The 123,837-nt window shown below is 40.8% G+C and overlaps 8 protein-coding genes across 10 annotated transcripts; 5 read left to right on the top strand and 3 right to left on the bottom strand.

The window, feature by feature from the left end:
- The first annotated feature begins 7,148 nt into the window (after positions 1-7,148).
- LOC308364138 (cellular tumor antigen p53-like) lies at positions 7,149-12,738 on the top strand. 2 transcript variants are annotated; one of them, XM_080837153.1, is made up of 11 exons: positions 7,149-7,266; positions 7,659-7,766; positions 7,900-7,936; positions 8,058-8,246; positions 10,156-10,339; positions 10,470-10,582; positions 10,890-10,999; positions 11,241-11,389; positions 11,621-11,691; positions 12,184-12,287; positions 12,384-12,738. In XM_080837153.1, exons 2-11 carry the CDS (start codon positions 7,717-7,719, stop codon positions 12,481-12,483), a joined length of 1,107 nt encoding a protein of 368 aa, XP_080693279.1. In that variant the 5' UTR covers positions 7,149-7,266; positions 7,659-7,716; the 3' UTR covers positions 12,484-12,738. The 2 variants fall into 2 exon arrangements, with proteins under 2 accessions (XP_080693279.1, XP_080693280.1); XM_080837154.1 differs by lacking the exon at positions 7,149-7,266 and having other exon boundaries at positions 7,581-7,766.
- Positions 12,739-20,499: 7,761 nt separating this feature from the next.
- On the top strand, positions 20,500-57,826 carry LOC308376041 (cellular tumor antigen p53-like; the record flags this gene model as incomplete). The annotated part of the gene is made up of 7 exons (XM_080852288.1): positions 20,500-20,604; positions 53,789-53,975; positions 54,106-54,218; positions 54,539-54,648; positions 55,211-55,359; positions 55,515-55,585; positions 57,719-57,826. Exons 2-7 carry the CDS (start codon positions 53,846-53,848, stop codon positions 57,824-57,826), a joined length of 681 nt encoding a protein of 226 aa, XP_080708414.1. The 5' UTR covers positions 20,500-20,604; positions 53,789-53,845.
- A 1,378-nt stretch (positions 57,827-59,204) lies between these two features.
- Positions 59,205-62,262, bottom strand: LOC308362698 (uncharacterized protein; the record flags this gene model as incomplete). Its single annotated transcript, XM_080835426.1, has 10 exons — positions 59,205-59,725; positions 59,947-59,973; positions 60,071-60,097; positions 60,208-60,253; positions 60,444-60,572; positions 60,708-60,806; positions 61,017-61,130; positions 61,595-61,675; positions 61,773-61,900; positions 62,175-62,262. 10 exons carry the CDS (start codon positions 62,260-62,262, stop codon positions 59,205-59,207), a joined length of 1,260 nt encoding a protein of 419 aa, XP_080691552.1.
- A 2,772-nt stretch (positions 62,263-65,034) lies between these two features.
- Positions 65,035-68,596, bottom strand: LOC308361808 (macrophage-capping protein-like; the record flags this gene model as incomplete). Its single annotated transcript, XM_080834263.1, has 8 exons — positions 65,035-65,100; positions 65,219-65,307; positions 65,389-65,521; positions 65,695-65,781; positions 66,085-66,234; positions 66,607-66,768; positions 67,235-67,389; positions 68,404-68,596. 8 exons carry the CDS (start codon positions 68,594-68,596, stop codon positions 65,035-65,037), a joined length of 1,035 nt encoding a protein of 344 aa, XP_080690389.1.
- A 4,342-nt stretch (positions 68,597-72,938) lies between these two features.
- slc25a35 (solute carrier family 25 member 35) lies at positions 72,939-75,704 on the top strand (the record flags this gene model as incomplete). The annotated part of the gene is made up of 5 exons (XM_080856795.1): positions 72,939-73,310; positions 73,603-73,668; positions 73,790-73,942; positions 74,250-74,384; positions 74,496-75,704. The coding sequence occupies 5 exons, from the start codon at positions 72,939-72,941 to the stop codon at positions 74,664-74,666; spliced, it is 897 nt and encodes a 298-aa protein (XP_080712921.1). The 3' UTR covers positions 74,667-75,704.
- Positions 75,705-76,345: 641 nt separating this feature from the next.
- On the bottom strand, positions 76,346-80,134 carry rangrf (RAN guanine nucleotide release factor). 2 transcript variants are annotated; one of them, XM_080848734.1, is made up of 6 exons: positions 80,121-80,134; positions 79,426-79,635; positions 79,121-79,237; positions 78,593-78,755; positions 77,420-77,514; positions 76,346-76,990 (listed from the first exon to the last, which is right to left on the bottom strand). In XM_080848734.1, the coding sequence occupies exons 2-6, from the start codon at positions 79,488-79,490 to the stop codon at positions 76,867-76,869; spliced, it is 564 nt and encodes a 187-aa protein (XP_080704860.1). In that variant the 5' UTR covers positions 79,491-79,635; positions 80,121-80,134; the 3' UTR covers positions 76,346-76,866. The 2 variants fall into 2 exon arrangements, with proteins under 2 accessions (XP_080704860.1, XP_080704861.1); XM_080848735.1 differs by having other exon boundaries at positions 76,346-76,981.
- Positions 80,135-88,240: 8,106 nt separating this feature from the next.
- Positions 88,241-97,590, top strand: grk1b (G protein-coupled receptor kinase 1 b; the record flags this gene model as incomplete). Its single annotated transcript, XM_080860390.1, has 7 exons — positions 88,241-88,939; positions 90,114-90,241; positions 91,605-91,762; positions 95,065-95,148; positions 95,366-95,490; positions 95,667-95,868; positions 97,307-97,590. The coding sequence occupies 7 exons, from the start codon at positions 88,241-88,243 to the stop codon at positions 97,588-97,590; spliced, it is 1,680 nt and encodes a 559-aa protein (XP_080716516.1).
- Positions 97,591-102,211: 4,621 nt separating this feature from the next.
- On the top strand, positions 102,212-109,182 carry arhgef15a (Rho guanine nucleotide exchange factor (GEF) 15; the record flags this gene model as incomplete). Its single annotated transcript, XM_080853767.1, has 15 exons — positions 102,212-102,605; positions 103,171-103,872; positions 104,429-104,477; positions 104,618-104,690; positions 104,885-105,121; positions 105,468-105,628; positions 105,851-106,003; positions 106,133-106,262; positions 106,385-106,459; positions 106,715-106,807; positions 107,549-107,703; positions 107,930-108,094; positions 108,243-108,328; positions 108,569-108,673; positions 109,022-109,182. 15 exons carry the CDS (start codon positions 102,212-102,214, stop codon positions 109,180-109,182), a joined length of 2,739 nt encoding a protein of 912 aa, XP_080709893.1.
- Between the last annotated feature and the right edge of the window lie 14,655 nt (positions 109,183-123,837).

The raw sequence follows: 123,837 nt of genomic DNA, 5'->3' as shown, positions 1-123,837 counted from the left end.
CACATGAGAATGACATTTATTTTCTGCAAATGTATCTTAAAAAAAATAAATCATACATTGAACTGCCATTCAGCTTTATAACTTGTTTGGGAAATATGATTGGGTTCCTAAGGATACTTTATAAGCGTTCATAACCTGGTGCTCAACAGAGTAAGGTGCTTTCAACTGATGTTTATGAATACTGTATGACGAGGCACACATGAACATTAAAGCATACAATACCTGTACTGCAAATCACTTTGGATATGGAAAGTAGCTCCTACGTTATCAAAAGCTAGAACAGAAAGAAATATGTCTATCTTGCCGTGACCTTGAGCAACTAAACATACTGGTAAGATGACCATAAGGACAAACAGGAAGAGGTATTGTTTTTTGTTAGGAATGCAAGCTTCGTCATCTCTGTCATTTTTTACATTGATGGCCATAAGAAATTACAATGACTCGCCACACAGTAGGTGTGTTTTCTTCTCCAACCTAGTACCATAGTTAAACTAATTAAAAAGTAGTTTTCAAATAGTTTTGGTAAAGCTACACACAACATGTGAATTTAACGCGCTCCTTCCCACACATTTTGAATTTGTGAATGAGCATTACAGCGTTATGCCTTAAATCCCTCCAGAGCCTTTAAATAAATAACACATAGACAGTCCAGTTGGGAAATGTCCCCTCTAAGCATATACGTGAAGCAGTAAAGCCTTATGTTGATGAATTTAGATACCGAAAGATGAACTGGATTAGTAAAATCATGTCATTGTTGGTCTCTTTTGGTGTGGGTGTATTGTGGTTAAAAGGTTGACTCACTTCCCCCCTCCCCCTCACACATCCTCGTTCAAGTAACTGTTAATTCTCTACAATCCGCCATTTTGTCTACTGAATGATAAACAGAACTGTCCAGAAACCTGTGTCATGTGGGCACCAGGCATGACTTCTCAGTTTTGTCAATCCTGTTAGTCGAAGTCTCAGGACACACCTCAGACTAACATTTACTACTTCATGCTCATTATCTCTGTCTCACAAGAAAGAAATGTAAAACATGTTTAACTCACACTCTCTTTAGAAGATGCTGTTGACAGAGACATCTCTCACTAGAGAGGGGGGCGTGTTCAGTTAGTCAAACTGGTTCAGTTATGTGGATAGGAACATGTGACAATTTTGGAGGGACTTTGTCTACAACCTGACATGATATTTATGCCGCAAATTACAACAGCTTTCTTTCTCTATAAATATAAGCAGATATCCAACCATGTAAAGCGTACAGGAGTAGGAGATGAGGAATCGTAATAGATAGGGAGGAGATTTGAATTTGAAATACCAGCTGTCCGTTGCAGCAGCAGCAGCCGGCGGAAGTTGACACTGCACTTTCAGAAAAGGAGGGGTTAAGGAGAGAGGCTCTGAGGGAGAAAAAAAAAGTATTTTTTTTATTACATCATTAAACACCCTTTGTGGAATACATAGATGACAGAAGTAACAGTACATAAATGATGGAAACTATACTATTGATGGATTTGGTGTGATTTGCATCCAGGGAGTTTTAAAGTGAAACCAGTAACAGAACGAATGAATGAATGAATGATCTGGCCTCTAGGGGACAGATGACTGCGATGCTCAGACCAGGTTGGTTATTCTGCTTTTTTCCTTCGGTTGGGATAAATGATTTGTTTAACTTTACAGGAATTAAGCCACAAGTTTACCATCGAGATCCGTTTGTTTTTTACTAAATGTCTTGCCACCTCTGCTCCAGTTTTTTGTATCATCATTGCTGTGTTTTGTTTTAAACTATCCTATTGTTTTCACTATCCTAAATGTAGAATAAGAAACTAGTCATAGAAAAAGATGTCTGTTTGGGTTCCGTTTGACCATTTCAAGACCATGACGTTTTCAGACCACCTTTATGACGTTTTTTATTCTGATTTGATGGGACATAGAGCCCAAATGCCTGCTACCTCCCCCTACCCCCCTTTCCGTCTGAAATGATAAAAAGTTGCAAACAAGACCTAATGTCATTTCAATGTAGACAGGGCTCATGGATGCGTTTCCCTCGACCTCCGCTTTTCCTTATTCCGAAATAAGTTATGCATCTATGGCTTCATATGTCTGCAATGACAGGTGGGTGCTCAACTGCTCATTTTGAAAATGTATAATTTTACCAACACTGCATAGCTCGACCAACTGAAGTGAATATTAAGCAATATAAGCATTCATGATACATTTGTTTTAAATCTGTGTCAGTCTCGACATCCATTTTGAGACTTCTCCAGTTAGTATATGTACAGTAACAGAGGGCTGGTGCCACATGCTAACCATGGAGCATGTGCTTTTAGCTCAGAGAGGTCCAAAATCATGCATGTCCATTTCGAATATTTAAAATTCCAAAACAATGAGGTTTAGGTAAACTTTATGAATATCTAATGACAGTTAAAAGTTCTTTCTAAATTCGAGTAGGGCAATGTGTCAGCAGTGTAAATGCTCTTTATATGTACAGGCTTTGGACAGCCATTTTGGTTAGTTTTCAAGGAGTGATATTTCATAAGAGTGATAACACTTTTTTCTAAATATATTCTTCTCATTATTTTCTTTGGCATGATACTCCCTTAGAACTAATTATTATGGTCAATAATATAGGCCCATACCAACTTTATACAGTCTCCAAATCTCAAAATGTCGTTGTATGTGAATACAATGACAAATAAGGCTTTTCTATTTCTATTGCTAAATGCTCCCTTGCAGCCATCTTAAGTAGCCTACATATCTAATATAAATAGTCGCATCAAATGTTCTGCTTTTTTACTTTCTGCTTTGACTTTTTTTAATGTATATTGTATGAAATGTGTGACAAACAATCTGCATTAAATACAATATTCCGGGTTGCTACATAGAATGTAATGTTGGTCTACATATACCTTTCAAAGTACTTGTTGATCTCAACTCTCATTTGTGTGTGTGTGTGTGTGTGTGTGTGTGTGTGTGTGTGTGTGTGTGTGTGTGTGTGTAGACAGGTCTGATTTGTGAACTGACCTGATCACAGGTGATAAAAGCTTGTTCTTATTTAATAAGTGTTACTTTGTAAAACAATGTAAGACAAAGACACTTTGTACAGAGAAGCCTGCATATTCCTATTTAATTTCCCTGTATTTTCACTCTCCCATACACAGTAAGAACGAACATTGAGCCTAAAAAGAGGTGCATCTTCACAGGAGGTTCTTCTCACACTGCTAAATAAAGCAGAATTCTTAGTAAATCACCCCTGTGCTGCAACAGCCATTTACAAGAATAGGAGAATCATTCGATTTATTTATACATTCAGAAAATGATTCATCACACTATATTTTCAATCTTTTTTTTGTTGTTGTTGTTGTTTTATAAATAAAAGTTACAAGATGCTAATAAGGTTATCTTTATTAGTGTTTCAGTTTGTACTTGTGTAGCTTAATTCTAGTTAACGTGGTGGAGCATCAATGAATTGAGAGTTGAGCTCCGTGGAGCCTTTTTCAGTCGATGTCATCAAGGTCCCCTAGTCATCTCGATTTGAATTTCATTCAAAATTATTCTAACCGCAGTTTCACTTTGTGTTATGTGTAGATGTGTAATCAATGTAGCTTTTGTTTTGAATGACTAAAATTAGGTTATTGAACGAGCCAAACAATCAAAATCCGAGACGGTCCCATTAAGATGGATTTGGGCTTTTAGTAAATGTAATATAACTATACAAAAAATAAACTGTGTTAATCGACTATCTATGCCTAAAACATGTAACGAGGCAACCCAATGCAGGATGGTCAAACCGGGTTCGCAGTTCACCTTACTCTTACTGAAGATAATGAGTGGCAACATCTCTGCACAAGTATCACGCGCAACAAGCCACACCGAAATATTTAGGTTAGGCTACATAGGATGATGCATTCTAGCAGACGAGAGAATAGCCAGGCCAAGGCTGCATAATAATTAGCCTATCGACGGGTTGTGACGGCATACCGTTGCCAACGTTATCCAAGACGGTGATGGTCAAAACAATGCCTGGGTCATTAGCCTGATTAATTCATAAATACACAAGTTCTACTTACATACACTGCTGGCTTCCTGTCTGTGGAATATTCAGGTGTATTCATATACAACCGATCCTCGTCTTTTCCTCGGTTTTCTCTTCACCTACACATTCTCCATTGGTTTGCTGGATGAGCCTCTGGTGCTTGCATAAACGGCGAATATACGCTGAACTGCTGTTGATATTCTCACGTGGCTTTTCTGGCAACCACTGAGCCTATGTGATGGTTGGGCCTATCTATTTTTTTTTAATTATTATTATTAAGTTGGGCCTACTCTTGTTGATGACGTTATGGTAATACGCATTCACAATAATATCCCATAATCCCACTGACCCACTCCAAATGTGCCTGATTCAAATTGCTAATGAATGACTTAATAATATTTACTAATAACTTTAATCTAACAAATGCCTAGTTGGTCAGTTGACAGATCTAAAACACTAATTTACATTGGTTGCAAGACAAGCTAAGAAGACCTTGTAATTTGACATCTATGTTCATCCTTAGTATGACCTGCCTGTTAGCCTATGTCCATGCCTGAGGTCCGGACCTCGTTATTATTTATCAGAACGAAAAATACAATTTGAGGCTGAATACAACTGTATAAAAACAACAGCGGTTGAGAACTTCTCCGAGACGAATATCCATTACACTACAGTTTAGATTTGTTATAGTGTCCGCGGTGTGTGAGTTGTGAGAGAGGGCGCGTGCACAGCCCCTCAGCACTTCTACTAATAGTTATTGGAAATGTTGATGCCCGTTGGCAGCAGAAGGTGGCTTGTGTTTGGTGATGGTAGCATCCCAAATGGCAAAAGGTCAGTGGACCACTGTCGGCTCATTGGGGGCAGAGCAGGCGTTAGCCTACTCATCCGTTTTCGAACGATGCACTGGTGAGTTACAGACAACGACCACTTCGTTTTTGCAACTTGCTTTAATCTTGCTTTAATTTATTTAATTTATTATTTTTACTTTTCTTTATTAATTTATACTCCTTCATTAATTTTCAACAACCCCTTAAAAGTTTATGTTAACAGTGCGTAACATTAGTCAAACAATGATCATTGTGCCATTATCTGTAAGAAACGTTCAAGCAGTTACCTGGTTCTGCGTCTGAAGTAGGCTAGTGTATGAAACATGTGTAGCCTACATATGCGTAGGCCTATACACATACGCTACTCTGGCCATGATTGAGGCTAGGCTATTTATTTTGTAGTAGGCTACTTAGAAAAGCCATTGATTAAAACGTTTAATGTAGGCGAAGTAGGCCTACACATTTAAAAGCAACATTTGGAAATTAATATAAGTATAGGCCTATGACACCTGCAGAGCTAAAGGTTACTCTCAAGTTTTCTTTTCTTCTATGGAAACAAATTACCTTGACTTAGTCATATTTCACACCCAGGCGTTTGTATTTTGATGCTCTAGTGTACGATTCATTTTTCCTTCAGAAATGCATATTAATATAGCTACCTATACCTTACTCCCCCCTTCTCCCGGACCTATTGTTTTAAACCCTGGTTACGGCCGTATCCTATGCCATCGTCAAATTATGTCAATTCCATGGAAGAAGAATAGGCTAGAATAGAAAAGCCTTTATTGGCATTGTTTTCGCAAAACGACATGTGGAGCGCTGCTCCAGTTAATGCGACGAGGGACAACATAGGCCTACATATAACACAACAATAGAACAACACACTAAAAACAGTACAATTAGCTAAACAGTATATTAAGAGTTGTTGTAGCCTACGTCGCTTTGGACAAAAGCATCTGCTAAATGACTAAATGTAAATGTAAAGTGCGGTGGTATAGATATAGTCCATGATGAACAAGAAATAGGCTAGATAGTAACAGTACTTACCTGAGCTGCTTGACAATCAATACATTACATACATACATACATACTGCAATACATACATACATTTTTTTTAATACACATGTAGGTGACTGAGATGACATAAGTGACTTGCCGTCAATAAATTGATCGGTGTATCAATATTGCACGATGGAATTCTCTCTTGTGTGCCGCAGTGCAACGGAGTAGCCTAGGCCACGCCGAGATGCAGTAGGTCATTACACTTTCGATAGGCTAGTGGTGCGGTAGAAGGCCACCATTAGATTACACTTTGGGCTGCTTTCTCCTGAGTAGCCTATACTCTCGGGAAGTGTAATCGGTAATCGGTGACTTTTTGACTATCTCTGAGGTGTTGGCAGACTATGAGAGGTAATTTGATGAGTGGGCTCCTAGGAACTTAAGGTGTTGACCTTCATACGCACACTAAACCAATGACAATGTCGTCACGACCCTTAAAGGCACCCAGTGCAAATAGGCTTAAGACTCGAAAAATAAACATTCAATTTCTAGTGGGTTTTTTTACACGTAGTAAGTTTCAATAACTCCATACCATTACACATATCGGCATTCAAGGAGCAAAGATGAGACGTCGTTGTGTGGTGAGAACTGATAGAAAATCGTAAACAACAACAATCGCCGGTGGGGAGAGGCCATTTTTCCATTGACTGGAATCCTGCTTTATTTATTGGTGGCACCAATAAATAAAGATTTGGGTGGAAAATGGCGGCGATTGTTGTTGTTTACGATTTTCTATCAGTTCTCACCACACAACTACGTCTCATCTTTGCTCCTTGAATGTCGATATGTAATGGTATGGAGTTAGGGCCTATTGAAACTTAAAAAAATACTAGAAATTGAATGTTTATTTTTAAGCCTCGAAAGTTGCACTGGGTGCCTTTAACATTAGGTGCAGTGGAGTGATGCACAATTCAAGGCTGGCAATTCTCACGCTTTTTCGTCCATAAAAAAAATCAATTGGCCCTAATGCATCTCACCAGCAAAAATACTCCTGTTTCGACAGTTTTTGTCCCATATTCTCACGCAAAATAAGCCTTGAAAGTTGGCAACTTCAAAAATGTCAAAACGGTAGGCTTTGTGCGTGCCCGTCATCGAAATAGTATGAGCTTGAATGACACGAGAAAGCGGCTATTAGTATACAAGCCACCTGAATTTCGCACATCCACGACGACACACAGGATAGAACGTGCACTCGTTCGGTCACTTGATTGGCTCGTGGTCATGTGACTGAAGTACCTCCTTTTCGGGAATCCCCTAAGGAAGCGTGCGCTCTAAACTAAATTGTTTTGGAGTCGACATTTTTACACTGGGAAGGAACTGCGGTATGTGGGCGGCTTCTTGAGAACATAAAAGGTAATAGTTTTTTCTTCAAAACGCTGTATGAAAAGTTTGCTGTCCTGCGTTTATTGCGACTTCGTAAATTATGTGTAGCTCATAACGTAATTTCTTAGGTCAAGCACCCAGACAGGTCGCAGGCGATGTTTGCTAATTTAGCTTGTTAGCTGGTGGTGGTAATGGTAGTAGAGTTTAAGACTTTTGTAGTAACGTTGTGCACTAATTCATTTGATTCCGTTTCGTGTATCAGTAACCTGCTGCGACGATGACCTGGAGATTGCCAGAAAACTCGCCAGTCCATGTGCAGCAAAACTTAAACATGTACAATTGTAGCTAGGGCTATGAAAAAAGTAGCAATAAGGATCTTCTTTAACCCAGTACCTTGCAACTCTCCCTCTCCCTTCTCTAAGTTCCTTAGATTGGCCCTCTGTCCTAGCTATTGGAAATATACCAGGGCAAAGGGCCACAATGAACGATCAGGGGGACACTCAGGATTTCGAGGACCTGTGGAACTCAATGTGAGGCACCGTCTGCTTGGCATCTTAGTTGCGTTGTTGCATGTGTTAATGGTTGCAGTCATCATGCTGTCATATTTAATTTGACGTAATGTAGGCCAGTACATTTGCCTTACTAACTTCAACAATTTTGCAGCGTTCCACCTGTTCCAGATGTGCCTTGGGAAACATCTGTAAGTAGACATGACAGTGAACCTCATGACATCACAACTTAATACTCAACCACATTCATGTATTTCTGCCATAATTGACCTTCATGCAGAAATGAATACTTACTCTTGGTGTTTTTTTTAGTACTTAACGGAATCACAGTTTGATGAGCAGGTGTTTGAGCAGCTGCAGGATTCCGCACCATTCTTCCCTACCCTGGGTGGTGGCTCTCCACCATGTTCCGCAGTGCCCATCACGACCGACTACCCCGGAGCGCATGGCTTCCAGCTTAGCTTCCCTCAGTCCAGCTATGCCAAGTCTGTGACCTGCACTGTGAGTTTAACTGATATTCAGTTCATTTTCAATGATTTTAAAACATATGTCTTACCTTGTTTTGAGGTTTGAAGGCCTCTTCCTTGCGTCCTTTTAAGAACCTAGTCTAAGAAAAGTAGAGAATAGTTGCATGTCTAAAAACTATTGTGTATGACATGCTAACATTGCTATTTGACTAGAGTTACCCTAATTTGAATGGCCTGAAATGGTGTGGTTTAAACATAGTCCTCATATATTAATATGCGGTTGAATACGAAATGTGAAAGAAATTAAGAAGTAGCACATTTTGAATTCTAGATTTTCTGCGACACATTACACATTGATTCTGTGGGATAATTCACTATCTATGATGATGTGTGTATATATATATATATTCAGTATACACACACACAGTGTCTGTAAATAGTAACACCAATAGTGCAGAATAAGCATTGTAATGTAAAAAGAGTTTATTTCTTACCTGGGAAAATATTTAATGCCTAAGGTCCATGACTCCTGGTCCTTTGTCTGCTTCTGGTTTAGCAGTGGGGGTCTTGGAACTCACACACAAAAGAAACTTTTAGATGAGGGTCATCGCTGAACAGTAATAAATATTCTATTTATTTTTTTGCCAATTCAGGCATGTTGTTGAATAGGTAGTCCAATGGAAATACATGGTTGCACCGGCAGCTTGAGAAAAGCGCCACCCTCCTCCCCGCCCTCTTGTATACGTATATTTTTGGTGAATTTTTATCTACTGCTCATTTTAATTGAGCTTATGCTTTTGAACCTTCATATCTCCACTTATAAAAGAATCCCTGCATAGTATTCTGATTTTCCTAGTGTGTGTGTGTTTGAGTGCTGAATGTTGGGATTCCACGTTAACACAGGAAATCGTATGTTAATTAGTACAAATGTGTACACTCACACACTGTGGTGTTAGCATTTGTGTGGGGTAGACTTTAAGTCTCTCTCATTTGCAATTCAAACAAGGTGATATTGGCAGTAGAAAGACATTTCCAAGCATTTATGAAAGTCAACTGATCAATATGAGATATTAATATAGAAGTTTCAAGTGCTCATTTAAAATTCAAATTCAGACTATATTGAATTTTGCCAGGTTTTAATCATTTTCCAGCACTCTTCTTGTTCTCTATCAGCAGTCAGTGTCGAGGCATGCCTTGACATGCCTGCTGAACGTGGGGTGGGGGAGGGGCGTGTCTCTAACAGCATATTAACAGGAGTTTTTCTATCGACTACCACCAATGTTAAGGGACCTCAAATTTAACCTGTTGATGTTACAGTGGACATTGTGTATTTTAGAATCAGTTTTATTGAGAGGAAAACAGTTTGATTCAAAGTGGTAAGAGTTTGTATTTATTTTGTATCTGGAATACATGTGTGGAAGTGTTGTATATTTACTATGTCAGTGGTAGGTTTTTTTCCTTTGGTTTTGTTTCGATTATATGACATTGTTATTTCTGTCTTGTTCATATCCATTGTTTTTTCATTACGTGTTTACCTTTTGATGTTTTGGTTTCATGTGTATTTAGACAATGATGTCTGTGAATGAAATATTGTGGATGATGGTGGTGACGGTTTAACACATCAGGGGGGTAATCCAAGTACGTGGTTTAGTGAAAAACCACGGTAAGTTAAGTCCGAGTAGGTAGTAAACCTCTTAATGGTAGAGCCCTATGGGCTCATTCCCCTTGCAAAACAAAGCCATAGGGTTTAGGTTTACCACTTTTAGTTAACTTAAATGTACTTGGAATACCCCTCAGTTAGGGTCGACTGCTAAGAACCTAAACTGATAGGTGGTCTAAGACAACATGATGGGGACAACCTGAAAGAAACTAAACCCTATATATGCTTTTATACATAAAAACGTAATATATAAATGCATGTAACCTATGGCCCTTTTCCACAGTACTCCACAGACCTAAAAAAGCTGTACTGTCAGCTGGCTAAGACCTGCCCCGTCTACATGGTGGTGGGCCAGCCGCCCCCGGCAGGCTCGGTGCTGAGAGCCACTGCGGTCTACAAGAAGTCTGAGCACGTGGCCGAGGTGGTCAGGCGATGCCCTCATCACGAGAGGACCCCAGGAAACGATGGTACACATTATTACCACCTACCCCCAGCACACACATTTCTCCACGCTTGTATTTTCTGTCTTACGTGTGATGCGATTCCTGGACTCTTGAGTAAAGTTCTGTCTGCCCTGTCCTGTCTTGTGAATTTCAGGCCCAGCCCCTCCCAGCCACCTGATCCGGGTGGAGGGGAATCCGCGTGCTGACTACCAGCAGAACCTGAACACCGGAAGGCAGAGTGTAGTGGTCCCTTATGAGCAACCTCAGGTGAATTCCTGGCTCTTCTCTTTACGACCTTGCCAAGAGTTTTATAGACCTTACGAATTTGTTATATTCTTATATAATTTGTTAATATTTAAAAAACTGGTGTGGTGTTGATTATGCCATGTGTGAAATGCGCTGTTCTCTCATTTTAGTTTAAAACATCCTTCCAAAAGATGTAGTAAAGTTCTTTTCACCTTTCAGGACACAGTGGAATCTCCACTCCATACCAACCTTAAACTTAAGCAGATGTTATCCAGTGTTTTTTGTGTAATAGTGATGTTTTGTTTGCTTATCTTTTCTTTGCTTACAGCTGGGCTGTGGACACACCACCACACTCTACAATTACATGTGTAACAGCAGTTGTATGGGAGGGATGAACCGCAGAGCAATTCTGATGATTGTCACACTGGAAACACAAGAGTGAGTACTTTGTGCATGTGTGTGCTGTGTGGTGGGGTGGGGGATTGTATATGCAGGTGAATGTATAGGGTCCAGAGTGAGAAAAAATAACCCTTCTTCTCTTTAACCCACCCTTGGTCCTCTCCCACAACTTTCTTATATAATCACCATTTCTCCCCAGCCTGCTTTCCCCTGTCCATACCACATGGGTCACACTGGGGTCACTCATCACTGTTCTTTTTTTGCTGCTTGTGATCTGCAGGGGAGTTGTCCTCGGCCGTCGCTCTTTTGAAGTCAGAGTCTGCGCTTGTCCTGGACGGGACCGCAAAACAGAGGAAACCAACTTCAGGAAAATCCCAGAGGCCAAGTCGTCACTCAAGGCTACGGCTACCGCTGCCCCCACCAAACGCAGTAAGCATTGGGCCTATGCCGGAGGAAGGATTTAAAGATGGTGTTTTTTACTGATGAATTCAGATTATCAGATTTTCGACAAAAAAAATCATCTGGATTGTAGTTATTAAAAGTGTGAAGCTGCATGATTTCTTATAGTGTTACCTGAGCGGACGTTTCACTGACAAAAGACAGATAAATGGGATGCTCGGAGAACAAGGCGGGTAGCTCACACCCTGTGTTTGTACTCAGGTCTGAAGGAGGCGCCTCAGGCAGCTGCACAACCTGAAGGCAGCAAGAAGGAGGAGATATTCAAACTGGAGGTACACACACACACACACACACACTCAGAAACTGATGTCAAATGTGTTATTTTGGGGCAAGATGGTGTATAACATGAGGGGTGAAATACATTTTCCAAAGGTTGTTTGGTGAATTAGTACCAATATGAGCATTTGAACACTAGCACTGATGTGAAAACCAGTTAGTCATACATTTTGAATGTCGTTTTATCAGATTTTGTTCTTTAGACATTTTAAATTACCTACAGAAAAGTTACCTTGTTGAAATTGCTGCATATCAATTGCACTGACATCATCAAGTAGTTGCAGTAGGAAATGACTGACATTACCAGAGACTGGTGAAGCATGTGTGATATTAGGTCGGCCATTTTGCACAGAGATCCGACCACTTTAAACTCCTGAAATCATTGAGACACACTTCATGTCCTTTTAGGTACTAGATGTGTTAAATCTCAGTGAGTTCCAGTTCTTGAAAGAACGTTTGGTTTTGAAATGACTGTGCCATTCTTACAGGTTCGGGGAAGGGAACGCTATGAAATGTTGAAGAAGATAAACGACAGCTTGGAGCTCAATGATTTGGTGCCCTCTAGCGACATTGAGAAGTACCGTCAGAAACAGTAAGCATGCCTCTGAGCCGTGTCTTTCTTTATTACCAGGATGTTTTCTAAATCTATTGTTATCTGTTAACCGCTCTCTTGTCACTGTCCTAGCAGCTCTAAAGCCGGGAACAAACGTGAGCGTGATGGCTACACCATGGAACCAAAAAGAGGAAAGAGACGTCTTGTGAAAGAAGAAAAAAGCGACTCTGATTAATAACAGGAGTTATGTGTTTATCAAAATGACTGCTTGAAAACCGTGTCCACGAGATACACAGTGTTTTTAGTGGCATCGTTCCCTTACTGTATTCAACCATTGTGTCATTCAGGCATTTTTTTCAGAGTTGCATACATTTTCTTGTCGTTACAGATGTATTGAGGTTGTTTTATGAAACAAGAAATTGGTTGTTCCTGATAGCATTTTTTTGGTATTTTTGTCTGGTATTTTATATTACAAATGTTTTGAATACTCCTTTGTGTGGCGTCTGTTCTGTACCAAAACCATGTACTTGAACACTGGTTAGCATACAGCATTTCAGTGCGAGACCCTTCTCATGTGGCTTTAGTGAAAGTGAAAAGTGAAAGTGAAAGTCCTCTCTATGGCAGAGGTGGTGTAGACACACACACTCTGAAATTAACCTCTGCATTTAACCCATCCAGGGAAGTGACACACACACACACACACAGTGAAGTGAAGTAACACTAACCCGGAGCAGTGGGCTGCCATTGGCGGCGCCCGGGGAGCAGTGATAGGGGTTAGGTGCCTTGCTCAAGGGCACTTCAGCCGTGGATGTGGGCATGGGAGAGCAGTGGTCTACCACTTCCCCCGCCCACATTTTTCACTGAGACTACTGCAATTCAAGTTCAAGTATTTATTTGTCAGATACACAGAGTCAGACTGGGCATTCTTAGGACGAGACACTGCACAACAACCTACCATAGCATAACATTAAAAAAACATAAATTACACATATAATAAACAATCTACAAAATATACAAAATAAATATACAATACCATCTGCTAAACATATAATACACATAAAGTAACCTAAACTAACCTTATATACCTATACTAACCTAAAGACAAATCGGATGTGCCTGGTATCAGGTAGCGCAATATTACTGTAGTGCCAACAGTAGAAAAACTGTAACATGTAAGGTGTAAGGTGGCAAGACTGTATCACTGTCCATTTAAAAGCCTGATGGCCCTTGGAAAGAAACTGCTCTCCAATCTACGGGTGCGAGATCAAATACTTCGGTAACGCCTACCAGAAGGCAAAGGGGAAAAGTCTATAGGATGGATGGTAGCAGTTTTTAAGGATCCTGTCAGCTTTTCTGATGCATCGTGTATGGAAGGGCGATGTCCTGCAGGGCTGGAAGCTCCCTGCCTATGATAAACTCCGTAGACCTGACCACACTGCGTAGGGCCTTACGGTCCTTGGCTGTGCAGCTCCCGTACCACACTGTGGTGCAACCAGTCAGGATGCTCTCTATAGTACACCTGTAAAAGTTAGTGAGGATGACTGATTCCATACCAAACTTCTTCAGTCTCCTGAGGAAGAAAAGGCGTTTCCGGGCCGATTTCACCACCTGGTTCGTGTGAACAGACCAGGTGAGATCACTGCAGATGTTCACCCCAAGGAACCTGAAGCAACTGACCTTTTCGACTACAGATCTATTGACGTATAGGGGCGCATGCTCTTCCTCCTGCCTTCTCCTATAGTCCACAATCATCCCTTGGGTAAGATGACAGTGAATAAGAGCGCCCAGTAGCCCTCTTCAGGGCCTCCAGTAGATGTTGTTGGCCAGCTTTATTTCCCAATAGTGGCGGCCTATGGTCATACCCTCCCAGCCCAGGACGCCAACCGTCGAAGCGCTGCACGCTGTAGGACACTTCTGTCTACTAATGCGCCTCCTGCACCTTCTTGCGGTCGTAGGACCATGTCCAGCTTTACGTTGACTGTATAGGAAAACCAGTCATATACCTGTGGTTAGAATACCAAAGGATCTATGTTTTTTTATACTGTTATTCATGATGTGTCAGGAGGCTTACATAGGCATTATACATTAATACAAATTAGTATTGTTAATAAATGAAAAGCTATTTAAAAAGCTTACACACAACAATAAATATTCTGCACTAGTGGGAAAACAGTACCTGATGCACTACAGATCCAGCTCCAGACTAAGGGAAATAAGAATAACAGTTTACATTATAATCAAAATCATAAAAACAATAATGTTCAAAATCATATAAAACAATACCACATTTTTATTAAATAATAATTCAAACATTTTATCAGCAATTACCTGAATTTGGGATGTACCTGGGTGTGTTTGTTTTGTGGCAAGCCAAATCTGAGACATGAGACATCTGGCAAAAATGTATCACAGTGATGTGTACTTTTGGCAGTTTGTCAGGGGAAATTAGTTATGTTTCTTACCTTGTTTTGTGGCAAGCCACATCTGAGACCCCTGGAACAGAGGTGCAGAACAAACTCACTTTATAGAATGCAACAGAGTGTGTGCAGTTTGTTGCTGTATATTTATTTATATAAATAAAGATCTAGCTAAGCTCAGGCGAGCAATGAAGAGTATTTTCCTGAATTTGGGATGTACTTAGGTGTGTCTGTTTAGTGGCAATCCACATCTGAGACATGAGACATCTGGCAAAAATGTGATGTGTACTTTTGAAAGTTTGTCAGGGGAAACTAATGCTAATGAGCCTGACCTGTCTTCCAAGTGAGCTGTTTGGTGGCAAGCCACATCTGAGACACCTGGAATGCAAGCTTTGTCATCTACTGTATGTAATTTTTTATTTTTGACATTGATGGCCATAAGAAATTACAATGACTCGCCACACAGTAGGTGTGTTTTCTTCTCCAGCCTAGTACCATAGTTTAACTGATTAAAAAGGAGTGTTCAAATAGTTTAGGCAAAGCTACAAACAACATGTGTATTTGGTATGCTGTTTGTGGTGTTATTTAGTACTCCAGTTCCCAGCATGCTCAGTAGAGTTAGGCATGCGCTTTCAGATGTATAACACTATGTATGTGTAGATAGCAGTGACAGTGATTAAACAGCAGTACGGTGTTGAATAAAAAAACAACTAGTTTGGAACACGTCTCGTCTGTAGACTAACAGACATAACACTGTTGAGCTCTAATATCAACAACCCTTTGCCAGAATCAAAGCCTGCACCCTTAACACGCTCCTTCGCACACATTCTGAATTTGTGAATGAGCATTATAGCATTTTGACTTAAATCTCCAGAGCCTAGTCTATCACATAGATGTCTATTTGGGAAATGTCCCCTCTTGGCCAATTCGTAAAGCAGTCAAGCCTTATGTTGATTTAGATACCGAGAGATGAACCACCTTAGTAAAATCATGTCATATTTTGGTCTCTTATTGGTGTGGGTGTGTATTGTGGTTAGAGAGTTGACTCACTTCCCCCCTCCCCCTCACACATCCTTGTTCTAGAAACCATTCATTCTCTATAATCCGCCATTTTGTCAACTGCGTGATAAACAGAACTGTCCAGAAACCTGTGTCATGTGGGCACCCGGCATGCCTTCTCAGTTCTGTCAATCCTGTTAGTTGAAGTATCAGGACACACCTCAGACTAGCATTTACTACTTAATGTTTATTATCTCTGTCTCACAAGAAAGAAAGAAAGAAAGAAAGAAAGAAAGGTACATCTAATAACTGACACATAAAGCTTGTTTAACTCACACTCTCTTGAGCTCTCTTGATACTGTTGGCAGAGACATCTCTCACTAGAGAGGGGGGCGTGTTCAGTTACTGAAACTGGTTCAGTGATGTGGAGAGGAACATGTGACAATTTCGGAGGGACTTCATCCACAACCTCTCACGATATTAATGCAGCAAATTACAAAAGCTTTCTTTCTCTATAAATACAAGTAGAAGAGTAGATGATGAGGAATCGTAATAGATAGGGAGGAGATTTGAATTTGAAATACCAGCTGTCCGTTGCAGCAGCAGCCGGCGGAAGTTGACACTGCACTTTCAGAAAAGGAGGGGTGAGGGAGAGAGGCTCTAAGGGAGAAAAAAAAGTATTTTTTTATTACATCATTGAACACCCTTTTGTGGAATACATAGATGACAGAAGTAACAGTACATAAATGATGGAAACTATACGATTGATGGATTTTAGTGTGATTTTCATCCAGGGAGTTTGAAAGTGAAACCAGTAACAGAACGAATGAATGAATGATCTGGCCTCCAGGGGACAGATGACTGCGATGTCTGAGCTCAGACCAGGTTGGTTATTCTGCTTTTTTCCTTCAGTTCGGATAAATTATTTGTTTTACTTTACAGGAATTAAGCCACGAGCTTCGTCTACAATCAAGTTCTGTTTTTTTACTAAATGTCTTGCCACCTCTGCTCCAGTTTTTTTTAATCATCATTGCTATGTTTTGTTTTAAACTATCCTATCATTTTCACTATCCTTAATGAAGAATAAGAAACTAGTCCTAGAAAAAGATGTCTGTTTGGGATCCGTTTGAACATTTCAAGACCATGACGTTTTCAGACCACCTTTATGACGTTTTTTATTCTGATTTGATGGGACATAGAGCTCAAATGCCTGATGCCTCCCCCAACCGCCCTTTCCGTCTGAAAACATAAAAGTTGCAAACAAGACCTGAGGTCATGTCAATGTAGACAGGGCTCAGAAATCAATATGGATATGTTTCCCTCAACCTGCTCTTTTCCTTATTCCCAAAAAAGTTATGCATCTATGGCTTCATGTGTCTGCAATGACAGGTGGGTGCTCAACTGCTCTTTTTGGAAATGTATTCTTTTTCCAACACTGCAGAGCTCGACTACCTTAAGTGAATATTAAGCAATATAAGCATTCATGATACATTTGTTTAAAATCTGTGTCAGTCTCGACATCCATTTTAAGACTACTCGAGTTGATATGGACAGTTACAGAGGGCTGGTGCCACATGCTAACATGGAACATGTGCTTTTAGCTCAGAGAGGTCCAAGATCATGCATGTCAATTTCGAATATTTCAATTCCAAAACATTGAGGTTTAGGTAAACTTTTATGAATATCTTATGACGATTAAGAGTTCTTTCATAATTCGTTTAGAGTTCTGCAATGTATCAACAGTGTAATAGCTCATTATTTGTACTTTTAGACAGCCATTTTAGGTCTGAGGAAAAACCTTTTGTTGCGATATTTTATTCTTTCACTTAATAATAATAATTATATCATTCCATAAGAGTGATAACACTTCTAAATAAAGTCGTAGTCGAACTAATGATTATGGTCAATAATATAGGCCCATACCAACATTGTAGAGTCATGGGTGCCTAAATGGAAACAGACATGAAAATAGCTCAACTCCAAATTTCGTTGTATGTGAATACAATGACAAATAAGTCTTTTCTATTTCTATTTCTAGTTTCTATCAGAGCTAAATGCTCCCTTGCATCCATCTTAAGTAGCATACATATCTAATATAAATAGGCACATCTCAAATGTTCTGCTTTTTTACTTCTCTGCTTTCCTTTTTTTATGTTGTATGAAATGTGGGACAAACAATCTGCATCAAATACAATATTCTAGGTTGCTACATAGAATGTAATGGGTTGGTCTATATACACTTTTCAAAGAGTACCTGTTGATCTCAACTCTCGTGTGTGTGTGTGTGTTTGTGTGTGTTTGTAGCCAATTTCAGGTGTGATTTGTAAACTGACCTGATCACTGATGATAAAAGCATGTCGTTATTTAATACGCATTACTTTGTAGAACATTGTATGACAAAGACACGTTGTACAGAGAAGCCTGCATTTCCTTATCTCCTTTCCCTGTATTTTCACTCTCCCATATACAGTTAGAACGACCATTGAGCCTAAAAAGCCGTGCATTGATTGCTACATAAAGCGGAATACTTACTAAATCACCCCTGTGCTCGCAACAATCATTTACTAGAATAGAAGATCAATTGGATAAACAAATAATTCGATTTAATTATACATTCAGAAAACGATTAAACATACTATAGTAATCTGGTTTTCTTTGGTTGGCCTAAAAGTTACACAAGATGCCAATGCGGTTATTTTGATTAGTGTACTTGGTGGAGAATCAATGAATTGAGAGTTGAGTTCTCAATTAATTGAGAGTTGAGCTTCGTGGAGCCTTTTTTAGTCAATGTCTTCAAGGTCCCCTAGTCATCTCGATTTTAAATTCAGCCGAAATTGTTCTAACCACAGTTTCACTTTGTGTGATGTGTTATGTGTAATCAATGTTGCTTTTGTTTTCAATGACTGAAAAAAAATTCTTGATACGAGCCAAGCAATCCAAATCCGAGTAGGTCCCATTAAGATTGATTTGGGCTTTTAGTTAATTTAATATAATTATAAATTACAATGTATCATAGACGCGCAACAAGCCACACCAAAATATTTAGGTTACATGATGCATTCTAGCAGTCGAGAGAATAGCAAGGCCAAGGCTACATAATAAATAGCCTATATCGATGGGTGATAAAGAGTATCATTCCCAAAGTTATCTAAGATGGTGATAGGCCTACATGACATAAACTGGTACCAAAACGATGCCTGGGTTATAAGCCTGATTCATTAATGAATACACAAGTTATACTTACATAGGCTACCCTGCTGGCTTCCTGTCTGGGAAATAATCAGGTGTATTCATATACGACTGATCCTCGTCTTTTCCTCGTTTTTCTCTTCACCTACACACTTTCCATTGGTTTGCTGAATGATCCGCTTGTGCTTGCATAAACGGTTACGCCTAACTGCTGATATTCTCAGGTGGCTTTTCTCTTCTGTCAACCACTTCTGTGATGGTAGTTGGACCTATCTATTTTTTCATTAAGTTGGGCCTATATAGCATAAAGCCTATGTTTGTTGATGACGTTATAGTAGTATTGACCCACCCAACATGTGCCTGATTTAAATTGCTCATGGATTACTTACTAATACCTAATTTAAACCTAAAATACTGTGTGAAAGGTAAATAATGGTCCGATAAAATAGCCTATAAAAAGCGACGTACAAAGGAATATAGCTACTGGGAAAGCGAAAAGCGATCTAACATTGATGTTATAGCCCTCAGGGAATATCTTTAATTTAACCTATACCTATCGTTAAAACATCTAGGTTGACAGATTGACAGATAGCCTTCACGAATTCACATTGGATGCAAGAAGCTATGAAGACCTTGTTACTTATATCAAAATGGCCATCCTTAGTAGCCTAGACTCTGCCCTGCCTGTTATGCTCGTGCCCATAATGAGGTCACTGAGGTTTGGACCTCAGTTTTTTTCAGATTAGATCTAAAAAATGTAGTTTAGAGTTTAGATTTGTTTGAGTGTCCGCTGTGTGTAAGAGCTGTGAGAGAGGGCGCGTGCACAGCCTAACGTTGTAGTAAAGTTCTGCTCTAATTCACTTGATTCCGTTTCGTGTATCAGTAACCTGCGGCGACGATGTCCTGCCTCCCTGGAGCAAAACTTTTAAACTTGTGCACTTGTAGTTATAGGGCTATGAAAAACGAAATATCTTCTTAAACCCAACACAATACCTTGCAACCCCCAACCCCCATTTCTTAGTTCCTTAGATTGGCCCTCTGTCGTACCTAGTGGAAATATACCAGGGCAAAGGGCTACAATGAACGATCAGGGGGACACTCAGGATTTCGAGGACCTGTGGAACTCAATGTGAGCCACTGGCTGCTTGGCATCTTAGTTGCGTTGTTGCATTTAGTGTTATAAGCCCATGAATGTGCTGGTTGCTTTGAATTATTCTAATGGTCATAGAATAATCAAATATATGGGAGCAAATGCATCTTTCATGTGCCAATGGCTCGATTATTTCCTGTTCGGTGTTTGGAGAGAATGTTGTGAATCAGAATGGTTGCAGTCATCATGCTGTCAGGGTTAATGTGACGTAATGTAGGCCAGTACATTTGCCTTACTAACTTCAACAATTTTGCAGCGTTCCACCAGTTCCAGGTGTGCCTTGGGAAACACCTGTAAGTAGACATTTACAGAAATCCTGAACCTCTCATTATACCTAATCGCCACATTCATGCATTTCTGCCATTAATGAGCTTCATGCAGAAATTAATACTTACTCTTGGTGTTTTTTTAGTACTTGCCAGAATCGCAGTTTGATGAGCAGGTGTTTGAGCAGCTGCAGGTTTCCGCACCATTCTTCCCTACCCTGGGTGGTGGCTCTCCACCATCCTCCGCAGTGCCCATCACCACCGACTACCCCGGAGCGCATGGCTTCCAGCTTAGCTTCCCTCAGTCCAGCTATGCCAAGTCTGTGACCTGCACTGTGAGTTTAAATGATTTTCAGTTCATTTGCAATGATTTTCAAACACATGCTAACATTGCTATTTGACTAGAGTTACCCACATTTGAATGGTCTGAAATAGTGTGGTTTAAACACATCTTTTAATATGTGGTTGAATATGAAATGTGAAAAAATAATTAAGAAATAGCACAATTTTAATTTGAGTTTAGCTTCTACACATTACAAATTCATTCTGTGGGGACATTCCCTATCTATCATACATTATATGATGATGTGTATATATATTCAGTGTGTATATATATAAATATATGTAAATAGTTACACTAATAGTACAGAATAAGCTTTGTGATGTGAATATATATACACACACAGGCACGTGCACAGACTGACAAGTGGTGCTCAAGCACCTGCCCTTTTGCCCATAGGCGTCAATTACAGGGGGGGACGTGTCCCCACCACTATTCATAATTTAATTTTTGTCCCCACCACTTTTAAAAATGTGCAAACCAATTGCGGCCAAAAAAATCCCCACATACTCAACCGAAATCGTCTAATATACATCTTGCGTATGATCCAATCCCATCAATTCGCAAATAACCATTTTAACAATAGTCAGTCTTGACTACAGCAAATAATGAATTTAGCCTCATTTGCCTTTTGCTGAATGAATCGAGTCTCGTTTTTATTAAGTAATATTGCCATCGAAAAATCGCAAGGAGGTCTGGGTTATTTTGTTGTCAAAGATTCTATAGCCCACCCATAATTGTTGCGATTGTTTCCCACCCTGTGTTGTGTTGCATTGCGTGTTGAGTAAGCGATAAAGGCTGATTTAGGCTTGTTTTAGACGCAGAGCCGTAAGCACGTAATTTACACAAGGGACTTGTTTTAGACAAGTTTTGATTTACGGTTCCTTAAGGTTCCCTAAGGATTGTGCGTGTTGCAAAGCAAATTGACGCCAGAACTGTAGATTTATTTTGAGTGAAGTAAGCGTATTTATTGCAGCAGGACAAAGGAAAAAAAACTTACCGGAGCATGAAAGTGTAGTGGGCGAAAGGCTTGATGTTATGATTACATGTGTTACACAAAAAACAAAGGTTGGCAATTCAGTATCAGTGGCGAAAAAGACAGATCACATGACGCAAAAGTTTGTTTATTGACACATCTTTTAATGACTGCGACAGGCTTTAAAACGATGTGTTTATGAGTTACATTATTCAAAGATGAGAGGTAAACGGCGAGAGAATCTCATCATGTTGTCAATGCTTGTAACTACAATGGTGCTGGCCACAAGTTAACGCCACATTAATGTAAACTTTTGTATATGAGCTTGCGGGTGCAATTGATTGATTCACGTCAATATGAACTCAATGAAAGATATCACCATGACTCACAAGTGGTGGAAAAATGAATATGAAAGTATTTGTTCGTGAATTAGCACATTCTCTCCAAACAATCGCGGGTGAGAATGGGATATTCTCTCCATAAATTCACGGTCATTTGAGCGTCCTTATAAGTGTTTAAAGAGGGTTTGTAAAGGAGTTCATGTCTTCGGACCTCTTCTGTTATGTTTGTTCATAATCCATAAGAAAAGGCTTGTGAGACGGTCTGCAGGGTATTCATGATTAAAAAAAATTCTGGGTCTAAAAAAGACTGCTATAAAACCGGAAACGTGAGACTCTGTGAAAGGCTGTGGTTAGCCGGCCAATCACAGTCTTTGCGAGCTGCGCAGGGCCGGAGTGTTTTAAGGCGGCTGCTTGGTTCAGCGTTGGGGTTAAGTGTTGCGCAAAATGTACTCAGTGCAGTTCATGCTCCCAAAGGTTGCGCGTGTTGTCATGAGCCTGCCATTTGCTTGGCAGATAGAAAGCTGTTTCCCTAACAGAGAGTCTGAAGTTCTTTTCAAACCTTTGCTTGGGTAGCACTGTTAAACTGAGCAGACATGCAGACTACATTTTAGTAATCTTATCACATAACATTCGTTTTCAAAAAACAATCACATAGTATTGCATGTTTTACTGTGGTAGAAAATACGTTAGCTTAATGCTAACGTATATGGGGAATCCTATAGAGACCGCGCTAGGTATTAGCATCAATTAATTCACGTTAATGTTTTTGTATGAGCCTGACATTTGCTCTGCAGATAGATAACAGGTTCCCTAACAGAAAGTCTGAAGCTTGAAGTTCTTTTCAAACCTTTACTTGGGAAGCACTGTAAAACTGAGTAGGCATGCAGAATATTTGAGTCACCTCATCTCGTAACATTCGTTGATAGAATGCAGGCTGCGAGGCTCGCGTAAGACCTTACGTAAAAAATGACGCAAGTCTAGAAAAAGGGGCCGACGCACGCAAGACCTGAAAAGTCGCGCAAGGGGCTTGCGCGGCCTCTTGCGCGGCCTCTTGCGCTTGTGCTTACGCTTACGTCCCGAGCATAAATCAGCCTTAAGTCGCATAGTAAGACATTTTGGGCGACGCACTTAAGCACGTAAGGGGGGGTATTTTCGTGCGCAAGGGGGGGTTGTGTATCTTACGTGCTTACGTGTTACGTCTAAAACAGAGCATATATCACCCTTTAAGGCCCTTGCATGCTTCTAAAGGGAGCATGAATTGCTAGGTGCTTACGTGTTTCGTTGGAGGTGTTGCCAAGCAATTCACACCCAGAACAATAGGCTTGCGTAAAATGGCGCAAGTCTAGAAAAAGGGGCCGACGCACGCAAGACCTGAAAAGTCGCGCAAGGGGCACGCAAGGGGCTTGCGCGGCCTCTTGCGCTTGCGCTTACGCTTACGTAACCGAGCATAAATCAGGCTTCAAGGCCCTTGCATGCTTCTAAAGGGAGCATGAATTGCTAGGTGCTTACGCGTTGCGTTAGAGGTGTTGCCAAGCAATTCACACCCAGAACAATAGGCTTGCGTAAAATGGCGCAAGTCTAGAAAAAGGGGCCGACGCACGCAAGACGTGAAAAGTCGCGCAAGGGGCACGCAAGGTGCTTGCGCGGCCTCTTGCGCTTGCGCTTACGCTTACGCTTACGTAACCGAGCATAAATCAGCCTTTAGTCGCATAGTCAGAAATTTTGGGCGACGCACTTAAAAACCTCTTAAACTCTGTTGGCCCGTCGGCAGGCCGAGATTCTATTTAAATCTTCATGCTATTACTGTCAAGCTGGCGTAATATCAATGTTCACTAAAGTAAACAAACTATATGTCAAACGAACGACAAGACCACTGGCTTTACGATCGTGCATGTCAAAATGATGTATAATGAACCTAAATCGACTAAACGTGGACACAAGTAGCAGATTAAAAAAAAACTAAAAAAAAACATTTCGTCAGTTTTCAAAAGTTTATAGCGTAATGTATCTTCATGTGCAGTCTAATAAGTTCGGTGGAAATAAACGGTAGAACCACTTACCCTAAAGTACAAACTGTAAAACAACACCATAATTATCCACATTAATCCATTTTTTTATTCATAATTTCCATGATAAACCCACCCAACTAAAAAGAGTACAGGTAGATTTACGATTAAATGGAAACTACTTCCGGTTCAGGCAAGTCTTGTGTTGTACACGATTAAAAGCTGTATATCTACGGTTGAAAGGCCATCATCTAAGCTCTTCAATGACCCCTTGTTTATCAGGATAACCCAATCAGCCAGCAATATACGCGAACCTGTAACTAATATCATAGGTTGACTGACCTGTCAGTCTGACACAACGCGTGCACCCAAGACTAGTTTTCAGTTGTTATCATATGAACTCAAATAAATGCCCCCTCAGATATCAAAACACATTTGGGAGGAATTGATGAAAGAGAGAGTCATTTTTATTCTTAAACATTGATTGGAGAAAATAGTGAAATTGAGCTCCAGCAGAAGGGGCACTTTTCAGGGGGCAAAAGCAAGTTTGTTTTTAGAAGTGGTGGGGACAATAACCATAAGCTTGTTTTTAGAAGTGGTGGGGACAATAACCATAAGCTTGAGTGTGGTTTGAAAAGTGCTGGGTACCCTTATGTAAGCTATTCATCCATTCAACGTTGCATTACAATATGCTCTATAGTGCATTGACCGGTACCTCGTTTCATTTTGTACACCCTTAACAGTCTGACAATTTTTGTCTGGTAAAAATTGTTGATGTCAAGAGAAGTGTTAAGTTACCAACACTGTTCTTTGTCCTATGTGTATTAGTATTACATATCCCGAGCCAATACCCTGGTGTTTTCAACGCCGTTTTGCAAAACAAGCCAAAACACAATCTGTGGTTTTCAACTTTTATTGTTCGAATGGGATTTTCAACACCTGACAATACACTATAGAGCATATTGTAATGCAACGTTGAATGGATGAATAGCTTACATAAAGGCACCCAGCACTTTTCAAACCACACTCAAGCTTATGGTTATTGTCCCCACCACTTCTAAAAACAAACTGACGCCCTTGCTTTTGCCCCCTGAAAAGTGCCCCTTCTGCTGGAGCTCAATTTCACTATTTTCTCCAATCAATGTTTAAGAATAAAAATGACTCTTTCTTTCATCAATTCCTCCCAAATGTGTTTTGATATCTGAGGGGGCATTTATTTGAGTTCTTGTGAAAATGTAGCCCCGACATGCTCGGCGGCGCTCAAAATCCCCCGCCGCGCCCCTCCCTCCACCTCCTCCACTTAGTGCTCATGCAGGTCAAAGCGCCAGGCCAAACGCTGCAGCCTACTTCTTTTCTGACCCGCAGCATCAGACAAACAGGTAATGACGGTGTTTGTTTGTCTGGGAATTCCCCGCCCCCTTAACTGCATTTCATTTGCTCAGTTAGTCTGGCGACCTACTCAATGGCGGTCCACTTCAGTCACGTAATTGGACACTCCTTTAACCAATCAGACCAACGATACTATACAACGATACAACGTTTGGTAATAAAGCAAACACATATTTTTTCTGGATGAATTGTTCCAGGGAAAGTTTCTGTTCTGTTTTCAAAGAAAACTTGCCTTTGAAATCATCCAAGACAGCCGCGAGAGCAGTATCGAAGTCTTGCTGTGCTTCGATTTTGTTACATAGTCGTGGTTAGTTTAAATCCGCCAATGGTGCGCCAGGTAGCCAATAGCCAGTTTGTGATTGGCTCCAAGGATCCTTACAATGCTGAACTAAACTGGTATAGATGCCTTGCCAGACTGACTTTGAAGGCAAAATCAAATTGGCCGGAAAAAGAGGGGCGGGACTTCCTAGACAAGGAGTTTGTGCAATCCTCCAACGTTGTTTGGTGATAAATTAACCACAACATTAGCGCCGGTGAAAACATTAAGTGACAACTGGTCCGAGGTTTCTCAGGGTAGCAGCTCTCTTTTATCTTGGAACAGGCCATCAACTAGTAAATCAAATGAGAGAGAATCAGTAACCCTACCTGGTCCAGAGGAGCCCGTGATAATTGGAGTTGTTTGTTAAAAAAATACAAATAACTATATAAAGTTAAAAATCCTACTGTTTTTTATTTTATTTATTATTTTTTATTTCATAAATAATTTTGGTGATGGGTGCCCTTTTTTTAGTTTGAGCACCAGCCCTCCAAAATGTCTGTGCACGTGCCTGAACACAGTGTATGTTAATACACTGTAAAATGTTACCAGAGTTTTACAATATTTAACTGATTCTAGTGCAGTGCCCGTAGGGGGTAACATCTATGACGACGACTGTTCTATGACTATGACATCATTCACAAAAAAGTGTCCCGATGTATCTGTTGTTATTCGTTTACTTTGTTTTCTCATTATTGCAATATTATAAACCTCAGTCTGCATTTACCCTGGCTGGGAGAGGCTGTCATTCGGAAGATACTGTGTGTGATCGCCTTTGCTCTGTGTTCATTAAACCTGTCAGAGTGTGTGAATAAAAGGCTGGGTGCCAATCAAAATCACAACGCAAGAGTGGAGTACTACACCGCTACAACGGTGACATGGGTTTGCACCGTAGGCTACGGCAAACGGTAAAATACAAATATCTCGCGAACTATGAATTCAAAAATCTTCTAAATCAAGGATGCACAGGTTCATGACATGCGTAAGCTACATTACTTTGAAACTTAATATAAAGAGGCTTAAAAATAAACGAATAGATCAAATCAATCACTGTCTTAAGATTACCTGAGCAAAAGTCTGTATCTGTTCACCAAGAAGAATTTGAATGCGGACCTCACCTCCTCTATCCAACGGTATTCTGAACTTTGAGTGAAGGCAGGATAGTTACTACGCATATATTGTTTGATTGTGACGTCACTACCCATAGTGCCGACGGGACGGGAAACGATAACCCATTGTTTCCTATGGGAAACGGTAAAATACAAATATCTCGCGAACTATAAATTCAAAAATCTTCAAAATCAAGGATGCACAGGTTCATGACATGCGTAAGCTACTTGCGAAATATCATAACTAACGTATCTACCGTCAGGGAGATACGCCCTAGACAGACTGACACTGACACACACACACCCACACACAGAGATTCCTGGATTTATAGATAGATATTTCACAATAAATCATATTATTACTTTACAGGCTTTGACTGTAATAATCACAGTGTCATGTTGTAATGTAGACTTTACTGTGAAATCAATGTAGACACAGTAAGTTACTGTGAAAAAAACGATACCGGGATTTCACAGAATTGTGTAGGGTTATTTCACAGTAAAATACTGTATTCAAATCATCCTTTGTGATAACTCAATACATCTATCTATAAATCCAGGAATCTCTGTGTGTGGGTTTGTGGCAGTGTCAGTCTGTCTAGGGCGTATCTCCCTGACGGTAGATACGTTAGTTATGAGATTTCTCATGTAGCTTACGCATGTCATGAACCTGTGCATCCTTGATTTTGAAGATTTTTGAATTTATAGTTTTCGAGATATTTGTATTTTACCGTTTCCCGTAGGGACTAATGGGGTTATCGTTTCCCGTAGCACCGAAATGACGTCACAAATGACGTCACAAACAGTTTTAGCGGTATTAAAACTATCCTGCCTTCACTCAAAGTTCAGAATAGCGTTGGATACGTTATGAGGTCCGCATTCAAATTCTTCTTGGTGAACAGATACAGACTTTTGCTCAGGTAATCTTAAGACAGTGATTGATTTTATCTATTCGTTTATATAAGCTTCTTTATATTAAGTTTCAAAGTAATGTCTAGAGTTGTACAGTCATCTAACAGACAGGGAATAGTAATCCATCAAAATATTCATATTGTTTATTAGTATAGCGTATTTTTACAGTACATTTCTGCACTTACTTGACTTACAACTTGGCAAACTCATTTCATAAGCATGGTTGAAATGTAACTGTGATTACAGCACTTATTCATGGCATATGCAAAACGCATGAATTTTAGCGACGTGCCGGTTAGCCTAGACCAGTGACCATGTGTTCATGGCATGCATCTATTGACGCAATGAGAGAGGTTTTCCGATGTATTAGTGTCCCGATGTATCTGTTATAATTCGTCCGACTTTGTTTTCTCATTATTGCAATACTATAAACCTCAGTCTGCATTTACCCTGGCTGGGAGAGGCTGTCATTCCGAAGATACTGTGAGTGATCGCCTTTGCTCTGTGTTCATTAAACCTGTCAGAGTGTATGAATAAACGGCTGGGTGCCAATCAAATCACAACGCAAGAGTGGAGTACTACAACACTACAAATGGTAGATAATATTGATAAGCCTCGGAGGCTTTCAGATTGTTCATTGCTTTCCCATCTGTTGCTATGGAGTCCACGAAATACGCGCAAATAAACATGAAAAGGAAACATGCATCACAATAATACTTCAGTGTAACCTGTACCTATGTGGAGTGCAAATATGTCTTGCTATTACACTACCCAACAGCTACACCTACGTCTGCTAACATTACAGAATTCCTACGGGCACTGCACTAGTCTATCTATAAATCCAGGAATCTCTATGCGTCAGGGTGTCAGTCTGTCTAGGGCGTATCTCCCTGACGGTAGTTAGGTTAGTTATGAGATTTCGCATGTAGCTTACGCATGTCATGAACCTGTGCATCCTTGATTTTGAAGATTTTTTAATCTATAGTTCGCGAGATATTTGTATTTTACCGTTTCCCATAGGAAACAATGGGTTATCGTTTCCCGTCCCGTCGGCACTATGGGTAGTGACGTCACAATCAAACGCGTAGCGTTATTAAACTATCCTGCCTTCACTCAAAGTTCAGAATAGCGTTGGATATGATACAGATATGATACAGGAGGATATGGTTATGATACAGGAGGTTCGCATTCAAATTCTTCTTGGTGAACAGATACAGACTTTTGCTCAGGTAATCTTAAGACAGTGATTAATTTTATCTATTTGTTTATTTTTAAGCTTCTTTATATTAAGTTTCAAAGTAATGTCAGTTGTACAGTCATCTAACAGACAGGGAATAGTAATCCATCAAAAATATTCATATTGTTTATTAGTATACCGTTTGCCGTGCATTGAAATGCATTGGGTTTAGCGACGCGATTTCTAAACCCAATGCATTTCAACGGGAGCCAATACATTGTGACATAGACCAGCGATTTTGGCGTTAAATGTCCTATAGTGTGTAGGCTATTCATGAGGAACACACACTTCGATGAACACACACTTCGACGTCTGGAGTAGGCCTGCTCATCTGTAAGTAAATTTAACCTGTTCACGTTAATTGCTGTGAAATTAGCTAGCCTATTGACGTGCATCGAACGTGCACTGTGCACTGAATTCGGGTGGGGGATAGTAACGCCATCTCCAGTCAGCGCAAATCTCGCTGTAAATTATGTTGGCCCACGTTGTCATGTTATCCTCCCAGTCCTGCACTGAATTCGGGTGGGGGATAGTAACGCCATCTCCAGTCAGAGTATTTAAACTGTGTTCCCATTGTAAGGACATTTATTAGCTTACGATCTGTCTGAGAGTGGGCTGTCAAAGCTAGCATCATCGAAGTCATACAGTACAGTAGGCTACATACATTCAATAAAATTAACCTACATTTGAGTCCAACTGCATGACCATTCTTACCCTACACTTACCCTTACAATAAAGAAGTGATCCTATTTCATGACACTTTATGACATTTAGGGCCTGATTTACTAACAGGATTGCGCCCATTTTCTGGCGTAAAATAGCGGTCGTAACGAAAAACGGTATTTACTAAGCTGGCGCAGCGCATATTAACGCTTTGAGGGTGTGTACCTGCAAACAGGTGGGATGGTTCGGAAACGTGGGTGGTAACGTAGGCGTGTAGCGCTATTTAATGGGAGGAGTGCGCCTAAAGGCGGCTGCATGCTACAGCGTTGGGGGTTAACGGTTGCGCAAAATTTACTCGGTGCAGTTCATGCTCCCAAAGGTTGCGCGTGTTGTCATGAGCCTGCCATTTGCCTGGCAGATACAAAGCTGTTTCCCTAACAGAAAGTCTGAAGCTTGAAGTTCTTTCCAAACCTTTGCTTGGGTAGCACTGTTAAACTGAGCAGACATGCATACTACATTTGAGTAATCTCATCACGTAACATTCGTTTTCTAAAAACAATCACATAGTATTGCATATTTAACTGTGGTAGAAAATACGTTAGCTTAATGCTAACGTATATGGAAAATCCTATAGACACCGCGCTAGGTATTAGCATCAAGTAATTCACGTTAATGTTTTTGTATGAGCCTGACATTTGCTCTGCAGATAGATAACAGGTTCCCTAACAGAAAGTCTGAAGCTTGAAGTTCTTTTCAAACCTTTACTTGGGAAGCACTGTAAAACTGAGTAGACATGCAGAATATTTTAGTAACCTCATCTCGTATCATTCGTTGATAGAATGCAGGCTGCGAGGCTCGCGTAAGGGCTTACGTAAAAAATGACGCAAGTCTAGAAAAAGGGGCCGACGCACGCAAGACGTAAGAAGTCGCGCAAGGGTCGCGCAAGGGGCTTGCGCGGCCTCTTGCGCTTGCGCTTACGCTTACGTAAGGAAGCATGAATCAGCCTTAATGATGAACTGCGTGGTATTTACTAAACTGCCCGGCGAGCGCACATCTCTGATTTGCAGGCTAATTCTCCGCCTCATAAAAGCACGTCTTAACCAACCGCATTTCCACTGAGTCTGAAAACGTTGATATGGCAGCAGCAAGGCAAAGACATAGACAGAGACAGCGAACAGAAATATTTGTTTCAACTCGTATAATTCATATATTCATATGAAATTAAACTTTCCGAACGTAATTGGAGAAATTGATCGCACCCACATGCAAACAGTCCCACCTTCAATCCGCGAACACGTTTACCGAAACAGAAAGCACACATATTCAATGAATGTCCAGGTCATATGTGATGCCAACATGACCATTACTTACGTGGAAGTGGTCTGTCCATGACAGTTTTATCTTTCGGAATAGTGCCATTTATCCATGATTGAGCAACGGTGATTTTGGAGAGGCCTGTCTACTTGGTAAATGTATTTGTTTCAGTGGGGATATATTGTAGTGAACCCATGTCCCTTGTAGAACGTATTAATCTCGCCATGTACACATATATATTGTTATAATAGACAGTTTATGCATTAATGCCACCAATAGCATATTATTTATAATCGTGTTCTTTTAAACATCTCGCTGTAGATGATGGCGGGCAAAACAACAATATAACCCATTGAATCAGGTTCAGTGATTGAGCGAACGTGAACCAATATATCTATGTCGCTATCTATTCGCTATCTATTCGCTGAACCTTAGTTTTTTCTTCCTCGAATCTCCATGGTGGCAGTAACTTGCTGGCAAGTTCTCCAGTCTTTTAACGGTGCGCTAAATAATGATTGTCCAGCGCGTATCTGGCTTGATAAATATCACGGAAAATGCGGGGAATCACCGTGCGTTAATGTGCGCCTGGCAAAGATGCGTTCGCAAATCAATCTTAGTAAATCAGGCTCTTTAAAGGGAGGAGTAAGCACATTTTGCCCAGCGCAGATCTGGCTTGATAAATACCAAGTAAAATGCGCAAAAACACCGTGCGTTAATTTGCGAACGCAGATTAAGAAGCGCTCGCATATTAGTAAATCAGGCCCTTAGTTTATAGTTTAGACAGCAACGTTGACATCTATATTCAACTGCATCCACTACATAATCTCAAACTTTATTTGTTGGTATATCTCCAAAAAGGCTAACATTAAAACATTTCTTAATGAAAAGGAAACATGCATCACAATAACACTTCAGTGTAACCTGTAGCCTACCTATGTGGAGTGCAAATATGTCTTGCTATTACACTACCCAACAGCTACACCACGTCTGCTAACACTACAGAATGCATAATTCCTACGGGCACTGCACTAGTCTATCTATAAATCCAGGAATCTCTGTGTGTCTGTCAGTCTGTCAGTCTGTCAGTCTAGGGCATATCTCCCTGACGGTAGTTCTGTTAGTTATGAGATTTCGCATGTAGTTTACGCATGTCATGAACCTGTGCATCCTTGATTTTGAAGATTTTTGAATTTATAGTTTTCGAGATATTTGTATTTTACCGTTTCCCGTAGGCACTAATGGGCTATAGTTTCCCGTAGCACCGAAATGACGTCACAAATTACGTCACAAACAATATTAGCGGTATTAAAACTATCCTGCCTTCACTCAAAGTTCAGAATAGCGTTGGATAATAAGGAGGTCCGTATTCAAATTCTTCTTGGTGAACAGATACAGACTTTTGCTCAGGTAATCTTAAGACAGTGATTGATTTTATCTATTCTTCTTTTCTTTCTTTCTTCTATAAGCTTCTTTATATTAAGTTTCAAAGTAATTTCTAGAGTTGTACAGTCATCTAACAGACAGGGAATAGTAATCCACGCGTAATCCAAACGCAAAAAATAACATAGAAATATCTCGCGAACTATGAATTCAGAGAGAGAGTTGTATAGAGTAAAATTCATGCGTGTTGTATATGCCATGAATAAGTGCTGTAATCACAGTTACATTTCAACCATGCTTATGAAATGAGTTTGCCAAATTGTAAGTCAAATAAGTGCAGAAATGTACTGTTATTTAAATACGCTATACTAATAAACAATATGAATATTTTGATAAGCCTCGGAGACTTTCAGATTGTCCATTGCTTTCCCGTCTGTTGCTATGGAGTCCACGAAATACGCGCAAATCTCGCTGTAAATTATGTTGGGCCCACGTCGTCATGTTATCCTCCCAGTCCTGCACTGAATTCGGGTGGGGGATAGTAACGCCATCTCAAGTCAGAGTATTTAAACTGTGTTCCCATTGTAAGGACATAATTAGATTACGATCTGTCTGAGAGTGGGCTGTCAAAGCTAGCATCATCGAAGTCACACAGTACAGTACAGTACATACATTCAATAAAATTAACCTACATTTGAGTCCAACTGCATGTCCATTTATGGTCTCTGTATACCTTTGAATCACACACATAATGTCAACTTTATTTGTATTTCGGTACGTGTGTAAAAGCATTTCTTTGTGGATATCAGACGTGGATCATACATACAGTACAGTACATACATTCATTAAAATGAACCTACATTTGAGTCCAACTGCATGACCATTCTTACCCTACACTTACCCTTACAATAAAGAAGTGATCCTATTTCAACCATAACTTCATTTAAAATTATTTCTTTCTTTATGACATTTAGTTTATAGTTTAGACAGCAACTTTGACATCTATATTCAACTGCATCCATACATAATCTCAAACTTTATTTGTTGGTGTATCTCCAAAAAGGCTATACAACATTAAAACATTTCTTAATGAAAAGGAAACATGCATCACAATCAGAGATGGGCAAAAATACATCAAAATGTATTTTGATACAAAATACAAAATACCTCTCAAATAAATGTATCAAAATAAAATACAAAATACTGTTGCCAGAAAATGTAACAAAATACAATACATGTATTTTGTATTTTTAAAATACAGGAAATACTTTTTCTGAATTTTCAGTTTTCTCACAATTTGGTATAGCCGAACATTCAGGTTTGGGCTATTCAGTACCGTAACGTAGTAACCACGGGGCCAGGTGCAGGCTATTAAGACGGGCCCATGCCAGTGGTTCCGTATCCTTTTTTTCATGTTTGTAACCGCCGCCACAGGGCTCTCATTGCAATCTCTATGGCTTCCGGGAGGGCTATCCCCACCGTGCTTTCGTCATACGTAATTGCCAGGTAAAGACTTGGACGCGATCTGGCACACCGCGCCTGGGCGAGACTCTCCACTTTGTGAATGAGGCACGCCTCACCTAGGAAGCGATCTGGCACTCCGCGCCGATGAGACTCTTTTAAAGATCTTAGCCTACTATAAATGTTGTTTAGACTCTTACTAAAGATCTTACTCATTCTCACAGAGACAAAACAATACACGTAGCCTACTATAAATGTTGTTGAGATTTTTATTAAGTTGAAAGTCGGTAACAAAACAGAGACAAATAGCTACACGTCAAGCAATGTCATTTATTTCCTAAAATACGTTTTACGAATCCAACTTACAATACCACTGCACACTCACAGCCTTACAGATAACGTATAGAAGTTGTACTAGCATTTGTATTCAAAGTTTACACTTTAATCTAACAAAGTACTCACCGTTTAACAATACAACTTCCACAAGTTACAGATTATCTTTGACAACATCGGCGCCCACATGTGATTGACAACACTGGCGCACACATGTGACATCACACAGATAAATGACTGTGTAGCTATTTGTTTTGTCTCTGTGAGAATGAGTAAGATCTTTAGTAAGAGTCTCAACAATGTTTATAGTAGGCCAAGATCTTTAATAAGAGTCTCATGTGCGCCCGGGCCCCTGCCTCTATGCAATGCGGCGCGGAGCGCAGATCGCGTCCTAGGTGAGGCGCGCCTCATTCAAAAAGTAGAGCGTCTCGCCCAGGCGCGGAGTGCCAGATCGGGTCCCGGACCTTAGCTCTAATTGCGTATAAGGACATCACACGGCTTTCATCAAGTCACATTGTGTCAAGATGGCTAACGTTCAGTGCAACAACTCGATTCGCTCTTTGAAAGAACCTCCTTTAAGTCGGTGTACTAATGAAGATAAATTGACAAGGATCAAGACAGCTTTCTAAGTTTTCGACCACTACCCTGTTTTGTGAAAAAAAATTGATTTAAAGCCCCATTATGCAACAATTATACTTCAGAATTAGGGTTAGGATAAGCAGTTTAACCTTAAAATAACAGCTTACAAAAAATTGGAGCGCTACAATGACTTTTAATATGGAGAATAGCCTCCGTGCCATTACCATACCAGGGTCCATAGGCATATAACTGCGTTCTGTAGTTTTGCCTGCCGCAGCCCGCCGGCCTGACTTGTTTACTTTCTGCCGATCTAGTAAGTAGCTTATTTGACGTCTTGCTTTGTCTTGTGTTGCACTTGCTTGATGTTTGACTGTGTAAGGACAGTCGTTGAGTTGACTAGTTTGTCATAATGTCAAAGTCAGCACATTTCAAGAGATTTTGTTAGTTTTAGCTGCTAGCATACCTTTAGCGAATAGCTATTGATCCGTTGTGCTGCTTTAACATGAGCGTCAATGAGAGAGATCTGGGGTGATTTCCTTTTCGCCCCAAAAAGGGGCGGGCCATAAGAAGCAACACTTTTGGCAAATTGACTGATTCGACAATGACATTCAGAGGCAGATCAGATGGTCTCGTGGTAGAATCCGACAGAAAAAAAATCTCCTTCTGCTTAAACACTGGAGAAAGTAATTTGAGTATTTTAAATACAAAATTACTCCACTCTAAAGTATTTTGTAACAAATTACATTCGATTTTTTATCGGCCCTATCAAATACAAATTACAAAATACTCAAAAGCAAATTAACTAGTATTTCAAATACAAGTAATTGAAATACTGCCCATCTCTGATCACAATAATACTTCAGTGTAACCTGTACCTATGTGGAGTGCAAATATGTCTTGCTATTACACTACCAAACAGCTACACCGACGTCTGCTAACACTACAGAATGCATAATTCCTACGGGCACTGCACTAGTTACTGTAAATTTGAATTGCACTTGCACTACGCTGCATTGTGGGCTCAAGAAGAGACAGTTGGATCCACGGTCGGTGACTACAGACACAGGCAGCACATGATAGAAGAGCGCGAAGGTGGATACAGCACATTATAGAAGATAAAGGTAAGATTGACAGAGAGCTTGTCACAACTCTATAACAATGACGTTATAATAACGTTCGTTGTCTGGGTTAGTAAATGAACGATCTTTTGGATCAAGGTCAGGTCACTTATGAACCACTTTTTAAGAAATTCCAAAAGCTGTTTTCTCCGTGAAGCTTTGCCTCACAGAGAAGAAACTTATCTTTGTAAAATTCTAATTGTGAGTTTCCATTTAACGTGAATGGTCTCCACATGCCAATTTTAGTCATAGTGTGTTAGTTATTTGACGGAGAATATGCGAATTAGCGTGAAAGTTTAAGTAAGCTACCGTTAGCCTCCAGCTACAGCAACCAGCTAAGTCATTTTAAACCCCTTTTCCCCGCGAAGATTTTCCTCACAGACAAGTAATGTATAGTTGTTTTGGATGTGTAGTTGTTTTGGAAAGCTCAAATGAAGTGTTCTCATTTAATGTTGTCCACATGTCCAGGTATAGAGTGTGTAATTCGACTGAGAATACACAAATAAGCATGAAAGTTATAGTAAGCTAACGTTAGCCTCCAGCTAAGTCATTTTAAAGCCCTTTTCCCCGCCAAGATTTTCCTCACAGACAAGTAATGTAAAGTTGTTTTGGAAAGCTCAAATGATGTGTTCTCAATTAATATTCTCCACGTGTCCAGGTATAGAGTGTGTTATTCGACTGAGAATACACAAATGAGCGTGTATTTAAAGTAAGCTAACGTTAGCCTCCAGATGCAGCAACTAGGTCATGTCATTTCAAAGGAGCTAATTTTAGCCTCCTGATTTGCGTTGCTTATATCAATCTTGCTTGACTTTCAATACTAATTTATTTGGTGCATGTGCATGTGCCTTGGATAAACAATGCCATATTAAATCTGTAAAACTGAAAGTTGTCTTTGCTTATTGTTTACAGGTGCTTCTTGGGCATCAACCCAGAGCAAGGCTCGAAGAAGAGGCGTGGAGGGATGAATGCAAATGTCAGCAAACTCAAGAGAAAGCTTGTCGACTTCGAGTGGTCATTGTAAATTTGTAATTGTTTTTGCATTTTTTGTTGTATATGTTCCGAAGTTTTGTTTATATTTTATATGGTGAAGAGTCTACGTTCTGGAGTGTTGTGTGTAATTTGACGTGTTTTAAACTTTTTTCATTGTGTATTAGGATATTGATTAATGAATTTGACGTGTCTTTAACCTTTGCTATTTGTATTTGGGTTTTGAGTTCTAGGGTTAGGGTATTGAGTAATGAATTTGACATGTTTCAAACCTTCAGTAATTGTTATGTAATTGGGTTTTGTTTTTGGCGTGTTTTTAAACCTTTTTTATTGTAATCTATTTAGGTATTGAATAATAAATATGACGTGTTTTAAACCTTCATGAATTTGTATGTATTTGGGTATTGAGTAATGAATTTAAAAAGTTAAAATAAGTATTGTCTTTGTTCTTGCTTTGACTTTTAATTTAGCAAATCCAAAGCACATTTGTGTGGAGAATCACAGTTAACAAGTCAAATGTGCAGTACTTAAATTGTAAATGTACAGTATAATGTAATAGTTGCATTACTTTTACAGTAAAAATACTGTAAATGATATAGGCCTACAGCAAGACGATGTAATTCCACAGCTACATACTGCAAAATCACAGTAATCCAATGGCATGACAACTGTGAAATTACAATATACCGCTGTAGTTGCATTGCATTTTACTGTGAAATTTTTACAGTTCATCACTGTAAAACATGTGCAGTACATTACTGTGAAATATTTACAGTAAACTAGAAAATGCATTTCCTGAAGGAAATACCAGTGCATGAAATGCAAAAGTTAGGAAAGGAAGAAGAAAAGAAAGAAGAGTGAAAGAAGGAAAGAAGAGTGGAAGAAGGAAATAAGAAAGGATAGAAGAGTGAAGAAAGGAGAGAAGAGAGGATGAAGGAAAGAAGAAAAGAAAGAAGAGTGAAGAAAGGAAAGAAGAGTGAAAGAAGGAAATAATAGTTGAAGAAGGAAAGAAGAAAAGGAAAGAAGAGTGAAAGAAGGAAAGAAGAAAGGAGAGTGAAGGAAAGAAAAGTGAAAGAAGAGTGGAAGAAGGAAAGATGAGTAGAAGAAGGAAAGAAGAGTGAAAAAAGAGAAAAAGAGAGTGAAAATATTGAAAAAAGGAGATAAAAATGGAGTGAAGAAGAGAGATTGAGTGTGAGAGAAAGTAGACTGAGAGAGAAAGATGGAGAGAAAAAAAATTGAGAATGGATGGTGTCTTAATGTTCCTAGTTAAGCCTAATTTATACTTCTGCATCCCTCTCCGTCCTCGAAAAAAAAAATGGGCGGGCGGGGGCAGGCGGTTGATTCAGAAAAAATGTAACGTACTGGTCGGGCTTACATACTACTCCGACGGCTATGCGTCTTAAAGCCTATTCAACCTATTCAACGCCGGACCGCTGGGTGGGGTAACGACTGTTTGTCGAGCCCGTAGCTACCACATAACCTCTTTATTGGAAGTCATTGATTGTTTTTCCTCCCAACTGTCACTGACATGTCACGGATGCTGCTTCAGGACCTGTCGGGCAGGTGCAGTCAAATGGGCCTTGGAGACATGTAGCTCAGTCAACACTATCATGTCTAATGCTATATATTCACTTGAGTAGGCAAATGTATCTCCATCGTGGTGGTCATTTTTTTGTGAAAAACATTGCGATTTATAACAAAACGATATGCTTATCTTACATACGATACAGAAACTATTATAAAACGATCCAATAAAATGAATACGTTCTTATTTTCTTTGGTATTTTTGTCACATTCATACTGCAATGATCGCTGGGTAACCTTTGAATAACTACAACGCTATGACAATGCACTCATTGGCCACGAGACGGTTGCCCTTGTCAAAAAGTGGTAACGTGAATGTGTCACTATGAAACAAAGCATGCACACTTCGAACAAAATTACCCCCCAAACTCTGAGGACAGGGCCAGAAAAATAAACCCACGGTATTCATCATACATCATACATCATGCAGTGTTATAGTTATATCAGACACACAGCAAGAACATGCATACCTCAACATACAGTTGTGGGACTGCGATTTCAACCATGAATATGTTGAAAAACACATACATTAGCACACTTACTAATGATCCTCTGCCAGGCTCTCACACACGAAAAGTTGATTCCAATCTCGAATTTAAGACAGAGTGGACTGACAAGTAGGCTATGCATTTGTGCTGCTTGTGGGCAGGACAAAACCGATGTGTTTAATCTGCAATGAGACGGTTGCCCTTGACAAAAGTGTTAGCGTGAAACGTCACTATAAAACAAAGCATGCACACTTTGAACAGAAATACCCGTAGAACTATGAAGTAAGGGGCAGAAAATTAAACCCACTGCAGTCTTCATACCAATCCACATGCAGTGTTATAGTTATATCAGAAACACAACAAGAGAATGCTGATTCTGATACCTCAACATACAGTTGTGAGACTGCCTTCTCAACCATGAATATGATGAAAAACACATACAGGAGCACACTCACTTATTATCCTCTGCCTGGACACCTTTAATGCCCAATTTTCAAGAAGACGATCTTAGAGAAATCGTTGTGTGTGTGGTAGTCGTTTATTGTATAAATTCCTCCTCCCGGGAATCCTCACATCAGCGAATGATGGCAACTAACAGACAATGGTTGATGGTGGAGCTGGACTAGTTTGAGTTATAAGCAGAGGACGTGCTTGTAGCGATTTGAGCGACAACTACAACAACAACAGAACAGGAGACAGGTGGTACGTACGTTTACTAGATTTTCCGCTAAATCAAGCGTTAGCGTATTCACAATAACTCTCAAAAGTGTGCTGCTAATGTAGCTAGCCATGCTGCTAATAAGTACAACGTTGTCGTGCCGATTATGCTCTCACACGCCACCCTCATTGAGGCAAAAGTAATGTTTGACTCAAATGTCTTTCACTGCCGTTTTATGTAAAGTCAGTCATTCTAAATAGGTTCTACACATACATGAAATACATTTCCTATTTAATAGATGCAAAGTAATTATGCTGCCAGCATTACTCCGTAGCAAATTACGTTAGATGTCAGTTGAAGCTGGTTGGAGAAGGCACTTTCAACACCGAGCCACCAGCCAAGAGACCAAGGGCCTGATTTACTAATATGCGAGCGCTTCTTAATCTGCGTTCGCAAATTAACGCACGGTGTTTTTGCGCATTTTACTTGGTATTTATCAAGCCAGATCTGCGCTGGGCAAACTGTGCTTACTCCGCCCTTTAAAGAGCCTGATTTACTAAGATTGATTTGCGAACGCATCTTTGCCAGGCGCACATTAACGCACGGTGATTCCCCGCATTTTCCGTGATATTTATCAAGCCAGATACGCGCTGGGCAATCATTATTTAGCGCACCGTTAAAAGACTGGAGAACTTGCCAGCAAGTTACTGCCACCATGGAGATTCGAGGAAGAAAAAACTAAGGTTCAGCGAATAGATAGCGAATAGATAGCGAGATAGATATATTGGTTCAAGTTCGCTCAATCACTGAACCTGATTCAATGGGTTATATTGTTGTTTTGCCCGCCATCATCTACAGCGAGATGTTTAAAAGAACACGATTATAAATAATATGCTATTGGTGGCATTAATGCATAAACTGTCTATTATAACAATATATATGTGTACATGGCGAGATTAATACGTTCTACAAGGGACATGGGTTCACTACAATATATCCCCACTGAAACAAATACATTTACCAAGTAGACAGGCCTCTCCAAAATCACCGTTGCTCAATCATGGATAAATGGCACTATTCCGAAAGATAAAACTGTCATGGACAGACCACTTCCACGTAAGTAATGGTCATGTTGGCATCACATATGACCTGGACATTCATTGAATATGTGTGCTTTCTGTTTCGGTAAACGTGTTCGCGGATTGAAGGTGGGACTGTTTGCATGTGGGTGCGATCAATTTCTCCAATTACGTTCGGAAAGTTTAATTTCATATATATGAATATATGAATTATACGAGTTGAAACAAATATTTCTGTTCGCTGTCTCTGTCTATGTCTTTGCCTTGCTGCTGCCATATCAACGTTTTCAGACTCAGTGGAAATGCGCTTGGTTAAGACGTGCTTTTATGAGGCGGAGAATTAGCCTGCAAATCAGAGATGTGCGCTCGCCGGGCAGTTTAGTAAATACCACGCAGTTCATCATTAGGCGCACTCCTCCCATTAAATAGCGCTACACGCCTACGTTACCACCCACGTTTCCGAACCATCCCACCTGTTTGCAGGTACACACCCTCAAAGCGTTAATATGCGCTGCGCCAGCTTAGTAAATACCGTTTTTCGTTACGACCGCTATTTTACGCCAGAAAATGGGCGCAATCCTGTTAGTAAATCAGGCCCCAACAGTGGTCGGGAGAAATGTACTTTTCGAGGGTTTATATAAAATACGGTAGCCTAATGCTGCATGCTGTGCAGCTTTGTAGTTTACCAAAGTCGTACTAAAACATTTTGACAGAAAACAGGAAATGTGAGGTCCTGACATGTGTGATTCCGGAAATGATGTTGTTTGGAAATGATGTCGTAAACTGGCCAATCACAGCCAAGGGGGTCTCTGACTCTCTCCGTCTCTTTAAGAAAAGTTAGAAAAAAGCGTTTGTCTCCGACCAGCTCTCCGACGGGTCGGGTGGGCGGCAACACCTGGGTGAAGGTGTTACCAAGGCGTGCCAAGGCGTGCCAAAGTGTCCCTCTACGACCAAATCGGAGAGAATCATAGAAGTGTAAAAATGCCTTTACAGTTAAATTGAGAGGGACAGAGAGAGAAGAGGTTGCTTTGATTTGGCGCAGCTGTCAGTAAAGCACAGGTGCAAGCCAGTTTAAAGACCCTATTATGATGTCATAATGGCCCAATGTAAGTCAATGGGAGAAATGTATATTCGTTTTTCTTTAATATCTTAAAAAGTATAAAGTTTAGAAAAGTGAAAAATACATAGCATAAGTGTCGTTTACAAGACCTACGCGACAAAGTTTAAATGAAGTTTCTACGTTAAGCGGTTAGGGCTGAATTAATCGCAGAAAAAGGTAACAAGAACTAGAAAATGCATTTCCTGAAGGAAATACCAGTGCATGAAATGCAAAAGTTAAGAAAGAACGAATAAAAGAAAAGTGAAAGAAGGAAGGAAGAAAGGAAAGAACAGTAAAAGAAGGAAAGAAGAGTGAAGAAAGAAAGAAGAGTGGAAGAAGGGAAGAAGAAAGGAAAGAAGAGTGAAGAAAGGAAATTAGAGTGGAAGAAGGAAAGAAGAGTGGAAGAAGTAAAGAAGAAAAGAAAAAGGTAAGAAGAGTGGAAGAAGGGAAGAAGAAAGGAAAGAAGAGTGGGAGAAGGAAAGAAGAAAGTAAAGAAGAGTAGAAAGAAGGAAAGAAGAGAGGAAGAAACAAAGTAAGGACAGAAGAGTGAACAAGAGTGGCTCTGGATAAAGACAGTAAAGAGAGAGTGAAAATATTGACAGAAGGAGAAAAAAAGAGTGAAGCAGAGACATGGAGTGTGAGATAAAGTAGAGTGAGAGTGATAGAGAGAAAAAAAGTAGAGTATGGAAGGTGTAGTTATACAGTTGAATGGAGAGGTACAGAGAGAAGAGGACCCTTGGAGGCTTGCCGCAAGTATCAGTGAAGCACAGGTGCAAGCCAGTTTAATTACCCTATTATGATGTCATAATGGCCCAATGTAAGTCAATGGGAAAATTTAGATTCGTTTTTCTTTAATAACTTAAAAAGTATAAAGTTTAGAAAAGTGAAAAATACATAGCATAAGTGTCCTTTACAAGACCTACGCGACAAAGTTTGAATGAAGTTTCTACGTTAAGCGGTTTCGGGCTGAACTAGAAAATGCATTTCCTGAAGGAAATACCAGTGCATGAAATGCAAAAGTTAAGAAAGAACGAATAAAAGAAAAGTGAAAGAAGGAAGGAAGAAAGGAAAGAACAGTAAAAGAAGGAAAGAAGAGTTGAAGAAGGAAAGAAGAAAGGAAAGAAGAGTGAAGAAAGAAAGAAGAGTGGAAGAAGGGAAGAAGAAAGGAAAGAAGAGTGAAGAAAGGAAATTAGAGTGGAAGAAGGAAAGAAGAGTGGAAGAAGTAAAGGAGAAAAGAAAAAGGTAAGAAGAGTGGAAGAAGGGAAGAAGAAAGGAAAGAAGAGTGGAAGAAGGAAAGAAGAAAGTAAAGAAGAGTAGAAAGAAGGAAAGAAGAAAGGAAAGAAAAGAGGAAGAAACAAAGTAAGGAAAGAAGAGTGAACAAGAGTGGCTCTGGATAAAGACAGTAAAGAGAGAGTGAAAATATTGAAAGAAGGAGAAAAAAAGAGTGAAGCAGAGACATGGAGTGTGAGAGAAAGTAGAGTGAGAGTGATAGAGAGAAAAAAAAGGAGAGTATGGAAGGTATCTATTAATATTCCTAGTTATACAGTTGAATGGAGAGGTACAGAGAGAAGAGGACCCTTGGAAGCTTGCTTGGACTGCTTGCCGCAGGTGTCAGTGAAGCACAGGTGCAAGCCAGTTTAATTACCCTATTATGATGTCATAATGGCCCAATGTAAGTCAATGGGAAAATTTAGATTCGTTTTTCTTTAATAACTTAAAAAGTATAAAGTTTAGAAAAGTGAAAAATACATAGCATAAGTGTCCTTTACAAGACCTACGCGACAAAGTTTGAATGAAGTTTCTACGTTAAGCGGTTCGGGCTGAATTACTCGCAGAAAAAGGTAACAAGAAGAAGAAGAAGAAGAAGCCTAGGAATAACAATACAGGGCATTTCATGCACTGTAATTAATCGCAGAAAAAGGTAACAAGAATAAGAAGAAGCCTAGGAATAACAATACAGGGCATTTCATGCACTGTAATAATAAGAAGAAGAAGCCTAGGAATAACAATACAGGGCATTTCATGCACTGTAATTACTGTAAAATTACCGTGAAATGAATGCAATTAGTAGCCAGTAGTTTACTGTAAAATTACGGTGAAATATTTTACAGTGTAGTTACACCTAAAGTGCAGAATAAGCCTTCTAGTATATGTTTATTTGTGGTGAACTTTTACTGCTTTTTGGTGAACTTGCTACTGCTCATTACAGTGCATGAAATGCCCTGTATTGTTATTCCTAGGCTTCTTCTTCTTCTTCTTCTTCTTATTACAGTGCATGAAATGCCCTGTATTGTTATTCCTAGGCTTCTTCTTCTTATTCTTGTTACCTTTTTCTGCGATTAATTCAGCCCGAACCGCTTAACGTAGAAACTTCATTCAAACTTTGTCTCGTAGGTCTTGTAAAGGTCACTTATGCTATGTATTTTTCACTTTTCTAAACTTTATACTTTTTAAGATATTAAATAAAAACGAATCTAAATTTTCCCATTGACTTACATTGGGCCATTATGACATCATAATAGGGTCTTTAAACTGGCTTGCACCTGTGCTTCACTGACAGCTGCACCAAATCAAAGGAACCTCTTCTCTGTCCCTCTCAATTTAACTGTAACTAGGAACATTAAGACACCTTCCATTCTCTACTTTTTTTTCTCTCCATCTCTCCATCTTTCTCTCTATCCCTCTCAGTCTACTTTCTCTCACACTCAATCTCTCTTCTTCACTCCATTTTTATCTCCTTTTTTCAATATTTTCACTCTCTTTTTCTCTTTCACTCTTGTTCACTCTTCTTTCCTTCTTCCACTCTTCTCTCCTTCTTTCACTTTTCTTTCCTTTCTTCACTCTCCTTTCTTCTTTCCTTCTTTCACTCTTCTTTCCTTTCTTCTTTCCTTTTTCAACTATGATTTCCTTCTTTCACTGTTCTTTCTTTTCTTCTTCCACTCTTCTTTCCTTTCCTCACTCTTCTTTCTTTTCTTCTTTCCTTCTTTCACTCCTCTTTCCTTCTTCCTCTCTTCTCTCCTTTCTTCACTCTTCTTTCCTTCTTCCACTCTTCTTTCCTTTCTTCTTTCCTTCTTTCACTCTTCTTTCTTTTCTTCTTCCTTTCCTAACTTTTGCATTTCATGCACTGGTATTTCCTTCAGGAAATGCATTTTCTAGTTACAGTGCATGAAATGCCCTGTATTGTTATTCCTAGGCTTCTTCTTCTTATTACAGTGCATGAAATGCCCTGTATTGTTATTCCTAGGCTTCTTCTTCTTCTTATTCTTGTTACCTTTTTCTGCGATTAATTCAGCCCGAACCGCTTAACGTAGAAACTTCATTCAAACTTTGTCGCGTAGGTCTTGTAAAGGACACTTATGCTATGTATTTTTCACTTTTCTAAACTTTATACTTTTTAAGATATTAAATAAAAACGAATCGAAATTTTCCCATTGACTTACATTGGGCCATTATGACATCATAATAGGGTCTTTAAACTGGCTTGCACCTGTGCTTCACTGACAGCTGCACCAAATCAAAGGAACCTCTTCTCTGTCCCTCTCAATTTAACTGTAACTAGGAACATTAAGACACCTTCCATTCTCTACTTTTTTTCTCTCCATCTCTCCATCTTTCTCTCTATCCCTCCCAGTCTACTTTCTCTCACACTCAATCTCTCTTCTTCACTCCATTTTTATCTCCTTTTTTCAATATTTTCACTCTCTTTTTCTCTTTCACTCTTCTTTCCTTCTTCCACTCATCTTTCCTTCTTCCACTCTTCTTTCCTTCTTTCACTTTTCTTTCCTTTCTTCACTCTCCTTTCTTCTTTCCTTCTTTCACTCTTCTTTCCTTTTCTTCTTTCCTTCAACTATTATTTCCTTCTTTCACTCTTCTTTCCTTTCTTCACTCTTCTTTCTTTTCTTCTTCCACTCTTCTTTCCTTTCTTCACTCTTCTTTCTTTTCTTCTTTCCTTCTTTCACTCTTCTTTCCTTCATCCTCTCTTCTCTCCTTTCTTCACTCTTCTATCCTTTCTTCTTTCCTTCTTTCACTCTTCTTTCTTTTCTTCTTTCTTTTCTTCTTCCTTTCCTAACTTTTGCATTTCATGCACTGGTATTTCCTTCAGGAAATGCATTTTCTAGTTATTCTTGTTACCTTTTTCTGCGAGTAATTCAGCCCGAACCGCTTAACGTAGAAACTTCATTCAAACTTTGTCGCGTAGGTCTTGTAAAGGACACTTATGCTATGTATTTTTCACTTTTCTAAACTTTATACTTTTTAAGATATTAAATAAAAACGAATCAAAATGTTCCCATTGACTTACATTGGGCCATTATGACATCATAATAGGGTAACTAGAAAATGCATTTCCTGAAGGAAATACCAGTGCATGAAATGCAAAGGTTAAGAAAGGAAGAAGAAAAGAAAGAAGAGTGAAAGAAGGAAAGAAGAAAGGAAAGAAGAGTGGAAGAAGGAAAGACAAAAGGAAAGAAGAGTGAAGAAAGGAGAGAAGAGCGGAAGAAGGAAAGAAGAGTGAAAAAAGGAAAGAAGAAAAGAAAGAAGAGTGAAGAAAGGAAAGAAGAGTGGAAGAAGGAAAGAAGAAAAGAAAGAAGAGTGAAATAATGAAAGAAGAAAGGAAAGAAGAGTGGAAGAAGGAAATAAGAAAAGAAAGAAGAGTGAAAGAAGGAAAGAACAAAGGAAAGAAGAGTGAAAGAAGGAAAGAAGAGTGGAAGAAGGAAAGAAGAGTGAACAAGAGTGGCTCTGGATGAAGAGATAAAGAGAGAGTGAAAATATTGAAAAAAGGAGATAAAAATGGAGTGAAGAAGAGAGATTGAGTGTGAGAGAAAGTTGACTGAGAGAGAAAGATGGAGAGATGGAGAGAAAAAAAAGTAGAGAATGGATGGTGTCTTAATGTTCCTAGTTACAGTTAAATTGAGAGGGACAGAGAGAGTAGAGGTTCCTTTGATTTGGTGCAGCTGTCAGTGAAGCACAGGTGCAAGCCAGTTTAAAGACCCTATTATGATGTCATAATGGCCCAATGTAAGTCAATGGGAGAAATTTATATTTGTTTTTCTTTAATATCTTAAAAAGTATAAAGTTTAGAAAAGTGAAAAATACATAGCATAAGTGTCGTTTACAAGACCTAGGCGTCAAAGTTTGAATGAAGTTTCTACGTTAAGCGGTTCGGGCTGAATTAATCGCAGAAAAAGGTAACAAGAATAAGAAGAAGAAGAAGAAGAAGAAGAAAGGAAGCCTAGGAATAACAATACAGGGCATTTCATGCACTGTAATTAAACTGGCTTGCACCTGTGCTTCACTGACACCTGCGGCAAGCAGTCCAAGCAAGCTTCCAAGGGTCCTCTTCTCTCTGTACCTCTCCATTCAACTGTATAACTAGGAATATTAATAGACACCTTCCATACTCTACTTTTTTTTCTCTCTATCACTCTCACTCTACTTTCTCTCACACTCCATCTCTCTGCTTCACTCTTTTTTTCTCCTTCTTTCAATATTTTCACTCTCTCTTTACTGTCTTTATCCAGAGCCACTCTTGTTCACTCTTCTTTCCTTACTTTGTTTCTTCCTCTTTTCTTTCCTTTCTTCTTCCCTTCTTTCTACTCTTCTTTACTTTCTTCTTTCCTTCTTCCACTCTTCTTTCCTTTCTTCTTCCCTTCTTCCACTCTTCTTACCTTTTTCTTTTCTTCTTTCCTTCTTCCACTCTTCTTTCCTTCTTCCACTCTAATTTCCTTTCTTCACTCTTCTTTCCTTTCTTCTTCCCTTCTTCCACTCTTCTTTCTTTCTTCACTCTTCTTTCCTTTCTTCTTTCCTTCTTCAACTCTTCTTTCCTTCTTTTACTGTTCTTTCCTTTCTTCCTTCCTTCTTTCACTTTTCTTTTATTCGTTCTTTCTTAACTTTTGCATTTCATGCACTGGTATTTCCTTCAGGAAATGCATTGTCTAGTTACAGTGCATGAAATGCCCTGTATTGTTATTCCTAGGCTTCTTCTTCTTCTTCTTATTACAGTGCATGAAATGCCCTGTATTGTTATTCCTAGGCTTCTTCTTCTTCTTCTTCTTCTTCTTCTTCTTATTCTTGTTACCTTTTTCTGCGATTAATTCAGCCCGAACCGCTTAACGTAGAAACTTCATTCAAACTTTGTCACGTAGGTCTTGTAAACGACACTTATGCTATGTATTTTTCACTTTTCTAAACTTTATACTTTTTAAGATATTAAAGAAAAACGAATATATATTTCTCCCATTGACTTACATTGGGCCATTATGACATCATAATAGGGTCTTTAAACTGGCTTGCACCTGGCATGCACCTGTGCTTTACTGACAACCTCTTCTCTCTCTGTCCCTCTCAATTTAACTGTAACTAGGAACATTAAGACACCATCCATTCTCTATTTTTTTTCTCTCCATCTCTCCATCTTTCTCTCAGTCAACTTTCTCTCACACTCAATCTCTCTTCTTCACTCCATTTTTATCTCCTTTTTTCAATATTTTCACTCTCTCTTTATCTCTTCATCCAGAGCCACTCTTGTTCACTCTTCTTTCCTTCTTCCACTCTTCTTTCCTTTCTTATTTTCTTCTTCCATTTTTCTTTCCTTCTTCCACTCTTCTTGCCTTTCTTTTTTCCTTCATCCACTCTTCTTTCCTTCTTCCACTTTTCTTTCCTTTCTTCACTCTTCTTTCCTTCTTACACTCTTCTTTCCTTTCTTCTTTCCTTCTTTCACCCTTCTTTCTTTTCTTATTTCCTTCTTCCACTCTTCTTTCCTTCCTTCACTCTTCTTTCCTTCTTTCATTATTTCACTCTTCTTTCTTTTCTTCTTTCCTTCTTCCACTCTTCTTTCCTTTCTTCACTCTTCTTTCTTTTCTTCCTTCCTTCTTTCACTCTTCTTACCTTTCTTCTTTCCTTCTTCCACTCTTCTCTCCTTTCTTCACTCTTTTTTCCTTTTGTCTTTCCTTCTTCCACTCTTCTTTCCTTTCTTCTTTCCTTCTTTCACTCTTCTTTCTTTTCTTCTTCCTTTCTTAACCTTTGCATTTCATGCACTGGTATTTCCTTCAGGAAATGCATTTTCTAGTTCTTGTTACCTTTTTCTGCGATTAATTCAGCCCGAACCGCTTAACGTAGAAACTTTATTCAAACTTTGTCGCGTAGGTCTTGTAAAGGACACTTATGCTATGTATTTTTCACTTTTCTAAACTTTATACTTTTTAAGATATTAAATAAAAACGAATCAAAATGTTCCCATTGACTTACATTGGGCCATTATGACATCAAAATAGGGTCTTTAAACTGGCTTGCACCTGTGCTTCACTGACACCTGCGCCAAATCAAAGGAACCTCTTCTCTGTCCCTCTCAATTTAACTGTAACTAGGAACATTAAGACACCTTCCATTCTCTACTTTTTTTTCTCTCCATCTCTCCATCTTTCTCTCTATCCCTCTCAGTCTACTTTCTCTCACACTCAATCTCTCTTCTTCACTCCATTTTTATCTCCTTTTTTCAATATTTTCACTCTCTTTTTCTCTTTATCCAGAGCCACTCTTGTTCACTCTTCTTTCCTTCTTCCACTCTTCTTTCCTTTCTTTTTCCACTCTTCTTTCCTTCTTTCACTTTTCTTTCCTTTCTTCACTCTCCTTTCTTCTTTCCTTCTTTCACTCTTCTTTCCTTTCTTCTTTCCTGTTTTCACTCTTCTTTCTTTTCTTCTTTCCTTCTTCAACTATTCTTTCCTTTCTTCACTCTTCTTCCCTTTCTTCACTCTTCTTTCTTTTCTTCTTTCCTTCTTCCACTCTTCTTTCCATCTTCCACTCTTCTTTCCTTCTTTCACTCTTCTTTCCTTCTTTCACTCTTCTTTCTTTTCTTCTTCCTTTCTTAACTTTTGCATTTTATGCACTGGTATTTCCTTCAGGAAATGCATTTTCTAGTTCTTATTCTTGTTACCTTTTTCTGCGATTAATTCAGCCCGAACCGCTTAACGTAGAAACTTCATTCAAACTTTGTCGCGTAGGTCTTGTAAAGGACACTTATGCTATGTATTTTTCACTTTTCTAAACTTTATACTTTTTAAGATATTAAATAAAAACGAATATAAATTTTCCCATTGACTTACATTGGGCCATTATGACATCATAATAGGGTCTTTAAACTGGCTTGCACCTGTGATTCACTGACAGCTGCGCCAAATCAAAGGAACCTCTTCTCTGTCCCTCTCAATTTAACTGTAACTAGGAACATTAAGACACCTTCCATTCTCTACTTTTTTTCTCTCCATCTCTCCATCTTTCTCTCTAACCCTCTCAGTCTACTTTCTCTCACACTCAATCTCTCTTCTTCACTCCATTTTTATCTCCTTTTTTCAATATTTTCACTCTTCTTTCCTTCTTCCACTCTTCTTTCCTTCTTTCACTTTTCTTTCCTTTCTTCTTTCCTTCTTTCACTCTTCTTTCCTTTTCTTCTTTCCTTCTTCAACTATTATTTCCTTCTTTCACTCTTCTTTCCTTTCTTCACTCTTCTTTCTTTTCTTCTTCCACTCTTCTTTCCTTTCTTCACTCTTCTTTCTTTTCTTCTTTCCTTCTTTCACTCTTCTTTCCTTCTTTCTCTCTTCTCTCCTTTTTTCACTCTTCTTTCACTCTTCTTTCCTTTCTTCTTTCCTTCTTTCACTCTTCTTTCTTTTCTTCTTCCTTTCCTAACTTTTGCATTTCATGCACTGGTATTTCCTTCAGGAAATGCATTTTCTAGTTTTAATTGAGCTCATGCTTTTGAACTTTTATATCTCCACTTATAATAGGCTCTCTGCTTAGTATTCTGATTTTTCTGTTGTATTAGTGTGTGTGTCTGTGTGCTGAATGTTGGGATTTCACGTTAACACAGGAATTTGTATGTCAATTAGTACAAATGTGTACACTCACACACTGGCGTATTTGTGTGGTGTTGACTTTAAGTCTTTCTCATTTACCATTTAAACAAGGTGATATTGGCAGTAGAAAGAATTTTGAAATATGACCGTCATGTTTCAAGCATTTATGAAATACGATTGATCAAAATGAGATATTAATATATACGTTTCAAGTGTTGTTCTTTTGAAATTACTAATTTAAAATTCAAATGTATTCAGACTATATTGAATTTAGCCAGGTTTTATTCGTTTTTCAGCACTCATATTCTAGTTCTTTATTAGCAGTGGCGACGCATGCCTTGACATGCCTACTGAACGTGGGGTGGGGGGAGGGGCGTGTCTGTAACAGCATATTAACAGGAACTTTTCTATCCTGAACCAATGTTAAGGGACCTAAAATTCAACCTGTTGATGTATCAGTGGTGATTTTACCATGTGTTTGTAGTCTGTGGAGGGATAGAGAGAAATCTTGATTTGGACTATGGTGGCTTGAAGTGCTTCGTTTCATTGAGAGGAAAACAGTTTTATTTAAAGTGGCAAGAGTTTGTATTTATGTTGTATCTAATACATGTGTGCAAGTGTTGTATATTTACTATTTCAGTGGTAGGCTTTTCTTTTTTGGTTTTATTTTGTTTTAAATATATATTGTTATTGTTATAGTCATTGTGATTTCATCTTTGTTCAGATCTAGGGCCCTATCTTGCACCCAGCGCAATTGTCATTGTCACCGACGCATGTATCATTCCTATCTTGCACCCGGTGCACAGCGCGATTTTCCCTCCAGAGGCGCGCTTCGAAATGAACTTGCGTCGACATGGGCGGGGGCGGAACAGAGAAGGCGTTTCTCTGGCGCAAGTGGTATTTTGCAGTTTCAAAACAACGCCGTGCGCCGTGCGCCATTGACCAAAAAAAAGCTGGTCTAATGTGAGGCGCAATGTCTAAAGTCTGTAACGCGTATTCAGAACGCTATTTTAAGGGCGCATGTGCTTGCCCGCACAGTATAGGACCTGTAGGCTACACTTTACTTCTGTCGTCTTCACGAGAGATTTACACCAATTGTTTGGCAAGCCATATATAATTACAAGGAAAATAAACTATTTACCACATGAGGAAATCATTGTGATATCCGTATCCAAGACATTTAAAAGGCATAGCCTACATCTAGCGTACACAATTGACCCAAATTATTCAGGTTAATTGAAGCTGTGTGACATTTGATTTATTGTATGGCTTTGTTGCATTTATTTAATGCCAGTATTATTATAAATCTTGTAAACTCATCTCTGTGTATGTGGACTTTATTTATGTACCTTGGGTTTGGTCAGCTGGTGCACTGGCTTGGGTGCCGATTTCCATGCCCCCAAATCTCTGCACGCTCTCAGGCGTGAGGGTAGACGTGGCGATGTCCTCTGCTGCCGTCAGATCCTGGGTCGAGGCAGATCCACCTCCCGTGAAGGCACGAGAACGTGTGTTACCTTACAGCTTGGATGTCCCACGTCTCTGGACGTCATTATAGCGTTTTCGGCAACGTTTTCGGGTGCCCCGTTGCAGAAACAATTACGGCAATATCTTGACATGCTTGCTTGACTTTGCTTACTTTTGGAGGGTTTCTCGCATCCCCATATCTATCTCCCGGCTTTTTACAAAGCCATACAATAAATCAAATGTCACGCAGCTTCAATTAACCTGAATTATTTGAGTCAATGTGTAGGCTACATGTATGCTTATTTTTAAAATATCTTGGATATGGATATCACAATGATTTCCTCAAGTGGTAAATACTTTATTTTCCTTGTAATTATATATGGCTTGCCAAAAAAATTGGTGTAAATCTCACGTCGGTCTCCTCGGCTGTGAACTTCTCCGGTCTTCCACCAGGTAATTCCGCCATCAAAATAACAAGCCGCTATGGACTATGCGCTTCTCGCTCTTAAAGGGAATGTGAAATGACGCTCGGATTGGTTTATTGCATATTACGCCCAAACCACACCTATGGCTGAGTAACCTCCTTTGGACCAACCCTTTTGACACTTGCGCTGGACGCAAGTGTGTTTTTTCCGCCGTTAAATTAGCAACTGCGCCATAGAGCCGCCCACACAGCTACTTGCGCTTGGCGCCGTCCTACTTGCGTTTCTGATCGGCAAGATAGGGCCCATAGTGTTCTTTCATTTTGTGTTTACCTTTTGATGTTTTGGTCAAATGTGTAATTAGACAAGTTTCATTGACCCCACGCACCGTGAGGGGGATGGTTCTACTGGCAAAATAATCTCAAAGGATCACAGCTGGAGAATTGTAGAGGTTAGTTGAGTATTGGGGTCAGAAAGTCTCCAAAACTACCATCAGACGCCACCTACATCACCACAAGTTGTTTTGGAGGTTTGCCAGAAAAAAGCCTCTGCTGTCAATCAACAACAAACAAAAGCGCCTACAGTTTGCCAAATGTAAGTCAGACTTTCAATGGGACCGAGTTATATGGTCAGATGAGACCAAAATAAAGCTTTTTGGCAACAAACCTCAAAGGTGGGTTTGGCGTATACAGAAAGATAGCCATATAGGAATGCACCCCATACCCAATGTGAAGTATGGTGGCGGATCTTTGATGTTGGGGGGCTGTTTTTCTTCCAAAGGCCCTGAACATCTTGTTAGGATACATGGTATCATGGACTCTATCAAATACCAGCAGATATTAAATGAAGACCTAACAGCCCCCTCCAGTAAGCCTTAAAATGGGCCGTGGTTGGACCTTCCAGTAGGACAATGATCCAATGCACATCTCAAAATGAACACAAAAATGGTTCACCGACCACAGAATAAAGGTTTTGCCATGGCCATCACAGTCCCCTGACCTAAACCCCATAGAAAATCTGTGGGAAGACCTGTAGCCAAGTCCCGTGCCATGTGTTCACCAACCTCATCACGCATTATAGAAGATGACTCAGAGCTATTATCTTGGCAAATGGAGGCTGCACAAAACATTACATTAAGGGGTGCCAATAATTGTGGCACACATGTTTTGGGAAAAAATCTTTTTTTAATGTCAATGTTTTTTTTATATATATATAATTTTACTTCAATGAAAAGGTAAGATTTTTGTGTTTATTTCGAGTGAAAGACTGAGAGGATAAACAGCAAAGACATATTTTTTCATAGCCTATTTTGCTCATATTCACTAGGGGTGCCAATAATTGTGGAGGGCCCTGTATGCTTTTATACTTTTAAACATCATATGTAAATGCATGTAACCTATGGCCCTTTTCCACAGTACTCCACAGACCTGAACAAGCTGTACTGTCAGCTGGCTAAGACCTGCCCCGTCTACATGGTGGTGGGCCAGCCACCCCCACCAGGCTCGGTGCTGAGAGCCACTGCAGTCTACAAGAAGTCTGAGCACGTGGCCGAGGTGGTCAGGCGATGCCCTCATCACGAGAGGACCCCAGGAAACAATGATGGTACACATTATTACCACCTACCCCCAGCACACACATTTCTCCATGCTTGTATTTTCTGTCTTACGTCTGATGCGATTCCTGGACTCTTTAGTAAAGTTCTGTCTGCCCTGTCCTGTCTTGTGAATTTCAGGCCTAGCCCCTCCCAGCCACCTGATCCGGGTGGAGGGGAATCCGCATGCTGACTACCAGCAGAACCTGAACACCGGGAGGCAGAGTGTAGTGGTCCCTTATGAGCAACCTCAGGTGATTTCCTGGCTCTTCTCTTTACGACCTTGCCAAGAGTTCTATAGACCTTACGAATTTGTTATATGCTTGTATAATTTGTTAATATATTAGAAACGGGTGTGGTGTTGATTATGCAATGTGTGAAATGTGCTGTTTCCTCGTTTTAGTTTTTAACATCCTTCCAAAAGATGTAGTCAAGTTCTTTTCACCTTTCAGAACACAGTGGAATCTCCACTCCATACCAAACTTAAACTTTAAGCAGATATTATCCATGGTTCTTTGTGTAATAGTGATGTTTTGTTTGCGATGTGAGAGCAATATCTTTTTGGTGCTTACAGCTGGGCTGTGGACACACCACCACACTTTACAACTACATGTGTAACAGCAGTTGTATGGGAGGAATGAACCGCAGAGCAATTCTGATGATTGTAACTCTGGAAACACAAGAGTGAGTACTTTGTGCATGTGTGTGTGTGTGTGTGGTGGGGCGAGGGGTTGTACATATGTGTATGTAAAGGGTCCAGAGTGGGAAAAGAACCCTTCTTTTCCTTAACCCACCTTTGGTTCTCTCCCACAACTATCTTATATAATCACCATTTCTCCCCAGCCTGCTTTTCCCCTGTCCATACCACATGGGTCACATTGTTCACTGGGGTCACTCATCACTGTGTTCACTGGGGTCACTCATCACTGTGTTCACTGGGGTCACTCATCATTGGGGTCACTCATCACTGTGTTCACTGGGGTCACTCATCACTGTGTTCACTGGGGTCACTCATCACTGTGTTCACTGGGGTCACTCATCACTGTGTTCACTGGGGTCACTCATCACTGTGTTCACTGGGGTCACTCATCACTGTGTTCACTGGGGTCTCTCATCACTGTGTTCACTGGGGTCACTCATCACTGTGTTCACTGGGTCACTCATCACAGGGGCCACTCATCACTGGTTTCACTGGGGTCACTCATCACTGTGTTCTTTTTGCTGCTGTGCTTCTTGTGATCTGCAGGGGACTTGTCCTCGGCCGTCGCTCTTTTGAAGTCAGAATCTGCGCTTGTCCTGGACGGGACCGCAGAACGGAAGAAACCAACTTCATGAAAGTCCAAGAGGACAAGTCGTCAGTCAAGGCTACCGCTACCACTGCCACCACCAAACGCAGTAAGTAATAATAATTGGATTCTAGTAATTAAAAGAGTTAAGCTGCATGATTTCTAATAGAGTATTCCCTGCGCGGACGTTTCACTGACAAAAGACAGAGAAATGGGATGCTCAGAGGGGAAGGCGGGTAGCTCACACCCTGTTTTTGTACTCAGGTCTGAAGGAGGCGCCTCAGGCAGCTGCACAACCTGAAGGCAGCAAGAAGGAGGAGATATTCAAACTGGAGGTACAAGCGCACGAGAACACACATCAGTACCCAACCTACACACACACACACACACACACACACACACACACACACACACACACACACACACACACAGAAACTGATGTCAAATGTGTTATTTTGGGGGAAGATGGTGTATAACATGAAGGGTGAAAGACATATTTCAAAGGTTGTTTGGTACATTAGTACCAATATGAGCATTTGAACACTAGCACTGATGTGAAAACCAGTCAGTCATACATTTTGAACTTGTATTTGTATTATCAGAATTGGTTCTTTTGACATTTTAAGTTACTTACAGAAAAGTTAACTTGTTGAAATGACTGCATATCAATTGCATTGACATCAACAAGTAGTTGGAGTATGAAACAATATGTTGTCTATTCGTTCTATCTATTTATTTGATTTTATTTCTTTTTCAAATGTGTATTAATAATTTTTGTTTATGTTTATGTTTATACTTGAATGCTATTCCTACTACCTTGCTGCTTTGGCAATTGAATTTCCCTCATGGGATTAATCAAGGTTTTATCTACAGTGGGGAAAATAAGTATTTTACCGATTTCGCAAGTTTGGCCACCTGCAAAGTAATGTGTGATCTAGAATTGTATTGGTAGGTGTATTTTAACAGTGAGAAACAGAATATCAACAAAAAAAATCTGAAAACTGCATTTTATAACATTTATGACTTTATTTACATTTGATGAAAAATAAGTATTTGAACCCCCAAGCAAACAGCAAGAATTCTGGCTCACAATGACCAGTTATGTGCCCAAGAAGCACACAGATTAGTCCTCATTAGGTCTAACAAGGTACACCTGATCTCAACTGGTGACGTTTATAAAAGAAACCTGTCCAAAGAATCATACTTCACACCTTCAACCTCACCACCATGGGCAAGACCAAAGAGTTGTCCAAGGACGTCAGAGATAAGATTGTAGACCTGCACAAGGCTGGAATGGGCTACAAAACCATTGGCAAGCAGCTTGGTGAGAAGCAGACAACTATTGGTGCGATTATTCGTAAACGTAATAGGTCTGGGGCTCCATGCAAGATATCCCCTCGTGCGGTATCAGTGATCATTCGAAAGGTGCAGAATAACCCCAGAACTACACAGTGGGAGCTTGTGAATGATCTCAAGGCAGCTGGGACCACAGTCACCAAGAAAACTATTGGCAACACACCACGCCGTAATTTTTTGAAGTACTGCAGCACTCGCAAGGTCCCCCTGCTCAAGGAAGCGCATGTACAGGGCCATCTGAAGTTTGCCATTGCACACTTGAATGATTCTAAGGAGGATTGGGAGACAGAATGTGGTCAGATGATACCAAAATCAAGCTCTTTGGCATCAACTCGACTTGCCGTGTTTGACAGGGGGGGGATGCTGAATATGACCCCAAGAGTACATCATACCCACCATCAAGCATGGAGGTGGAAACATTATGCTTTGGGGCTGTTTCTCTGCCAAGGGTACAGGACGACTCCACCGCATCAAGGGGACTATGGATGGGGCCATGTAACGTGGAATATTGGGCTTGAACCTCATTCCTTCATTCCCTCCCATTGAAAACGCAACCTTAAAGATTTGGAGAGGATCTGCAAAGAGGAATGGACCAAAATCCCTCCTGAGATGTGTGTAAACCTGGTGACCAACTACAAGAAACGTCTGACGTCTGTGCTTGCCAACAAGGGTTATTCCACCAAGTACTAAGTCATTTTTGTCAGTCAGTTTTGCTAGGGGTTTTCAAATGCAAATAAAGTCATAAATGTTATAAAATGCATTTTTCTCGATTTTTTTGTTGATATTCTGTTTCTCACTGTTAATATACACCTACCATTACAATTATAGATCACACATTTCTTTGAAAGTGGACAAACTTGTGAAATCGCCAGGGGTTCAAATACTTATTTTCCCCACTGTATCTATCTATCTCAACAGCTGACATTACCACAGACTGGTGAAGCATGTGTGAAATTAGGTTAGCCATTTGCACAACTATCCGACCACTTTAAACTCCTGAACTCAATGAGACACACTTTATGTCCTTTTATGTACTAGAGGTGTTAAATCTCAGTGAGTTCCAGTTCTTGAAAGAACGTTTTGGTATTGAAATGACTGTGCCATTCTTACAGGTTCGGGGAAGAGAACGCTATGAAATGTTGAAGAAGATAAATGACAGCTTGGAGCTCAATGACTTGGTGCCTTCTAGCGAAATTGAGAAGTACCGTCAGAAACAGTAATACCAAGAAAAACCACCCCTGCACATTTTCATAATTCTCAATTTTTGTTTTTGATATTACAATTTTCTTGATTACTCCTGTGTGTGTCGTCTGTTCTGTATTTGCATTAAAACCCAACCATGTAGTTGGACACAGGCATACAGCATTTAAGGGCGAGACCCTCCTCTCCTCATGTGGCTTTATTAAGTGCTCTGAGACTACTGCAAATGGGGTCAAAATCCACGTAATTGTTTCCTTGGGTTACATGACATGTACATGTTAGGCCTACTCAGTGGCGATTTTAGCAATTAAGTATGACGTCATGTCATCCTCACAAAAAAAGAGCTAGCTGATAATTTTATTTTATATTAGCAATTTGCCTATATGCCCAGGCTATGGGCTGCATTTTGAGTGCCGGCAGGGAGCAGAAATCCTATTTCAATTACATTTCACATGTTTCAGTTCTCAGCGCGACACAAAGATGTTGCTTATAATACAGCAACAGAGTAAATAAAATTGATTGCAATTAAATAAAAACATTAGATTGACACACTGTTAAAATAACTTTCATGCTTTATCAAGCTTGTGGCACACGCATACAACATGAAGCGAAAGGCACAACTGAAACAAATAACCGCAACAAATCATGCTGCTAAATGAAAAAAAACTTGCATAAAATGTTGTCTCATAAACATACATTATTTCAGGCTGCAACTTGAAACACGGAGGTTGGTTCCAAACCAGTAGACAACTAGCGATAGCTAACGAGCAGTAAGGTTAGTGGCGTAGATCTGTCTGAGTCTGAGTACGATCACGGGTTGCTAGGCAGATTTTGTGTGGCACATTTGAAAGTCCTCCACCTCCCCAATGTAAATGTTGACTCGTGTCTCTCCCGCTCATTGGTGTTTCCATAACAACAGTTTGCAGCGCTGCCCCAGAAGGGGAGGGACAGCAGAGAGCAGGCAGCATTTCACAGAGCAAGCACAAACACAGAAACACACACGAATCTAATACTCCAAAACAGCACTATAATTCTTGTGAGTTGAGTTTATTCCTGACACGTTTACAATTGAATCACTACTTTGCATATTAAATAAAATAAGATTTATTTTGCCACAAAGCACAGATTTATTGAGCGCCATCTGGATCTGGTGGGGCAGTGCCCCATGTGTCCCTAAAAACGCCACTGTTTTTTTTTTCATATACAGACTCGCCTTTAAATGCTTAGGAAGTTATTAGGTGCCGCCGGCATAGTTTCAAAGGAGTTTCTACTTTTTTAATGTGGTAAATATGGTACAGACAGAGAATTAGAAATTTAGCAGAAATGAAATTCTGAAATAATGAAGTTCTTAAGGACATCAGAAATGTTGGATTATTTTTCCAGAGGCTTTTGAAAGCTTCATATCTCAGGGTATGAAATAGTCATGAGCGTACGCCCATCCAGAGGCGCAAAGAGAGGGTAAAGCTTCTCACGGAAAGCCCCTTTGAAGGTGAAGATGTGTGACCGTGTCTCCACGTTGTAGAAGGAGATCTGACCTTCGTCGTAGTCCAAGTAAATGCCTATTCTGGTGGGCACCATCTCCAGGGGCAGCACCGTTTCCGGCTTGGTGCAGGCGTAGAACTGCCGTGTGCTGCGCCACAGTGCCCAGTAGCCATCTTCAGGGTACATGGTGAACCGGCCGTGACGCTTGGAGGAGGCTGTGGTCAGACCTAGCTTCCAGTAACCGTTGTTGGCCAGCTTTACTTCCCAATAGTGGCGGCCTATGGTCATACCCTCCCAGCCCAGGACGCAGGGCCAACCGTCGAAGCGCTGCACGCTGTAGGACACTTCTGTCTCCGAATGCGCCTCCTGCACCTTCTTGCGGTCATCGGACACGATCAGCCATGGGTGGTTGGTCATGGGGTCCAGCGTTACGTTGACTGTATAGGAAAAACATTAAAAAAACATTAAGAAAATCATATACCTGTGGTTAGCATACCAAATGATCTATGTTTCTTTATACTGTTATTCATGATGTGTAGGCTACTGAGGCTAACATACCGGTAAGCATTAGCCTATACATTAACACAGATTCGTATGGTTAATTAATGTAAAGCTTGCATACTCAATACTCAAATTCTGAAGTAGTGTAAAAAGGTACCTGATGCACTACAGATCCAGTTCCACACTAAAGGAAATAAGAATAACACAGTTTAAATTATGATCAAAATCATAAAAAACACATTTTAATGAAAGAATAATTCAAACATTAAAACCGTAATTACCTGAATTTGGGATGTACTTAGGTGTGTCTGTTTTGTGAAGAGAAATTAAATTAAAAATAATTCTTAAAATATAATTACACTTCCAAAATTGATTGGTAATAAAATGGATCCATTTCACTGATGCTAATGAGCCTGACCTGTCTTCCAAGTGAGCTGTTTGGTGGCAAGCCACATCTGAGACACCTGGAACAGAAGGGCATAACAAACTACATGTACATTTATGGAATGCAACAGAGTGTTTGCAGTTTTTTTGCTGTATATTTATTCATATATATATATAGAGAGAGAGAGATCTAGCTAAGCTCAGGCAGGGCAATGAAGAGTATTTTAGTGAGAAAAAAGGTCCTCAGGGGAAATTAGTTTTGTATCTTACCTTGCTGTCTTCTTTCAGCAGTGACCAGGTGAGGAATTCCAGGAAGGGCAGCAGGGTCTTCAGTTTCTTCTTCCGCAGTTCTAGATTCCTCAGAGTCTGGAGAAGCTCCTCTCTCATCAGGCCACAGCTCTTCACAGTGAAGCACACACGCACGCACACACAGAGACAGAGATAGAGAGAGCCATACACATATTATAGTAACGTATACAGCAGAACCATATCATGAAAAAAGCCATATTTTCATGCAGTATCCATAAGTTGTACCTCAGTCACACTTTGAAGCTCCCTGGCCCATTCTAGGATCCTCTGTTCAGTGGTGTTCTGGTCTTTCTCCTGGTCCTCCTCGATAATCTCACTGAACAGCTGCACGGTTGGGGTACAATGAAAAGCAGACAGATGTAATCATAATGTAGCCATACAGCAAGATATCCAAATAAAATACAAGATGCAAAATGTCAACACTTAGTTCTTTTGTCTCTATCTACAAGGGATTGTAAGAGAAAAGGATTGTAGAAGTGCGTTATGAGAGCAGCAAAAATCAAATACGATATTCTCATGGTAAAAGCTCCCTACCGTGTCCACTCTCTTGAGCTCCTCGGCCCACTGTAGGATGAGTTTACGGCTCTGCTCGAGACTGTGATTACTGGATTTCTGGTCTTTGCTGCTGCCATTGGCCTTGATGGTGTTCTGATCGCATGCACACACACACACACGCGCGCACGCACACGCACATACACATACACATACATAAATACACACAACGAAGCATGACTCACTGCTGTGCACTGCATTCAGGACTGTTAGTGATCGTAGTCTTTTCCCCAGATATCCCCATAAAAATCTTTAGATATCCACTGATCATGGAACATTTCTAATTGTTATGGTTTACCATAGCAGCTATAAAATGACCTAATCATTCTCATTCGTGAGATGAGTCTTTCACCTTATCATTCTATTGGTATTACTTTATATAGCCACCATTTTATCCGTTGAGTTTGTTGATCTGAGCCATAAAACTAAAATCTGATGACTGGACAACTACCCATCTCCACTGCCTCCACCGCCACCAGTCGTCTGAGCCCAGTTACAGGAACTGTAACTTTTATAACTAGAATAATAAAGTAACATTAAATCAGATTATGATTACAAACCTTGTAAACATTCTCAACTTCTTGCTTCCAGGTGTGGATAAATTTGATACATTCCTGTAGGCCACGCAGATCTTTCAGGTGCTGAGGAGATGGACAGATAGGAGAGGGGCAATATGAGCACACAAAAACATATAAATAAAAATGATAGGTAAACTATTGACTGATTTCCCATATTAACCTGCTGTTTGTAAGGGGTAGTTCTGATGGGCAATGAGCTGTGCATCTGAATGTCCTCATCTGGAAGTGCCCAGCGCACAGCTCCCCCAAAGGTGCTGCTTTGGGAAGTGCTCTCAGGTTCTTTGATTCCTGAACCACACACACACACACACACACACACACACACACACACACACACACACACACACACACACACACACACACACACACAGACACAAACACACACAAACATGAAGACACACAAATACGTAAATGCATCTATTCACAAACACATTTTGGACATTCACTTTCCAATTTCTTTTCAGTACATTTGTATTTAAAGATGTGGAAGATCCTGATAACACACGAGGACCGAATGAACACATGAAAAATACATTTGTAGAAAAAAAAAAGAAGAACTTACTGATCTTTTTCTCTTTGTTTTTGGCCTTCGTTGTGCCCTTGGCTGTGAGGGCCATGGGGGAATCTTCCTGGGGTTTAATTGAAGCCATTCTTCCCTCTGCCAGTGAAATGTTCCCTGTGCAACTGGCTGTGACACAAGTCCAAAGTATGATCAAAGTTTTCTTGGTCTTCTAGAAAACCTCAGCTTCCTGAAAATACTTTGCTATCTTTATATAGCCGCCTCCTGCTTTGTGAGCACCAATAATGCTAATTTTCAAAGTACCAGGCAGCTGCTTAGAGCAGGGGTTCTCAGACTTTGGGGCCAGGGACCCCTCAAAGGGAAGAACATTTTCCAAGAACCCCTTCATAATCGCATCCCAAATTAAACCATATAGGCTCATAGCTATTTGTAATGTTATATGCTTTTGGTCTCTTTACTCTAAAACCATATAGAGGAGCACATGGCTGCTGATTGTTGGGAAAGGTGTGAGGAGTCAGAGCATTTATAAAGCTTTGAAATCACCTGGCCTTTCCTGAAGCTAATTACTGTCTTAGCCCTTGGTCAAAGTTATCTGGTAGCTCTAAACTCTTGGGGTGCCCAAACTCTTGATTCAAATGTTGAAAAGAATGTTTCCCATCTTTAACTTTATGGATCACTTTTTGGAGATCAGTTCATCTTCTACTCACTCAACTATTCACAGTAGGAACGAGTTTGATCAGGGGTGCCTAAGCTTCTGCATGGCACTGTACACACAATAATCATAGACATACACATTTACAGATAAAAATGAAACATACTGTTAATATACAAATGTAGTCAACTCGACAACTACTATAACTGCTACTACTAATACTACTATAGCTTGTATTACTGTTACTACTACTACTAATACTACTTTATAATAATAACAATAATAATTATAATAATAATTACAATAAATATGATAATAGAAGCTTAGATAGTGTAAGCTAAGCCTAATTATAATGTGGTATATTTCTAAATTATAATAAAGTGTAATATTTATATAACATGTTTGTAAAATACCTCTGTAGTATAAGTTTTAAAGCTATAGATGCTATAAACTATGTAGTAGATACTTTAAGAGTTAAACACCATACCTTTGAGAGTTCACTCAGGGGATCCTCAGAGACCTGTGCATTCCAGATGGATCAGCGAGCAAAGACAGCAGACTTCCTCGGTAAGCTCAATTTACTTTTTGTGTTTTACAGCATCTCACCAACCTTTGTGCTTTCGGTTGTCTAAATTATTGCCCTATCATAATGTGGCAAACATTGCGATAGCATCAGCAGTTTTTATGATTTCCTTATGTAATCAGTTTGGGTTGTGCTCTGGGTCATAGGGAGAGGCAGCCATTTCAGTATTTAAACCCATTTTTAAAATGATTAAAACCTTCTATATTTTCACTGTGAGGTTATTATGAAGTGCTTCAAGTAACACTCGCTAATTCCATCTGATTGATTTTTTTGTCTAAGACGGCCCTCGAATCAATCTTCACAGACAGAAAGATTTACAGAAATGGTTTAGTGAGAATTGATGGCGAGGCTACAAATCACAATGACAATGACTATCAAAGCATAGTCATGACAATATTCTTGTTTTGCATACACAAATGATGATGCCATAACCATGATAGTGACAGTATCTGCTTTTCCCAGTCCTGATAAAAACACATGCCCATCCCATCAGTGACAATACAAGGCATGTTGGAATTCTTATTGCTGAGTATTGTACCATCTGTGAGAATGTCAGAATCATACTCTTGATGATTTACTTATATCATCTAACTGGATTCATTATTGTGAGTGTTGCCTGTTCTTAGAGTTCTTGTCCTTCACAACTATCGCACCACAAAAGGATCTTCCAAATAAACTGTAAAATGTTATTGAAAATATAAAATGATGTGAATTACATTTTATAGATTGTTATATATTTTACGTATAAAAACAGTCATATCATTCAGCATGAACTCAAGAAAAACCTTTGACCCGACCAGTGTGCTTTTAATTCACGGCCCTTTGATAAACAGTTGTATCTCTGCCAACACCAAAGCCTAACGATAAGGAATGATTCTTTTGATTCTATGGAAGATAATATCATGAATCATAACACTGCTGGCACCATGACCGTTCGTGTGAAACAGAGGAAGACACTTTATTGTCTACGAGCCACACTCTGTCTTGAAGAGATAAGTGATGGATCCGGTGCCAACATTTAACGCAGTAAAACAAGGTCCCTAGAGCACGTCCAGCATCAATTAACTACTTTGAGAGAGTGTACTTTTGACATTTTGCCTTTTGTATGCTTTATTACGTTGTCTAGCTTTAACTAGAGATTTATTTTAGACTGTATCTAAGACAAGGTCATTCATGTGATGGGAGAAAGATCCAAGGCTGAAAGTATTCATCTTAGTTCTTAACCAAGGGAAAGAACAGATGAGGAACAAGGATTTCTCACACTTTAGTATACCACAGATTTTGAGACAAATAATTTACCATATTGTATGTGAGTAAGTACATGGGGAAGTCACAGACAAGCTGGAGTGGTAAATATCCAAACATAAAACAGGTCCTAAGGGAGAACACTGATAGTTGGTGATCCCAGTTTGTTTTGGATATGTGTATGAATCAGTGTTTCTGTTAGCTGGTAAAAAAGCCTGGTTAAATTTATGAAAAAGACGATCCATTAAAACTTTTTACGATCAATCTAAATGTCCATCAAGAATGCTCATACCAAACATACATTGTATCCTCAAACATGACATTTGTGTTTGAACCACAGCAAACACATCAGTGACGGAACAACATTTTATTGATTAATAGTCTACAATGTATGTGCGTGTGTCTTCTACAGTGAGTAGTATTTAACTCCAGTTTTGGAAAAACTGCTTGAAGAGGATTGATTCACGTCCCTGGGGAAGAATCTCCACCTATGAGAAAATTAAAATGTCAGGCAAATGTATTAGCCAGCAGTATAATCCAGTCTCATAATCAATATTCAGACTGATTGACTGGTTTTACTGCACTGTATGATATCAAAAACAGTACCTGTGTTTTTAAGGGATAGTTCATCCGCTGGATAAACTGGTCTGCTATTTTCAGAGACATCATCCTCTCCTCAGAGTTGGCTCCATGCCCTGCGGATCAGTCAACCCTTTCATGACCCACCAAGAGTAGGCTTGTTACAAACAAAACCTGATGTACACACACCAACTCACCTTTCCAGATGTAGATTTTGCCGTTATTTCCGTTGTCCAGTATGAAGCAGTCGTCTCTCTCCAAGAGCTCTTGACAAAAAGGGCTTTTATCAGATAGCATGGTCAGTGACATGGATCCTGTGGCATCAGACACCTGTGGAGGGAGAGGTAGAGAGAGAAAAAGAGAGCGAGAGAGGGAGAGAGAGGGAGAGAAAAAGAACAAGAGAGAGGCAGGTGGCATGACGACAGGAGGATGGCAAGCGTAGAGAAGATCACATGAGGCAGAGCGTGTAACTGAAACCATGTCCCCTGTTTGATTACCCCCACCTTGTACAACGTGGCAAAGTTCAAGATGTCCGTTTGGGTGTCATCCTCTGGTGTGCTGTCCATCAATCGTGGAATCAGTCCAAGAACCTGTCATTGAACTCAGATTCAGTTGTCCATTGTTTTGTTTACTTCATTAATGTCAGTTAAAAAAAAGTCACGACTCAACTGTGCACTTGAAGTATTCTGTAGCCTGCATGTTCTATTGACCTCAGGGTCTGCGCTCAGCAATGTGTTCATCTTCTATTGACCTCAGTGTCTGTGTTCAGCAATGTGTTCATCTTCTATTGACCTCAGGGTCTGTGTTCAGCAATGTGTTCATGTTCCATTGACCTCAGTGTCTGTGCTCAGCAATGTGTTCATGTTCTATTTGTATTTGTTTTGACCTCTGACCTCTATCATCTCCAGTGGCTCCTCTCCCTCTCCCGCATCGATGATTTGGGCTTTGCTGTGTCTCTCCGTGTCACGTATAAGAGCAGCAAACTCACGCACCTTCTGACGCTCAAACATGTTTGACTTTGACCCACTCCATGACACAATGGTCTGAACGAGCACAAAGTCACACAGACACATGATGAGTACATGACATTATCACACACTTTTTCAAACCTTCTACTTTTCCAGGGCCATCACTGAAAGTCTTCACACCAAGATATCTGCGCACACGCTCAACTTTTTCATCCTAACTGACTTTAAGGAGATAAAATTCAATTTCCTTGGCAGAGTTTGTGCAGAGGTACACCCTTGGCAGAGTTTGTGCAGATGTACACACACACACACACACACCACACACACACACACACACACACACACACACACACACACACACACACACACACACACACACACACACACACACACACACACACACACACACACACACACACACACACACACACACACACAAACACACACCTCCCCCAGATCTAATACAAAGCAGTCTCCTTTGTTGAAACTCTTCCAGCTCAGTTCCACCTCCTTAGCTCGGACATTCCGCTTCCCTTTGACCTGGTACAGATGGTGAACTGGTCCAGAACCCATCTGAGCCCTCCTAAAGCCAGACTCCACACCGCCCTCCTGCAGAGGGAACACAAGGATATGCTGTATATCCAGAGAACTTTTTTAATTGTACTGTAAAAACAGACATTATGTCATAAATATGAGACAGAGGGCATTTCTCGTAAGTTGTCATGACAGTTGCTATAAGACGATAAAACAGTGTCATGTGACCACTTCTGGTAACTGTCGTGACAGAATTCCAAATTATTGCTGCTATGTTTCTGAGCATGTGACACCCTTATGCTCAGCACCCTAATGCTGACCATGAGAATTCTTAATATAGTAACATGACACTCTAATGATGAAATTGTCATAACAACTTATTATAGGATATGACATCTTCGATGATTTATTTATACAAAGGCTATGGTCCTCTAATGACGGAGAGTTGTAGCAGCCTACTATTCTCCTTGGGCCTTGTGACATTCCTGCCCCAAAGGAAAGGAAATAATGGATCAAGCATGTCTTCCTCAGTGGAACTCACCCTGTAGCTGAGTCCTGCAGGGAAGAGGCTCATGAACTCGGGCGTCTCGTAGCCCTGGACCTGCCGGTGCTGGACTGGGTGCCCACCCAGGAAGTGATCCAGCTGGATGGCCAGCATGGCACATGCCCCCTGTTCATCCCGTGAGGACTTCTCTCCTGACGGGGAAGGGTAGCAGTAAGGATATATATTTTAGTTAGTATAACCTTACTTGTCTCCCTGTCATCCATTTGATCTAACCACGATATTAACATTTGGCAGGTGCCATCTCCTGTCTATGAAGCATGGCAGTGGCATGTTGACAACAGTCATCATTAGCCAATTAACGGTCATATCATGACACATTGTGAGGCTTTGTTCCAGTCAATTTAACACACACACACACACACACACACACACACACACACACACACACACACACACACACACACACACACGCACATACGCGCGCACACACGCACACACGCACACACGCACACACGCACACACACACACACGCACACACGCACACACACACACACACACACACACACAAACCTGTGAGTTGTGTTGGAATACGGCTAGATGCTGAAAAAAGTGTTTCTTCTTTAAAGTTCTAATTCAGAGGCCTAGATTTGGATAGGAATATACTGCATATATTAAAAGACCTGTCAAATCAAACTGTCAGTATATTACATGTGCCCTATAATCCCTAATCCCCAATCCCTGAAGGTTAATTGACCTTACAACCATCCTTACAATACAATTGAGTCTGGCTATTTTCCCCCAGTGTCTGCATGTGTGTATCAACCTTTGCTGAATGATGCAGTGAATCTCTCTCCTTCTGTCTTTGACACACACACCTACATACATCCACGCACACACATATTTTTAATAAACTATAAAAAGTTTGGGAAACACTGGTCTAACCAGCCTAATTTTGGCCTAATTTTAGAACTACCAAAATAGCAAAACAAAATTACAAAATTGTTATGCATCTGCCTTAATCTGTTCCTGCCCTCAATAATTCCATTCCAAGAAATAAACCCAAAATGCGGATTTTGCTTTATATTCGCATCTCTAATTCAGTCAGTCTGTTTTCCAGCAAAGCCTCCGCTATTGGACTCTCTCTCTCTCTCTCTCTCTCTCTCTCTCTCTCTCTCTCTCTCTCTCCCAGAAGGAACTCTACACACCCATCCACATGTGCAGGTCTGTGCCCTCTGCTCCATGGGTGCTCAGCACCAGGTAAGCGTCCCCGTTGAAGAACACCCCCAGCTGGTCGGGCTCCAGAGGCACAGCCTTCATCTTCTCCACCCTCCACGTTCTCAGGCCTGGCTCACGGACCTCCGGCCCAAACTGCCCTGGAACAGCCCGAAGTGGAAGCATCCTTTTTGGGCAGATGAAGGGGTCAACGGGTCGGGTAAGCTGAAGGGGAATCTAAGAAAAGAATCATGAAGAAGGGGAACGAGGCACCAAACACTTTTTAGATGATTTAGATTTAGATTTAGAAGAGCAACAAAAAAGGATTGGAGAGTTTCCAGAGAGCAAAGTCAAAAGAACAAAAGGATAACAAATACAAAGAGGGGGGGACACTGACAGAATTTGAAGGAGTATACAACGGAAAGATAGATGAGGTCAAAAGAAAGGCAAGAAGGGGGGTGTGGTGGGTCCATTAAAGGAAAACAAAAGGGAAAGGGTGGTAGGTGAGAGAGCGGAGAATCCGGGTATAATGGCAGCGTAAAACGAGAAGCAATTGGACAGGGCAAATAATTCATGAGGCAAGCCGACGCTGAAATCATAAGGCGATTAAAGAGGTGGGGGGGGGGTGTGTGTGTGGGGGCACAAGACGCATGTGACCGAAAGACACGTGTGTAAATCCCACAGTTCCCTCTATCTAGGATCTCTCAATGGGAGCTATTTGCAGACCCTAAATCACTTCTGCCCATCACATCTTGCTTCCATAGAGTTGTGTTCCATAGAGATACACATACAGACACATGTAAAACACAGTCTTATTTATGAGCTTATTTTCACACAGCCACCAGGCCTAGAAGTTCTACTGGCTTGGTTAACTTTGGCAGAATATCATGTGTGCCCTTTGGAATTGCTCCTAAATGGTCACAGAAATGGTTGTTTATCCCAGTGTCCTCAGTCATTTCACCAGACTGGTTGGCATTATTAGTCTAGACTGCCTCCTCTGTGGCACCATGTCAGTGTAAGATACAGAAAATCTAAACTGTAAACAAGGTCAAATACTGTCATAAATATACTATTCATACAACTCCAAATCTCATAATTTAAGATCATTTAACAATTTGGAAATACTGGGCTATATGCTATATACCAGCAGCAATTTTATTTTAAGTTTTCTTACCTTGTGGTTAATCCTCTTGAGCGTCTTGTACAGAAACTCCAGGGTGCGTACTGTGGTGTGTGTGACAGTTTCACAGTACCACTTATTGTGAAAATTGACTTCCCCCGTGGTTTCCTGAAGGCATCATCCAGCTCAGTAGTTTTGAAAGGCAGGTGCAGTGACTGAGACACAGGCCACAGAGTGCATCATACCTCCAGTGAAGCATAACTCCCACTCACATGTTTATGGTCTAAGGTTTTCCTCCTTATTCTCGTAAAGTTATCGTGCATTATTTCTTTGCACCTGTAAACATGCAATGTCGTTGGTAAAACACTTGGAATGGACATTCATTCATTATCTAAACCTGCCTGATGCAAAAGGAAACGATCAACAACATAGGCTACACAAAAACTCCAAATTCAACCATTAGTCACATTTTGTCAAATGTATTTAATTATTTTACATAAGTTCACAGCCAAAATAATGTATTGACCCAGATATTACAACCTTGAGAGGTAATGAAAAGCCATAAATGTCCCTGAAGTACTAAGAACTGGTATGGAGACATTACATTGCCAAATACTGCCACTAGAGGGAGATCTCGTCCTATGGTTTTTCAAGCTATACGTACGTCTACGTCTATGTCTACGGCTTGCCGCTTGTGTCCATATTTGTATGATAAGCAAATCACCACTGATATTGACATGATCCGTTAAGGAACTTGTAATATTTCACCAGGTGGCTAAATTAAGTGCGGGACACCTTAGTGACAGTCAGTGTGAAAATAAGACTTTAAATCGTTCTCGACTTTGATCTGTTTCAAATAATGGAAAATATACCAGGGGAAAGGCAAAGCTCAAAAGATGCTTCTGTCACATTGTGTTGCTGCTGTGAATTTTTTGAGAGGACTTTTATAGTGGTGAGTGAGAACCCCATGGAGGCAGGCTATTATACAGACCGGAGAAGGACCATATCGGGAACAGAGGGTCTTCTGTGGAGCAGTCGCCTGGCTCAAGTTACAGAGGAACACTAATTCCCATTGAGGAATGATAAGGTGGGCACTTTTGTGGAGAAAAACAGCGTCAACTTTGCATGTACTGCTGCCAAATCGGGTGCTGTAATGGAACAAGAGGAAACAATATTTCCACCTGGACTTCTAGCCAAAGCTATAAAAAAATCATTTCTAAATAGTATATAGGCCTATTACTTGCAGGCAGCTCATAGCTGTGTGTGTAGCCGATTTCCATTGACTCCCAGTCACAGCAAGAGCCAAACTCATGAGTCATGATCCAAATAAAACGTTCACGGTCAGCCCTCTACTCAGAATAGCCTTTTCATAACAATGGAGACTATCTGACACAGCAAGTAGGCCCAACAAATGGCACAAAACAAAGAGAATACCCTGGCCCTACTCTCTCCACATGGTTACAATATCCTGAAGTTAACAAAAAGCTGTTGATACTTCAGCTCAACATCGAATAAAATACAACCCTAAACCCCATGCTGTTGAAGAACCTGTGTTAAGGGGCTGGTATTGTTTATGGCTTAGCCACTGTGTTTGTTTACAAATGTTCTACACAATTACACAACCTACACAAAGACTACACCATTTTTAAATAATCTAACTTGTTAAACAAGTCAGTGACTAGACACGGTATGCCTATAGGGTTACATGAAACTCATTTTATCCAGCAATGCACATTTCATCTGTATTCAATTAAAATCTGTATTAAATGAATACCATATCTTACAGCATGATAAAAAAAGCAATTTTACAGAAACCACAGACACACAATAAAGGTGTAAGTTCACCCCAGCTCTGAGCCTAACTCCACCCACTGCAACATTTTGGGGCAGACAGGTGAGGCACAGTAGGGCTGAGGAGGAGGGGAGTAAACTCCTATGGAAGATGTGTCTCCATCAGCAAATGAAGATGAGAATCACAACTCTGGGGCTGGTGGATATGGACAGCCCTCTTCATGATGTAGAGATGGACCAAACGGTTGCCCCTACATCAGCATCCAAGTGCATCAAGTTCAAGTTCAAGTCTGTTATTGTCAGATGCACAGACCAACACAGTCAGACTGGGCACTAAAATTCTTAAGATAAGACACCGCACAATAACCTACCATAATATAACAGAACAGAACCTACAGGTACTCTGAAAATAAATTACACATCTGAAAACATATAATAAACCTTCTAGATATACAAAGTAAATATTCAATACAATCTGCTAAACATGTAATACACATAGAGTAACCTATAGTAACCTAGTAGACCTATAATTACGTACCTAAAGACAAATCAAGGGTGGGAGTTACAGGTAGTGCAAAATTACCAAAAGTGCATACAGTAGTTAGAAAGTGACAGTGTGTAAAGTGTCAAGACTGTATCACTGTCCATTTGAAGCCTGATGGCCCTGGGAAAGAAACTGTTCTCCAATCTACGGGTGCGAGACCGAATGCTTCTGTAACTTGCCAGAAGGCAACGGGGTAAAAAGTCTTAAGGATGGATGGTAGCAGTCTTTTAGGATCCTGCAGAATGCCAGCTTTTCTGAGGCATCATATGTGGAAGATGTCCTGCAGGGCTGTGAGCTCCCTGCCGTTGATTAACTCAGCAGACCTTACCACACTGCATAGGACCTTACTGTCCTTGGCTGTGCAGCTCCCATACCACACTGTGATGCAACCATTCAGAATGCTCTCTATTGTGCATCTGTAGAAGTTGGTGAGGATGACAGTTTGATTTTAACATGATAAATAGTGCCATTTTCAACCCATGGGCAGATTTGTATTACAAAATTAAAAATGATGTCTACTTTAACACGATGGACATGTTCATCACAACTAAGCCATATTATTTTGTTTACAGCTCATAAAAACTAATTTTAAGGGTGAACTTACACCTCAATAGTGATGGGGTGGAGTAGTAAGCATTTAGACAGATAAAATAGTGATTGTTGCACGCCCGTGACGTGAAACAGACATTGTTCTGGATATCCAATCAAAGGGGACACGGTGAAGGTTGGAGCAGCATCTCGGTTTTGATTGGATAAGACGCCAGGCCTTAGGTTTGGTGCGGTCAGAGAATTGCGCTTTGACACATTTACAAGCAATACGATGTAGGACACACTGAACTTGAATGGACGATGAAAAGTGAATTAGCAAGTCTTAAAATGTTAACATGTCATTATGCCATGTAGAAAGGGATAACAGGACTTGTGCTGAATGTCTATTCTTTTTTTATATAACCTCAGATGTTTACGTTCAGATGGTGGAATCGCATGCAAATGCAACACTGTAACGTTAGCATCGGCTAAACCGATTGTGGAGCATCTGTCGACACCCTTATCACTCCACAACACAATCCATCATGGATTTCGTTTTGAGTGGAATGGCTGCCTGCGGAGCTTGTTTATTCACAAACCCACTGGAGGTAGTGAAGACGCGGATGCAACTTCAAGGGGAGCTGAAGAGTCGAGGAACCTACCAGGTTTACTATCGCAACGTGTTTCATGCCTTTTACACAATTGGCAAGGTTGATGGACTCGCAGGATTACAAAAGGGCTTGGTACCAGGACTCGTGTATCAGTTCGTTATGAATGGGGTGCGTCTTGGCTCATATGCAATTATCGAATCCTCCGGCTACATTCGAACTGACGGCAAGGTCAGCGCGGTCAAGAGCATTGTGGCGGGGGCTATTGCAGGAATAGTCGGTGCCTATATGGGCAGCCCGATTTATTTGGTGAGTTAAAAATGTTGCCTTAGCTGGGTTTGTTTCCTAGCATAGATTACATACCCGCGTTATTGCGGTAATCTGTTTTGATTGACAGGCTGACATGCAGGCGCAATCGACATTCCATTGTTAATAAGGTATAATCAGAGTATAAAAAGAATGCGATTGCTGAAACTACATATATTTGTAGATCGGTTCAACAATTGAATAGGCCTGCCTTTTTGAATGGTACTTAACAGTTGGTGCGCATCAGTTAATATAAAATGATGAAAAACTGAGATTATCATGTTCTATGGTCCAGGTGAAGACACACCTGCAGAGTCAGGCAACGTCCTCCATTGCTGTTGGCCATCAGCACAAACATCGGGTGAGATTTGTTAAATCTATTAATATGCTTTCCATTTGCTATGTGACCACCACTTTCTGTGATGTCTTCAAACTTCAGTCACATACCTGTTTCTCACTTACAAGCGTTTCTACTGTTCCAGGGGATGCTTCATGCACTGGCAGCCATCCACAAACAGCATGGCATTATGGGACTGTGGAGGGGTTCCAGTGCTGCTATTCCAAGGGTCAGCGTGGGTTCAGCTGCCCAACTCTACACTTTCTCTGCTTCCAAGGAGCTTGTGACAAATCTTCAGGTTGGTTCTGAAGCCACAGTTAGCTCAAACCAAAAGTGAAATTAAGACTTATGTCGAAAGTTACTGCATGGACTCATACCTAATATGCTAAGGAACCCTCCTTTGAAGAAATTCCACTGGAAACTCCAGTGTGAAGGCATACATTACATAACACTCTTTTGAGGCAACAGAGGAACAGAAAGGACTTCTCAGTGGTCCTATTTCACAGAGACTGAGGGGGAAATGGCTTATTAAGGCATGTCGGAATTCTGAAATAGTTCTCTAAATGACTCCAAGCCTCACCCTCTGTGATTTTGTGATATTTTAGCTGTTTCCAGAGGGCAGCTGGCTGATATCCTTAACCTCTGGAATGGTCAGTAGCGTGGCAGTGGTGGCGGCCATGACTCCGTTTGATGTGGTTAGCACCCGTCTCTACAACCAGCCAGTGGACCACCTCGGCAAGGTAAGCAAACAATGGTTGTTTTCATGACTCGCTCGGTTACACGTGCGTCCTATGACTTTGTGGAATGCGTGTGGAATTTTTACATGGGTATCTGTGACTCCTCACACACAGGGCGAACTGTACCGGGGCTTCACCGACTGCTTCTCCAAAACGCTGAAGAAAGAGGGATTTATGGGCCTCTACAAGGGTCTGGGAGCTTCGTACTTCCGCCTCGGTCCACACACCATCGTGTCTCTGCTCTTGTGGGATGAGCTGCGCAAGTTTTACAAGAAACACAGTTAGTGCCTCAAGGGGAATAGTGTGTGTGTGTGTGATAGGGAGAGAAAGAAAGAGAGAATGAATGAACGTGAGTAGAGAAATTACTCATTACATGGCAAAACTCATCACCCCCAAAGGCCTCAGGTAAACAAATATCTCATCTGGATAGGAGTTGGAATGCAGAAGACAGAGAAGTGAGGAGAAAGCTTACTCAGGACGTGCCCTATATGTTACACACTGGAGGAGGGAAGTGGGGGCCTACTGCTGAATGTTCACTGTACCACAGGAGTGTAGAAGTCTGGTATGAGGGGTGTTTTAAATAGACCTGCAGATCTGCAAAGGGACAGCATGTTCTTTGGGCATACAGGACGCCCATAATGCTAATGTAGCAAGTTCAGAACATTTTCCCAAATTGCTAATGGAAAATAATATGTTGTTCTGCTTAAAATCCTGCTGCTGTATGCCATGCTGCTGTAAAATGCCAAATAGTTCCACAAGTTTTAGTTTTTAAAATGTATTTTAAAGGCATCAACATTTTATCTTCCATGAAGTTACTGGAACAATATGCATTTTAAATTCTGAATACAGTGGGGGGGAAAGGAGAGCTGTTACGTATTGTCCTTATGAACAAAATATTGTTATTCAGTGGTACTCCCTATGACTCTGGCTGGACATTCCACAGTCATTCTTACTGAGGGTTTTTTGATGGGACTCAAGATAAGTAAACCAGTGGTAAGGTCTTCCATTTTGGACTAAGTAAATGATTCCTCAAACAACAGTAGCATTCTTGCACCTGCATTTGTTTGGTTTTTGGTTTGATGAACTGCAGGGGCCCTTTTCACATCCATTGTCATGGTAAGTTGAGTGAAAAACAAACCGGTCTTTCCGTGGTGACTTAAAACACCAAGTCAATACCTAACAATGTTGACAGTCCCGTGTTTTGTTTCCAATGATTTGTTCTTTGTTCTTATCCTTTAGAGATAATTTGCATTTCAGTAGACAAATGGATTGTGCTCAAATGAACTTCTACCTTCTAACTTCTGCCTTACTGTAGAATATCTTTTGCTACTGATAGTGTTTTAAAATGGTTGTGATGCTTGGTGATAATCAACTTCACTAGGTGCACAGGAGATGCACTTGATATAGGAAATGTATTGATTCAGAGAGTATAATGTAAATCTAACAGATATGTATCAAACTGTGGAAGAAATTAACCAACAATAAATGTGTTTTGAAAAAAATATGTTTAAAAATATTTTGAAAGTTAAAAGAAAATGTTCACTCTATCCACTACAAATGTCAAGGTCAAAGAAAGGTTTAAGCGCTGCAACATCCCCTCTCTGTGTCTCAGTTAAACATTAAATGGCTTGTGGCCTCGTTACATTACAATGAACGAATAAGGGCTGGTTTCCATGACAACCTGAAAAGAATAATGTTCCCTCACACTTGATATGTTTACCAAACTCCACAAACAATGCAATGAAACACTCTTGGGAATATGAGTTTAGGGTGGTAAATAGCATGTGAATCGGGGGAGACGGTCTACAAAGACACTCTGAATCACTTTCTCAGTTTCACATTTCAGATAATGTTTAACAAACCATTTAAGTAATTCACCCAACTCTTTACGAGTACAGGCACACATTCTCCTCCAGTGCATTTGCTGATAAGCCATTCCATTGAAGTGATTAAAACAAAAATAGTTTATTTACTTATTTAAGTACATTTATTATAACAGGTCATTCACAATTAACTAATGCAGATAATTAACTTGTCGTTATCTGACAAACTGTCAGGTAACAACTTTTTAAACGTAAATTTTGTCAAATTTGTCCAAATGTGACACGTTATCATGTGACTATCGGTCACAAGTCAATTGTCACAAGTCTGGATGAACACTGGAGACGGTCAAAAGGTATACAGCTGTTTAATATGGTCAAAGGAGGAAGAAAGAACCCTGCAACACTTAACAGTGCTTATCAATGGATCTGTGAGCCAAACTCAGAGGCACACTCTCACTGCTGATTGGAGGACTCTTGAAGAAACTGAATGTGTTTGAACAACACTGCCTCACCTCAGTTGTCCCTTGTCAGGTTTCCCACTCATTTCCAGATCAATCTCTGATAGGATCTCAATTTCACCTTAATTCAACCAAGGAATGGATATTCAGTGTACTAAATGTCTTTACGTAATATTTGTCTCCAAATTGCCTCCATTTGTTTAGCTATCCAAACACTCCAGGGTCAAGCAGTTGTAAGGACTGTAGCACACACTGGAAATCCTGCACGGTCCAGGGCTCTGAGGCCAGGTTAGCATCCCCGTCTGAACCGTTACTGCTGCTGAGAGGGCTGAGGGAAGGGTAGAAACACACACACACACACACTCACAAGTGAGCTCAGTCAGGTGGAGTAAATAAGGTTTTAAAATATACAGAAAGTCTGTCTAACCTTAAAATACAGGGATTTGATATACCGCTTTGTAAGGGCAGGGTGTCTCCATCCAGTCTTTCTTTTGGTAAAAAACAACTGAACTGAACTCCTACAGCTTCTTCATTCAATACCCTTAAGGTGCCATTTGTCAACATCATAATTAGGTCTTAAAGTAAATGTGCTTAAAGTGAAAATTAATTTTGAGTGTCCCATTGTCTGTGATTGATAAGCTGATCATGTGCCCATTCTATTAGTGATAGCTATCAGAATGCTAAGGACAGACATATGTGTATATGTGTGATGCCAAGAGTCTGGGCTATGGGATTATGAATTAAAAAAGACACTCACTTGATGATGACGGGGTCATTGAAGGTTACAAGGATATCTGTGGAGAACTGAGGAAGCCTAAACAGGCACATGTGGATATTCACAGTGTTTTTCGCCTAAAATGGTTAAACAAAGTCAATCAGATCACTGACAGGTCAGAAAGGCCTCCACATATGTCATGCATGTTTTCAATCACATTGTTTTCCAATTGACCTATTAAAAAAATCTTTAGGCCACTGGTTGAAAAGTAACAAGCTGCCAGCCTTTATCTGTAAAAGACAGATACTATAGGGAGATAATGGCAATTAAAAGTGGGTGATTATAATCAGGTTAAGTTTAGTTATATCTTATAGTGATGGTTGCACGGAAGGGGGGGGGGGGGTGTAATTGTATTGGTTGTTGAGCTCAAATATCATCAACCTTTTGCCAGAATCACTGACTGAAGCTTTGAGTTTGAATACTGGAGACACAAAAGACGTCAGTATATTATAATTACTTGTACCATTATGCTGAAATACAGTATATACTGTGAGTAAACACGAGATTCATGATCAGGCAGCTGCTGTAACCACCAAAAGTTGGCCAGCATTATATCCAAGATGGTAATCTTAGCATGTTCACAAAGGAAAGGTCCCCACACTTGTAGTACTGAGACACCTGGGGTCAGGAAGCAAACTGAGGTGTGGGTGACTGTAACTAATCATAGGGTGGGAATGGGGGTAGGCCATTGAGAACCACCTCAGGCAGCAGGTCAGAGAAACCTGATTATCAAACAGACCAACAATAGGTTGCCAGAACGGTTTGCATTAAAACCCTAGCTCATTAACACTAAAAGCCTAGGAGGTGCCTTAAACAGTATATATGGCTAGAGTTGGAGATGCTTGTTGTTCAGATCAGCACAGCTGAATTCGGAGTATATTCTATGTGCTTCATTTCTGCACTTTACTGGAATAAAGACAGATCGCTACATCAACCACAAAAGAAACTTCCTTTCCTTACAGCACCTTTAAGTGTCAAAAAGTCCATACTGAAGACACAAAAGCTACATCAGCATTATAAATTCCTGTTACTTGTAGCCTTATGCTTAACGACTTCCTTGTCCGTCACAGTGCTTCAAAGAACAGCCCTATTCCCACTAACATTCCATTTCAGGGAACAGACACTTCTTTCAGTGAAGAGCCACGCACGACTCACTTCCTCGTTGAACTTGGAGACGAGCTGCGCCCCCGTCAGGAGCCAGGCAGAGGTGCACTGGCCCAGTGACAGCTCTGTCTTTGGCACAAACTGGATGGAGCGCACCTCAGAGGTGCCCGGCTCCGATGCTTTGTTGCTACCAGCCACATCCTCAAAGTGATACCTGGGAAACCAAAGGCACAGGCTCATATTCTTAAATATTCATTAATAAACTTAAACTTCATTTTCAATCAAATAAACTTTGAATTCACTTTTTAATTTAAAGTTCCTCTGAAACAGGTAAATTCTTGTAAGTCTAACGTAATTGTATAGGCCTACCGATAATTCTTCTGGTATAAAACGTTGAAGGTTGAACAAACAACATAATATATCAACTATATCAGATGTCTTACTCCTTCACATATCTAACCTGCTATCTCAAGATCCTCTTTTGTTATATTTTTGTTTCGTTTAAATAAACAGCTTAAACATGACACTAATCACCCATCAAAAATGATTATTTATATTTGATATGTAATTTATAGTTACTTTGCGGCATCTTCATTGTCCACATGACTCTGGTACTCCAGAATTTCTACTATGATGCTCTGGTCAGTGTCCCGATGGGCAAAAACCTCCTGGTTGTCTGGAATCTCCCTTAGCTCACTGCCATCACAAACACATGAACAGGAGCAAGATAGGAAGATATTAAAAGAAAAAAAACAAACAAACATGATCATTAACTCTAATATTGTAGTATTGATGGCATGAGTAATGTATTTCCATTTAAAAGAAAGTTGGTCTGTCAGCAGAGCCCTTGCAGATACATATGATGGCTATGATGTTATTGCTACCTGATGTCTTGAGCACTGGGCGGGATAGCGGCTGACAAGGCTCCTCCAAACAGAGGCCGAGCCATCGCGCTGCTGTGAGTGATGGAGATGTTCTAGGAGATGTTCTGCACACTCTAAGGTGACAAGATCATCACACATGGAGCGTATTCTTTATTCTTCTTAGACAGTTGTTGGTTACAGACGCAGCATCTTCCAAGAACTATACCCCACCTAAAAAAAAACCGAAAGCGTATAGGTCTCAGCTTAGAGCATGCATCACCACTGTTATTTGGGGTCTGCCCCTTTCATATGGAAGTGACAGTGAGTTTATGTATCCTTGTCAGAACAGCACAGTACATCTTTCCACACAGCGTACCTACATCAGCATGTTCGAGGGCAATCGTAGAGAAACTAACGTTAGTGTCTACCTTGCTTATTAGGTTACTTGTTCCGAATAGTACAGGTTAAATAAATGACAAGGCACTGTGTTATGACCCACGTTTATAAGAACCATTGATGGTTGAGGTAAGTTAACTAGCTTACTCGCCATATTAGCTATGAAACATCAGCCTTAACACCCATGATACAAGTGTGTCAAAAAAGATAAAAGAGTACTTGTTACTGTCTTTTAACGAATCCCTTGAAATGTCATAACACAACGTTATAAGACAAGTTTATACAGCAACAGGAAACACGAAAGCGTAAACGAAGTTTACCAAGTATAAGGTAATGTTGCACATGCCTCTGCTTCAAACCATCAGACGCATTCGTCGCACGGAAATGAGGTAACCGATGGCTGTGAGCTTGATGCTGCACTCTAGTGGTTGTATGACAAATAGCTTATGCGTCCATTACACCGTCAATATTTTCAAACAATAAATAGTCATACTAGGCTATATAATACACCGAACATCATGCCTTTAAAATGTATATACCACGCATCAGTAAACAGGATTTAAAGGCAAGTTCATACTGAACAATAGTAGTAAAGGTACATGGACCTACACTTCGGGCCAAACTTTTTTTTTACAGTAGCCTATGCAGTAAGGCTACTACCCAAGTAAAACAAAAATAATTAATATATATTTGTTTTAAAGATTTGATTCTATATACGATTAACATTGTAATGTATATATGTAAATTCGTGAAATTTGCAAAACGGAGCAAAAAATTCTAACTTCAAACTCTTGAGAGGGCAAATGTTAGCCTACTCATAACGTCATCATTTCACCAGGCAACGTCACAGAACAGCTGTACGCTCTTGCTACATTTCTGTCCAGATGTTCAGGCTACTAATCCTAAGCAGATGTCTGTAGCGGGTGAGTTAAGGAGTCATATTAAAATAGCCCATAAGTATTACTGTAAACGTTAAATATATATATTGATATTTTTTTCTCTGTCTTTCTGACAGGCTAGTTGTCCACGGGAATGGATCACCCTGGACCATCGAAACCCCTGAAAGGTATTCTGAAGAAGGGCACATCCTTTCAGCAAGAGCCCCTCATGCACATGATAGACTGTCCGTTGAGCGCGTCCTCTTCGGCAAGTGAATTTCAGACGAATCTGGAGAGCAGCAGTGGTACTGGAGTCGCCAATGCACAGGCTCGACAGCTCAAAGGCATCCTTAGGACAAATCTCCGTTGTAGTGTGTCTGACTCTGAGGGGACAAAGTGCCGGTAGGTGTAGCGTACCTTATTATGACCGCCGCGCGACAGCGGTCATATAGGTTTAGTTAGTCGAGTTTTTTTTCTGGTTATATTTAAAAAAAAAAAAAAAAAAAATTCTGTTTGCCGATTTTCTGTCAACGATTTCCGGGACAAAACTGCACCATAATGCTTGGTCAAAACTGCAACTGATACACATACACAGTAGACATTCGTATGCACACATACACATAGACATATGTACGCATGCACAAATAATTACTTTAATACATAAAAATGAAACACAAACCAATTTACTCACAAAAAACACACAAACACACTGACAACCATGACTCATTCTGTGCCAAAACCTACTGAACAGTTCGGCGGTCATATTTTGTAACGCTTTGTGTTACGTCTAGTATTTATCCTGCATTTGGTCTAATGTAAGCACCCCCATTTTGAAACGTTTTAGCAGACTATTTGATAAAAATTGTGAAAAATGTGTCCATCCTGTTTGTGTTAGAAAGCGGCAGAGATGGGATGAAGGCAATATTCTGGCCACCAGCTGCCACTCATGGCTGAAGACAGGAGGCAAAGACCCCAAAATTGGATCTCATCTGTATGTGAAGTTTTTATGTTTGCGTAAAGAATGGGCTGCAGTTTTAATGGAGACAAATTAAAAGAAATAGATGGTCTATCTTCATCTAGCCTCCCTTTTTTAACTTGGTCTTTGTGGTTGTGCAGCTGCAGCATAATCATTTTGGATGACACCTATGGAGATGAGTGTCTGTGTAAGAAGATTAAGAGGTGAAACATATTATCTCCCCCTTAGTGTGTGTGTGTGTGTGTGTGTGTGTGTGTGTGTGTGTGTGTGTGTGTGTGTGTGTTTGTGTGTGTGTGTGTGTGTGTGTGTGTGTGTGTGTGTGTGTGTGTGTGTGTGTGTGTAAAGATTTTGAGAGAAATTGTGTCATTCTATGAAATAAAATGTTATTTAACTATTAACAAACATTAAATACAGTTGTTGATATTGTCTCGAGGTGCTTGACAGAGCCTGAGATAAAGCCAATATCCATTTGATAGGAGACACATTCTCAATCAGAATCAAGTGGACAAGGCCCATACTTAGGTTGTGTTTTTCATTGATAATCTCCTACTCAACAGGAAGAAGTCTCAGTGTTGGGATGAAATAAATATCTTGGAAACCCAGCATCCCAGCAGGCGAGATACCTCCTTCACACAGCCGTTTTACTGGGACACAGGAAACAGGACTTGGTATTTATCCATACAACTCTAGCTGTATTTATTTATAATGCACAGTTAAAAATATTTTGCAAATGCAGAAATTAATGAATGTATATATGCTTTCTTCTTATTTTCTGCATTCTTGGTACCAATACCCAAGTGGGCAGTCATGTACTATGGCTATTGGTGTCACAGAGGACAACACGTTTAGCAAGCGCTCTTCTGAACCTCAGCCAGGGCCTCAGACAGAGTAAGGAAGTGCTTTAGATACACACAGTTCAATTTACCACTCTGAGACCGAGCAAGAAACTCAAATCTTATAGTGTTACAAAGAAACTCACAGAAGCACACATGCTCACACACACAAACACACACACGCACACACACACCCATGATCACACACACAAACACACACACACACACACACACACACACACACACACACACACACACACACACACACACACACACACACACACACACACACACACACACACACACACACACTTCAGTACCCCAGAACATGTTGGCTTTGCAAGTGAAACTGAAATTCCTTTAGAGAGTCACTAGAGAGCACCCAGACACTGGAACAGGTGCAAGTCATGGACACCTCATCTGCAGAAATAGAGCACACCCTACTGGAGGAAGGGGTGCCAGAGGAGGACAGTGAAGACAAAGGGATGGATCTCAAAGGTGAGGAAATGCTATGGCAGAATAGATAAACCTGCTGCAAACCATAGCTTTATGTTCAGCTAAACTGGAGGGTATAATCTAAAGACACTAAACTTTACAGCTACAGTAAACAGACAGTAAAGGTCGGCTAAAAGGTAAACCTTACTGACATGACCTTCTAGTTGTTTGGAATATGGAAAGAGTGCAATATGGGCAGGTGCTGTATATTGGTTGTAGTTTTGCAATTATTGACTTACATGTTCAAGGTTTTATTTACACACGTGCACACAGACATAGAAAGCACAAGGTTTGAGGAGCTGAGGAAAGCTTACACCAGGGAGACCCGTGAGGTTATGTTGTGTAAGAGCTTTGAGGTAAGATGCAGTGACAACGAAGAGGAAAATGACAACGAGAAAGATTATGGAACTTTTCCTGATTTGAATTCAACTGCCCTCAATGTAACCTCTGCTACGGACTCTGCTGATGCTGCTGACACTGATGGCGGTGAATGCAGTGGCCAATTAAGCCAACATTCATAACAGAAAACAGGTAGAATAAATCTGTGTCACTACCAAATGACAAAAACACCCATGAAACATCGAAAGTGATATGAAAGTTGACCCAGTGTTGCATTTATTGTACAACTACAAAGCTGTAAACTCTGTCAAGACGTCCTCCTTTATCAACATCTTGTTTTCTCACAGGAACTGAAAAGCAACGGTTTCTTCAGATAACAGTTCATTCTATGATGTCTCAAAGGATATGTAAACGAAAGATGGAGGATTATTCTGTTGCAGCATTTCAACTTTCAGCTTCATCAGAGAAACAACCTCTCAATAGACTTCAGATATAAACAATGATCATGCAATATGCTATCAGTGCCTGCTCATTTTTTTCATTTGATTCGTTTTTCTTTAGTAACAAACATATAAAACACACTTCGGGAATACTGAATTAGAACGTAATATGTGTCACCCCTAGAGGGCCTCACAGACAGACCATTAGCTATAAACAGACGGCACATTTTATGCATTTTTACCACTATGTTGTACTCCCCAAGAATGATCCCATGACCCTGGTGTTGCTAGTGGCAACCACACATTATTCCCACTATAGTACAATAGGCAGGTGAATTTGGAACTAAAACCAAAATTATATTGTATTGTTGTGTCTCAATCAGCCATATAGAGTTAAATTGCTTGAGATATGGCACGTGAGCCCTTTAAATTACATTTCTAGGAACAACTGATGAATTGTTTATTAAGCAAAATAAAGGCTTTCTGCCTGGGGCACTTACAATAGTGTTTCCAGGCTTCCTCTTGGCTAATTTGGCATGCGTTTGAACTCCATCCAAAATCTTAGCTGGAGAGCTATTGCTGTCAGTAGAGAAAAAAGTTGCTGTGTGCCTGCGGAGTCTCACACTTCCAACAAGAAAGTTGATTTTTATGATAAATGTATTTAGATATTTGGACACTTACATATGGGGACACATTGTTGTGTGTGTGTGTTTTATGTGTATGTGATTCTCTCTTTGTTGCGCTCTCTCTCTCTCTCTCTCTCTCTCTCTCTCTCTCTCTATATATATATATATATCTTTCTTAGTTTGTGTGAGGAGAGAGAGAGGGAGACTGAAATAGAGAGAGATTGAGAGAGTAACAGCACTTTCAATTGACTTTCATTTAGCTCCACCTGAGATTCCAACTGCTGCATTTAATTGTGTGATTCTCTAGATAAGCTGGTAATCCCTTTTAAGGCTGAATCATCAGCCCTCGGATATCAGGGCATCCAGTTTTAAGTGACATCAGGGAAGACAGGACATTACGTTCCAGTCCAGGGAATCTCAACGAACTGATATCCAGGAACTTCCAGAACTTCCTGGCATTATTATCAGCTTTGTGTACAAACACACACATACATTCACACACACACTCACAAATAGACACAAGCTCATTCATTGTCACAGAAGTTTCTTGACCTTAGCTAAGGAAGTCTCACATTACTGTTATCTTGTTATGGTATTAAGGAGCAGGCTGATGCTCTTTGGATGCACTGTGGGGGTAAACTCAACCAAGAACGCTAATTGAAGGAAAATGATCATGATATGTAGCCACACTGTGCTAAAGGGGTATCACAAGCTATTTTTGCCATTACTTCTGAAATAGTGTCAAGTTGAAGCTGAAACCAAAAGTAGTTGCCAATAAAAGTACCTCAAGAGGCAAAATGTTTCATGGTGTTGCTTTAAGTGTCATGGCCCGCTTGTTTAAATTAGTCCTAAAGATCAAGAAAAATGTAAAATGTCAGAAGATCAACAATACCATATCACATGTGTTCCAAGAGTAAAGAGGGTGTCATGGCATGTCATCGGTAAAATGTAACTAAAAGCATGCATGCACATGAGCAAGCACCAATCACCAGCCTTTATAAACAAAGTGCAGTTTTTCTTCATTGTGCTTAGGCTACATGTACTCCATAAACTACTAACATTGTGAAACTGGTGCATCAGTATTGTATTTGAAGCTGTGATACTAGATGCTTGCAGGGCAAGTTAGCATGGTCTTAGCAATAAGGCCATATCCCCCTTGTCATAAAAGATACATTTCCCTACTGGGATTAATAAAGGTTTATCTTATCTTATTTTACTATGCAGTTCATCCATTGAAGTGAAACCCAAGGTCTGCCGACAACAAATATGCCTGTGACTGTGACCTCCGTGAGTGCAGAAGAAGCATTACTGACTACAGCTTTCTTGCTAATATTATGTAACCACAAGATCTTGTGGCGCTCAGAAGCTTGATGCTTCCTTTAGCTGTGTAGGTGCAAGCTGTCTTGTGTGCTGTTCACTGCTATATACAACTCACAATCATTTTCTGTTCTGTATACCTGGCTGAACTCACTTTTGATTAGTGGTTTTGATCAGCTGACCACACCCGATTTAGGTGATAAAGAGTATCATAATTACACTGACTTCAACCCTGTGTGCTTGGAACAGTGACAGAGAAGAGCTTTTTCAATGCAAAAGTGGCCCCATTAACAGGACTACTGAGGACCAGCAATCATCACTGTTGATGGTGATCTGGACAAAAGAAGTTGTCATTCATCAAGAAATCTACACCAGGAATATCAGTGAAAAAAAAGAGAAGAAAAATAATGGAAGATAACGAAAGATCTCCATGGGTGTATGTAGGTCATATGGCAAGCCTGTGTGGGTCTTGATCTCTACCCTGTCTGGATGTAGGTCACATGGCAAGCCTGTGTGGGTCTTGATCTCTACCCTGTCTGACTCTTCCTCCCTCTGAGCTCATCGCCACCATGAGCCTAATCCCTTTAGCACAGTGTGGCTACTGAATTTCAAGCATCTGGAAATACCAATACACATTGGATTTAACCCCATTTGAACTCAATCTCTCATCTCTCGCCCCATGGGAGGAGAAGTATGCATTCTAGGTTCTAGTCTTTGGTATTCAGAAACGTCATGTTTTATGTCTTGTAGATCTTGTCTGTTTGAGTTGCATACAGACTGCTTGCCATCGATGTTCAAAATACAGAGCTAATGCTTGGTAACAAGAGAGAGTGGCCGTCTTTGAGTGTGTGTGTGATGGTGGTAAGGAGGGGGTCAAGGCAAAGTGGAATTGGGGGAATTTTATGGTTTTCTAATCTGCCCAAGGCCAGCTGATGAGTGACAAAAACCACGGCAGACCGCAGTCTCTGACAAGTCGCCTTCCTTGGTGATGCACAGACATAATCCCCACAAGCTAATGAACTATCAAGTGGGATTAGAGCAGCACAGTAATCCCTGCATGGATCTCCCTACCTTTTTACCACCTCGCCTGACAAACTGAGAAACAAATCAAGACAGGTGGAAGCAGAGAGATGGAGAGAATAAGGGGCTGATGGATGGATGAAGATGAGTGAGGTTTTCTTTTGGACAACCCTATAAAAAGCAGATTCCACTTTGAAGGGAAATTGAGTACTTCAGTGGATTGTGGATTAATTCAGTGTGGATTTGGGTTTTTGTGTCTGGCACATCTGTCTTCCGATCCTCTTGCAGCCACCAGTGTGAGAAAAGGTACGGATGCACTGCTATGGCTTTGACTTAGTATGCATGCCACTCAGCAAAGGGCTTTGACTAAGTATGCATGTCACTCAGCTCCTCGCAGAAGCATTTCATCAGTATTTCTTTAAAATGTGACATGTCTATGTTGTTTTGGCGACAAACTCTTTAGAATTCCAGACAAAACCTTTGTAGATTCTTATCAGAACTTTTATGGACTCACCATACAAGTTATATTAGATAATAGGAGAAGCCAAAGAAACCTTAAAGAGCATCAAAAGGACCAAAACCAAAATACTTTAACTGTTCTTTATGTCTTCTCATATGGATACATTTCTTCTTTGCTTGGAGAAACACATTTTTTTTTAGGCAAAGTAGGCTAATGATAATTATTTCACAGTCCTCTTGCAATTTCAAATGGACCCATAATCCTACCTCATGTCAATCCTACCTTGTGTTAATCATTATTACACTCTTCAATCACTTATAATGCTCCCACCATAAAATGCACTACTAATAATCCTGTGGTCTTTGAAATGTATTTTTTTGTGTTGTTGTAGTTGTAAGTTTATTGTATATGTTTGTTTTCAAAAGTTTTACATTTGTGTAAATGTGCTGTTGTGTCCCATGCTGAGGCAAAATAATGAGACAAAGTACATTTATGTGGATCTCCCTAAACTGACATGATCATAGGGACTGTACAGCAGCTGTGAACTTTTGGTTTGTGTACAGTCATGGGATTATAGTAGATGAGCAGTTGGCTTCATTAGCAGTGAGGATTAATTGGATCAGGAGGAATCTGTGTAACATACTTCTCATGGGAGTCAGCCAACTCAGGTGCGATCACACAAGTCGAAGATTAAATCTCCAGTTCCACATAATAATGGATTTAGCGTAGTTTACTGTTCTGGCTCTGGTTATTAACTATTATTTAAATTATTTTGGCCATACTATCTTACAACATGCAAATGAGGAGTCGACACGTCACAAATGCGACACATTCTATGACGTACTGTAGTACGTTTTATACCCTTGTAAGTTGTATACCCAAACAGTCACTCTAAAACATCACCAGCATTGGTGAAATTTAGTTGCAGTGCACAAAGAAGCAACTGTTTGAAGACTATACAGCATGTATATTCACCGGCTGTGAGACTCATAGCCATGCATGAGTGTCTTTCTCCCTCCTCATGCTTTTCTCGTTGGGTACAGGTGACACTCCACCATGGATATCGGTGGTCTGGAGAACGTGGTGGCCAACTCGGCCTATGTGTCAGCGCGAGGCAGCGTGGATGGCAATGCCGCGGCCTCCATGCGGGACAAGAAGTATCGCGCCAAACTCGCCCTGCCTCACATCAAGAAGTGTGAGCACATGAAGACCACCGTCGACTTGAGCTTCGACAGCATGTGCGTGAAGCAGCCCATCGGCATGCGCCTCTTTCAGCAGTACCTGGACGGCGAACCCACGCACAAGAACGCCAGTGACCTCTGGAAGGACATAGAGGACTACAACGTGGCCCAGGAGAAGGACAGGCAGCAAAAGGCCCTGAAGATCGTGAACAAGTTTTACGAGTCTGCCTCCAAGAACTTCTGCAGTTTCCTCGACGAGAAGGCCGTGACCCGCGTCAAGGAGGACCTCAAGAACACGCGCAGCGACCTGTTCAAGGAGAGCGAGAAGCTCCTGCTGAAGCACCTGGAGGAGAAGGCCCACGCCGGCTACACCATCAGCATGTACTTCCTGCGCTTCGTGCAGTTCAAGTGGCTGGAGGACCAGGCCGTTGCAGAAGACTGGTTCAACGAATTCCGAGTGCTGGGCAAAGGAGGTTTTGGAGAGGTGTCCGCCTGCCAGATGAAAGCCACTGGGAAGATGTACGCCAACAAGAAGCTGAATAAGAAAAGGCTGAAGAAGCGCAAAGGGTATGAGGTGAGAGACAAACGGGTTAGTTTCAGGACCGTATCTTGGATTTGAATTACCCCAGGCCTAGGTAGGGTTTATCTTCCAAGTGAACTTATTAACTCCTAGGGGGTGACTTTTTATCAATCAGCTGTACATGGGCAAAATCAATAAAGCGGTTTGCTCAATAAACACTGCAGTATTCTATGACTGACAAAAGGGCACAGCAGCAATGCGTGCAGAACACAATGATCAGGGAAAGCCTTAACAGCACTGCACAAAAGGCATCAACAGAACGAACGGATTTACCCCTGAATGAGACAGTGTGAGCTGTTCACCTGTGGACTCACTCACACCGGGTCATCTTCAGCTGCCGAGGCTGGGAGTGGAGAGACAAAGGGGGGTGGGGGAGGGGTGGGAAAGTAGCGAGAGATGAGATTACTTAAGTCACCTAAGTGCAGAGAATTAGATCACACTAATTCTGTATTTGCTAATGGCAAAGAGGCTTGCAGGCCCAAACCCACCAAAGCAGTTGAGATGACGGATGTACTAGAACAGAGAGACTAAGAGAACAGATGCGGGAGAAAGACTGGTCTGATGGTTTCCTTTGCACTCGGTTTCACAATAGTGGCACTTGTAGGCAAATATAAATGTATTCAGAAGCTATTCAGAAAGTCGGCTGGGCGTCAGTATAGTTGAAATAGAATTAATTGATCAGAGGAACAGGTAGACATGACTAAAGTGTAACTGCACCCTACAAAATATATTGAGCTGTACACTAAATGATGATATGACTGAACTATAATGAAACATATCAATACTGCTGTTTACAAATTAGCATTTTTTTTTTCAACAATCATGATACTCAAAGCCTCTCAGCCCACATTAGGATTTTTCTAAATGATGCAGTCGGTGGAGTTAGGCTCAGGGCTGGTGGTGTACTTACATTTTAAAGCTTTACAATTGGTCCTCATGCAGTCTATAATGATGTCATCAAATCCAGTGCACCTCCACTGATATAGACTGACTTGAATATTGTCTCAAGATGCTTTGAAGGACGAAACTGCATAGAGCGAACACAACAAAAATCACAAGGGCAAGAACAATCTGCTTTGAGTTGAGCATGGATGTAGCAGTGGATGGAGCAGTCTATAGATGTCTATTTAGAAGTTTGGGCTGACTTGCTGTCTGTCCTGTATTTCAGGGGGCCATCGTTGAGAAGCGGATCCTGGCCAAGGTGCACAGTCGCTTCATTGTGACACTGGCGTATGCTTTTCAGACCAAGAACGAGCTGTGTCTGGTCATGACCATCATGAATGGAGGAGACCTCAGGTACAGATGCTTCTATTGAAAAACAGCAAATACAGAGACAATAGTCAATGTGTAATGCAATAGATTCATACACACACACACACAAACACACACACACACACACACACACACACACACACACACACACACACACACGCACACACACACACACACACACACACACACACACACACACACACACACACACACACACACACACACACACACACACACACACACACACACAGACAGAGAAAGAGAGATACAGTACAGTGCGCATATGGCACTCAGGATACAGTACATTCTGTACACACCAGAATCAGGTTAACCCTATGAGACTACGTATTGATCTTATTTCACTGCACCTGGTGTGGGCCTCCAAGTGTGTGTGTGTGTGTGTGTGTGTGTGTGTGTGTGTGTGTGTGTGTGTGTGTGTGTGTGTGTGTCTGGGGGTGGGGGGTCAGAGTGACGGCTCTTTCTTTAATCCTCAGTAATCTGGTCAGATTAGACCTCAAGGCTAATATGATGGGTGGGTATTTGAAGATGTAGTAGACTGCGTCAGCATCTGACCTCGGGAGATAGTCTGAAAAAAGTTCAGAAGTGTCAGTGATCGACACCCCTGCAGTGACACTTTCATCACTGTAAAACCCTATTACCGTATAAACAATGTCTCACTGTCCCCTACTGTCATGACAATGTGTGAAAATTGTTGAAAACTGTATCTTCCTGTCATAATACACATGGCATAAGAACACTATTGATGTTATAAAAGTTTAAGTTCAATCAAATAAGCAAAAAGGCAGTTAGAAGTAATAACCGATAGACTTGCAAACACCAACAACATTAAAGCTAGCACTGATAAGAGCTAGCTATCTTGCTAACTGATGATTTTGGGGAACTAGCCGAAACCCGAAACTACATAGTGAATAACCTGGTAACCTGGGTAACTAGTGGATATGACAGGTGTGTCGATCCCAAAGAAAATTGTCACAAAGAATTTCAGAAAAATGTCATGAAATCTGGCTCATTCCAAAAACATAGCTTCAAAAATGGTAAAAAAAAATATGTTTTTAACGTTTTACAATTTGACATTGTGAGATCATATCAGTCTTTCTCTTAAGACAGCTCCACAAATGTTATCAAAAAACTTTCACCATGACCTCTTTTTAAAAGAAATACAAAATGGAATTTTGATATGGTTATGGTTAATTAGTGAATACCTACTTTCGTAACTTTAGATCTCAATATCTTCATTAAGGCATGTTACTATAGTGTGTGATTGAATGTTTTACTTGACTACTTACTTGAAATTGTGTGCTTTTTAACATATGTTTAATATCCTTCCTCTCTTTGCCCAATGATCTAATCTCACCCCATTTTGTAGGTTTCATATGTATAATGTGGATGAGAAGAACCCAGGCTTTAATGAGGTGAGGGCCTGCTTCTACACAGCTCAGATCATCTGTGGTCTGGAGCATCTCCACCAGCACAGGATCGTGTACAGAGATCTGAAGCCTGAGAATGTCTTACTAGATGATGAAGGTGAGAAACACCAGTGCCAGGGCTCTGCTCTGGAAAAAGAGACAACCGTTATTTTTTTTTCAGTTCTGCAGCCGTAATACCTCCTTCGAACGGGCAACTTCAGTCGAGAAGGGCAAACGGGCAGTTGCCCGAGCAACCGTAGCCCCCTCCTGTGCACGTCCCTGACCAGTGCACACACACATTTTTAAGACCTTTATTTGAGTCTTAACACAGGACAAGAATTACAGATCCAAATATGAATGGTAGCATGGTGGAACACCAACATGGTGAACAGACATTGATCCAACACTGGCACTCTGAGATTCAACTGAATGAAGAAGTGCGCTATGAATTAAATGCATTATTATTATTATTATTATTATTACTGGATGCTAGCACTACTACTCCATCATCAGGCTAACTCTAGTGCTTACTGGTAGATGTGATGCCGTAATCAGGTGGACACACTACCTATAATAGCTGAATGGAGCAATACTTTGCTAGTTGTTTTGCATTTGACTTGCTTAACCTTATCAGATGCAACCCACATAGAACAAGGTTGGGAACATGCCCCAGACTCCCAAAAATAAGAACGATGGTGTTGGTTATGAAAACCAAGGCTTATGATAATGTCAACTTGTAGCTGATATGGCAGCACCTGAGGTGAAACAAGTGTCCATGTACAGATCAAATGGACAACCTTTTTTTAATAACAGTAACAGCTTTAACCCTATTTTAAAAACAGTCACAGTTTTACTTTTTCATTTTATTGCTGAGAGTTATTTACATCAGCCAATATTGTCATCAGTGAAACAGTCCACTTGTGTAGCACAGTATTTCCACATTAGTGTACATGTTACGCACACACACACACACATACGCACACACACACACACACACACACACACACACACACACACACACACGCACACACACACACACACACACACACACACACACACACACACACACACACACACACACACACACACACACACACACACAACAAACACACAACAAACACACACACACACACAACACACACACACACACAACAAACACACACACACACACACGCTCACAACAAACACAAACAAACACAAACAAACACACACACACAAACACACACACACACACACACACACACACACACACACACAAACAAACAAACAAACACACACAAACACAGACACACACACAAATAGATGCATGCATGCATGACTATACATGTAGGTGCATTCACAGACTGGACCAGCAGCAGAGATGGGCAAAAATACATCAAAATATATTTTGATACAAAATACAAAATACCTCTCAAATAAATGTATCAAAATAAAATACAAAATACTGTTGCCAGAAAATGTAACAAAATACAATAATTTCAGTTTTCTCACAATTTGGTATAGCCAAACATTCAGGTTTGGGCTATTCAGTACCGTAACGTAGTAACCACGGGGCCAGGTGCAGGCTATTATGACGGGCCCATGCCAGTGGTTCCGTATCCTTTTTTTCATCTTTGTAAACGCCGCCACAGGGCTCTCATTGCAATCTCTATGGCTTCCGGGAGGGCTATCCCCACCGTGCTTTCGTCATACGTAATTGCCAGGTAAAGACTTGGACGCGATCTGGCACACCGCGCCTGGGCGAGACTCTCCACTTTGTGAATGAGGCACGCCTCACCTAGGAAGCGATCTGGCACTCCGCGCCGATGAGACTCTTTTAAAGATCTTAGCCTACTATAAATGTTGTTTAGACTCTTACTAAAGATCTTACTCATTCTCACAGAGACAAAACAATACACGTAGCCTACTATAAATGTTGTTGAGATTTTTATTAAGTTGAAAGTCGGTAACAAAACAGAGACAAATAGCTACACGTCAAGCAATGTCATTTATTTCCTAAAATACGTTTTACGAATCCAACTTACATTACCACTGCACACTCACAACCTTACAGATAACGTATAGAAGTTGTATTAGCATTTGTATTCAAAGTTTACACTTTAATCTAACAAAGTACTCACCGTTTAACAATACAACTTCCACAAGTTACAGATTATCTTTGACAACATTGGCGCCCACATGTGATTGACAACACTGGCGCACACATGTGACATCACACAGATAAATGACTGTGTAGCTATTTGTTTTGTCTCTGTGAGAATGAGTAAGATCTTTAGTAAGAGTCTCAACAATGTTTATAGTAGGCCAAGATCTTTAATAAGAGTCTCATGTGCGCCCGGGCCCCTGCCTCTATGCAATGCGGCGCGGAGCGCAGATCGCGTCCTAGGTGAGGCGCGCCTCATTCAAAAAGTAGAGCGTCTCGCCCAGGCGCGGAGTGCCAGATCGGGTCCTGGACCTTAGCTCTAATTGCGTATAAGGACATCACACGGCTTTCATCAAGTCACATTGTGTCAAGATGGCTAACGTTCAGTGCAACAACTCGATTCGCTCTTTGAAAGAACCTCCTTTAAGTCGGTGTACTAATGAAGATAAATTGACAAGGATCAAGACAGCTTTCTAAGTTTTCGACCACTACCCTGTTTTGTGAAAAAAAAATGATTTAAAGCCCCATTATGCAACAATTATACTTCAGAATTAGGGTTAGGATAAGCAGTTTAACCTTAAAATAATAGCTTACAAAAAATTGGAGCGCAATGACTTTTAATATGGAGAATAGCCCCCGTGCCATTACCATACCAGGGTCCATAGGCATATAACTGCGTTCTGTAGTTTTGCCTGCCGCAGCCCGCCGGCCTGACTTGTTACTTTCTGCCGATCTAGTAAGTAGCTTATTTGACGTCTTGCTTTGTCTTGTGTTGCACTTGCTTGATGTTTGACTGTGTAAGGACAGTCGTTGAGTTGACTAGTTTGTCATAATGTCAAAGTCAGCACATTTCAAGAGATTTTGTTAGTTTTAGCTGCTAGCATACCTTTAGCGAATAGCTATTGATCCGTTGTGCTGCTTTAACATGAGCGTCAATGAGAGAGATCTGGGGTGATTTCTGGAGAAAGTAATTTGAGTATTTTAAATACAAAATTACTCCACTCTAAAGTATTTTGTAACAAATTACATTCGATTTTTTATCGGCCCTATCAAATACAAATTACAAAATACTCAAAAGCAAATTAACTAGTATTTCAAATACAAGTAATTGAAATACTGCCCATCTCTGACCAGCAGGGCATAGACACATGTTTGCAGGCTGATAGGGCTGATATCTGTGACTTGGCTTCTCTGAAGAGAGTTCTTATGAACATGTGAAACATCACTCACTGACATTGTAAGAAAAAATAACCCAAGGCCCTTTGACCTCTTCTCAGGACATGTGCGTCTGTCAGACCTGGGTTTGGCTGTTGAACTCCCCCCAGGAAAAGACTTGACTACGGGATATGCAGGAACCCCAGGTCAGTCTTACACTTACACTTACACTGACAACCTCAGCATCACCTCTCCATCCCGATGTCATAAAAGTTACTGAGTACCCAGAGATGTTTTCCTAATCGGTGACTGTAAAAGGGCCCACTAAAAACAGACATTAAAAACAGTAGAATATGCTTTCCATACTTAGTTTTTGTCCCTGCTATCACCTTAAGATCTATACTCTGTTGGGTTCACCATCAGGCTTCATGGCCCCTGAGCTGATAGAGAAAAAAGAGTATGACTACACTGTGGACTACTTTACCCTGGGTGTCACCCTCTATGAGATGGTCGCTGCCAAAGGTCCTTTTCGAGTTCGAGGAGAGCAGGTACTGAAATGCGAATGGTATGTTACAATCTTTTAGCTCAGCAAGATTACATCTGAAGAGAATCTCAAAAGCTGAGAAGGTGTTTGCTAAACAGAACATCTAACTGCATTATTCTGTTACTTGTTATATTTGGAAATATTTGACATCTTTGGCCTTGTGATGGCATCTAACCTTAGGTAGAGAACAGCGAGGTGTCTCGGCGCATCCTAAAGGACCCAGTGTCCTACCCAGACAAGTTTAGCAAGGAGCTGAAGGACTTCTGTGAGGGCTTAATGGAGAAGGACCCAGCCAAACGTCTCGGCTTCAAAAACAACGAGTGCACAGAGCTCAAAAACCAGGCCTTCTTTAAAGACCTCAACTGGGGACGACTTGAAGCAGGTGAGTAGATTTGAATTACAACACTAGCTCTTACAACCTCAGGTAATTCATCTTGTGCTGTGTCTGAATAACCAACTCACCCATACACTCATTCAGATACAGTAGCTCTGTCAAAAAAGGAACTTCTATCAGTATCACCTTAGTTCATACTAGAGAATAATAATAATGATAATAATAGACTTTATTTGTCATTGTGCATTAGATACACAACGGAATTAGTTTGTGCAACCACAAAAAAAAAGTGCAGTTGTGCTGGGTGGAGGGTAGGAGGGTAGTGTGATTATTAAGTTCTGTGATGGCCCTGGGGATGAAACTGTTCTGCAGTCTGGAAGTGCGGGCTGTAGTGGCCCGGTAGCGCCTGCTAGAGGGTAGCAGGGTGAAGAGATGGTTTGCGGGGTGAGTCTCATCCTTCAAAATTCCACATGCTCTGCGGAGGCAGCGCGTCCTAAAGATGTCGTCCAGAGGAGGCAGTGGAAGTCCAACTACTCTCTCAGCAGATCTTATGACCCGACTGAGGGTTTTCCTGTCCTTGTCTGTGCAGTTGACATACCATGCAGTGATACAGTATGTGATCACACTTTCAATGCAACAGTGGTAAAAAGACCTAAGCAGCTCGAGAGACAGGTTGTTTTTCTTCAATATCCGCAAGAAGTAGAGCTGTTGTGCTTTCTTAACTGTGGCAGTTGTGTTCATCAACCATTTCAGGTCCTCTGAGAGCATAACCCCCAGGAATTTAAAGCAGGAGGTCCTCTCTACTTCCTCACCATTGATGGTGAGGGGTTAAAGGTTCGCCTTTTGCCGTCTGAAGTCGACTATGATTTCTTTTGTCTTTCTGACATTCAGGGTCAGGTTGTTTTCGTGACACCATTTTGTCAGTCTGTCAACTTCGTCTCTGTAGGCACTTTCATTTTCATGGGTGATTTGTCCTACCACAGTGGTGTCATCTGCAAATTTGATTACAGTATTTGAAGGATGGTTGTTGGTGCAGTCATGTGTGTAGACTGAGTAGAGCAGGGGACTCAATACACAGCCTTGAAGAGGAACCCCATGGCAGGTTTATTTTTCTATGGAACACAGAAGAACTCTTAAGAAACCAGTTTTTAGTTCTTTCCCACCCTAATCACTGATGTGCTGCTGGCTATCTAATTTTGCTATACAATTTGAATGCAACTCTTATTTGAATGACAACTGGCAATCGATGCAGTCAATAGATAATGATGATAATGGTCGAATAATCTTTCTGGATGAATTCCCCCTTCAAAGAATAGGTTGAGTTAACAAGATAGGATATTACATCCAGATGTGACACCTTAATATGCTCAACAAGAATTCAGAGTGTTTAGTCTTATTTAAAGGGTGTCACACAATCTCTGTCTTTTAATCACAGTAAGAACACTAACTTTTCATTCACCTCCACCCTTTGCCCTGCATCTCGCAGGCATGCTAGACCCTCCGTTCGTCCCTGACCCTAAGATGGTGTATGCCAAAGACGTGGGCGACGTGGGCGCCTTCAGCACGGTCAAAGGCGTGCTCCTGGACAACAACGACACCGCGTTCTACGACGACTTTTCCTCCGGCAACATCCCCATCCCCTGGCAGGAGGAGATGATTGAGACGGGCGTGTTCGGCGAGCTTAATATATGGGCAGAGAAAGGCAAACTGCCCGACGACCTCAACCCAGACTTTATCCCCAAGGCGGGTGGGGCCTGCATACTGCTGTGAGCCAATAGGAAGGGACTAAGTAGAGGTGAAAGGGAAAGACAAAGAGGAGGAAATGAACAACAAAATGGAGGAGGAAGTAAGTAAGGGATAATCAGGAACTGACTGAAGGGGAAATTGATTGAAGTAAAATGGAGATTAGCGTAAACAACCTAGGACAAAAAAGCATTGATGATTTAAGCAAGAGAATGAGAGGGAGAGGATGCATGAGTATGTGTGAATAGGAGGATGAAAAGAAAGACACAAAGAAAGAGAGGAGCAGAGCAAGGGAAAGCACGTGTGCAAAGTGTGTTTGCAACTAATATTCAGAGTGCGAGAGTGAGAATATGGAGGTACATATTGCCCTTCAATGGGGGTTCCATGGAATGGAATTAGAATATCTGAGGTGGCTGTAGGTGAATAACAGGAGACACCGTCTGATCTAAGTGATGAGGATTCTGGTGCTTTAAGTCCTCCATGAGTCATAGGTAGTGAACAGTTTTAAAAACCCAAATGGTGGAATGTGGAATATGTTTTATACTCTATTTTCATGTACAGTTTACATCATTCCATCTTTCTGCTCTTGTTCCTGCCTCCGAGTGTGTGAGTCGACTAAAAACACACACACACCATGTACCACCTCAAAAATGAATGAATCATGAATCACTGTGATGTATCTCAGCATGTAATATTACAGTGACAAGCACAGATTATGATGTTCATAATTACTCATGTCCCAGATAAACTTCCATCCGACTACACCCGTAATACTGTAACTCAAAGGCTGGTGAGGTCATTGCCATGGCTGTATATCTATGTGAAATTATAAAGGAAAATCTGCATGTTTTGTAATATAATATTATTTTATATTTCTTAAATTCACAGCTGCGAAAATATAATGACTGGCATTGTGCTTCTAATTCACATCTTTCATATCATTCCGCCAGTATTTATTTAACATAATGGAAAGTTATTGTAACTTGAAGTCAACAAGTAATGTGCTTCGCAATACTAAAACTTTAAAGTTCTATTTGCTTGAAGAACAATTTTTTCTTAGCGGAAATCATGAAACGGCAACAAAATAATTAAAAAGAGGTATTTTTGGAGGAATGTCTTCTATCGTTTTGAAAAGTAACCGTATAATAAGAAGGATAATGTATAGTCCAGCATTCATTATCTAAAAATAAACAATACATTATCCCTTACATATTATATTAATTCAAATTATACTAAAATAACAGAAACCAATGTCTTCTAGTTCAGGTACCTCACTAACTACAAGCATTTGTAATTTTATTATTTTAAAACTGCATATGTTTTGTAGATGTTTGATAAAATATGAAATTCTGTCTTAATGATAAAAGAACGGATAATGATTTTGTGTAATCAATAAAGTATGTATCAGCAACTTGTGCTTTTTTCATTGTTTAATATTAATGTGGCTTAAAGGTGCATAATGTAGGATTTAGAGACATCTAGTGGCATGGTATGCTAACTGACTTCCCCTCCTTCACCCCTCCCTTTACAAGCATGTAGGATAACGTGTGTCGCCCATAAGTTGCCATAAAAACACAAAAGGCCTTCTCTAGAGCCAGTGTTATGGTTTGTCGATAATGGGCTCCTGTAGAAACATGGCTGTGCAACATGGTAAACTCTGTGGAAGAGAGACCACTCCCTATGTACAGTGCCCTCCAGAATTATTTGGACCCTATAGGAAAACATTTTTTGATTATCCTCATGATCTTTCTTTCAAAATATTCACAAAAATATAACCTTGAATTGAAGTTACATAATTGAAAGACAAAAATTATTATTCTCACATTCATATTTCTCAAAAATATGTGTGCCACAATTATTGGCACCCCTTCATTTAATATTTTGTGCATCCTCCCTTTTCCAAGATAACAGCTCTGAGTCTTCTCCTATTATGTGTGATGAGGTTGGTGAACAATTGACACGGGATCTGAGACCATTCCTCCATACATCTCTCCAGATCCTTCAGATTCCGAGGTCGACTCTTTTGGAAATGACAACCTTATGCTTATGCTTATGATGTTTGAAAGTGAATTTAAATGTAATGAACATTTCAAATGATTTAGCCAGCTGAATAATTATTCCAAGACTAGTACAGATAAATAATATGAAAATAACTGTACAATGTCAACAAAAAGGTTTAAAATCAAACAGAAATATTTCACCGCACCACTTTATCTCATTGTCGCTTAAGCGCTTTAAACATTTAAATTATTGCCATGATAGTGGAAATCGTTTTTTTAAACAGTTTAGAGATTTTCTTCATTTTCATTTCCTTATTTGTGCAGCTCAACAACTTTTCGTTGCACATCGTCACTGTGTTCTTGGGTCTTTCCCATAGTGGTAAATTACTTCTGGAATAGTTATGCTCCAGTGGCACAGGAAGTCATGATTGACCACTTCCTAATTCCTAATCAAACAGGTGAACTTAAAAATATAAAACATGACTGGAAATATACTTCAGTTAGATCTTAATTATAAGAATTTTTTAGGGGCGCCAATAATTGTGGCACACATGTTTTAGAGAAATATATTTATCTGTCTATTATTATATGTCTATTTTTACTTCAATGAAAGGGTAGGATTTTTGCCAATATTTTGAGTGAAAGACCAAGAGGATAAACAGCCTTCGTTTACTCATATTTACGAAGGGTGGTGCCAATCATTCTGGAGGGCTCTGTAGATATGAAGGGCTCAGTCTAAGCTAACGAACAACAACGATTCATAACTACAGGTGATAATGCACATAAAAACATAATTTTGAATACTATATTCCATTTCTGTTTATAGATCACTCTAAATCCTACACACTGTGCCTCGAACTGTAGACACACTGTAGGTTTCATTTAATGATGGTGATATTTTTCACAGTCCGTTGCTTTTGTAACATTTATAAAAAATGTAAATTATTATTAGCAAGAATTTCTCTTTATCCAGAAAGAAAGCTTCATGTTAACACAAGTAAATAGGGTCAAATTGTGCAAAAATCTGGAAATACCCAGATATCAGTAGTGGTCACTTTGTCTGTGCAAAATACCCACTGCTATGAAATGCTCAGTTATGGAAAGTCTCTGATGAACTGAAAGGTCGTAATTTTCAGAAGTATTCTTCAGTTGCTTCTGTTGCTCGGGGTAGAATTGTGTGTGTGGCTGCTGGCTCACCAGCTTACTTCTCTCTTTTAGAGACTGTTTTGGCCACAGGCTCAACGGCTTCCTCTCCGATTGACTTTTGCGTCCACCTGAAACCACAGACTAACCAGCAGTTCCACTTTCCATATTTGGCTTTTTGCTTTCCTGCATGGAAAAGTTGCTGATTTTAAGAAGACTGACAAACAGGTCACAGATAAAACAGCAATAAAACCATGTAGTGGTACAAACTGCAGTAAATATATTGTTTTCACTTAGGCACGGAGACAGGAAGATCTACTTGCCAAATGTCCCTGAATGACAATACTTCTGTGACACATTAACCCACCTCACAAGATGGGAAAACAAACAGGTTCTCTGTAGTCAAGGAGTCAGACTTATGTTATCTGTGTTAGGACACACCTTATCATGAAATACTGATATGTTTGAGGGGTGGTAAACAGTTGTGGCTGTGGTTGATTTCAAAATGGGGAAATTAATGGGGTCAACTATGCTGTTCAAGAGGCCTATTACCTTGTATGTTTGATACCCTTTGAGCACAGCCTGTAGCACGTAGCATGTAAGATTTTTGGATATATATGTATATATTTCCACACACAGACATATAGTTTTACATCTCTTTTTCTTTGCATGCATACATCAGAAAGGAGGTTGCATTGATGACTGAGCAAGCATAATCTAATTATATATATTTATATATATATTTATATAAATCTGTATACATAGTTATATATAATTAGATTATGCTTGCTCAGCCATCAATGCAGCCTCCTCTCTGATCTATGCATGCAAAGAAATAGAGATGTGAAACTATATGTCTGTGTGTGGAAATGGATGACTTTTTATCTCAGTTCTACACCCAGAACCTTAGGTGCAAGCGTTTTTCATAGAGGTCCATAGAGTGTTAATTCTGTTAAAACTTTCTCTAATTTAAGGTATTAAATCTAAACACCACACAGAAGTTGACAGAATGTTGTGCAGCACTGTTGTTTCTGAGGTGATGAAAGAGATTTCCAGTAGTAATGGTTTTTCTATAATAATTTTTCGAACAATTTAACAACAAGACAATGACCTGTCCCATGAAAGGGAAAATTTTGAGTTCCCTCTTTGCAAGGGGAACATGAAGCATCCATGACCCAAAAGGAGAAGTGCACCTTAAAGTGAAACATGTGACATTGGAGGACAACGTCACACTGAGCGATCTTCACACACACGCTCAAGTCGAACAACATGAACACATGAGGTAGTATCTCTCGCTTTCCATACACTTTATAATATTTAATAATATAATATATATGTTTAACACCAAGATATGCAGTGTGCAAATATGTCATGCACTTTATAGAAAGATGCAGAGTTGTTCTAGAAATAATTTCAGTGTGTCATAGTGTGCCATTTTCTTTAAGCTTTAAACGGAGCAGGCAAGCCTTGAATGAAACATCCAGGACATCAGCAAACGACTCACCATGCAATCAAGGAAGCCTCCAGTGCCACGCAAGCCTGTCCCTCCCCCTAAACCGAACCTCCAGCCTCCACAGGCTTCGTTTGGCCCCAGACCCTGGCCCTCAACAAGGGGCCACCACTGCAACAGCAGCGCCAGGCAGATGCCCCCTCATCTCACCCTACGGAGGAACCAGGCCCGAGGGCCAGCTTCAGAGGATGATAAGCCTCCAGCAAGAAGCCCCCTGCCCCACAGTCCCAGCCTGCTCAGCAGAGACACCACCACAGAAGAGTTCTCCACTCCATCACCGTCTCCCAGGGAAACAGGGCTCACTGTGACGCAGGGCAAAGAGGAGAAACCAGAGCTAAAATGGCAGAAGCCCCACTGTAGGCTGGCTCCCGAGCATGGATGCCGATCAGGTTAAAAGCATATTTCATTCTATTTTGCTGGGGCTGTTGTTTTTTTTAAGAATAGCATCAATGTTAATCTGTTTTGGATTCTGTGAGGAAATGGTTCTTTCACAGTGAATTATAAATTACAAAATGACAGCAGAGCAATGTGTAAGGGATGTGATCATGTGTTATTTTCAGGATTATATTCAATCCACAAATGCAGAATAACTGATATGTGCCAGTATGTAAATATGCACATTTCATTCACTTTTCCCCTCTGACTCTAAGACCAGCCAAAGTACCAGGTGACATAGTATCCATTCAGCTAGTAGAGTCACAGTCACTCAATATCTCTCTCTTTATCTATCTCTTTCTTTCTCTCTCTCTCCCTCTCTCTCTCTCTCTCTCTCCCTCTCTCTCACTCATATCTCTCTCACACACACACACACACACACACACACACACACACACACACACACACACACGCACGCACAAACACACACACGCACGCACGTATGCACGCACACACGCATGCACGTGCACACACACACACACACACTCTCTTTCTTCTCTGTCTCTCTCTCTTTCTCAGCACCAGATGGAAGTGAAAAGACAGACAGTAATGGAGTAGAGAGTGAGCAGCCGCTGTCGACTCCCTGTAGCACCGTGGAGCACAAGCCCAACCCCTGCCTCTGCTTATGCCACCAACACAGACCTGGCATGCAGCTGGTCTGGGTCCCAGTGCTGGACGGGGCAGACACAGGGCATGACCCCCCCACAGAGAAGACAACAGAAGAGAGCATGGAAACTACCCCAGAAAGGGAAGAGAGGAATGAGAAGTCGGAGAAAAGCGGTGGGGAAGTTAATGTGGATTGTGTCTATGAAGACTGGCCAGACATTGAGTACGAGTGCATGACCAATGTTGTGAAACCCCTTCCACCACCGAGGCCAGCACAGATAGCGTTGCAGCCTGCCGCCGTGCTCCCCTTCCGAGACATCTGTCCCATCATCACAAACACCAAATGCAAGGCAAACTCCCCGACTCCCCCACGCAGAACTGGACAGGGGAGGAAAGAGAAGTCCCTTTCTCCGAACCCCTTTGTGGAGAGTCGGCCCCTGCCCCCCATACCTGTTCCTCAGAGTTACAGGCAGCGCTCCGAACCCTTCCTCTCCCACGTGCTGTCCCCACGTGGGGGTCCTCCGCCCAGCCGGAAGAAGCCCATCAAGAGCACCTATGAGGACACCTATGAACACTTCTACTCCCCTATTAATGAGTCAACACCAGAGAAATCAGGTGAAGACTTACTAAATCCTTTTGTTCCCTAACCAGCTAACGTTAGCTCCAGAAGAGTGGCTTTAGCTAGCCAGCTAAGTTCACCCTCTTTGTTTAAACCCCTTAACTTTCATTTGAGATATAGCATACTGCGCCTGCCAGCTAACAGAATATCATTCTTTCAAGTGACCGCTTTTGTCAGAACATTAACCAGTCATAACAGTAATTTAACAGCCCATGTTACCTAACAACCTTTAGTCATCAATAGCGTTAACTCTTCAACTTCATTACATTTTACCTTAATTTCTCTCATGTTATGTACTGGTTTGTTCGAAGTCAGGGAATGGGCTTTAGTAAGCACTAGCCACATGACAATGTATGCAAAGTAGCTGATGTTCCGAGAAAACCCACACCCTGCAACATCCCCTTTTTCAGGCACTGGTATGCATGCTTACACAAGTCTATGTCACGTTATCAACTACAATCAGGCAGGTTTAATTACCACTGATATACCTATCACTGACTGATGTTTAGTACACTTAGGATACAATTCACCCTGGCTAATTTTTTCTTTCAGATGTGAACCTGAGTGATGATTATGAGTGTGTGTCTGCAGACAACAAAAAGTAAGTTTGTCCACCATGCGTTCACACACACAAACACACACATGTGTACACACACATACACACAAAATATGGCTAATATCTATGTCTATATCTATGTCAAAAACCGCCATTTTTTTTTTTACATTTTGCTTTGCATTAAGTCCTCCTGTGTACATTGAGATTCAAGGAGATTCACCCCCTAGCCTACAACCCTTGCAGGAGGGACCCAAAGACGTAAGAGAAGTTGACTTATTTCTCCAGATACATTTTCCAAGGAGGTGGGAGATTCATAAACTCACAGCCACAGAATGATACTGAATAAAATCATTTCATGTGTTGAGTTGATGCATGTCACAGAGAGCACAAATATGTCTTAAACTGGCAGTAATGATCCATCACCTCTTTTTCACTAACCTTTCCCTTGGAAGCTTCGCAGAACTTACACTGCACCCCCCAAAAGCGAGAACCCATCTAGCAAACAGGTGAACAGCCTACGTAATAGTAACAGCCAGGTCAGCAGGGCTAATTCGGTGGCTGCCGTGGACTCCACCGCGCAGCGCAAGAGGAGGGATGAGCCGGCGGTCCCCCTGTGGCAGGAGCGGCTGGAGGTGAAGATGAGTGGCGTGCTGGACTCGCTCAGCCACAGGCAGCTCCTGCTGCAGGAGGTGAGGGACAACATTACAGCAGAGGAGGAACTGGAGCACATTTAAAGCAACAGTGTGTGAAAAATGTGTATTTTTAAAACAACAAGGTGTGAAAAATGTGTATATGTATATTTAAAGCGGTGTGTGAAATTTTTTTATTTTTTAAACAACAGGGTGTGAAATATGTGTATATTTTAAGCAACAGGGTGTGAAAAATGTGAATATTTAAAGCAACAGGGTGTGAAAAATGTATATATTTAAAGCAACCGGGTGTGAAAATGTGTATGCAAAGAGGTATTTTAATATCGCCTGAGCACTTTATGACAAATAACGCTGATGTCTTTTGGGCCTTCAAACTTCTTGCTAGAGCATGTTTGAAGTGTTGACCTCTGAGGAGTCCTACCTATGTTCCTTGCTGGTATTGACGGATCACTTCCTGGGGTCACGCGAGCTGAATGAGACCCTTGTGATTCATGACAGGAAGAGGCTTTTCTCCAACATCATCCAAGTGTACGAAGTCAGTGAGAGGTGAGAAAACATAGAATAGAAGGGGGAAACTTAACACCAAGCCTTAATTCTGTGTTTGTGGGTACACATGATTTCACCTCTAAGACAAAGTATGCTGAGTACAAAAAGTAATGATTTGTGTTAAAGTCAAATATGTTACTCTATGTGGACCATGCTGTTAAAACATCAGCTTTAGTCCAGTGATATTTGTGCGTGACCCATACAATGTGGTTTTTCTCTCAGATTCTTGGCAGATCTGCAGGAACGAGTGGACCAGAGTGTCATCATCTCAGACGTGTGTGACATTATCCTCCTCCATGCCCAAAACCACTTCTCTGTGTACACTGATTATGTCCGTGACCAAGGCTACCAGGAGAAGACACACAGCACCCTCATGTAAGCATAACACCCTGGTATACAATAAAATCAAAGGCTAACTTAGATTTAAAGAGTAGTTTTAGAAACTTAGATTTAGAGAGTACAGCCTAGGCCAGCTAAGATGTGTGTTCATAATCTATTCCACAGGCAGACCAACAAGTCTTTTGCTGTGGTCATGCGGAGACTGGAAAGTTCTCCACTGTGCAAACGACTCCCATTTACTTCATTTCTACTTCTACCGTTCCAAAGGATCACTCGACTGAAAATACTCATCCAGGTAGTTAATGGTTGTGTGTTGACATAATGTGTGTGTGTTTGTTTGTGTGTGAGTTTGTTTGTGTGTATTTGAATTATACACAGAGAAAGAGAGTGATATAATGGATGCATTGCCTTTCTCAGAATATTTTGAAAAAGACAGAAGAAGGATCAAATGAAGAGCAAACATCTTCCCAAGCTCTCGCTGCGGTGTCTAAAGTAGGTCGACAGCCATTTTTAAAATGCATCTTACTGGTGTTTAGTTTGCTCACATCCCAAAGCAACAACTAGGTGTTGGAGAAGAAATCACATGTTTGGATCACACCATCTGATATTGTGTTCCATCAGTGTTTCCCACACAAAGTTAAGACCTAATGTTTAAGCAACAATAGTAGCCTTGCCCCTAAAATGACAGTGGTCTGCACTTTTATGAACATGTGATCATCAAACATCTGCCATTATGCCATTTTTCAGATCATAAAGGATACAAACACTCAGGTTGGGAAGATGAAGCAGATGGAGGAGCTCATTAGCATTGCCAATAATCTGGAATTTCAAAAACTCAAGGTCAGTAGAAAAACACCAATAAGTGCAACACAAACCTTTAATGCATTTCACCTCAGGTGTCAGAGCCTGGATGTATGTAGTACCGGCCCATATGATGCATGTCGTAGTGGCCCATATGATGCATGTCGCAGTGGCCCATATGATGCATGTCGTAGTGGCCCATATGATGCATGTCGTAGTGGCCCATATGATGTATGTAGTACCGGCCCATATGATGCATGTCGTAGTGGCCTGTATGATGTATGTCGTAGTGGCCCATATGATGCATGTCATAGTGGCCAATATGATGCATGTCGTAGTGGCCCATATGATGTATGTAGTACCGGCCCATATGATGCATGTCGTAGTGGCCCATATGATGTATGTAGTACCGGCCCATATGATGCATGTCGTAGTGGCCTGTATGATGTATGTCGTAGTGGCCTGTATGATGGTTGTCGTAGTGGCCTGTATGATGTATATCATAGTGGCCTGTATGATGTATGTAGTACCGGCCCATATGATGTATGTAGTACCGGCCCATATGATGTATGTCGTAGTGGCCCATATGGTGTATGTCGTAGTGGCCCATATGATGGTTGTCGTAGTGGTCTGTATGATGTATGTCTGGCGGCCCATATGATGTGTTAAGGAAAAAACAATACATCATTTGTTCAGACAGATAAAGCTGAGAGGAATCAGAGCATGTCGACTTTAACCATTAACATTTTTTTTTCTGGTCCATCTTCTACCAAATCACAGGCTGTCCCGATAGTGTCTAAGACACGCTACCTGGAGAAACAGGGTGAGCTTACGGAACTGTCCAAAGCTGGCTCTTATTTTAACATCCGCCTCAGATTCCTGCCTGTCTATGTCTTCCTCTTCAACGATCTCTTCATCCTCACAAATAAAAAAAGGTCAGCTCAACATGTCAAAGCATTTCTTTCCTCAATGATTATTTCAAATTGGGGTATATCTAACTTGCTGACATTGTAACTTGTTGAAAATGTTAAAATGAACATAACTATGCACGAATAAATATCTACATATAAACGTATACGTATAAATCTGGTATACCTGAACTGTGTGTGACTGCATGTTCAATAAACATAAAATGATCCCGGGCCTGCTACCAACCCCCAGCCAGGACCGATATGTAGTGATCGACCACGCTCACCGGTCCCTGGTTCAGGTCCAGGCCGTCGGGGAGGCTGAACTTCGAGCGCGGTTTCAGCACTGCCTCTGTCTGACCCTCCTGGAGAACCACCAAGGCCAGCGCTGCGAGAGGCTGCTAAAGGCCAACACAGAGTATGTAGACACGTGCAGACAAATGTGATCTATCACAGGAGGCCAACACAGAGTATGTAGACACGTGCAGACAAATGTGACTCATCTGATCACAGGATGTGGTTGTAGTGGATAATCAAAGGTCCCGTGCACTGATGTCTTCCCGTAGGGCTGACATGCACCGGTGGATCGCAGCACTGCCCTCTCTGACTGACCCTCAGAAGAGTGAGAATGAGGCTATCTATCAAGACTGGGGTAAGTAGCAAACCCGCATCTTCAATGGGGGACTCCACCCAGAGAGAGAGAGAGAGCAATGGATGCGGGGACCAAAGGTGGGATTCACCTGAGGAATTTAAAGCAGACAAACTGAAGATTTTTAGTGTTGATATTAACTCATGTTGACATTACGTTTCAGTGACTGCACAACAAATAGATGACCACCCAAAATGTATAACATGGTTCTCAAATTAACCTGTGTGTGTGTCTGTGTCTTAGACTGTCCACAGGTTCAGTGTGTGGATCAGTACACGGCCCAGCAGGCCGATGAGCTCTCCTTGGAGCCCGGAGACATAATCAATGTGGAGCGCAAGACCGGTGAAGGTCAGCACATCTACCACCCATCTCTCCACAGCATCTCTTCACCATCTAGCATCTCTCAGCAGCATCTCTTCAGCATCATTCATTGAGCATGAAATATAATCATGACACCCACACATTACCTGACATTATTTTTCTCAGACATACTGTATGTTTCCTAATGATTCTTGACAGTCGGAAGATGTCAATTTGTAGTTAAATAGCTCTAAGCTGTTTTGATGGGCAATGCCACCGTACTGGGTGATATTTGGGCAGCAGATAAGCACATACTATGCTCCTACTCTAACCTCCATCCATCTTTATGAAAAGCGCCCTTTCTCTCCTTCATACTGTGATCATGCTCCTCATTAGGCTGGTGCGAGGGGATCCGTCTCTCGGATGGACAGAAGGGCTGGTTTCCTCCCACAAACGTTGTGGAGATCACCAACGAACATCAGAGAAGACGCAACCTCCTTGAAGAGTTCCGCATTCTCAAATTAGCTGCAAACGTATCACAGAGTAAACAACAATAATAACAACAACAAAAAAGCAAGGTAGCTTCTTCCCATCAATAGTGTGGCCGTATATATTGTCTTTGTTTTTATGTTTTATTGAATTACCACATGTTTGTACAATACATGATTCTTCTACATACAATTAGCATGATTTTCATGCGAACGGTTCTGCGTGTTCCCTTTGATAAGACACAGAATCATTACATTAAGTATACTCAAATATATGTATACAGTTCATGCATTTTAGAATCTGATTGTAAAAACAAAATGATGTGTATATTTCTGTTACTCAAATATGTAAATAAAGGCATAACAATAATACACAGAATAGAATTTCATGTCTACGAAGCAAAATAAACACCAAAAGTTAGATTTGGTCAAATTATATACGTTCCGAGTGATGGTAGCCATGACGGCAAGCGCTTTCTGTGGGAATGCAGGGATCCGACCCCAGCACCATGGCAACTGTGCAGGTGACAGGTATTTCACCTCAGACAACAGGGGGGACTTTGCAAAGCAAACAGAAGGATGGGCACACACACACACACACACACACACACACACACACACACACACACAAAGAAAGAAATGGTAAGTAGTGTCAAAAGCCAGGCGTAGATTAAGGCATAGAGAATAGGGCATCACATACCTGCTTAACCGTCATCCACCCGTTTCAATAATGTGCATTTTTTGTCCTTTAAGAACAGAACAATTAGTGTGAGTAAATAAGTGAGTATGACAAGAGTATGCTCAATGTGCACATTTGTTAATACACATCCGGTGTGGCTGTACGGCTGTCCCTCTCACCCGTGAGGAAGGGCTGCTTCCAGTGCTCTGTGCTGTGTGAGCGGAGCCTCCTGGAGCGGGGGGTGGCAGGGCTGGGCGTGCGGCTCTGAGGCTGGAAGATGCTCAAGGTGTGCGTGCCATTGGCTGGATGAATGCAGCCAACTGGAATCCTGGTTGGATAAACGCAACAGAACAGCAGTCATGGTTGGGTGATTTACTCAGGAGAACAAGGCCCAATCTCAATACTTCCCCTTACCCCTTATCTTACCCCTTACCCTTGAAATTGCGCGTTCATGTGAGAGCTAGTGGTGTCTCAATACCCAACTTGATCAAGATTAAGGGGTAAGGTTAAGGGGTGTATGACCCTCGTTTTTGAGATGATCAGAGAGCTACCTTAACTCCAAGGGCTATCCCAGAGCACACCGCGAAACCAGCTCGGGAATTTTCAAAAAAACATGGCTGCTTGAAGCGAGGAATATTTTACATGAATAAAGCTATCTACACAACTTTTTATATGTTTATAATGACTCGGTTTGATCTGAAATGTGCTGCTCGAACGATGCATAGTATTGTCGGTCTTAACTGAAGCTTTCAAACGGTAGTTTTAGGATACAATTAGCGCGTATACCACCACTCCATTGGCTTATATGGTAGCTTGCCAGCTATCATGCTACATACACTACATGTAAGTATTTTTGGCTTATAATTAATTTAAAAATGACGACAGTCTTGTTTCGTGCTCTACACAGTTGTATACATATATATTTGCAACCATGTTCTTAATTAGACTTTTTTTAAATCACTAGTTTCATAGCTCATACAGTCACGCATGACGTACCCGAAACCGAGCGGCGTCTCATTTCATAGGGGAAAGATCTCAGCCCTTGGCCCTTACACTTGCAAGTGCTAGGGTTAAGACTAAGACAAGACTAAGCAAAAGGGGCAAGGAGAAGAATCGAGATTCGGCCCAAGTCACGTGGAAAGGCTCCGTGTCTCACCTGAAGTTGAGGTGCTGTTTACTGGGAGGCTTCTTATGGGACAAATATTTAGGGGTGTATCTCACTTCATTAATGTAGTGCAGCTGGCCATCTGTCAGCTGCAATAACGTTGAGAAATGTGGGGACATGGTTTATGAATTAATAAATGACAAAGAATGGTTTGAATTACTTGCATGAAACATATTAGTGTTCCACCGACTAAGGATACCTTTCCTTTTTATCTTTAGGCAGCAAAGAGTACAGCCCCAAACAAATGACCAGGTCTAGACCATAGACAGTTTTTTTCTGCACTTCATTTACACTTTGACTACCTTGATCTAGATGATCTAGACTATTTATGCATAATAACTATATTTTGACTATGTTATCTGTATCTGGAGAAACCAGACCACTGACCTTGAACAAAAATCAGAAATGAAGCTGCTATGCCATCGTGGTCTACTCACAATTTTAACAGTACCACAGGTCTCTATGGTGAAGCTGAAGAGAGCTCGGGTGTGGTTGGTCTCCAGGGGTCGGCAGGATGGGTTCAGAAGAGAGGTCCATTTAGGGTCAATGGGCGGGAACACATCTGATGTGTCAATCAAAACTACTACTCTTCCATCTGGCAAACAAACTGCAATAAAAAGGTTATTAGTGAGATCATTGCCCACTAAGTCCTTAATCCTTTAGTAATTAAGTACATTCTGATTTTCTCTGGAATGTTCTTAATGAGATGGTGGTCATCCTGTACCTCTCACCAACTTTAAGCCAATATCCCAGGATAATTTATGTTTTAATAAGCAAGTCTTTTTACCCAGCATTTCCTGCACAGGGAAAACACAGCGTTGCCTGTGAGTGATGTCCTCTCCTGTGTTGGCGTGTACTACCCTCAGTTCTGCACTGACCAGCAGTCCCTCCATCCCAAGACCCTGAGAGAGAGAGAGCACGAGACAAAGAAAAACAGAGCGCCAAAAATCGCTTTTAAATGAGGAGGTGATGTCTTGCAGAGAGGTATTGTTAAACTAGTCACAGAAGGAAAACGTATCTGCATGTATGACTGTTCCCTCACACTCACCTCGTAAGTCATCCCTTGACTATACAGGGGCACATCCACACTGAACTGATCATTCTTTGCAACTAAGCTGTAGCCTGTTAGCTGCATGAGCTCCCAGTCCAGCCTTTGGCCCCCAATATACACTGTCCAGTCTGTGTCCACGTTCCCATAATGCAACTGCAACTCCACTCCGCGCTGCGTACATTGTCCTTCTATTCTGGGCAACTCTGTGGCATGCAAGTCATTGGGAATTGGAGAACAAAAAACGACAAGAAATAATTAAGGTGGGGATTGAGAAAGCACTGGAAAATGTGACGGGAGAGGAAAAGGGTCAGGTCTTTACAATAATGAGCACATCAACAAAGAGTCTGCACACAGTGCAATCTCTATACACATTCCATACACACCCACGTCCTCCAGATCAGTCTCTACCATGGCAGGATGGTGATACAGGTCAGCTTCAGGTGACACGAGCAAGGAGAAGATCACGGAGAGGGTATACCTCCTGTGCCTATCACCCAAATACTGACCGAGAAGACCAACAACATGAACGAAAAGATTAGAAAGATCAAAGAGCAGATTCAAGGGCCATACCTGACTATAGCATTGTGGGGGATACCTGACTATGGCATTATTTGCTGATAGTTTTGGCCTTTGAGCTACGGAATAAACAAAAGGCTTCACTGAAGTACTTCAGCACACAGTGTTTAATGTTTAAGCCCTACCTGATGGGAGACTAGTGGGTGGGAGAAGGGGGCCTGCAGTAGGTAAGTGTGAGTGCCATTTGGGAAGGGGACGTGAGAGAGGACGAGTCCCAGGCTGCCGGCTTCGGACCAGGACACCGTCTGTCCCGCTATGGTGACGTTGACCAAGGACACGTCGGGCGGGAACACGCCCAGAGCCACAGAGAACGCGCCCTCTGAGACGATGGTGTCTGGGACAGAGAAGACTAGACGTGACTCACTGCAAAGATGCTGAAATCATGTTAGCTTTGCCACTGGGAATGATGGGAGTATACCACAGTATCCAAAACAAGAGCCAGAGAAGAAGCCATGGAGAGGATAAGATGGAGGAGTGAATTCTGCACATTACAGCAGCAAATGCATTACTTTACTTTCTTTACGTTCACAATAAAGGCCGACTGACATGACAGATGGTTTTAATGGGTCGTGATTAAGAGGCTAGTACAAATATGATTGGAAATAAGCAGATATGAATGATGCTACCACATCAAGGTGTCAAAACACTAAGCGTATACAGTCATAAGATGGCTTGTCTGTTGCATATCTTTTTATTCTCCGGTTTAGTGAAACCTCACTGTTGATGACTCTGGGTGTCTGAGGCCGGCGGCCGAGGGACACGGGCCTGAAGGTGCGCTGCTGCGTCAGGGGCCACTGGGCGTCCTCCCACTCATGCAGGTAGAACAGGTCCAGGAAGTAGGACTGGGAATATTCATTATTACTCACATGGCTCTGGAGAAGAGAGAGGGGGGGCAATGAGTACAACATCCAATACTGAAGGGTAGGAAGAGGTGTGAGGTAAGCAGACACCAAAAACCTAAGATGACGCAGACAGACATCACTAAAAATTGACAGCTCTGGCTGAATCTACAGCATAACATTTCATAACATCACGTCCTGACAAAATGATGGCTTAACAACGAGATCTTTGGAGGCCGTCCTGTTATGACCCGTGTCGCATTGTGATGTAATCTATAGCTGTACCTTCAGCAGCCCTCCTTTGGCTCCGAAAGGGACCCGTATCTCCACGGTCCCATCTTCCTGTTCCTGGATCTGATAACCCCACTGCTGAGCCATACAGCTGCTGAGGTACTGCCCCTCGACACCAACTCTCACCCTTCTGTGTGTGACTGGGGGCTGCACTACAGGTGAGAGGACCTGGGGGAAAGACCACACAATGTGCGTCCCCTCCAGCACGGCCTCACCTAACGACAGCGGAAAAAGCGTTAGGTCAGTGCCACATGTGTTGGCCTAAATGATAAATAAATGTGTATGGAACTTAATGATGAATAAATGCTGACAATGGGCAAGCAGTTTATGAGGTTGACAGTACTTTGAGCTATGTCCTGATGTAGATACTGAATAAAAAAACACAAACGTGTAGCGCAAGCCACAGAAGTATCCACTCGGAGTAGTGTCCACTGGTGCTTGTACAGAACAGTGGCACTGACCATCTCAACCTCGATCCCGTTCACCTGGAGCAGACAACAGAAGACCATTTCAGGGAGAGCAGCCCAAGCAGATCCAGAAGGTTGTCAGTCAGCTGAACACAGAGACCTACAGAGGACACTGGGCACCAGCGGGAAGCACTCCACTCTGGTGCCAGCAGCCAGCGAGCTCCTCACCTGAATGTGGTAGGAGAGTCTGGAGCCATAGGGACATCGCAGGAGGATCCGCGACCCTGTGCTGTTGATGTGATACCCCAGCAGGTGGGCCGTCCCCACGGGGACCGTCTCCTCCCTCATGCCCCCGTCCTCTCCTGGCTCCTCACTGACCACCGGCACATGGAACACCACCCTCCACTCACTCAAACCCTCCTCCAGACTCTAGAGAAACAGAAAGGAGCGCGGCAGATTATGCTACTGCTCTAACGAGTCAGACGTAAATGAATTAGCTATGGGTAATTAATGATAGATTCAAGCGTGGACTTGGTTGCTGGTATTGGAAATACAGCCGCGGAAAAAATTAAGAGACCACTTCAAAATGATCAGTTTCTCTTGTTTTACTATTTATTGGTATGTGTTAAAGTAAAATGTACATTTTAGTTTTATTCTATAACCTACTGGCACCATTCCTACCAAATGTCAAATACAAATATAGTCATTTAGATCATTTATTTGCAGAAAAATGACAATTGGTCAAAATAGCAAAAAAGATGCAGTGTCTTCAGATCTCGAATAATGCAAAGAAAACAAGCTCATATTCATTTTTAAACTACACAATACTAATGCTTTAACTTAGGAAGAGTTCAGAAATCAATATTTGGTGGAATAACCTTGATTTAAAATCACAAATAGTAAAACCAGAGAAACTGATAATTTTGAAGTGGTCTCTTAATTTTTTCTGCGGCTGTATATACAGTATATACATGTATATTTTTTTTTTCTAAGATTTATTTTTGGGCTTTTTATGCCTTTATTTGGACAGGACAGTGAAGTGTATGACAGGAAGCGATGCAGAGAAGAGGTGGAGAGAGGACTGGGAAATTACATCAGGCCAGTCCTGAACCTGTGTCCTCGCGGGCAATGAAGCCCGTACGTTTGGGGGACTTATCGGTTTGCGCCACCGTGCCCCCGTTATTGGGAATATTAATAGTACGAACCACCGGGGCAGGGTTCATCCATTCTGTACCCTTCTGGTCATCAGGAGGAGTTTGTTTCAGCACAGACACCTAGGATATGAAGTGGTGATATGCAGTAAAGAAAACATCTTCAATGACTGCTCACAGTTCCAAAATCCCTTAAAGCTTCTTATTTTAGCAATGGTGAAATTAACATTAAATCACGATGAGATTGCACCTATCAATGCATTCAATTATTAACCAGGCAACTGATTTCCTGAATGCATTTTTTTCACAATGAACTGTTCAGCTTTGCCCAACTACAGGGGTGTGGTTTGGGATCCCGGAATGGGGACTGATATGTGTAGTTATTCAAATTCATCACCTTCTATAAGTAGACAGTGAAATCAAGTATGGCATTACTCCCACAGTTTCCCCAATCATTGCTGATAAAAACTAAAAAGTCCCATCTGTGACTGAATCCCCATTGCTCCATTGTTGAGAAAACCATCCCTCGGCAAGCACTTGTTCCTGCCTCACCTCCATATAGTTTTCCTCACAGACGATCTCTCTTGGGCTCCAGGGCTGGTGCAGCTGGCAGGTGAGCAGGAGGGGGTACGAGGCCTCCTCACCATGCGCATCCTGGTTCACAAACCACACCAGCAGCTGAAGCTCGGAGTCTGCCTGCAATCACACAACATGGCATGCATTTCCTTTACAAGATCTGTCTACACAGATCAACCAAGGAGCTGTGGTTGTTAGACTTGAACTACTAAGGCTGCTCAGGATAAACATAGCTTAGCTAAACCCAAGCGTAATATGTAGGTCAGATCTGAGGCATTACACGGCTTTCATCATGAACCGGTTGTGACTGATTGATTAACCAATGCATTTTTTTTATTAAACTTATATAGAATAGATACTTTTGGCCTTTAAATACCTCACCATCATGATTGCACTGCTGGTCTCACCTGGTTTTCCACATGGCAGGCCAGGTAAGACGCTCGTAAAGTCAAGTCTCCTGACACATCCAGCGCCGTGGTGTAGCCGCACTCAGCAGCCCACGGACCAGTGACAGTATGGACACCATGACCACCTAAGAACACAGGTTGGTTGGGTAACCGTGGTCTGTGTGTCTGTGTGTCCATCAGAGTCTCTGTATATATCAAAATATCAATCCTGGTCAATCACAAACCTTCAACATCAAACCTAAACGTGTACCCAAGAAAGTTTGATCTGACCGCCAACCAAAAGTGACGATCCTGGCACTCAGTCCTAAACATGCCTTAATGGATAAAGATTTAAGATAAGTAATGCAAAACTGATTGAGACACAATGTCTAATCTGACATGGTAAAACAGCAGAAATATGTATTTATTGTGTTAAAGTACAGATTACCTATCATCTTACCAATGGGTATGCTCTTAGAGTCAGAAATGGGGAATATAAAAAGCCAGATAACACTGGAGGAGGAGAAAGAACATAGAGCTTATAAGAAAACAAAGCATTTGTCCTACTCCTGTAACAGAATCCCTTGTAGGCTACTACTACTACTAATAATAATAATACAGGTAGAAGATATTTTGCTGGCCATCAACCTCACCAAAGCATTTTTGTGTGATCCATATTTCCTTAAGTTTTCCAAAGTAATAACTGTCAGCGTAATTTCAAACGCGTGATTCTTTCTACGTTGCTCTCGTACTACCTGCTTCTCTCCAATCAGCAGGTAAACAACGAACACCTGAAAATTGAACTAAATTAATTCGTGTCACCTGACTTGTTCTAGCGCTCCTTCTATGCTACCAGTGACAGCGTTTGTTTAAAAAACTAAATCTAAGTTTGTGTAAAATAACTGAAGCTTTTCCTTCTTAACATGCTGTTTTCAAAATGTCAGTTTATATTCATTATACTTGCTGGTGTGCAATTGCGTCATTCTTTTGCATAATAATAACTAATAAATATTATAGTAGGCTATATTAAAATATTATATCGTGTAAGCACTCTATTTAGGGATTCATGTAATAACACATTTAGCCTAGTTGATGGATTTAAATGGAGACCTAGGCAATTGTGATGTAAGCATTTGCAATAATAAACAAACTAAATAATGAAGATGAAGCCCTTTGTCAAAATAGGTACAAATCATTCCAACAACCCTGAATGTCGTTTCTTGATTCCTCCATCCTCGTTATATTCCCTTCCCGTTTGCTTCATGATTTTATGAGAGGAAGAGGCTCGGGCGTTAGGAGGGAAAGAAGGGAGTATTGACAAATAAGGGATATGAGAACCAGTTTTTCACACATTCTGTTCAATGTGCGCTTACCAGTAAAGTGTCGTCGGATTTTTATTGTCATTTCAGAGTGGCCGGATGTGTCAACTCAACTGTCATATGTCGGCACACGTAGTAGCCTAAAATGATTAACATGCAAGTTTACCTTTAAGCCCACTTTTCTATTGATTCGGAGTGTTCATGTGTTTTTGCCACGTACAGACATCATGCATTACTTGCAGTAATCAATGCAGTAATCAATCATTACTTTTATAAACATAGGCAACACTAGAACACTGAATAAAGTAATACACAATAGCTAGTTAGAGCAGGTTATGATGATGAGGTTAGAGACACCCCTGGTCAAATATTACTCCAATACGAGTGAAAGTTATAGTTACAGTATATATGCACACTCACTGTATGTACAGCAATACCACCATGGCAGTAGAGGTGCTGGTGGACCAGGAGGCTATATAAAAACCATAGAACAAATTGCCTTCTTGCCAGTGGAAGTGAAGCAAAGAATTAAGGGCATTTTCACCTGTAGGTCCTGATCAAGGTCAGAACCAAGGTTCATGTTTCTGTTACATTGTATACATTTGATCCGGTTAGTATGGTTTCACATAGCAAATTTGAGAGCACACTAAAGAACTTAGCATGACATGCCTACGTCCTGACATCATCACCTATGTTGACTGCATCTCCCTAAACCTGACAATGATTGGTTTGTTGACGGGCATACATTATATATCATTATTGTAGGTATATATAGACATTTTATATAACTTTAATTATTATCATATCAGTATTATATAGTACATTATTACACATTTGGTAATATTGCTATTCCACACATTTTACTGGTAATTCATCTTGACACAATTTAGATAGAGTAATAATTATAATAATTTATTTTTAAATGTATCATTCAAAAGAATCTCAGAGTGCCAACATAGCACTATACATAGTGCATAGTATAGGAGTGGTTTGCTGAGCATTATTGTGTTACGGTGGCGTCCAGAGATATACTATTGAAGTGTCCCGTCAAGAGATATACTATCGCAATGTCCCGTTCCAGAGAATAAAATGTTCCCTACCAGGAATCTCGCATAGACCACAACGTTCTTAAGATATACCCACACATGACGACAGCTGACAATCATAGTTGAAAAAAGTTGTCCACAACTCTAAAACCAGGTAGGGACTTGGCCACTCTCCTGTCTCTACAGCACTTGACTCTCTTCTGGCTCTCTGTGAAATCTGTTACCAACCAATAAACCTTTATGTTGTGAGGTACAGGACAAGCACTGATTTATTTCATACAATACTCATATTTACTCACACACCCCATTTTCTGTCCATACGTATGGGATTAGTGGTACATCAAACAAGATAACATATATGTTCCACAGATAAGGAACACTATCAGCAAATATAGAGTAATTAATAACGTCTTAAGTGTTGGTCTTTATTGTCCATATAAACACCTGAGTATGAAAGTAAATGTTTCCAAAAGTAAAGAGATTTGGCTCCATGAAGGTTTAAGATGTATTTTTCTTTTATTGTAAAAATACTGCCACTGGGATACTGAACAAAACCTACCAATCTATTACAGATATCCCCCTAACCCATTTAATGTGCTCACTTCATTTTGAACCATATTTTATCTTTTTGGTTTGTCAAACCATGACATTCACTGGGAGTGAGAAACAAGAGGCTTTACCCTCATTCCCAAACTCACAACAGAAGAACATTGGAAAGAAATCATATATAGGTACATTCACCACTGGCCATTTTAAACATGGATCACATGGACAAACACAACTTAAAAGACAGGTGTTTCGCCTGTGTTTGTTTAGACACTTAGTGCTTGTAAAAGGGTTTAGGGTTTCATGTTTTAACGATTCCTGGAAAGATTTTATAAAATTGTGAGAACAAAGGCCAAAGTCTGTCTAACACCATCCTCCTTTATGGGTGCCCGCTTGTCATCCACGCCCTCCCGGAACAGGAGATGGGGAAGGGCAACCACAGGCTGCGCAGCACGCCGATATCCCCTAGGTGAAGACTGGTTCTCGTCAGGAATGAGGCAAGGAAAAGAGCAGTGCTGCTTAGAAAACACCCAGCCAACTCCAGCCTTTGATTTGGATGGCAGTATCCAAGGCTGTAGATGAATGTGTGACATCATCACCCCTGGCCGTAGCTCAATGGAACGGAGGCATTGGGAGGCAGCTCACACACAGAGGCGCTGGAATGATGTGAAAACATGGGGGTTTACACAGAGGGTGTCCAGAAGTTATGTCTTAACATACACATGAGAGGTTACTGTGCAAAACCTTTCTAAACTGGGAAAATAAAGCTACTTAAATAAAGTTACAAAAGTTGTCATAGTTGTCACGAAAGTGCCATATGAATTTCTGCTTCATGGCGTCTAACTTTGTGTAACTAACGTGTACATTTCTAAGTATTTTACATCGTGGGGTGGGCAACATAGTCTTGAAACCTGTTCTTACTTCTTGTTTTGAAATGTCACTGCCCGTATTTAACAGTACACAATCCTGGTCAATACACAAGCATATTAGTTATTTGATTGCAAGCCCTGTCTTATCTTTGTTTAGATGCTGGAAGTACAGTGTGATCCACAGATTGGTGAATTTAATGTAGTTACACAGATATTTGTGGACATGAGGTACTAAAGATAATATAAACACTATTATTCAGGTCAGTGTAAGCAGAAGAAAAACAAAGACACAATTCATCTCAATTGCTAGAAGAGTAGAACAAGGAAAAAAAGACACCATTTCATGTCAACTATAAAAGGAAGGTGTCGCTTGATGACTCCATGCTCTGTGATCTGAAAAGGTCAGAAGTGGCGCTATTGTACACTCTTAAGATGGCAAGAAAAGGAGTCCTGCAGTCAGCATTTCAGGGAGGAGTTATAACCCAAATGTATGCAAACAAACGATTTTAAAGAAAGAATGAATGTAAGCCAGGGATCCAATCAATTCTCCAAGGTGCTTTCATGTGGTGATTTCCTGTTAAGAAGAAAGGCGCTGTAATTAATAGCTGACATGAACTGGCTGACCTGTGGATACTGTATCCCTCAGACATCTGTGACCATAACTTTACCATATTAAAACCACTGTTACCATATTATCACCACATTCAAACCACTTTTACCTTATTTGCCATTCTGTTTACATTTCTTTACCTTTCTCCTTTTTTAGTCCATAACTTCAAATTAAACAAGAAAGGTTGAGACACATTTGTTTAGGGTTGCTATGCAACAAGAGGGATATGATTCAGATATTATTTTTTTCTTATCTAGAGTGTCAATCTGAAGCAAAAATTGCTTCACACAATGAACTCATCTCCGATGCTTTATAATATGAATTCAGAAAAGAAAAGGGGACCGTCATCTCCATTCTATTCAGCAGAGCTAGCTTCAATGTGCAGGGATTTGAGCACATCTTTTGTCCGTCTTTGAACTGGTTAATGCTTAACTACAGTAAATAAGAACATTTCTGACCATCAAATAATCACCCATACAGATTAAACTGACTAAACCTGCCTTTGTATGTTTGCTCTAACTTTGGCCGTTTTTTTTTTTTCATCCAACGCACACAATTGGCAGTTGCCCTGACTACATAATGAAGTGAAAGCCCTTAGTTTCAGTAGGAGAAACCTCTCAAGGTATCGTCATGAAGGAGGAGGTAGGCTTACACTGTACAGAATGAAATCTAAATTTCATTGTGGTATGTTTGACAAGTCAGTTTAATTATGATTATCTTGTCTGAGCCGTGCTATTTCCAGATAGATTATATTCCTTTCCCTATTCTACTTCTGCAATAATACTTAAATTGACATGCTGTCATTTCATTTCATGAAGAAGTGCTGGTGAATCTGCAAATGATTATAATTCCAGGTTTCACCCGACAGCATAACTTTCCATTGGATGTCATCGTTAAGTAAATACGTTTTATGTGAAAAGACATATTTTCAGGCAAACTCCACCTCAATCATTACAAGTAATGATGTCTCTCTAGTCCTTTTGGTCCCTGGGCCTTGCATTGACAATTCTGTTGGCACATACAGCCCTGGCACAATTTCAAAAGCTGCAACCCCTGTTCTCCATACCTCGTGCAGCGCTGGGCATATAGATGGGCATGGGCAGGGCGTGAACAGCATGCATTATCACAGTAGCCATGGCCTTGATGATGCATACCACAAAGTCCACAATGAATAGGCCGACATGAGAAAAAAAGCTCTGCAGTCTGTATTCCTTAGATTACTCTATTCAGTACATTCAAACAAGACGCACAGGTACATTTCTGTACTGCATGCACTGTACGTAGTCTCTAAGGGTGGTAAGGAATAAAGTACAGTATGAAGGAAATGTTAGAGGTTGTGGCTCTTTTAGTGGGCTTTGTGAGCACAATAACGGCTTTTACTTCATTGCATCATCCATACTGGAAAGAGTCGACCAACTATGGCAGTGCCATCACCACTGCCACCCTGTACGAGAATCTCTGGATGTCCTGTGCGACTGATTCAAATACCAACAACTGCTTTGATTTTCAGTCACTGCTGGCCTTGCCAGGTAGGTTGTTGATGTCATAGCTTTTATCTCTGATATTTGTACGATAATGAAAAGAGCAAAGAGGGAAACAAGGTGCTTTATCTATTAGTCTGCCAAACCAAACTATAGGTGGTTCTTCATTTTCATTCTCACTGTCATAACTCCGTAGAACTATGTGTGTTATTTTTTGTTCAATTTTATAGTTATTGTAAGTTATATACATTTTTGGTGGGGGTTGTTTATTTGCTGAACATACGTTTGTCTTGAGTAAATTTCTCTTAATTACCTCAGACACATTTTCTCTAGGAAAACAGGCAAGTGGTGCAATATTGCCAATTACAGCTGGCTGTTGAAGCTGAGTGTGCATTTCTTTGTAGAACTTTATGGTTCCTTGCCAATACTAACAAAAGGACATTTCAAGTCTAGATACAAGTATAGATGTCAAGAAACATGAATAGATGCGAGACAAGTTCAGATGTTCTATAGGTGTGAATCTCATGATCATGGAGTTATTAACACCTTTCTCAACCTATTGAGTTACAGGAACAGGGATGAAGTTTAAAATAATTAACACATGTGTCTCCAGTTAATTAAATGTAACTGACTGATGACGAACAAAAGAAGAAGAAGGCGAAGATTTAAAAAAAAAAAAAAAAAACTATATTTTAGATTTTAACTAATTATATTAAAACTATACTATACAGTATATAAACAATATTAAATTGAATTCAATACAAATGTAAATAAACTCTTTGCTGGTTTATGAAAAGTGGACACCAGGAAGGTATAGACAGTACTCGCAAATGGAGCAAAGCTGTCGTGGGAAGGCAACTTTAAGTACCACAGTGTATTGTTGAGACTGCTATGAAATTAGACATGGCATTCTTTCTGAGCGGGAGCACATACTTTATTGAGCTAATGATGCCCTTTGAAGACGCGATTGAGGAAGTCTTTGAAAGGAAGAAGCAAAAATGTGTGGAACAGGTAATGGAAGTAAGGCAAGCACACCCAGTGGAGATAGGTGTTAGATACTTTGTAGCAAAATCAACCATAGCGCTTTTGATGGATTTTGGTTTTCAACAACGGCCCCTCAAAAAAAAGCAAGCCAGTGGTTATGGCTGAGGCACTCACAGACTACTTGGGAACATGTGAATGACCCTGTATCACGTGAAGAGGCCTGTTGTTGCAAGATGTTTGGTTGCCTAAGGTGACCCAGGTTCTTCCCTTCCCTAATTCGGGTTTGTGATCTCAGGGGGCGCTGCCACCCCCAACCCCTTCCCTTACCCTAACCTGGGTCCTTATCCAATTCCTACCGGTACCTGGGTTCCTACTACCCCAACAACTGTTGTTGTCTTTGGTATTGACCTAACCCATCATGAGTATGGAGGGGGATGGATCTGGGACGCTACACACCACTGTTGACTGTTGACACTGGAGGTGTTGGGGGCCTACTTCAACAAAACACTGATGAAGGAAGGTTCCCACTTGACAACCCCAGTGGAATGCCCATGAAGGCATCTTTGTTTCTGTTGTTGTTATTAGATGCTTTTATGTAGCAGTATTATGGTTGTATTGCACCCTGTTGTGTCCTTATAGTATGTTGGGTGTGAGTACTTGCATATGACAGGGTTTGGTTGCAGTGGAAAGTCTCCAACCTATAATAGTAAAATAAATGTAACATTCCTGTGAATAACATTTTAAGTGG

Source organism: Sprattus sprattus, assembly GCF_963457725.1.
Source record: "Sprattus sprattus genome assembly, chromosome: 1".
Classification (NCBI taxonomy): Eukaryota; Metazoa; Chordata; class Actinopteri; order Clupeiformes; family Clupeidae; genus Sprattus; species Sprattus sprattus.
The sequence above is the reverse complement of the archived record's forward strand: the minus strand, read 5'-3'. Positions and strand labels throughout refer to the sequence as shown.

Excerpts from the sequence above, each read along its gene's own strand:
- LOC308364138 (XM_080837153.1), top strand. The coding sequence starts at position 7,717 with ATGAACGATCAGGGGGACACTCAGGATTTCGAGGACCTGTGGAACTCA. Across the intron at positions 11,000-11,240 it reads GTCACACTGGAAACACAAGA|GGGAGTTGTCCTCGGCCGTC; the intron begins GTGAGTACTTTG and ends TGTGATCTGCAG. Across the intron at positions 12,288-12,383 it reads GAGAAGTACCGTCAGAAACA|CTCTAAAGCCGGGAACAAAC; the intron begins GTAAGCATGCCT and ends CTGTCCTAGCAG.
- rangrf (XM_080848734.1), bottom strand. The coding sequence starts at position 79,490 with ATGGCTCGGCCTCTGTTTGGAGGAGCCTTGTCAGCCGCTATCCCGCCC. Across the intron at positions 79,238-79,425 it reads CCCAGTGCTCAAGACATCAG|TGAGCTAAGGGAGATTCCAG; the intron begins GTAGCAATAACA and ends TTGTGATGGCAG. Across the intron at positions 78,756-79,120 it reads GACAATGAAGATGCCGCAAA|GTATCACTTTGAGGATGTGG; the intron begins GTAACTATAAAT and ends TTGGTTTCCCAG.